General features: G+C 39.2%; 9 protein-coding genes across 13 annotated transcripts in view; 4 read left to right on the top strand and 5 right to left on the bottom strand.

Moving 5' to 3' along the window:
- tmem119a (transmembrane protein 119a) overlaps positions 1 to 2,343 on the top strand; it is a 5,158-nt gene extending 2,815 nt beyond the window's left edge. The window contains exon 2 of the mRNA XM_023413490.1: positions 24 to 2,343. Coding sequence (XP_023269258.1) covers positions 34 to 774 — 741 coding nt within the window. The 5' untranslated portion in view covers positions 24 to 33 and the 3' untranslated portion in view covers positions 775 to 2,343. The remainder of the gene's footprint in view (positions 1 to 23) is intronic.
- Positions 2,344 to 5,797: 3,454 nt separating this feature from the next.
- On the bottom strand, positions 5,798 to 8,108 carry iscua (iron-sulfur cluster assembly enzyme a). The gene is made up of 5 exons (XM_023413469.2): positions 7,989 to 8,108; positions 7,666 to 7,779; positions 7,452 to 7,562; positions 7,272 to 7,350; positions 5,798 to 6,518 (listed from the first exon to the last, which is right to left on the bottom strand). The coding sequence occupies exons 1-5, from the start codon at positions 8,088 to 8,090 to the stop codon at positions 6,427 to 6,429; spliced, it is 498 nt and encodes a 165-aa protein (XP_023269237.1). The 5' UTR covers positions 8,091 to 8,108; the 3' UTR covers positions 5,798 to 6,426.
- Positions 8,097 to 16,759, top strand: sart3 (spliceosome associated factor 3, U4/U6 recycling protein). Its single transcript, XM_023413467.2, has 19 exons — positions 8,097 to 8,507; positions 9,919 to 10,045; positions 10,151 to 10,255; positions 10,344 to 10,528; positions 10,840 to 10,945; positions 11,504 to 11,628; positions 11,749 to 11,904; positions 12,581 to 12,719; positions 12,987 to 13,094; positions 13,184 to 13,261; positions 13,343 to 13,401; positions 13,617 to 13,726; positions 13,870 to 13,982; positions 14,075 to 14,151; positions 14,238 to 14,409; positions 14,505 to 14,965; positions 15,653 to 15,805; positions 15,964 to 16,151; positions 16,251 to 16,759. Exons 1-19 carry the CDS (start codon positions 8,097 to 8,099, stop codon positions 16,441 to 16,443), a joined length of 3,066 nt encoding a protein of 1,021 aa, XP_023269235.1. The 3' UTR covers positions 16,444 to 16,759.
- A 1,876-nt stretch (positions 16,760 to 18,635) lies between these two features.
- Positions 18,636 to 22,438, bottom strand: ficd (FIC domain protein adenylyltransferase). The gene is made up of 2 exons (XM_023413468.2): positions 21,867 to 22,438; positions 18,636 to 20,358 (listed from the first exon to the last, which is right to left on the bottom strand). Exons 1-2 carry the CDS (start codon positions 22,135 to 22,137, stop codon positions 19,277 to 19,279), a joined length of 1,353 nt encoding a protein of 450 aa, XP_023269236.1. The 5' UTR covers positions 22,138 to 22,438; the 3' UTR covers positions 18,636 to 19,276.
- A 26,151-nt stretch (positions 22,439 to 48,589) lies between these two features.
- Positions 48,590 to 51,069, top strand: LOC111660324 (chemerin-like receptor 1). Its single transcript, XM_023413557.2, has 2 exons — positions 48,590 to 48,719; positions 48,828 to 51,069. Exon 2 carries the CDS (start codon positions 48,863 to 48,865, stop codon positions 49,901 to 49,903), a length of 1,041 nt encoding a protein of 346 aa, XP_023269325.1. The 5' UTR covers positions 48,590 to 48,719; positions 48,828 to 48,862; the 3' UTR covers positions 49,904 to 51,069.
- A 1,626-nt stretch (positions 51,070 to 52,695) lies between these two features.
- Positions 52,696 to 92,265, bottom strand: wscd2 (WSC domain sialate O sulfotransferase 2). 2 transcript variants are annotated; one of them, XM_087175877.1, is made up of 9 exons: positions 92,178 to 92,265; positions 67,995 to 68,929; positions 64,596 to 64,710; positions 62,181 to 62,365; positions 59,793 to 59,914; positions 59,530 to 59,704; positions 57,824 to 57,988; positions 57,535 to 57,735; positions 52,696 to 54,593 (listed from the first exon to the last, which is right to left on the bottom strand). In XM_087175877.1, exons 2-9 carry the CDS (start codon positions 68,383 to 68,385, stop codon positions 54,241 to 54,243), a joined length of 1,707 nt encoding a protein of 568 aa, XP_087032003.1. In that variant the 5' UTR covers positions 68,386 to 68,929; positions 92,178 to 92,265; the 3' UTR covers positions 52,696 to 54,240. The 2 variants fall into 2 exon arrangements, with proteins under 2 accessions (XP_087032003.1, XP_023269324.1); XM_023413556.2 differs by lacking the exon at positions 92,178 to 92,265 and adding an exon at positions 87,258 to 88,137.
- Positions 92,266 to 102,824: 10,559 nt separating this feature from the next.
- LOC111660328 (sodium- and chloride-dependent GABA transporter 1) lies at positions 102,825 to 118,666 on the bottom strand. 3 transcript variants are annotated; one of them, XM_023413563.2, is made up of 13 exons: positions 118,067 to 118,666; positions 117,031 to 117,165; positions 112,205 to 112,415; positions 111,841 to 111,973; positions 111,280 to 111,414; positions 110,694 to 110,797; positions 109,705 to 109,829; positions 107,936 to 108,048; positions 107,410 to 107,550; positions 107,195 to 107,294; positions 106,908 to 107,008; positions 106,629 to 106,796; positions 102,825 to 106,327 (listed from the first exon to the last, which is right to left on the bottom strand). In XM_023413563.2, the coding sequence occupies exons 1-13, from the start codon at positions 118,284 to 118,286 to the stop codon at positions 106,226 to 106,228; spliced, it is 1,788 nt and encodes a 595-aa protein (XP_023269331.1). In that variant the 5' UTR covers positions 118,287 to 118,666; the 3' UTR covers positions 102,825 to 106,225. The 3 variants fall into 3 exon arrangements, with proteins under 3 accessions (XP_023269331.1, XP_023269333.1, XP_023269332.1); XM_023413565.2 differs by lacking the exon at positions 118,067 to 118,666 and adding an exon at positions 114,457 to 114,576 and having other exon boundaries at positions 117,031 to 117,167; XM_023413564.2 differs by lacking the exon at positions 118,067 to 118,666 and having other exon boundaries at positions 114,457 to 117,161.
- A 5,673-nt stretch (positions 118,667 to 124,339) lies between these two features.
- On the top strand, positions 124,340 to 142,347 carry limk2 (LIM domain kinase 2). Of its 2 annotated transcripts, XM_023413457.2 has the most exons (16): positions 124,340 to 124,615; positions 124,894 to 124,990; positions 131,622 to 131,757; positions 135,052 to 135,161; positions 135,419 to 135,604; positions 135,914 to 136,019; positions 137,035 to 137,249; positions 137,366 to 137,552; positions 137,678 to 137,764; positions 138,084 to 138,215; positions 138,751 to 138,807; positions 139,225 to 139,290; positions 139,661 to 139,835; positions 139,943 to 139,998; positions 140,391 to 140,548; positions 140,986 to 142,347. In XM_023413457.2, the coding sequence occupies exons 1-16, from the start codon at positions 124,600 to 124,602 to the stop codon at positions 141,197 to 141,199; spliced, it is 1,998 nt and encodes a 665-aa protein (XP_023269225.1). In that variant the 5' UTR covers positions 124,340 to 124,599; the 3' UTR covers positions 141,200 to 142,347. The 2 variants fall into 2 exon arrangements, with proteins under 2 accessions (XP_023269225.1, XP_087032002.1); XM_087175876.1 differs by lacking the exons at positions 124,340 to 124,615; positions 124,894 to 124,990; positions 131,622 to 131,757 and adding an exon at positions 134,732 to 134,908.
- A 795-nt stretch (positions 142,348 to 143,142) lies between these two features.
- Positions 143,143 to 144,179, bottom strand: part of pik3ip1 (phosphoinositide-3-kinase interacting protein 1) — a 7,431-nt gene continuing 6,394 nt past the window's right edge. The window contains exon 6 of the mRNA XM_023413458.2: positions 143,143 to 144,179. This exon is cut by the window's right edge and continues 765 nt beyond it. The gene's annotated coding sequence lies outside the window, so the exon portion shown is untranslated.

Raw genomic sequence — 144,179 nt, 5'->3', positions numbered from 1 at the left:
ACAGCCTTTTGTTGTTATTGCAGGACTCAGAAGATGAAGTCTCACTTGGTTTTTCACGTCACTTGTGTGACCCTGCTCTCACTGTGGTGTAGTGTGTGTCACTCCGCTCCTATGTTCTACAACATATCCATGGACGGCAGTGGTGACGCGGAGCTGGAGCTCCTTTTCCCAATCTCTTTCTCCACCCGAGCACCTGTTCAAATCACCACTGCTACTGGACCTCCCACCCTCACCAACACCATCACCACCACCATGATCCGCCTGAAGGACTTCGTCCTGAGCCGGGTGGTGGATTTCCTGCAGGAGAATTTGCTCATTATCATCGTGGTGACCTCTCTTCTCATCGTCATGGTCTTCATCATCTGCTGTGCCTCTGCCATGAGTCATAAGCGCAAGCTGGAGGCCTACAAGCCCCCTCCTCACCCACCCAGGAAGTATATGGCAGATAAAACAGGTGGAAGCAAGAATTCAAGCGAGGTCCAGGAGAGGCCTTACGCCGTCGACCACGTCAAGAGGGTCCAGACTCAAAGCTCCCCCAAGAACCTGCGCATGCCCTCTAAGGCTCTGGTGGGGGAGAGAGGGAGAGACGTCAGGTCATCACCTCGCCAGGAGGTCAGAAAGGTCCAGGAGGCGGAGGAGGTGGAAAAGCGGAGAGAGGAACCGAAGCACAAAGAGCAGTTGAAGCACAGGGAGGAGGTGCAGCAGAGCTCCAGCCCCAGCACCAGCTCCAGTCAACCGGTCTGCACCTGCCATCTGAAAAAGGCCCACCACTAGGTCATGACCAAGGATCTTGATGGCAAAAGAGGTGAAATGTTTCGACCATGACATAAAACAAAATGTGTCAAACATCTTTTAATTGAAAGAGCTTTTTACAGAGGGAAATGTATGTAAGTGAAGATCATGCCTCATATGAAAAATGATCCATCTTTGAAACCCTTAAATCTAAACACTTATATATGAAATACTACATTACAAAGAAAAAGAAAACAGAACAGAAGATTTGTGGACAGAAAGCAATCACACAAATGTGTTTGTGCACAAGTCTACAAATGTTACCCACATCTCCAAGCACGTCTCTACGTTTCTGATTCAAGTCGAGTTTAAATGGGGGATGTGGAGATGTGGGCGAGGTTGTTGATTTGTTGAAGTGGTCAGTCCTTTGGTTTTATCAGCGATTGCAGAACAACCAGTTCTCAACAGCCTGATATCAAACCGTTGTGCTATTGAGGTCGCATCACTTCAGGAAATAAAAGTTTTTTGTTGTTTTTTTAAGTGGAGAAAGACCTGAAAAAAACTATTATCTTAAAATTATAAAGAATGGATTTGAATTTCCCATGTTTGCCAAATAGAAATGACAAAAATAGTAAGTATTCATGTGTTTTTAATACAGAGATGTATTACTCCATATGCCTGCCAAGACAGAGGAATCTCCTCAGTCTGTCCTGCTGTACGCCACGACATCTTTTTAGCAGCTAAGAGCCTTTGGCTGAATCAGTCTGTCATTTAAAGAAAAATCTCTGGTGCTGTAAATAAAGCAGTAAACTTGACTTGTTGGACTTAACAAGAAAACACTCTCTTTATATTTACATTCATATTTACCTGATTTTTCTTTTTTTTTTGCATAATGTTATGTTATGTCATATCATATTATTGTATTTTACTTTAAGAACCTATTTAACAAAGCTTTATACCAAAAGTAAAATTTGTAACTGTGTTATTTCCGGGTAGCTGAAGTTAAAACATACATATATCTACTATCTGTTTGTCTACATATTTATATGGTTGTTAATTTTGATCTGCCTTCAACTGGCATGTACATTAAAAGCAGGCTTTTTTGGTATAAAAACTTTGTGAATAAGGGTTTGAGTTTTTCTAAATAAGTAATATTTCTGTATAAGATAAATTATGATTTTTGTTTTTAATGTAATGATTTGTAATGAGTCAAAAACTTGAGTACAGGGATAGATAGTTGGTCTGTTTTTGATGGTCTCACAGGTTTAACTTTGACTCATGGTGGCTAAAAAAGGATTTAAAAATTAAAAGCAGAGAAGTGTGTATTTGGTGTTTAGTTATCTGATCTTGTTTGATTCAAATTCCAGATTGCACTGGTGAGGATCATCCAACTCCCTGTCCCATTACTTAAGTTAATGATTCTGAGAATTAGTGTGTGATATACATTTTGTGTGATTTATGGGCCAGACTTTTGTCATGTTTAAATACTCTTTTCCGCTGAACCTCAGATTTGATTTTTGTCCTCAGATGTTTCAAGACAGATGCTTTCTCTGTAAGTGACAGTTTTATTGTTTACAAAATGCTTATGATTAATAAAAGTGTTGGTACTGATGTTTCTGTCATTATTTAAAATGTAGCAGTGAAAATTGGTAGAAGCAGTGCCATGATGAAACACAAATACACAAATAGAAAAAGCGAGGAGGGTCTAAAAAAAGAGGATGCTCGCTACATGCACATTATGTTCAACTTTGGAATCTGTAATTTCGAGCTGCGTCCACTCAAGAATGTCAGATTTGTGATGCCTGCTCTGTGAAGACACACACTGTATTCTAACTTCACATTTCAAGCCCAAGATGTGCGCACACACACACACACACACACACACAGTAACGCCAACTCTTCCGCAGTTTTCTGATTGGCAGTGGTGAGGCAGCTGGCACCATCACACCCAAACACAAGGACTGCAGAAGGTATCAGAGCCTGGAGATGACGAGAGCCCTCTTTGTCCTTAACTGGCTACTGTACAAGGTTGTTTAAATATTTCAACAGCAGTAAACCAGATACATACAGAGCCCTTCGCTCCAAAACAAGAGCTCATGTATTGTCTTTACAAATCTTGGAGACGCTGATTTGTTCCAGTGACGTTCGAACATAAAGTCAAATAACTTTAACTTCTGTGTTCTCTATCTAGAACAAGCAATGAAACACTGCCCTTATGTTAACAGTTCAAATATTAATTGATCAGCTATGTGTGTTTTGCTTTTCTTTTTACCACTTCTGTCTTCATATGGCTACATTCAGACCATATCTGAAATTAAAAATGATTTAAAATTTAATTACATATTGCTAAAATGGCTGAAGCACAAACTTTTCAGAGATGAAACATCAAAGGTGAGAGCACACCAGTGTAACCCTGTGACAGGTGAAACGTGAGCCCTGACAGAGCCTCGCACTGGGCTCAGATTCCCTGATCTTTTGTCAGTGAGGTGCTAAATAATTCGAGAAAATACTACCCCTTCACTTTCACTCTTCCCACCATAAGACACGCGGCCACAGGTCCACTCAGCAACAATCTCTCTCACAGGGTGCGTTCACCAGATTCACTGTCTGTTTTTTAGGAGCCTCAACCTTAGGTAACCTCAGATAAGGGAATATTGCGTCACGCCTTGTTTCCTTTTTTTTTTGTTTGTTTGTTTGTTTGTTTAACACAATATCTCTTCTCTTCACTGTCTGCCACTGACAGACAATGGGGCCTCTCAATCAATTTGAATGGTGAAGAGGATCCAGAATAGGTAATACAGCACCTTAAGGCTGTCGTTAAACTTTGATGAGCATCTGCCTGGAATTCTCAGTGGTTATCTTTAGAGAGACACTGGATCATGCGAGGGACCGGGGAGAAACATGCCTGCCCATCTCTCCGCAGGAGCAGATAATACAGGAACAGAAGAATGGTGAGACCTCAGGCCTGTCTTTTCTTTTTTGGTACCACTTTCTAATAAGTCGCCTTTTATAAGTTGTTTATAAATTGTTGGTAACAACTTTATAAATTGTCATTTAGTGATGAGAATAACTTTTGGTTTGCCAGGTTGTGGGAATTTTTTCTGGGCGGTGGGTCACTTTCTAGTAAGCCATCAGCTAGTTATGAATGTTAACTCATAAAAAAGTAGCAAACCATCAGCTCTGCAGCTACATCAAATCAGATTAAGTCATTACTTAGGGGTCACAGGTTTCTATCATCTACTAAACCATCAGCAAAAGGTAGTAAGTGATTTGCAATTATAAATGTTAATACATCGTTAAATAATCCATCTGTCCAAGTCTGTAGTTGTAAATGTTAATAAGTTGCTAATAAACGGATTTTGGTCCAGGTGACCTGCAGCTCTCTTCCAAAAAGTCAGTGGTCAATTAGTCCACATGTAATGTCCAATATCTGATCTATAAAGTATTAGTAAATGATTTATTTAACACCAATAAAGCCATTAATTACCATTTATAAACCCTTTAGGAAGAGTATCTTAATCTAAAGTGGTACCCCTCTATTAGTTAAAATAAGTGAGGCATCAGATTATTCCCTGATACAGTTTGATGTGCCTAATGTGTTCGTCTCTCTTCCGTTATTCCTCACAGTGAGTCATGCTTTGGTGCAGATGTTGTGTCCTACTGGTTCTCTGCATCTGTCCACTAGCCTGCCTCACAATGTCTCCCTGTCCTCCTGGCTGCTGCTGTCCTCACCCAGGACTTCTGGTTCTGTGCGAGTCTCTGGATCTCAGGTCACTTCCTCGCTCTGTCCCTCTCCGCACCTCGGCTCTATCTGTGGCCAGAAACCGGCTGTGTAACGTGGACCACCTGCTCCGGCCCTTCTCCAGCCTCCAGGAGCTCAGTCTCAGTCATAACATGCTGGCCCGCTTCCCCCGTGGCCTGCCTCCCAGCCTGGAGTCCCTGCATCTGCAAGAGAACCGTATCACTTACATCACCGCAGGTGCCCTGAGGCAGCTGGGAAACCTCACTCGTCTGGATCTGGAGGACAATCGCATCCGTGCCATCCAGCCCGGGGCACTTCAGGGTCTTAACAAGCTGCAGGTCTTGACACTGAAAGGGAACAAGCTTTCAAGCCTCCCTCAGAATCTCCCTCCATCACTCACCCATTTAGACCTCTCAGCTAACTGCATCTCTGCCCTGGACCTGCCCTCGCTGTCCGCCCTGGTCAACCTGCAGGTCCTGAGGATCAACAGCAACTGCCTGCGCTCAGTCCCGGACAGCGCCTTCGACAGCCTGCCGCGTCTCAGATCTGTGGACCTCACCGACAACATGTGGGTATGTGAGTGCGACATTCTGTACCTTTACCGCTGGCTGCTGAGTGGTAGGCTAAAGATGGCCACAGACTTGGTGTGCACCGAGCCTGACCACCTCGCTCATCGTCTGCTTCTGAACCTCTCCGTCATGGCTATCTGTCCTCGTGTCCTGAAGCCAAATGAGAGGACGCACCATCTGAACCTTAACTCTGCACTGGAGAGAAAGCTGGAAATGCTGACAGTGGAGCCGACAGCACAAACCTCATTTGAAAACAAGATGAATGTGGGAGACTTGTCAGAGCAAATATCAAAAGAAACTGTTGCACTCTTTTCCAAAGATGTTCCTGAGACTCGTGTATTACTGGAACACTACACTTTAGAGACCCTCACCTATGAGGAGTGTTTATTCCTAAATAAAACACAATCTGTGAGCCCATCCCATTTAAAAACTACTAGTTCTCTTCCTGACGAGGAACAGAAATGCAGAGATAACGTCACAGGTCAGCACCCTCAGAGTAATGCGACCTCTGCTGAGGGGACACGGTCTTTGCTTTCTACAAACAGAGATGCAGCCTGGCCCACTCCCGTCCCACAACCGTTCACACAACAAGACTCTGCAGTGGTCATCTCTCTACTTGCTGTGTTATGTGTATTAGTAGCTCTACTAATGTTGGCAGTGGTGCTGGTATTAAAACAGGTACTTCTGCGCCAACAGAGGGTGGCTCCGCTTGATGCAGGATCTGGTGGATGACATCAGCAAAGACACACTGAAATTGTTTTTAATCATTTAATTCACAATAAGCACAGTCCCATACAATGTTCTGTTTTATGGTTTTATACATGTAATTAAGCTGTTGACCTAAGTGCATCTTCATACTGAACTCCCACAAAGACGCAGCTGTTTTATATATTCAAGCCAAAATACAGCCTAAATCCCAAAGAATATACAAAAGAAAAGCAGACCTCAACTTATGGCTTCTGATTTATGATGCATCTCTGTTGTGTTCTCTATAGAAAAATGCTGCAAGGAGGTAAAATCATTGAGCTTCCTTGTTTTGTTTTGTTATATTAAGGATCAAAGATGTCTTAAAATATTCCGCAAGAGCTTCCACCACCAAAATTAGCATCAATTAATAAACATTTCTGATCATCTGATGAGATAAATCCATAGACACCATTAACACCTGGCACTTGAACACTTGGTCATTCTTGCTTGAAATCAAGAGACTGACCCCACAACTATGGAGAGGCTATAAAGGCTATAAAACCCCTAGTAATCCCAGAAGGGTGCAAGACCTGATGTAGTATTATGGCAACTCATCCTCTATAAACCACCGCACGGCTGCAAGACATTGGCTGGTGCTGAAATATCAGTGGGATACCCCATACTGATAACAACATATTAACTGCTAGCTTTGACACGTTCCTCCTTCTTGTCCTGTTGTTTCAGCCTGTAGTCTGACAGCGCTGCTCTTATAGCATCTTCTGCAAGCACTAGAAGAAAAGGAGAGTGGAGGATTTATTAGGATTTAAAACATTATGATGAATTTAACTGCAGAAAAAGCTTTGGTTTTACTGTATGATAAGAATAAAATCTTCTATCATGGTATATGTAAATTTATATCAGAATAACAATATTTATTTTGTATGTGTTCATATGTTATAATAGAATATCTTGTTCTAGCTAATCCAATTAATTAAATACCTGATTAAAAGTATTTCATTGCACTGTTGCTCAAACTATTTAAAAATCTAGTATTGCTCATTGATTTACACCATTGCCAAGAGATGCTAAAGGAATAGCCACCACCGTGTTAACTGTAAGGCAAACTCTCTGATAGATGCTGTGTTTTTATTGAGTAGATATAAATGAATATAAATGGGTGACAAATTATAGCAAAAACCTTACTAAAAAAAACTGGACAAATGTAAAGATGCACATGCTTCAATATAGGACATGAAGAGGTTAATGAATATTTTAATGAGTAAGAAAACTAGACACCTACTTTTAAACGGATGTGTCACGTGCCAAACACTCTGAATAACCATCATCACAACACTTCTTTTGTGAGGAATAATGTTTTGAAGCAGTTATGGAGGCTTGTGATGTCTTACTGAGACACTTTGGGTTTTAGTTCGTCTTTTAATTTGTCACCGATCTCTATGTTAATAAAAGTTTCTAGGTCTATAATGTTACTGTGTGGTAGTTAACGTGTGTCTGTGTTGGTTTTATTGCCTTGAACCTACTAGAGCAATGCAGCTTGACTGGAGGAAGGCAGAGTTCTTTAGCAATATCTGTGTTCTTTATCTTCAGCGCTTCATCAACCTGCAGGGTGAAAACAGAATAACCACATCACCAATAAACTAACCATAAAAAAACATTAACTTATAAAGCGTTTCCTTATTATCTGTGTTGTACCAACTTACCGACTTCCCCTTCACCCACTCTGTTGCTAGAGAACTGGAGGCAATGGCTGATCCGCAGCCAAATGTTTTGAATTTTGCGTCCACAATCTTGCCGCTTTCATCCACCTCGACCTGCAAACAACATACAGCCAAACACCAAGTAATGCAGTAGGAGGTTTTAAGTCATGGCAGTGAGTAACTGGGTTGTGACACCTGATCTTGACCTCCAACTTACCTGAAGTTTCATTACATCACCACAGGCTGGTGCACCCACCAACCCGGTCCCCACATTCTTGGAGTTTTTGTCTAAAGAGCCAACATTTCTCGGGTTTTCATAGTGGTCCACCACCTTCAGGAAAGTCACAGATAGAGACAACAATGCATTACTGCTCTGTTGTTTTAGATGAGTCAAAAAGATAGGGCGCTTAGTTAAAGTTAACTGCATTTACTGACGGACAGGCAGACGGAAAGACGGGCAGACAACGGACATACGACGCTAGCTAACTGTCGGTGGGTTGGTTACAATTGCAGTTTGAAAACATATTTTTAGTCGGTTACCTTTTTGTGATATGAACAGAGAGGATTCAGCGCCGGGCTCAACAACCTCCTTCCAAATAACAACAGCGAGGTCGCTGAGTTTCGCAAGGAGACGGTCGCCATGTTCAGATGCCGATGATAAACGGAAATCAACGAGTGAGCACGAGTGGGGAAGACGGGTTTTTGTTGACAAACAAGCGAAAAAGGAAGGTTTCATCGACGAAGGAGCCCCCACTAGTGGCCAGCAGTAGCCGTTGCACGCAAGGGGATCCTCGGCACAAGGGCTCCACCTCTCACGGTAGTGCCGCTGGCTTGTTAGGTTGTTACCAGGCAGACAGCCTTTCCAACATGGCAGCGTCAAGCAACGCAGAGCAAACGCAGTTGCAAGATATGGAGGAGGAAGATGCAGGGATGGAGGAGAGGGAGATGGAATCGGACGAAGAGGAGGGCATGGGAGTAGAAAATTCAGACGATGAGGAGGACGATTCGTCTGAAGATGAGAGGGAAAATGAAGCCGAAATCCAGCGTTTGGAGGAGCAGGTAATTAGCAAACAACCGAGCTAAGCATAGTTAACTAACGTTAGCCGACGAGCTAATGAGAATGAATGGGCGGTAAACACAGTCGACTACAACAAGTCAGTAGTTTTAAAACTGAAGAGCGCTCTGCCCTGCTTTGGTTTTGGCAGAAAGTAGAAATGTGGTAATGTTAGCTGCTGGTATCCAAAACAATTAAAAGGGCGCCGTATGATACGACGCCATTCACACAGCTGTCGTGATTAGCTGTGCTGCTAATCTGTGATGCTAATGGCTCCTCTGGTGACACATGCGTCTTTTCACCACCTCAGTCCAGTGTGTCATTACAGCTCCCAGTGTGACCAGACAAGAAGTACACATGTGTAGAAAGTACACACGGTCCAAACTTTGTCGGCTGTCACGTTTAAGGTGTTGAATTTGTTCCTGTTGATAACGTCTCATTACAGGCAACAAAGGCTGTGTGGTCTTTGCTTCCACGATAACCAAAACAAAACCAAGTCTACAACGTTACTGCAGCGTTACTTATGTTACACTCAGTTGCCAGTTTATAAGGTCGCTAGCTCAAACTAATGCAGCTTAATGCTAAAGCCATGCAATAAATCGTACCTTCATTAACTTTAATTCTGTTCAGTTTTTGTCGAAAATGTTTCAGGGAGGTATTGATTCAACTAAATGGCCATTTTGGTGGCTGTAGTTTGTGGTGCTGTTGCGTTAAATTGAAAGGTGTCTCTTAATGTTCAGTCTGCCTTGACTGCTATAAATAAAACATTAGAAACACATCTCAGGATAACAAGGTACAATTCAACAGCACCATAAACTACAGAATTTAGGGCTGCTACCAACAGTTTTTTTTCATTATTGATTAATCTGCCAGTTATTTTCTGTCAGAAAATGGTATAAAGAAAAACACGAAATCCCCAAATTTAAAATGTTGGAACTAGAGATTGTGTATTTTTGCTTATTGCTAATTAGTTGATTATCAAATTGTTGCCAAATTGATTCATCAACAGATCATTTCAGCTCTGTTAGAATTTATGTCAGGGCTGTTGCATTGAATTTCATTAGTATTACCTAATAAACTGACAACTAAATGTATTTGCATCTGTGGTACCCAGGTGGGACCTAGTTTTTGTCCCTTATTTGTCGCAGTTTGTGTCGGAGTTAGGTTTCAAGTTGTGATTGTAGTATTGAAACTGCTCAAAATCTGTGAAGTCACTGCTGTTTAAATGTTTGGGCTATGAAGTTACCGTAGTTACCGAAGGAACTAAAATCAAATTGTAATTTCAGTTTAATATTTTCTTTGGCAGTGCTAATAAATCACAGCTATATAAATACAGAAGAAGCAGAAGTTAATTAGGATGTATTTCATTGTATTATTCAACATCTTACTCCCTTTCATCTTTGTATGATTTTTTAGCTGTCAATCAACGCGTTCGACTACAACTGCCACGTGGATCTCATCAAACTACTGAAACAGGAGGGAGAACTTTTCCGACTGCGAAAGGCAAGGCAGAAGATGAGTGAACTTTTCCCTCTCACAGAAGGTTGGTGTATATCTAATATGCTTTTGGGGTCAGAAAAATCAATTGACAGGCTTCAATTGACACATTATTTGTGCAACTGAAATCTCATTTTGTTTAATCCTGCAGAGATCTGGCTGGATTGGCTCAAGGATGAGATCCGTCTGACTGAGGAGGAGCCAAACCGGGAGAAAGTATATGAACTTTTTGAGAGAGCTGTAAAAGACTATATCTGTGAGTGCATCACGTCATTGTTATCGCCTTTTGATTTGACATTCAGTAATTACATAATATTAACATTTAACTCTGTCTTTATATCCAGGTCCAGATATCTGGCTTGAATATGCTCAGTATTCAATTGGTGGCATGGGCTCTCCAGGTGGGATAGACAAAGTGAGATCCATCTTTGAAAGAGCCATGACAGCTGTGGGACTTCACATGACCAAGGGACAGACGGTGTGGGAGGCGTACAGAGAGTTTGAAAACGCCATTCTGTCCACAGTACAGGTTTGTGTTTCCATCAGCAGGAGAAATCTTATTAGTGGTCAGACATACACTCTGTTTTTGTTGCTGTTTGATCATGCATGTATTTGAGAGAGAGGTTTTATTTTTAATGATCCAGTCCCAAAAACGATATTAGATCATTCAAGACACGCTGATAAAATCAGTCTCATTTGTCTCTGTCAGGTTAACAGGTCATACTTTTGAATGATAATCCACTGACGTAACTCTGAATAAATGTTGAATTCCTTTGATGTTAGACTAAATGGGCCTTTGCTAAATTTTGACACAATTCTCTCTGCTGCCTTTCCTCTCAGCCTCCACCTGGCAGAATTCCCAGTCGTGAGGAGCAGGAGCTGCTGAACACTCAGCTTGAGCGAATCCATACACTGTTTCGCCGCCAGCTGGCCGTCCCCTTAATGGGTAAGCATGACGCCTCTTCTGTCCAGACGGGTTGCTGTAAAGTGGGTTGGATTCTTATTGTGAGGGCTGTGTGTCATGGCCATGGGCCACCTGAAAAACTGTGAATTACTGCATTTAAAAAGATAACACTGCCTTTTGAGATAAGTTAAAAGTGGCAGTGATATGATGTGGCCTTTGAAATACCGTACATATTTAGAAAGAGAGCACTCCTCTTCAGGCACTGTTTTGCACATGTTTTCAGTTTGGTTCAAGAGTTAGTTAGAAGGTCTAGTATTGTGTAGTTCTTGTATTCTGGCCCAGCTGAGTGGAGACCAGGGGCATGTGGGTAATGTTTGAAACTCTTTCCTATCTGAAATTCTCCTTTGTTGATTGTACACTAAAGTATGGGGCAGAGATTAGGCAGTATACTTTTTTTTTACATTTAGATTGATACTTCTCAATGTTACTCTGTTACATTTTGTAAATACTGCATGTGGTGTGTGTATCTGTATTGATAATGTTGAAAACAGGAAAAGTGCCATATAAAAATTGAGATAACTGTGCTCCCTTGCTTTGTAGACATGGAAGCCACCTATGCAGAGTATGAGGAGTGGGCCGAACATGGGGTGCCTGAGACGGTCATACATCTGTACAAAAAGGCTTTGAAGCAGAAGGAAAAGTGCAAACCTTTTGAAGAGTCTATGGTGACTGACTTGCATTAATAATTCTGGCTTAAACATTATTTGTTGTCCTCTTAGAATACTTTAAATAACGTGCGTAGCTTTTGCTGTGTATAACATCTGCATGCTGTTGTCTTGCTGCAGCTGGTAGCAGAACCTCCTAAGCTGTCAGAGTATCAGACCTACATTGACTTTGAACTGAAGGAGGGTGACCCAGCACGGATCCAGATAACCTTTGAGCGGGCCCTGGCAGAGAACTGCCTGGTACCAGACATGTGGGCAAAATACACCACCTATCTTGTGAGTACTGGTCAGTGTTTGGTGTGGTGCTGCCTCCCAGTCAGACTGTAATGTTTGCTTGGTAGTGTTTGATCTCATTTCACACGCCATTACCTCCCAGTTGGACTGATCTTGTTTGGCGCCTAAAACTTGCCAATTCCATTGTCTGTCAGCAAGGGCTAAACAACTATGATCAAAGTGTTGCAGCTTGTGTTGAGCTTATCTCAAAAAATACAGCCAATGAACTGGTTTCATCGGTCATTTAACTGTTGTAATATAGTTTCTGACACCGTAAACACTAAACTTGGACAATAACCAGCGATATTTAAGGCTGTTAATCATTTTACTCATCTGAACAGGGTAAAACAGTTCAATTAAAATGGTTGTTATTTTTATTGTATTGGATTTCCTTTTGGCCACAGTGTTGTGAAAATAGCCATGTCTTGTATGGACGATGTGTTATTTTTTTTTTGTGATTCTGTATTAGTCATATTTCAATGTTAAGGGTTCGCCTGGTTTCCTCAGTGTTTAGCAGCCTGTAAAAGGTTGCAGTTGCACAAACAATATGTTTATATTAATATACTTTTTTAGAAGAAAATATGGTCACTGCGGCTCGTTACATTATCAGTAACAAATCTCTCAGCTTGTTTAAGGTTATTTTAACCAAGTTGTTATTTGCCTTCTCTGGGCTCTTTAGGATCGTCAGCTCAAGATCAAAGACTTGGTTCTTTCTACTCATGAACGTGCCGTCAGGAACTGCCCCTGGACCATGGGTCTGTGGAAGAGCTACCTGCTGGCGCTGGAGAGGCATGGAGCCGATCATCAGGTTGTCTCAGGTAACAGCTACAGTGCAGCATGAAGCTGTTCAGATCATGACTCAGTTGCTGTTTTCATGTATTTTGTGTGTATAGTGTTGTTGTTATGTATTGTTGTTACAACCATTACTGAAATAGAGCCATATATTTTGGTACACTGTGGTGTGACAGATTTTGGAGAGTCATACCTATCTAATAGCACAGTTATGGGGAAACATCCTAGATGCTTGTTGTGGTATTTTGGATCTTTTTATGTATTATTACGCCACTCCTGTTTCCCCTACACAGATGTTTTTGAGAAGGCACTAAATGCAGGTTTCATTCAAGCTACGGATTATGTGGAAATTTGGCAGGCATACCTCGACTACCTGAGGAGACGTGTGGATTTCAGTAAAGGTGAGAGCAGTTGCGTGCCAAAGACGATTAGAAAAAAATCAAACTCAAACTGTTTTTTGCTGATGGTGTTCTCACCTCTTTTTTTACAGAATCAAGTAAAGAGTTAGAGGAGTTACGAGGAACCTTCTCTCGATCTCTAGACTACATGAAACAAGATGTAGAAGAAAGTAAGTGGATTTCACTGAGATTTGTGTTTGTGGTGTACTTGCTTTGGTTTTCATGTAATTTATTGTGTTGTGGCTTTGTAGGATTTGGTGAAAGTGGAGATCCATCTTGTATCATAATGCAGATCTGGGCAAGAATAGAGGTAAGCATTGTTACTATGACGACCATTTTCGAGAGTTGGCCCTCTGTTATGTTCAGTTGTGTTTAACCCTGTATTCAATCTGGTTTTAGTGTGTGTTCTTTTGACTTATTTTATTTGTTAATGTATTAGTTGTGTGTGTTTTATTTGTTAGGTAAAATTTTGTAAAACCCTGCACAAATGAACATTTTGTGATTTTCTTTTTTTCTCGCTACCAGGCCCTCCACTGCAAGAACATGCAAAAAGCCAGAGAACTGTGGGACAGTATCATGACAAAAGGGAATGCCAAATTTGCCAACATGTGGCTGGAGTACTATAACCTTGAAAGGTCTGTCAATCCATGTCTGTAAGGAGACAGGGTTAATTGAAGTGAAGTGCTGATGGATGGATTCATTCATTCATTCATTCACACATTCATTCATTCGTTCGTCATTGAACCAAAATGTGTTTGTGTTTTTATTTTATCAATAGGTCTTATGGAGACCCCGTTCACTGTCGAAAAGCTCTTCACAGAGCAGTTCAGTGCACCTCAGACTACCCAGAGCATGTGTGTGAAGTCCTGCTCACCTTCGAGAGAGTGGAGGGTGAGTCCCAAAATAAAAACCAACGTTAACATGAAAATAAATGAGATTTTCACAAATTAATGTGTCTCTATATTTTGTGTCCTCACATGCAGGTTCTCTGGAGGACTGGGATGTGGCAGTGCAGAAGACAGAGACCCGGCTGAACAGGATTAATGAGCAACGAGCAAAGGTCGGAGCATGTATCAAAACTGCACTACACAGCTGCATCATTTAGCTGCATTTGGCTAATGTTACCATGTTGTGCCCATCTGCTAGGTGGCTGAGAAAGAAGCCAACCTGGCTCGCCAAGAGGACGAGAGAAATGAGCAGCGGCGGAAAGCCAAGTCAGACAAGAAGGCTCAGAAGAAGGTCCAGAAGGGCGCTCGATTCGGGGAGAAGAGGAAAGCAGAACAGGATGATTATCACGACGAATGGAATGAAGACTCAGGTAAGAGAAACTATTTGATTTAAATTATATAACTTTTTAGTTTTCAGCAAAATGAAGTCGGATGTTACTCATTATGTGTTTCCCCTCTGTGACAGAACAAGCCCCTAAAAGGCACAGAGGAAACGGGGACCAAACCACAGAGGAGTACATGGAGACAGAGACGGGACTCTTCGGGAGAAACGCTCCTCCCGGCTATAAGCCCGCTCCACCTGGTGCTAAAAAAGCCCAGCAGGGAGCGGCGGCGGCTGCTGCCCAGAGGCAGAATGATGAAAAGCCAGAGCTTCGAAATGATAACAGCAGTGTGTTCATCAGCAACTTGACGTACACCCTGGAGGAGCCTGAGGAAAAGCTCAGGCCGCTGTTTGAAACCTGTGGTCCCATCAAACAGATCCGCCCTGTCTTCAGCAACAAAGGGAGCTTCAAAGGTTACTGCTATGTACAGTTTGAATCCCAGGTGTCAGTCCCTGAAGCCCTGAAGCTGGACAGAATGGAGGTGGAGGGCAGGCCCATGTTTGTGTCACCTTGTGTGGATAAAAACAAAAACCCTGACTTTAAGGTAAATATGACCACGAGTAGGCACGTTTGTTTTTTTATGGCCAGGGTACCTGCAGGTCTTGAACCATCTTAGAAATCATTGAATGAGTTTCCTCAAAAAAGACTTTAGAAGGTATCAAATACTCTTACATTTCATTTACAAATTCTTAAATGTTTTCTTTTGCCTTGAAGTTTATTAGGGTTCAAACGTATAGCAGCACAAGTGGCATGGCCTATCACCTTTGTTTATAACTCAAGCTGACAAGAGACATCCTGTGCTATCTCCAGCCCATACGCAAAGAGGTTTGTTCACATTTGAAGGGAGAACAAGTGCACAATCACTGAAACACTTCAGGCTTTGTAATGAAGAAGCAAGTGTGGGCTTGGTCTCTCTACTTAAACAGAATTAAACTACCTGAAATGACCCGCAAATTGGAAGCTTGTGGCTATAATTGAATTAATTATTTTTAATTGGTTAATCTGACCATTTTATGCCACTCATCAGGGTCATGTCATACCACACAGTGTTACTGAAAAATGTAATAATCAAAATCTAGGTCATATTATTCCTACTGGGTTTCCATCATGCTTTGTCCAATGTGACTGTTAAACAGATGTTAAATTGAATTCTTTGTGGCATTAGCAAGGTCCCTGTAGAAACCCTGATAATGTGTAACATGTGACATATGATCATGAATGTCTTTTGTAGGTGTTCAAATACAACACAGCAATGGAGAAACACAAAATCTTCATCTCTGGGCTGCCGTTCTCGTGCACTAAAGAGCAACTGGAGGAAATCTGCAAAAGTCATGGCACCATCAAAGAAGTTCGTCTGGTCACGTATCGCTCAGGAAAACCCAAGGTGAGGCATGAAGTGGAGGACAGTGTCCAGATGTTTGGCTAAAAATGGTGTTCTTGATGAAGCTAATGATCACCACCTTTGAGCACGCAGATGCTGAGCAAAGTCCGAGTGTAGAGTGTTGCTGACGTTATTAACGCTCTCGCTGTGTGTCTCTGCAGGGTCTGGCATATGTTGAGTTTGCAGATGAAATCCAGGCGTCTCAGGCAGTTCTGAAAATGGACAGCATGGAAGTAGAGGGCAACAAAATCACTGTTGCGATAAGTAACCCTCCTCGCAGAAACATGATGGATAAACCTGGTTCCAGTAGACCCACGACAGACATGATGCCTCGCCAGATCTATGGATCGTAAGTTTATGGACGTGTTTCTCTGCTGTGCATTCTCAGATTTGTGTGTGAACAGATAAAGAGCTGATTTTTTCCTTTTTTTTTTTTTTTTTTTCCCAGGAGAGGAAGAGGACGCACCCAGCTGTCACTGCTCCCTCGTTCACTGCACCGACAAAGTGGGCCTGTTGGCAAAGTTGAGAATGGAACAGCAGCTGAGCGGGTGCAGGCAACAGCCAGCGCATCAGTGAACGCAGCTGCAGAGACGAAACCATTGTCAAATTCAGACTTTGCCAGGATGCTTGTCAATAAGTGAGAAGACGAGCGAGAGAATTACGACCGCCTTCACACTGAAAGCCATCTTGTGTCCTTACAAATTAGTGGTGGTGATTTTTCTGTAATTGGTTACCTGACTTCCCTTTAATCTGAGTCTTTGTTCTCATCATCCGTTCTGCGAGATTGCCTTAATCGCCAAGCTCCTGCCCTCCATCTTAAACCCTTTTCAACCAAGACTTTTCACCAGTGTGACAGATTGTTTTTGTCAGGTGTGTTTGAAGGTGGCTGGCAGGCTCTTTTATAAAAGAAAAAGTGTATCATATTTGTGTGTAAATATACTGTGTTTAAAATTGTAAGCCTTATGTTGCAAGGTGTCTTCTTTTGTTGTGTAATGTGAAGGGGACCTGACAGAGGCTTATGGGAGAGTATTTTTCTAAATATTCAAAACAGCCAAACTTGTGAATGTTGTTATACAAAAAAAAAAAGGGTATATGCAAAAGTTTGACAGTTGAGACGTGTAACATAGTTGGTGTGTGTACATAAGTTGGATGTGCTACAGTGATGAAAAGACATATTCTCAAGATGTTTTTAGGGAACCTGTGAACTTTGTTGTGTAACTTATTTTCACCTCTGAGGACACAGCTAACAAGGCTAGCAAAGATTTTTTCTGACTGTATACTATTGCTAAATCATTATTTTTGCATAATACCATCTGAGTTACCATCTGCTAGTAATCATCAGTATTGTGATGCTATGAGTCCCCTGAGAGGGTCCGGCAAATTAGTATTAGTTAACTGGCTTTATCTTGGCCTGAGGACATGTCATGTCACACTGCTAACAAGTGATATTGAGTATTTACAGAGTATACTGTCTTATGATTTATCTGTTTTCATACTTCACTATTATCACTGATAATGTGGCCTGTCTGTTCAGGGTAAAAACATCCATCATCCAGTCACTGAAGTAACACATCAGTCTGATTTATGTGTTGGGAATGAAATAGAGATTCAGAGGGAAATTAACTACATTCCCTTCATCTTTTAATATTAGTGCACATGTAAGCAGGGTGTTAATGATGCTGAAGGAATGTGTCTCATCTGCTGCTTTGGGGGCTGGTCACATCCCGACTAAAGAGTATGTTCTTTTGTTTGGTTTATAGAAAGTGTTTCCAGTGGTTTTGATATTCAACTTCACACAAAAGCTAATCATCCCAGCACACTGGAGCTGCAAAGATTAGTCGATTGACAAAAAATTAATTAGAAACTGTTTTGATAATTAATCCTTTAAGTCCATATTTAAGGGAAACTTCAAAGATGATGTTCCAGTGTCTCAAATGTGACATTTGTTTGGTTTTCCTTTTCTTACATTATGGTAAATTTAATGTATTAAGGACAATTGATATGACAACAAGACATTTGTTGACCCGACGCTCGAGGAGCTTTTCAGTGTTTTTCACAGTTTTCAAAGTTTCGTAGATCAAACAATTAACTGAGAAAATATTAGCAGATTCATCTATAATAATCATTATTTGCTGCCCTGAAGCAGTTCTTTGATGTAAGAACACATTCATTAGTTTTGGGTGTTGAAAAGAGATTATAACCATAAATATTAGAGAGTACATGTGGACAGTAGTCGTACAGTTTTATAGATGTGGTGCGTTCAGTAGAGCTAGTTTCACCCTCTGAGCTGCAGTTATCTGACAGCTAAGAGGCTACTGCTGTTGTCATCTACACATTTTATTTAGGTCTGCAGCTCCTTTCGACACAAGAGAAGAGAATCTATGCAGTTTGTCCATTTCTGTTTTTCCTGTTAGGAGTCAACCATTTGTCCACCGGCCCACTCGCCCTGTTTGCATAGTTAAGACTGTGTGTAATGTTCAGTATCTTAATTTCAAAGAGGTCACCATAGTTTGTAATAAATAGAAATCTAAGTTTAAAAACAGATGGAATACAAGCTATACGTATTGCTCTCACCAAAGTGGCCTGATATTAAAAAAAAAAAAAAAATCTGAATATGTTGGTCTTTAGAAGTCACCTTCCACCTTCCTAAAGGTGGTATGAGTGCATTGCTGTTGTTTTGTATAATTTCTATAGTCAATGTTTTGAATTTGGTATAGAGGTGAATAATAAATGGCTATTTTTCTGTTCAGTCACTGTATTTATTTTCCTGTTTGTTTCATTGTCTAGCCTTTTCTACCCTTGTGTTTTGGGTCCTGTAAGAAAAACAAACAAGTTATGTCATGTTTTTTTCTGCTCTAAAACTTGTTTTAATAAAGTTCTGTAAATCATCTTTGATCTCAGTACGACACTCACAGCATGTTCATTCTAAAAGTTTATAACCTGAAGACATAATGAAAGTTAATACAACACTTGTATTTTAAAATAAAATAAATAATCAGACAAAGTGCTTTCAGTGTTATGAGACATAGTGAACTAAACGTTCACACACTGTACATATCTGCAGTGAAAATCACTGAAGCATCTCAAGTCAAACGACATGATAAAGCTTTGTTTCACATCACCAGTAGTCAAACCTCAGATTGAATTCTGATGAGAATAAAAATGCATTGAATACCTATGGGAACATTTTTACAAACTAAAAGTGGAAAAAAAAATGTAGCTTTTCATTGTGCAGGAAAAAGATTTGTATAAAAGCAAACCTAAACGCAGAAAAATCTGATACCAATTCAACATCCTGCAGCAGTTTCAATGAATTCAGCAGGATAGAACTGAAACCGAGGCACAGGGACAGTAAGGTAGAATACGGCCCAGGGTCAAGGCAATTCAACACATTTTATGATAAGATTGTTATTCATCAGATTCATCAAAACCTATCTCTGCATGCTAGCGTTTCATGCCTATTCTTCTTCTGTCTCAGTTGTGGATGGGGATGGTCTGTTTGCAGTCGGGACAGGCCTGGTCCTCTCTGGCTCCCGGCAGCCCCACAGCGTGCTCTGTTGTAGAAATCAACAATGTGTCTAATGTTATCTCTGTACATTTGGCTATAAAGCGAATGAAAGGCCGTACATCACCCTCATTAGCTGTGTCTAGAGCTGCATAATATTCAGCCCTTTGTTCTTTGCGAATTGTGATCGGTGGGTATCGCGCTTGCATGAGCACAAGGTTCATGAGCAGGCGTGATGTGCGTCCATTGCCGTCTACAAATGGGTGCACATACACCAGTTTGTAGTGGGCGAGAGCTCCGTACTCCACAGGGTGCAGCTGCAGGGCCTCATCCGAGTTGAGCCACTGAACCAGCTCCTGCATGTGTCTCTGCAGGTCTTGAGGGTGGGGTGGGATGTGGTGGCCCACAAACACCTGGCTGGTGCGCAGCCTGCCTCCCTCCACGGGGTCCACATACCCGAGCACCCGCCGGTGAATCTCCAGGATGTCACTGACAGTCATGGTTCCTGATCTGGACAACAGCGTGGTGTTGATGTACTTCATGGCCGCATCCACACCGATGGCCTCGTTCTGCTCCTGCAGGCTCTTCCCAGGAACGGCGTAACGCGTCTCGATGATGTGACGGATTTCAGACAGAGTGAGCGTGCTGCCTTCAATGGCCACCGTGTGATAGATGTGGTGGTAGTAGGTTTCTTCCATCACTCGTCGGAGTGCAGAGTTGCCTTTAGGAATGGACATAAGCCTGCGCACTTTACTGTCAATGATGCCAAAGTAACGCTGGTCAATCTCTTCCACCAAGGGCAGAGTTCTGTCTCGGCTGACCAAGGCCCGCTCATTACATGGAGAAATGGCCAAGGCCTTGGTGTAGAGGTGGTCTGCCTGGACGACATCCTTCTCCTCCTCCAGAATGGTCCCAAGCTCTGTCAGGGCATCCACGAAATCAGGGTTCATACTCAGTGCATGCACCAGCAGCTTGTGAGCCTTCTCCCTCTTCCCCAGTTTCTTCATCTCCAGAGCCTGCTGCAGCGCCGCTTTGGCCTCCAGCTCCATCTCTGCAAACAGAACGTGAGAGAAGCTGTCAACTCTAACAGGTGAAACATACAAACAACAGAGCTGGGCAGTACTGAAAATAAATTTGATATGCACAGGAACTTATTCCAGCAGCGATCAGAATCAGAGTCTGGTTTATTGTCAAGTAGGTTTTCAACATACAAGGAATTTGCTTTGGTGTTTTGGTGCATATCAATAAACATAGTAAGAAGAAAAGAAATACACTGCTCAAAAAAATTAAGGGAACACTTAATCATCACAGTATAACACCAAGTCAGTTAAACTTCAGGGATATCAGTCTGCCCATTTAGGAAGCACAAGTGATTGTGAATCAATTTCACCTGCTTTGGTGCAAATGAAAGTGACAACAGGTGCAATGGAGAGGCAAAAGCAAGACAACCCCCAAAAAGGGAATGGTTTTGCATGTGGTGGCCACAGAGAGTTGCTCTCTCCTTATCCTTCCTGTCTTATTCTTCTCTAGCTTGTGTTTTGCGTGCGGTCGCAAGAAGGTTTGCCATGTCTGCCAGCACAGTCTAAAGAGCATGGAGGAGATACCAGGAGACCGGCCGTTACGCGAGGAGAGCTGGACAGGGCCTTAGAAGGGCATCAACCCAGCAGCAGGACCAGTACCTGCTCCTTTGTGCAAGGAGTAACAGGAGGAACACTGCCAGAGCCCTACACAATGACCTCCAGCAGGCTACTGGTGTGCATGTTTTAGACCAAACTGTCAGAAACAGACTCCATGATGGTGGCATGAGGGCCCAACATCTGGGAGGAGATTCCCCAGGGCACCATCCGCCAACTCATCAGGAGCATGCAGACATTGTCGGTAGTGCATACAGGCGGTAGTACAGACACGCAAGTTGGATCAGCCTGTGATTTCAATTTTTTAACTCTGATTTTCGGTGCGATTGTGAATCCGGCCTTCAATGGGTTGATGATTTTGGTTTCCATTGATCATTGTTATGTCATTTGTTCTCAACAAATTATACAATGTACATCTGGAAAGATTTTCAACTTGAATAATTCATTCAACAAGATCTGATGTGTGATTGAAGTGTTCCCATAATTTTTTTTTAGCAGTGTATAAACAGATGAAACAAGACAATACGTTACATATTACATTTCATATGTAAAAGCACCTGTTTGACACAGAATCACAAAGACAAACTAGAACTGGCATTTTCAAGAACCAGAAATCATTGATAAAACTGTTTTTAATGCCTCAAAATGAGATTACTACACCAGATGGTAACGCTGCAGCCTGGGGCCTTTTTAACCTGTTTCTTATTTTGCTTATAAAACGTCAGAAAATTGTGTAAAAATGGCCATCACAATTTCCAAGAGCCCGAGGACAGAGAGACTTCAAAATGTTTGTTAAAATCTTTGTATTTAAGAACCTGGAAACTGTGAACGTTGGGATGTTGTCCTCGATAAATGACTAGAGACGCCATAACATATGGTACTGAGTTGAGCTTTAGTGGATCAATACACCTGTTCTTGTTTGTACCTTTGCTGGGCTTGGACCTGTGAGGCAGCAGATCAAGGGCGGTGAAGGGGACGGTGAGGCTGGTGGACTGCACAGCTGGAGGCTGTTGAGAGCCTCCCCACAGCTGGCAGCGGAGCTGAGCGAAGCCCTTCAGGGCGGCGCAGCACTGGTTCTCCACCCCGACCAGGGGCATCAGGAGGGCTACCAGAGAGCCGAGGAGCACACACAGCAGCGGGCCCCATCCTCCGAGGACACGGCCACTGGTGTAACGCCACACCGTCACAGCAGCCATAATGGTCCCAGGTTAAATCCTCCATCCTCTGGTGATACGATCCCCCATTTATACCCACCCCAGCTAGGAGAGCCAGAGGGCGGCAGTCAGGACGGAGAGCACGGCCAACATGACAGTTGGGAGTCACCGACACCGCCGAGGAAATTCAGCTCAGGTTTCCAACTTTTACAGCTCGTCACTCGGCTCCCTGCCGCCCGTGTGTGGCTCTGAGCTCAAAACAAAGACTCAATGATCGATTAGTTAATTCAGACACCGACTTGTTATCGGCGTCAGCTCCGTTGTGTACAAAATATACACATCATCTCCTCGGGCAGGACGTGTCAACATTCTTGAACATCATTGGCCAGAATTGTATTAAAGGACGGCGCTGATTGGCTGGAAATACAGGTCGTAGCCGTCTCTGATTGGGTAATTATTAAGATATCTTGTCCAAAGTTTTGCCTTTCAGGCAATACAACGCAGTGTTTCACAACAGCAGAGAGACATAATGTACCTTAATGAAAACTTTACAAAACGGCTTTAGTTAATGAATTTATTCATTAACCTTATAAAAGTATAGGTATTATCAATTGATACATTTTTTAAGTTGTCTGTCCCTGTTTTAATACAGTTTTAAAACGTAATTTCATCTGTTTATACGGAGTTTTTTTTACATTTTCTTTTTTTCATCTGATATTGTGTATTGTGTCCTAATGGCTCAGCAGTAGTTGTCGCCCTACAGACAGATTTTTGCATTGTTTATAGGAATTACCTGAGAGGTTTTGCTCAGGGCAAAACCCCCAAATTAACAGCTGCAACACTTCAGAAGCAGAGTACTGATATAGATTGTTCCACATTAGTGGCTCCTACAACCCCAGAATTATGATGAATAGAGATATGTAACGTTTTGTTGCTGTTTTATCATAATAAATAGACATTCCAGCACAATTTATTTCTCATAAACAGGTGGTGCAAATACTCATGGAGCTTGCCTGGTCTGACATTTTGGGGCTGATAGATTAGTATTTGATTTGGCCTATCACAGTGTTTTTGTTGTTCAGTATTATAGGAAAGGAATAGTTATTCTGCCTGTCCGCCAACAGTATTTACTTTCTGGGAGTGGGACATTTAAAAAAGATTGTGTTTGATCTACTTAACCACAATTTGCATGAAGGAACTAAAAACAAAGCAGTTCTGACACCTTTAATTAATTGCTCAGTATTTTTTGATTATGCAGGAATTAGAATCAAGATCAAGATCTCCAGCTTACTTGTTCTTCTATAACTTTAATGCAGAAGAAACAGAAGAGGGCAGCATTGCTCTGTTATGCAAATATCACAGTCATGGTGCAGCATATCCTCTGAAGACCGCAGTAGCCACTTGGCCTCCCAATCATTATAATCGAAATTTGTTCTAATGCCATCCAGATTTTGATTGCAGTAAAAATGAAACTGTATTTATATTATCAAGATAAAGAAATACCTCATTTATCTTTTGTTCCTTCTCTTTGTAATAACATTTAGTAATCTTTCAGTTCTATTTATACTTGTCCTTCCTGTCCTTGATATTCAGTTTTGTTTGGCTTTATGCATTTTTTCAAAAAGCGTCCATTCTTTCATATGTGTCATCTATATGTAGTCTAGTCAAACTGCCTTTACAGAAATTACCACCGCTGTGAACAGCCTGTTGTAATGAAGACCAATTTGTGGCTGTGCGCCAAAGCCAACACTGTTAGACATTATCAGCTCGAAATAGCCCAAATTCACGCACAGGCTGCAACTCTGCAGCAACACACTGTCCCCACAGACTGTGCAGGGGAAGTTATGAATGAGCAACCATGTAGATGACTGTCTGTGCAGTATAGAGATTCAGTGGGTCTGTTTGAAATTTGGGCTTTTGAATTTGTCTAGTCATGTTGCACACTGTGCACCATGTGAGACCTGGAGCTGCACACTAACATCATTTACCACCACAGAGTCTCTCTGTGCTGCTCTGACCCACAGCGGTTTCACCTTGGAGGATAATGGAGCAGCCTGTTTGAGTGTGCTTGAGCTGCATTATTTCTTTATTCCTTTTATTCGTGCACTCTGTCACACACAGATCTCAAAGCAAAGAGGAGGCTGTAGCAAGATAGCATGAGAATGTTTGATTGTTCATTTCATTCTCTTAAAGAAAGAAAGAAACAAAGAAAAAGAAAGAAAGAAACCTTGGGGGAATATTTAATCAACATGCCGCCAATGATTAACTGTGATGGGTGGAAAGACGACTGCTGCCTGTGGGACACTGGCTCTGCATTTTGCATATCCATTGCTCAAATCAGGCGATCGGTATAATTTGCCACTGAATCAAGATCTTTTACTCTTATTACTCTTTGGCTTGGAAGCAGCTTTCACTCTATAATGCATGAAACCAGCAGGCCTCTAGCTGGTTTTGGTGAGAAAATAGAAGAAGACAAAGACTTCACAGGTTCTTATTTCCACATAGATTCTTGCTTTTATTTTTCTCTTCACAACAAAAATGAACATATGGGGATAATCTTAACATCTCCTACTATCTATAAGATTTCCTCTAATGGCTCAATACCAACTCCAACTACCAAATTGTTTATTATTATTGTATATAAAAGACCAATGAATATGCATGATGAAAAATAACAAGGTCTCTGCCATAATAAATTAGAGGAACATAAAAGTAAAAGCAATGTGCAGTTGCAGCAGAATACAGGAGACGAAGCTCTATTGATGATTTTCCAAATTCAGATTCAAAAGAAAGAGTAAATAGCTCTCAAAGAGTTTAGATAAATCACAGACTTGTGAATGGTGGCATAACAAAACCAAACATTATTTGCTGTAAACATTTTTAATTTGTGGACCTGCATTGAAAACAAAATACATCTTTATGAACTATTATCAAAATCTGTAAAAACATGGTCAGAGAGTGTCAATATATAGAGTATGTGTATCAGTGCTGTAGCTAATGATCTAAAATGACTGAGAAAAGAAAAAGTACATAAGAGTAACTTAGAAACATTTTAGATCTAAATCAAACCTTCACCTGATGAAGAAGCAGCAGAGAGCACGGCACATAACACTGGACATCACAAAGCCTGTGCAGGTTTCCTCAAATCAGGCTGTGACTTTTAGATCTCTTCGATTTTTTCTTTTTCACCTGGTGCTGTTTTGGAAAAGTTAACTGGCATTTAGCTTAATAAGGTTTTCTGTGAAGCAAACTTTGTGATTGTGATTTAGTGTCTTCAAAGTGACCCCCCTTTTTTTTTTACTGGTATGCGGTTCTCAAAACAGCAGTGAGGAGGAAATTAATTAGGATGTGTTTTTGTCAATTTAAATTGAGGGTTAACAGACTAAGTGGATGCTGAACTAGTGTGAGACATCAATTTTGCTCCTCTCTTGGATTCTGTTATCTGGCTGCAGTCCAGTTGTTTACACCACAAACAAGCATTAAAGCATTGACATCTTGGCTTCTTCTTCAAATAAGTATCCACAACAGTTGAGTTTAGATTCTATTTTAGTGGAAACACAAGGACATGTGGCAGAATGACTGACTGATCAAGGAGAAATGATGGCATGAAATGAATGGCCCTCTGGTCATATTGTGGACTAATTCTATGCCCATCTGGCATATGCTCACATGAGCTGAAACCCCGTCAGCTGTGGAAACAGATAAAACAGCACGAGTCTGCAGTTAAAATTACTGATGAGCAATTAAATGCCTCACGTCACTTTGGGATTATTATCAGAATGGAACCGTTTCGTGAAAAGTAAGGTGTCTGTCTTATTTTTAATGCAGCCCTACAGTATTGCTTTCATCTCCTGTATCAGTGTTGTTAAATGACTGTGATGCATGGAACATGAATTACAAGCTTTCTCTATAACCTGCATGAAAAAAAAAAAAGATGTTTTCACTAAATATTTTGCTAGACTTTGTTGCTACATACATCAGCATGATCCTCACACCAGCTGACTTGTTAACTTGAAGCACACTCCAGAGATGACCTGTCACAGTCTATTTTTAAAAATAACACCCTGTCTTTTCACTACTTGGTGGAACTCTGCTTCAAGAGGTAGAAAATCCATCTGCCCACCTGGAAAAAAATGCGACCTGTCAGGGCAGGAAATAAATCCCTCTGATACAGACGCCTCGCCTCCTCCCCTACCAGCTCTCCTCTCTCCAGCCTCTGTGGAGCCGTCAGTCTGCTTGCCTTTCTGTCTGAGAAGAGGCTTTGTTCTGGGTGACAGAGCTGGGTGTCAGCGATAGAGGATCTCGTTAGACAGTCAGAGGGAGAGGGATGGTGGCTCTCTTTCCACTCTCTGAGTATGGATGGCTCAGAAAGCAGGGATGAGGGTGGGCATAAAATGGATGACAGAGTGAAGGAGAGCTGCACTGGGAGCAACAACTGTCAGCATCCAAAATACCTATCTAAAATGAGGGTTTGCACCAAAATGCATGATCCAAACACTCACTGGCAGAGCGACAAATGTTCTTACAAGACGATTTGGGAGGTCAGGATGTCTTGTTTTCTCTGGTGACAAGAGCAGAGGGCAGAGGGTTGCTGTTGTTTGTCCTCAACCTGGCCAGGTTGAGGACAAACAGAAAGATAAAAACTAAATAACCAGCTTTAAAGCTTCTAAACTTCATTGTGTCACAGTGACAGTATTTTGATGTTTCCGCCCCACCTCCCTCCGACCCAGCCGCCTGGTGAGCCTCACAGCGCGTGCTGAGGCTCCCCTCAGCTGCTTCTGCTGAAAGGAGCTCAGAGTAGGTTGGAGGAAAGTGAAGGGATGCGGCACACCTGTGGCGGCCTCCCCGGGTGTCAAACAGGTAATTACTGGAGCTCTGTCCCTGCAGTTTTCCTTGCACTGAGCAATGGGCCACTGTCACATTCGGATGATTAAGTTTTTTGTCTTGAGGAAAGCAGCTTTTAAAATACTTTAAAAACTACTTAACTGGTTCATTGTATAATGAACAAACAACAGCGGCAATGTCACATTTACACCCAAAATATGTATGACATACCAACATCAAATACAAGCACTGACCTAGACCTATAAAACCACTAGCCTACTAGAAAGCAAAACCCCTTCACAATAAAGCTAAATAACTGGACTGTAAAATGAGAGAAACATTTAATTTTTTTCACGCAAATTTTTTTTAGACACATTGTGATTATTATTTCTGACGTTACTCTCTGGATATCCTTCACCCGCATATAGAGGTTGTTCAGGCAGAGAAGTCACACACGAGCACTCCCGTGGCTACAACATACTGTAAACACCCTTTACAATAAGGTTGCGTGTCTATTTAAGTAGTTAGTTCTCCACCCTCACTCTTTTTCTCTGCTCCTTCGTGAACTCTGCTGCAAACACCGTAAACACTTGCTGCTACCACTTCTGCTGCTCGTCTGGCATTTCCTAAATAAGCCGTCCGACCAACAATCTGTCTCGCCCACGTGCTTCATGAAGATGTACCTGAGTTGGCTGACTGAAATTATATCTTACAGAGTAAATAAAATGTAGCAATACATAAACCAAGGGAATCGTTGATGATTTATTTTAGAGAATGGCTGTGCGGTAAATACAGCAACAGGGAGGGAGGTAGTGTGGATGCTTTTTGCTCCTGACTTACCTAAATCCCTAGAGCGACTCGACGTGATTTATTAAATTCATGCTCCTATCTGTCTGTGCTCTTTTTCATTGTCACAGCCACCAAAGAGAGACATTTCACATCAGAACGTCCCTTATGAATGTATGAACAAAGACAATGCTTTGTGTTTGTGTATGAGGGAAATATTATCTGTTATGGGGCAACAGACAGGCTGGTTTCTGCATCTGCTCTTTGGTCTTGGTGATAGGTTTGTTGTTTTTCAGCACTGTCCTATATTTCTCAGATGTAGCATACAACGTCAGATTATAGACATCGTCCCTCAGGCCCTGTCTCCTTGTCAGGTCCTGCAGGCTGGTCAACTGCTCAAGGGCCTCAGCAGCACCAACAGGTGAGTAAATGATCCGCTGGAAAGACAGGAAACAGACATAATTAGCTCTCCACTGAGGGGCAGCCATTACCAGGGACCTCCCTCAGGCGCTTCTTGCTGTTTCACTTATTATCTCACTTCCACACTGGCCTGTGCTGTTCAGAGGAGTGGGTGTGCGAGCCACCAGCTCTGGCAGACGTACCAATTCCAGCACTAACAGGCACATCTTACAACACGCAGCGATGACTTAGCAACCGTGGGCGCCTCATTATTTTCTTCACCCACCAAGAGATGACTGGCTGGTTACTTTGTTTGGTTTCTTTGGTAACATACAGGGGGAGTACAAAATAAAATTATAGCACCTTAAAACATGATTAGATACAACATAATACTTCTGGATGACAATGTTTGCTTATGTGTCCTCCCCTGAAATTGCTGGCCTTTAGCTGTTTCGTGAGTTGTTTATGAGACTTTGCAAATGTAGACTGATGATTTTCTGTCACAGAAAACTAATCACACAGTCTGAGTAGAAACGCTCTCACAGCCACTGTTTGGATCGCTTTTTAAATGGACCTATCAGCAGTCAGCCATTAGACACACACACACATGCAGCACTATAAATATATCAGTCATGATTTTAGATTTTTAGATTTTTGTATCATCACAAATCAATAAGGAATTTTGATTGTACTTTTTTTTGTTATGTAGTTTGGGTGTTACCAACTGACTATTCAGTGATACCCTGAACTAAATGAACTGTATAATGATGATTTTAATATATATGTACAGAAGCAAGGTTTTAATCAGGAAAATCCACTTCATTCATAACACCAGTGTTTCTTGGACACATGTTCTGAGCGAGGCTAGCTGCGTGGTTCTGACAGTCGGTCCACTGCTTTAAATACAAAGCTGGGAAACATTTTTTTCATGTTCCCATTATGCGCTATAGAGTTGGGGATCACAGGACTCAGGGAGAGCATATATGTAGGACTGGGGAACCTAAAAATGACCCCTTTTCCAGTGACATCATAGATCAAATCCTTATTTTGCCCAGTTTTCAGTTGTACCTGTATGTATGGTTTATGTCCAGATACCTGCAAAATGAATGCCATACATCTTCCTCAGCTGTACTTCGTTTTGAGTGGTGATTTGCAATGGTTAACATGCTAATATAATACTGACCATGGTTAACATTATTCCTGCTAAAATACAGCATGTTGACATCGTCATGATCATGCATTTAGCTCACTGTTGTCACTGTTGCCTCACAGAGCTGCTAGCACCAGCCGTGGACTCTTGTTCCAAGTGAACTAATGACATTTTTCAGTTCTGAAAATACAATTTTTAAGCTGCTTCACTCTGAACTTCAGTCTTCTCAACTGAAAGACAGGTAAGAATACCAGATGAAAAAACCTCTCATTTAAAAAAAACTTTGCATGGCCGAATGATCAGTGTTGCTGGCAGGTGGTAGGCTATTTGTGCTCCAGAGGTATCCAATGCCAGTATGTCTAATTAATCATTGTGGGCCCATATGGTAATCATACAGGGATCCCATCTGGAGGCAGACTTCAACATATTAAATAAAAACAAATAGCCAGCGGCAGCTTCCTTTCCACCCTCTCCCTCCAGCTTTGCATTTGCACGTCCTGCATGTCAGCGTCTGGGTTGTCAGAGCTTCACTATCTGCTCTCACAGTCCTGCACACTTCAGAGGACAGAGAGGCCTCAACCCAGCTGCGAGCTGAGGAAAGTTCCTCTTCTTGTTTCACTTCTCCCAGATTTTATTTTAAACATCATTTAAAAACCTTGTTATTACTCTTATGTCACAGCACACAACTGATACTTGAGAACCACAACCTAATGTTGTGATACTGTGATTACACACAGAAATCCCATGATCATGAGCTGGGGTCACTTTGAGGATTAGAGTTGTTAATTGACTTTTTCAGTGCCATAGGATCTGCCTGATCACTCTAACAGGATTTAGATGGTTAAAAGCGGCACAGATGATCACATAAAACCACAGATCCAGGGCCATATTGGATTATCATAGCTGCATAATTTATGATATTTCTGCTCTATCCCATTAGTTTGATTTTCTTAATCTAAAAGCTTCTTTTCTGACAAATGCTTCAATGTTCAATTTATTTTGGGACCAATGATAATCTGCAATAATACTGATAACAGTAAATGTTTAGTAAAGGCAAAGCTTATCTTTTGAATTTACTATGACTACAGCTGCAGTTGCAAAGAATCTTCTACTTGGTTTAGCCTACTCAATAAGATGAATTATACTGGTATTATGGTGCAAATGAATTCATAGGCTAATCTTCCAACAGTGAGGGAGATGCCAAGTGTGCAAAATGAACATTAGATCTGATATTAGTTGCATTAGTTAGTCCCCCTTTTTTAGGCGCATACTTTCAATGTATTCATACAGTGATGATACAAGATACTGTACATAATGTACTTGGTAACATGAAAGAAGATATATATAACCTCCCGTTTGAGTCTTCTGATATAACAGGACAAAGGGAGTATTAATAAATTAACAAGCCACTTTTACATTTTTCATATAGAAAGGTGAGGTAGCGCTGTTATTGATTCACTGTTGTAAAGTAAAGTAAAGAAAATGTATATCTACATTATAAAAGAACAGTTTTATAAGCAATGAATCAGGCTGTCTTAGTAAACACATGCAAAATAAATGCAAAACCATTTTAGATCCGAATAAGTTTTATATAATTTTAATATATTGTTCCAGCTTTGTACCAGCGCTCTGTCTGTGTTTGCGCTTCATTTTCTCTGAAGCTGTATGTTAGTGTAAAGAACTATCAGTCGTCACCAATACAGACTGATTTGTCATGTGGCATGTCTCCTTTAAAAGCAAAACAAGGCCAACAACACCAAGTCAGCGAGAGAAACAGAAGCTGCTATTCTTCAGCCTTTCAAGCTTAAGTGTTTTCTCCTCAGCTACTTCTGTGTCACATGACCTCCACTCCTGCAGAAGAGTTCACAGATAGCTGGTCTCTGTCAGCTTTCTCTGTCACCTAAATTTTCAGTTTGTCGCAATGAAAGAACAGTATTGTAAACGTGGAAAAAACATGAAGACAATTATATATATGTGGAGTTTTGTATATCAGCAGGAGTGAGGAAATATTGATAATATGCCATGCCTTCCTGGAAAATAATGTTAGGAATAATGTTAGAGATGATAATGTAGTGTGGGTCCTACTCTCACTCTGTAGAAGAAGATGGGGGAGAAGAAAATACATTTTCTGTCTAGTGTGTTTCACATGACAGTAAATAATCATAAACACTCTGAATGAAAGAAAAGATAAGATAAAATAACAAGGGAGATTTCAAACATAGTTTAGGATCATAATAAACCAAAGATGCCTGTCCATGTCATTTCAAGACCAATCCAAAGTTTGAAATAATTTTCCTTGTGTCCAATTACCTTTGCCTCCCTTATGTATTTAAATTAAATCAAACGACTCACATTCTTGTGCACACCCAGAGACACCTCCATGCTCACTATCAACTTGGTTTGCTGCTTCCTGTTTGGTGCTGCAGAAAGTGTCATTGAACATCACTATTTGTATGAGCCAAGACAAAAAATCTACAATAATATTAAACATATTTCATTTTATTGGAAATGTCAAAATGAAAAAAAGACTGACTCAAGACAGCTCAGATGATCATTTTACACCAAACAATTGAGATTACAGGAGCACACCACAATTGTAGCAAAACTCTATTTTGATATTGGAAATTTGTCTGTGACAGTGAAATCGCTTGAAAAGTCGTTTGGTGTAAGAACGGCATGCGACTGATGATTTAGTTTGATGTTTAGTTTTGCAGGTGTTTGATCATAAACTGGACAAAGTACTGGACAAATTTTTACCTATATGGTGCCAAATCAAACATCAGGAGATCAAAGTTAATCCTCTGTGGACCATGGATGTCTTTTCCAAATTTCATGACAATTTTAGGACAATTCATCCAATAGATGTCGAGCTCTTTCGGTAACAACCAAAAACGTCACCTAGCTGGTGGCATAAGACAAAAAGAGGAGGTGTTTTCACCAAATACATATTCATCCTGTGGGAACCATGAATGCCTGTACAAAGTTTCATGGCAGTTCATTCAGTAGTTGTTGAGATATTTCAGTCTGGACCAAAATGGTGCACCAATTAACAAACAGAGGCAACACTATGACTAGAGTCACGTCACTAGCAAGGCTAAAAATAATCCTGTTGCCAATGGCTTTTTTCCTATAGCAAGCAAAAGCTAATAAGAGTTGTCAAAGCTTTAGAGGCTGACATTTTTCCACTCATCAAACTCCTGGCCTATTTTAAAAAAGCAGGACTACTGTCAATGATGCTCATGTCACATTCAGAGGAAATCAATAATTCTGCGGTCAATATCCTAAACTGGGATTCAGTGATTGACTTGCCTACTTAACTTGCAGCTGTGTTAATGACACTGGGGAGGTGAGTCGGACATGAGAGCAGTAATATATGTATGCAAATAAATCTTGACATTTGTTTATCACCGCTTCACCACAGAAAGGGGGTGAAGGGGTTTACAACATCAGGGAAACTCAGGTATCGTTAATAACAAACAAATGACTCTCAGAAACTTTTCTGTGAGTCTCTAATCTCTCAAACGTTGTCAATCATTTTGCATCTATGATGATGTTAAAACATAATTTTTGAAAAGATTTTTTCACCCTTATTTGTGGGTAATACACCTGGAGGACTTTGACAGAGTTTTGAGTTTTGAGTTTGAAACGAAAAATGAAGATACAACATCACTTCCTGAGGTTAATGCCACATTTTAACCCCTGATTACTATCTATTTCTGATACTGTAATTCAAAAACTCTGCCCATTTTAATCTGCGTTGTGGAGGTGGATTTTAGGTAAGAAGATTTATGCTGCATCTCTGCTACACTCTAATCTATATAATGGGTTTCAAGGAGAAGACACTAATGTTGTCATAATGCTCAAGTTACTTTACAATACAGTTCAAATGGCACACAGGCGGGTAGGAGTGGAACCTGATACACTACAGCAGAAGACCCTTCATTGAATTGCAGGGGAGGAGGGGGAGACCAGCTCTGATTTCAGGAACAAATATAAGTGTTCAGTGGCCTGTTGCGGGGTCTGAAAGCTTGATATCCAGAGGTATTTCACACAGGCAAGTTTCATAAATGAGGACACATCTATGCTGTTATTCTTCTACATGCTATGGCTGTCATGACAACACTTGAAGACAAATTGTTTCAGCATAAAGTCGGCCTATAATACCCTCTGTGATCTGTATACATTCATGGGTGGAGCAGAGTAACTGGATAAGTATTACTGTAAACTATAATCATGGGGATCATCGGGGGGGGGGGGATTATGTCAGAGGACATAAAAATAGGACTAGTCACTTTTGTAACTTTTTTGTAAAGATTCATAGGATTATTGATCGTTTGTTTTAGTTACATGTCATGGAAAATTCCTGCTGTGTGGGGTCAGAGAGGCTGACGTCCGAGAATAATCATTAGCAGTTAGTTCCCATGTCAGCCATACGCATTTCCTTTCACAATATCAGTGAGTTGTGCAGTGATTGCTCAATGAAAGAATCCCTGGAAACCATCAGTTGAAAGCCTGAAAACCCATGGTCTCTGTATAACATGTGCCTGTATAATGTGAGAGGCATTATTTACAGTGACTTATGAAAACTTGTCTCTCATGTTTTTCTCTTCCTATGAATTTTTGTTTTGGTATGTAGCTCATTAATTTCTTGTATCACAATAATTGCAAAGCAACAAAAAATGACAAGTGCAAAATCTTTACTATCATTGTTATCTTTGTATTTTTTTGGAATTGTTACAAAATTGTTTTTTAATTTGAAAACCAGCAAAGGTCTGTATTTAATTTCTCACAGTAATATAGTTATAACTTTAATATACATTGTAAAATATGTATAGTATATAGTGAAGACCGACTCTGTTTCATAAAATGTGCTGTAAAACCCACCAAATATTTGGTATTCAAGGCTTTGCTGTTGGAAAATGGAAAATGTTTTAAGACCTCTAACTGCTTTGCTTCAGCTTTGAGTTTTACAATATATGGTTGAATTCACCCAATATATACCTTTGTTAGCACATTCAAAGATCACATTGTGTTAAAGGAGTATGGAATTCAAAATTAATTATGATTTCTGTATCTTCATAGTTGTGTATAGTTCATTTCATCAAAATCTTACAGTACATTATGGCCCAGTTATACTAAATAGTAGCAACATAATACTTGTTCCAACACAGTGTTCAATGTCAAAAAATGACATAGTATAGTAAGACATAAAAAGTCAAAAAAGTCATAGTATAGTAAGATATAAAAAGTATGTCAAGAAACATCATAGTATAGTAAGGCATAAAAATGTCAAAAACATTGCCGTATAATACGGCATATAAACATCACAGTACAGTGGGGCATGTAAATGTGAAAAAAACGTCATAGTATAGTATGGCACAAAAATGGTAAAAAAAAACATTATAGTAGAGTACACATAAAACGTTAGCGGAAGACATTAAAACGTCAAAAAACGTAATTGTATAGTACACATAAATCATCATAAAATAGGATGACATTAAAACGTCAAAGATCATCATAATATAGTAAGGCATAAAAACATCATGAGGCATAAAAATGTCACAAAACTTCATAGTATAGTAAGGCATAAAAATGTCAATAAATGTTACAGTATAATACAGCATATAACGTCACAGTGTAATGGGGCAGAAAAGATTGAAAAACCATTAAATTGTAGTACAGATAAAAGGTCATAGGAAGACATTAAAACATAAAAAAACTTCATTGTATAGTACACATAAAACATCATAGAATAGGATGACATTACAATTTCAAAAATCATTATATTATAGTAAGGCATAAAAACGTCATAGTATAGTAAGGCATAAAAAGTCAAAAAACGTCATATTATAGTAAGACATAAAACGTTGTAGTGTAGTAACGAATAAAAGTCAAAGTACAGTAAGGCGTGTAAATGTGAAAACAACATCATAGTATAGTAAGGCATAAAAACATCAAAAAACATTATATTATAGTAAGATATAAAAAGTATGTCAAGAAACGTCATAGTATAGTAAGGCATAAAAATGTCAAAAACATTGCAGTCAAAATACGTCATATTATAATAAGACATAAAGCATTGTAGTGTAGTAAGGCATAAAAAGTCATATTATAGGAAGATATTAAAATGTCAAAAAAACGTCATAGTACAGTAAGGCATAAAACCGTCAAAAAACGTCATAGTATAGTAAGACATAAAACTTTGTAGTGTAGTAACGAATAAAAAGTCATAGTACAGTAAGGCGTGTAAATGTGAAAACAACATCATAGTATAGTAAGATATAAAAGGTATGTCAAAAAAAGGCATAGTATAGTAAGGCATAAAATGTCAAAAACATTGCAGTATAATACAGCATATAAACATCACAGTATAGTAGGGCGTGTAAATGTGAAAAAAATGTCATATTATAGTAAGACATAAAAAGTCAAAAAACGTCATATAATAGTAAGACATAAAACGTTGTAGTGTAGTAAGGCATAAAAAGTCATAGTATAGGAAAATATTAAAACATCAAAAAACGTCATAGTATAGTAAGGCATAAAACCACCAAAAACCGTATATAATAGTAAGACATAAAACGTTGTAGTGTAGTAAGGCATAAAACCACCAAAAACCGCATATTACAGTAAGACATAAAACGTTGTAGTGTAGTAAGGCATAAAAAGTCATAGTATAGGAAGATATTAAAACATCAAAAAACATCATAGTATAGTAAGGCATAAAACCGCCAAAAAAACATCTTATTATAGTAAGAAATGAAACGTTGTTGTGTAGTAAGGCATAAAAAGTCATAGTATAGGAAGATATTAATCATCACGAAACGTCCTAGTATAGTGAGGCATAAAACCGCCAAAAAACGTCATATTGTAGTAAGACATAAAAAGTCAAAAAACGTCATATTAGAGTAAGACATAAAACGTTGTAGTGTTGTAAGGCATAAAAAGTCAAATAATAGGAAGATATTAAAATGTCAAAAAACGTCATTGTACAGTAAGGCATAAAACCGCCAAAAAACGTCATATTGTAGTAAGACATAAAAAGTCAAAAAACGTCATATTATAGTAAGACATAAAACGTTGTAGAGTAGTAAGGCATAAAAAGTCATAGTGTAGGAAGATATTAAAAAATCACAAAACGTCATAGTATAGTAAGGCATAAAACCGCCAAAAAATGTCATATTATAGTAAGACATGAAACGTTGTAGTGTAGTAAGGCATAAAAAGTCATATTATAGGAAGATATTAAAATGTCAAAAAACGTCATAGTATAGTAAGGCATAAAAAGTCATAGTATAGGAAAATATTAAAACATCAAAAAACGTCATAGTATAGTAAGGCATAAAAATGTCAATAAATGTTACAGTATAATACAGCATATAACGTCACAGTGTAATAGGGCAGAAAAGATTGAAAAACCATTAAATTGTAGTACAGATAAAAGGTCATAGGAAGACATTAAAACATAAAAAAACTTCATTGTATAGTACACATAAAACATCATAGAATAGGATGACATTACAATTTCAAAAATCATTATATTATAGTAAGGCATAAAAACGTCATATTGTAGTAAGACATAAAAAGTCAAAAAACGTCATATTATAGTAAGACATAAAACGTTGTAGTATAGTAAGGCATAAAAAGTCATAGTATAGGAAAATATTAAAACATCAAAAAACGTCATAGTATAGTAAGGCATAAAACCGACAAAAAATGTCATATTATAGTAAGACTTAAAAAGTCAAAAAACGTCATAGTATAGTGAGGCATAAAACCGCCAAAAAACGTCATATTGTAGTAAGACATAAAAAGTCAAAAAACGTCATAGTATATTAAGACAAAAAACGTTATAGTACACTAAGGCATAAAACCGTCAAAAAACGTCATATTATAGCAAGTCATAAAAACGTCATAAAACGTCATAGTATAGTAAGTCATAAAAACAGCATAAAACGTCATACTATAGCAAGGTATAAAAATGGCATAAAACGTCATAGTGTAGTAAGGCATAAAAAAGGCATAAAATGTCATAGTATAGTAAGCTATAAAATTGTCAAAAAACGTCATAGTATAGTAGGGCATAACAATGTCAAAAAAGATCATAGTATAGCAAGATTTAAAATGTGATAGTATATTAATGCATAAAAAGGTCAAAAAACGCCATAGGCATAAAAAACGGCGTAAAACGTCATAGTATAGCAAGTCATAAAAACGTCATAAAAACGTCATAAAACGTCATAGTATAGTAAGGCATAAAAATGGCATAAAACATCATAGTATAGTAAGTCATAAAAATAAAATGTAGTAAAACATAAAAAGGTAAAAAAAAGTCATAGTATAGTAAGGCAAAAAAAGGACAAAAAACGCCATAATATAGTAAGGCAAAAATAAAGTAAAAAAACGTCATAGTATAGTAAGGCAAAAAAAAGTCAAAGAACGCCATAGTGTAATAAGGCATAAGATGTAAAAAAACGTCATAGTATAGTAAGGCATGAAAACGGCATGAAACGTCAAAGTATAGTAAGGCATGAAAAAGTCATAAAACGTCATAGTATAGTAAGGCAAAAAAAGGACAAAAAACGTCTTAATATAGTAAGGCAAAAAAAAAATCAAAAAACGCCATAGTGTAATAAGGCAAAAAAACATGAAAAAAAACGTCATAGTATAGTAAGGCATAAAATGTCAAAAAACGTCATAGTATAGTAAGGCATGAAAACGGCATGAAACGTCATAGTATAGCAAGTCATAAAAACATCATAAAACGTCATAGTATAGTAAGTCATAAAAACAGCATAAAATGTCATAGTATAGCAAGGCATAAAAACGGCATAAAACGTCATAGTATAGTAAGTCATAAAAACAGCATAAAATGTCATAGTATAGTAAGGTATAAAAACGGCATGAAAAGGTGAAAAAATGTCATTGTATAGTTATGCATAAAAAGGTCGAAAAACATCATAGTATAGTAAGGCATAAAAAACTCAAAAAACGTGAAAGTATAGCAAAATATAAAATTTCATAGTATTGTAAGGCATAAAAAAATCAAAAAGCATCATAGTATAGTAAGGCATAAAAACGGCATAAAACGTCATAGTATAGCAAGTCATAAAAACGTCATAAAACGTCATAGTATAGCAAGGCATAAAAACAGCATAAAACGTCATAGTATAGTAAGGTATAAAATGTCACAGTATAGTTATGCATAAAAAGGTGAAAAAATTTCATTGTATAGTAAGGCATAAAAAGGTCAAAAAAGGTCATAGTATTATAAATCATAAAAATGTCAAAAAAACATCATAGATAGTAAGGTAAAAAAATTTCAAAAAATTTAATAGTATAGTAAGGTATAAAACGTCATATTATAGTAAGGTATAAAAATGGCATAAAACGTCATAGTATAGTAAGGCATAAAAATGTCAAAAAAGGTCAAAGTATAGCAAGGTATAAAATTTCATAGTATTGTAAGGCATAAAAAAAATCAAAAAACGTCATAGTATAGTAAGTCATAAAAATGGCATGAAACATCATAGTATAGTGAGGTATGAAACTGTCAAAAAACGTCATACTATAGTAAATCATAAGACGTCATACTAAAGTAAAGCATTACAGTCGGCAATAAACCTAAAATGCATGTTTAAGGACTGTGACAGGCTACCAGATTGCCCTGAGAGAAACCATAAAGACACAGGAAGAACAAGTAAACTCCTAAGGATTGGCCCCAAAAAGGGTTTGAACTCACAATCTTCTCACTGAAAGGCAAAAGCTCTAACCACTGCACTACTAACAATAGTTACAAGCAAAAAACATCATGGTAATGTATGGATTAAATCATCATAGTATAGTATGGCATAAAATGTGAAAGTATAGTAAGGCATAAAAAGGTGAAAAAACGTCATAGTATAGTAAGGTATAAAAATATCAAAAAATGTCATAATATAGTAAGGTATAAAACGTCATAGTATAGTAAGGTTTAAATTGTAGTAAAGCATAAAAAGGTAAAAACAACATCATAGTATAGTAAGTCATGAAAATGGCATAAAACGTCATAGTATAGTAAGCAATAAAAAGGCATAAAACGTCATAGTATAGTAAGGTATAAAATGTCACAGTATAGTTATGCATAAAAAGGTGAAAAAATTTCATTGTATAGTAAGGCATAAAAAGGTCAAAAAAGGTCATAGTATTATAAATCATAAAAATGTCAAAAAAACATCATAGATAGTAAGGTAAAAAATTTCAAAAAATTTAATAGTATAGTAAGGTATAAAACGTCATATTATAGTAAGGTATAAAAATGGCATAAAACGTCATAGTATAGTAAGGCATAAAAATGTCAAAAAAGGTCATAATATAGCAAGATTTAAAATGTGATAATATATTAATGCATAAAAAGGTGAAAAAACGCCATAGTATAATAAGGCAAAAAAAGGTCAAAAAACGCCATACTATAGTAAGGCATAAAAATGGCATAAAACATGATAGTATAGTAAGTCATAAAAATAAAATGTAGTAAAACATAAAAAGGTCAAAAAAAGTCATAGTATATTAAGGCAAAAAAAGGACAAAAAACGCCATAATATAGTAAGGCAAAAAAAAAGTAAAAAAACGTCATATTATAGTAAGGCATGAAATTTCCTAGTATAGTAAGGAATAAAAATATCAAAAAACGTCATAGTATAGTAAGGCAAAAAAAAGTCAAAGAACGCCATAGTGTAATAAGGCATAAGATGTAAAAAAAAACGTCATAGTATAGTAAGGCATGAAAACGGCATGAAACGTCATAGTATAGCAAGATTTAAAATGTGATAGTATATTAATGCACAAAAAGGTGAAAAAACGCCAAAGTATAATAAGGCAAAAAAAGGTCAAAAAACGCCATAGTATAGTAAGCTATAAAATTGTCAAAAGACGTCAGAGTATAATAAGGCAAAAAAAGGTAAAAAAAACGTCATAGTATAGCAAGTCATAAAAACGTCATAAAACGTCATAGTATTGCAAAGCATAAAAAACGCCATAAAACGTCATAGTATAGTAAGGTACAAAATGTCACAGTATGGTTATGCATAAAAGGTGAAAAAATGTCATTGTATAATAAGGCATAAAAACGGCATGAAGCGTCATGGTATACTAAGGTATAAAAATGTCAAAAACGTCATAGTATAGTAAGTCATAAAAACAGCATAAAACGTCATAGTATAGTAAGGCATATAAACGGCATAAAACGTCATAGTATAGTAAGCCATAAAATTGTCAAAAACGTCATAGTATAGTAGGGCATAAAAATGGCATGAAGTGTCATGGTATACTAAGGTATAAAAATGTCAAAAACGTCATAGTATAGTAAGGCATAAAAACGGCATAAAACGTCATAGTATAGCAAGTTATAAAAACGTCATAAAAGGTCATAGTATAGCAAGGCATAAAAACGCCAACAAACGTCATAGTATAGTAAGGTACAAAATGTCACAGTATAGTTATGCATAAAAGGTGAAAAAATGTAATTGTATAGTAAGGCATAAAAATGGCATGAAGCGTCATATTATAGTAAGCTATAAAATTGTCAAAAAAGGTCATAGTATAGCAAGATTTAAAATATGATAGTATATTAATGCATAAAAAGGTGAAAAAACGCCATAGTATAATAAGGCAAAAAAAGGTTAAAAAAACGCCATAGTATAGTAAGGCATAAAAACGGCATAAAACGTCATAGTATAGCAAGTCATAAAAACGTCATAAAACGTCAAAGTATAGTAAGTCATAAAATCAGCATAAAACCTCATAGTATAGCAAGGCATAAAAACGGCATAAAATGTCATAGTATAGTAAGGTATAAAATGTCACAGTATAGTTATGCATAAAAAGGTGAAAAAATGTCATTGTATAGTAAGGCATGAAAAGGTCAAAAAAGGTCATAGTATTATAAGTCATAAAAATGTCAAAAAAAACATCATAGATAGTAAGGTAAAAAAAATTTCAAAACAATTTAATAGATTAGTAAGGTATAAATCGTCATAGTATAGTAAGGTATAAAAATGGCATAAAACGTCATAGTATAGTAAGGCATTACAGTCGGCAATAAACCTAAAATGCATTTTTAAGGACTGAGACAGGATACGAGATTGCCCTGAGAGAACCCATAGAGACACAAGAAGAACATGCAAAACTACTAAGTGAGTGGCCCTAGATGGGGCTTGAACTCACAACCTTCTCATTGAAGAACAAGAGCTCTAACCAGTATACTAGTAACACTCTTTACAACCAAAAAACATCATAGTAAAGTATGGATTGAAACGTCATAGTGTAGTATGGTATAAAAAGTCAAAAAACGTCAAAGTATAGTAAGGCATGAAAAAGTCATAAAACATCATAGTATAGTACGGCATAAATACGGCATAAAACGTCATAGAATAGTAAGCTATAAAAATGTCAAAAAAGGTCTTAGTATAGCAAGATTTAAAATGTGATAATATATTAATGCATAAAAAGGTGAAAAAACGCCATATTATAATAAGGCATAAAAACGGCATGAAACGTCATGGTATACTAAGGCATAAAAATGTTAAAAATGTCATAGTATAGTAAGGCATAAAAACGGCATAAAACGTCATAGTATAGCAAGTCATAAAAATGTCAAAAAAGGTCATAGTATAGTAGGGCATAAAAATGTCAAAAAAGGTCATAGTATAGTAAGGCATAAAAACGCCATAAAACGTCATAGTATAGCAAGGCATAAAAACGCCATAAAACGTCATAGTATAGCAAGGCATAAAAACGGCATAAAACGTCATAGTATAGTAAGGTATAAAATGTCACAGTATAGTTATTCATAAAAAGGTGAAAAAATGTCATTGTATAGTAAGGCATAAAAAGGTCAAAAAATGCCATAGTATAGTAAGGCATAAAAACGGCATGAAAGGTCATAGTATAGCAAGATTTAAAATGTGATAGTATATTAATGCATAAAAAGGTCAAAAAACGCCATAGTATAGTAAGGCATAAAAACGGCTTAAAACGTCATAGTATAGTAAGGCATAAAAAGTCATAGTGTAGGAAGATATTAAAACATCAAAAAACGTCATAGTATAGTAAGGCATAAAAATGGCATAAAACATCATAGTATAGTAAGTCATAAAAATAAAATGTAGTAAAACATAAAAAGGTCAAAAAAAAGTCATAGTATAGTAAGGCAAAAAAAAAGTTAAAAAAAACGTCATAGTATAGTAAGTCATGAAATTTCCTAGTACAGTAAGGCATGAAAACGGCATGAAACGTCATGGTATACTAAAGTATAAAAATGTCAAAAACGTCATAGTATAGTAAGTCATAAAAACTGCATAAAACGTCATAGTATAGTAAGGCATAAAAACGGCATAAAACGTCATAGTATAGTAAGGCATAAAATTGTCAAAAAACATCATAGTATAGTAAGGCATAAAAATGCCAAAAAAGGTCATAGTATAGCAAGATTTAAAATGTGATAGTATATTAATGCATAAAAAGGTGAAAAAACGCCATAGTATAATAAGGCAAAAAAAGGTCAAAAAATGCCATAGTATAGTAAGGCATGAAAACGGCATAAAAGGTCATAGTATAGCAAGATTTAAAATGTGATAGTATATTAATGCATATAAAAGGTAAAAAAACGCCATAGTATAATAAGGCAAAAAAAGGTCAAAAAATGCCATAGTATAGTAAGGCATAAAAACGGCATAAAACGTCATTGTATAGCAAGTCATAAAAACGTCATAAAAACGTCATAAAACGTCATAGTATAGTAAGGCATAAAAATGCCAAAAAAGGTCATAGTATAACAAGATTTAAAATGTGATAGTATATTAATGCATAAAAAGGTGAAAAAACGCCATAGTATAATAAGGCATAAAAACGGCATAAAACGCCATAGTATAGTAAGGCATAAAAAACGGCATAAAACGTCATAGTATAGTAAGGTATAAAATGTCACAGTATAGTTATGCATAAAAAGGTGAAAAAATTTCATTGTATAGTAAGGCATAAAAAGGTCAAAAAAGGTCATAGTATTATAAGTCATAAAAATGTCAAAAAAACATCATAGATAGTAAGGTAAAAAAAATTTCAAAACAATTTAATAGATTAGTAAGGTATAAATCGTCATAGTATAGTAAGGTATAAAAATGGCATAAAACGTCATAGTATAGTAAGGCATAAAAAACTAAAAAAACGTCTAAGTATAGCAAGGTATAAAATTTCATAGTATTGTAAGGCATAAAAGAAAATCAAAAAACGTCATAGTATAGTAAGTCATAAAAATGGCATGAAACATCATAGTATAGTAAGGTATGAAACTGTCAAAATACGCCGTACTATAGTAAATCATAAACGTCATACTAAAGTAAAGCAGTCAGCAATAAACATAAAATGCATGTTTAAGGACTGTGACAGGCTACCAGATTGCCCTGAGAGAAACCATACAGACGCAGGAAGAACAAGTAAACTCCTAAGGATTGGCCCCAAACAGGGTTTGAACTCACAATCTTCTCACTGAAAGGCGAGAGCTCTAACCATTGCACTACTAACACTCGTTACAAACAAAAACATCATGGTAATCTATGGATTAAAACGTCATAGTATAGTAAGGCATAAAAAACTAAAAAAAGGGGCGTCGTATGGCGTAGTGGTGTAAGCAGGCGCCCCATGTGTAGAGGCTACAGTCCTCGCTGCAGTTGGCCCCGGTTCGAGTCCCGCATCGGACGGCCTTTACTGCATGTCATTCCCCCTCTCTCTGTCTCCCCATTTCCTGTCTCTCTCCACTATCCTGTCCAATAAAGGCACAAAAGCCCAAAAAAATATACTTTAAAAAAAAAAAACTAAAAAAACGTCAAAGTATAGCAAGGTATAAAATTTTATAGTATTGTAAGGCATAAAAGAAAATCAAAAAACGTCATAGTATAGTAAGTCATAAAAATGGCATAAAATGTCAAAGTATAGTAAGGTATGATAATGTCAAAAAACGTCATAGTATAGTAAGTCATAAAACGTCATTGTATAGTAAGGCATTACAGTCGGCAATAAACCTAAAATGCATTTTTAAGGACTGTGACAGGATACCAGATTGCCCTGAGAGAACCCATAGAGACACAAGAAGAACATGCAAGACTCCTAAGCAAGTGGCCCTGGATGGGGCTTGAACTCACAACCTTCTCATTGAAGAGCGAGAACTCTAACCAGTATACTAGTAACACTCTTTAAAGTCAAAAAACGTCATAGTATAACAAGGCATGAAAAAGTCATAAAACATCATAGTATAGTAAGGCATAAAAGCGGCATAAAACGTCATAGTATAGTAAGGCAAAAAAAGGACAAAAAACGCCATAATATAGTAAGGCAAAAAAAAAGTCAAAAAACGTCATAGTATAGTAAGGCATGAAATTTCATAGTATAGTAAGGCATAAAAACAGCATCAAACATCATAGTATAGTAATGCATGAAATTTCATAGTATAGTAAGGCATAAAAACAGCATCAAACGTCATAGTGTAGTAAGGCATAAAAATGTCAAAAAACGTCATAGTATAGTAAGACTTAAAAAGTCAAAAAACGTCATATTATAGTAAGACATAAAACGTTGTAGTATAGTAAGGCATAAAAAGTCATATTATAGGAAGATATTAAAATGTCAAAAAACGTCAAAAAACGTCAAAAATACATCATATTATAGTAAGATATAAAAAGTATGTCAAGAAACGTCATAGTATAGTAAGGCATAAAAATGTCAAAAACATTGCAGTATATTACGGCATATAAACATCACAGTATAGTAGGGCATGTAAATGTGAAAAATCATCATACTATAGTAAGGCATAAAAACATCATAGTATAGTATGGCCCAAAAAATGGTAAAAAAAAAAAACATTATAGTAGAGTACACATAAAAAGTCATTGGAATACATTAAAACGTCAAAAAACATCATACTTTAGTAAGGCTTAAAATGTTGTAGTATAATGAGGTATAAAAATGTCACAAAACTTCATAGTATAGTAAGGCATAAAAATGTCAATAAATGTTGCAGTATAATACAGCATATAACGTCACAGTATAATAGGGCAGAAAAAATTGAAAAAACATTAAATTACAGTACAGATAAAAGGTCATAGGAAAACATTAAAACATCAAAAAACGTCATTGTATAGTACACATAAAACATCACATCATAGGATGACATTAAAACGTCAAAAATCATTATATTATAGTAAGGCATAAAAATGTCAAAAAGCTTTGGCGTTACACTACGGCATATAAACATCAGAGTATAGTAGGGCGTGTAAATGTGAAAACAACATCATAGTATAGTAAGGCATAAAAATGTCAAAAACATTGCAGTATAATATGGCATATAAACATCACAGTATAGTAGGGCATGTAAATGTGAAAAAAACATCATAGTATAGTATGGCACAAAAATTTTTAAAAAACATTATAGTAGAGTAACATAAAACGTCATCGGAAGACATTAAAACGTCAAAAAACATCATACTTTAGTAAGGCATAAAACGTTGTAGTATAGTGAGGCATAAAAAGTAAAAAAAACTTGCATTACAATACGGCATATAAACATAACAGTATAGTAGGGCATGTAAATGTGAAAAAAACATCATAGTATAGTAAGGCATAAAAAAAGTCAAAAAACATTATAGTAAAATACACATAAAACATCATAGGAAGACATTAAAACATCAAGAACATCATAGTATAGGAAAACATTAAAATGTCAATAACTTCATAGTATTGTAAAGTATAAAAAGGTTAAAAAACATAATAATATAGTAAGGCATAAAAATTTCAAAAATGTTGCGGTATAATACAGCATATAAATGTCACAGTATAGTAGGGCGTGTAAATGTGAAAAAATGTCATACTGCCGTAAGGCATAAAACGTCATAGGACGACATTAAAACGTCAAAAAACATCATCATAGACATGTCCCTACCATTGATATGCAAACATACACCCTTGGTGCCTTATTCTTGCTAATAGGGAAATTTTCTTTTCAGGCTCTGTCCTCTATAGCGAGATCAGAGTGCAGCACAACTTGAATTTCTCAAGGTCTGTCCATCAGGATACAGAAGGTGCTTGAAATTATGGTGTTTGTTGAAAGATTGCCTCCCTCTTTTGACAGTGCCACCCTGCTGAATCCAGCGAGTCATTGTGATGCATTCAGCTTAGATACACTGGATTTTCTCTGTGTATATGTCAAAATGCACAGTGGACTGATGATAAATGTGAATTTGATGCCAGTATAGGTCACTCCAAACTCCATTGAACCTTGGATACAACACATATAGTTCTTTAAATTCAGATTTTTTTTCTATAAAACTCATTAAATCACCTAAATACTTTAATCAACCGTATTTCAAATACCTCTTAAATCCTTAAGTATGTTTTCTGTATATAGAAGTAGGAAGCAAAATTGCCTTTCGTTCTTTATCAAAGTGTGAAGCATCTTCTGAAATATAAAGCATCCCCAGAATTTCCTCAGAGGGTTTGCTGTGCATTTACCAGAGAAAGCTAATACCTGGTTATTGTGCGTGTGTTTGATTATTTATAACCTCAACCTTCATTAGGAAATCCAATCTGCAGGGCACTGACAGGTCTGCATGCCCTCCGCAGTGAAAGTGATTTAGATGAAATGCATCTAAATAGGTCAGGTAGGCATGCTGCACACAATTAGGCATTTTTTTCATTTACCAGAGTGCATATTTCTCTGCTATCGTGTGTTTTTATGTGTGGAAATTAAGTTTTTTGACAGCAGTAACATTCTCATAGGGGAGTGACGAACAAACTGCCAACAGCGCAAGCTCCAGTCTCATCAGCATTGACTTCATTGTATTCTGAATGTTAAAATAGTTATATTATCACTGAAGCTGTTTTACAGTATAGTCCAACACAAAAGGACGAGTTTAATAAACGCTTGTGTTAATTATTCATTGTTAATTTTATTGTTTCAGAACCAAAGCCACTTCATAGATAAGATTTACTTCTTTTCTTTGTTTCAGACTGTGTTTTTTCACTGTATGAAAAAAATACAAAAGGCAAACACATTAAGCATTCAGTAGTAGGATTGTAAATGCCTCTGCAGAGCTAAGGAAAGTTTTCATTACATATCATAACTTGCAATATCAAAGAGACAGAAGATAAATTATGTGATATGTCTAGAAGCGCTTGTTTATTAGCGCACACACAAACACTCAACAAACACACACACACACAATGTAGAATCCTTTTATGAGTGGGGGATGTCAGCTATATAATAAATATTTTGTACAAACTGCATTTCAGATGGATTCATTCTCTCTTCTTAAAGCCTCTGCACAACACACAGTTGTTTTGACTGGTGCTGGCTTACTGGACTCCTGCTCAGGTTGAAAGTGAGCAGAGTCATATTGGAAATTATGTCTAGAAATAACGTGAGGCCAGGAGACAATAAATCAAGAGCAGTCTTTACAGGCCTACACAGCCTAATTAATTAAATTCATGGTTTACCATGAGTGTGCAAGGCTTTTAATAGTCATTGTGAAACAGCAAAACTATACAGACAATGTTATAACTGTGTGAGCTGCATCAGTGTCATAACACAGTGTCACAATCAGAAACTAGCGGAATTGTAGTGCTTCATTATTATTATTATTATTATTATTTTATTTTATTATAACAGCAGAAGTTTGTGGTTGAATCAGGAATCTGGTGCTATGTTTAGGATCAGCGCTGTCCTCCTCACTCATGATAACCTCCTCAAAACAAAATAACTTAACTAAGTAACTGTGTCTCTTCTTCCTGCAGCTGTTCTTACTGCTACTGACTCGTGTTCAGGAGAAACATGGAATGCGGTGAACGATTTCATCTGCCTCGATGATTATGAGTCCATGAAACAGGACAACCATAGAAGGCTGATTTTGTCAGTAAGAGCTGTTCTCTGACCTGTTTTTACCACAGCTGTTGCTTTTTGTTATTAGGAACATCTGCATCATAAGCAGGGTTTGAAATATCAAATCAGTATTTTTATTGCCCAAGATGCACATAATTTTGTGAGTTTACATTCTTTCCTCCGCTGACTGTTTTGAACAGATACATCTGGCCAGTAACATGCATCTGGCAAAGGAAAGATCATCTGAGCCATATCACTAAACTCTGACACGGGAGTAAAAGTATGTGTGATAATTAAGATACTTTTCTTTTTCACAGGAGGAGGATCGAAAACCATATTATAAATATAATGTAATGCTTGTAAACAAAATGGGTGTCCAATAAGGTGCAAGACCTCAAAATGCAGTACTGAAAGTATTTGGGGGATGGAAGTATTGAGAAACCACACAGTCAGCTGATTTTGGGTAATGTAGTACCTCTAACACATAGAGGAAACAGATCAGCTCTTTGCACATTCTGCTCTGAACAACATTAAGTCAACCGCAGTGGAAGTTCTGTCCTGCAGGTATTGTTTCATCTTAATTTTAAAAAAATGCCATAAACATTATTGGAAAATTATGTTGAATCTGTAAAAATACAAATCATTTAAAATGTTTTCCTTCTTTTTCCACAGAAATCTCTAAGACAGCTCTTCTTCCTTAAAGAACAATGGATTCATATGATTATCAAGATTATAACTATAGTTATGACAACTATGACAATTTGACTCCAATCGAGGAACTGGTTTTTCAGCACAAATCCACATGTTTAAACAATGTCTTGTGTGTGTTTTTGCTGGTGGCCAGTGTGGTCATTTTCGTGCTGGGTTTCTTTGGGAATGCCCTGGTTATCTGGATTTCTGGCTTCAAGATGGCTAAGACGATCAACACCACCTGGTACTTGAGCCTCGCCATCTCCGACTTCGTCTTCTGTGCCTTTCTCCCGTTCAGCATCACCAACATGGTGATGGAGGATTGGGTCTTTGGCCTCTTCATGTGCAAGTTCACCTCCTCCGTTATGTTCGTCAACATGTTCAGCAGCATTTTCCTCCTGGTCATCATCAGTGTCGACCGCTGTATCTCCGTCATGTTTCCAGTTTGGGCCCAGAACCAGCGCAATGTCAAAAAGGCGTCCATTGCTGTAGTGATGGCCTGGTTTCTTGCTGTCACTCTGAGCATTCCCTCTGTCATCTTTCGGGACATTGGCACCCACCTGGGTAGGACTTCTTGCTTCAACAATTATACATGGAGCCAACACAGTCACAAGATAGTTGCAGTGATCCGCTTCCTTGCAGGATTTGTTGTCCCTTTCATCATCATCATTATTTGCTACTCGGTCATCATCTTCAAACTTCGCACCAACAGGATGACCAAGTCCTCCAAACCCTTCAAAGTGATGTCCGCATTAGTCGCCGCTTTCTTCGTCTGCTGGCTGCCCTACCACGTGTTCGTCCTACTTGAGCTGAACCAACCAAACACACACGACCACAGTATTTTAGTCATTGGACTCAAAGTAGGCACCTCTATGGCAGCAGCAAACAGCTTCCTCAACCCAGTGTTGTATGTTTTCATGGGCAACGACTTCAAGCGGAAGTTCAAGAGCTCTGTGCTCTCAAAAATGGAGAATGCACTGGGAGAAGAAATCCGCACCACCAGCCAATACCTGTCCAGGTCCAGCTCTGTGGACAGAAGAGCTTCTACACACATCTAGAGGTGTCTCCAAAACTCTTTCACTCTGGGCACTCATTTGACAACAAAAATTCTCTGTCTATTTATGCAATTAATTAACAAGATAACAAAATATAAAATTTGCCTCTGCTTGTGGAAACACACACATTAATCAAATCTGTACTGATTCACTCTGAAAATGAGCATTATTGTTGCACTTTTCTACTCTTGGCAGGATAAAGATCTCTGCTCCCAAAGTAAGCTCACAAACACAGAATGTGGTTGAAGAATCTGCAAGCTTGAGCCAATATTTAAACATGTACTTAGCTCATGTTGCATTGCAGGATGGGTGGAATCAGTCTCATCTAGCAGGCCGAGTGTTTTCAGAACAGTGTCTGTGCACGGTTTTGCAGGCAATTTTAACAGCAGCACACAGAGGAATTATAGTTGTAAAATAAAGGGGCTGTAAAATATATCTTTTGATACTAATATCACAAAAATGTACTATCATTATTTTTGCTAATTTGATGTATAAGTGATGTAAAGTTGATATTTGCTTCCTTGACTTCTGAACGGAAATGATAAGCTTGATGCTCAAAGCATCAAAGCAAGCCAAGAACCAATGAGTGGTTTTTCTTATTCATGCACTTGAAACCTCAACTGGCCTTACGCCCATGAAAAGAATGTTCTTTGGTTTTGCTTACTGACACCACAGCACATAGTTATTTTTGTTGCAGCATTTACAAATAGGGGGATGTTTGAGGTTGAGTTTTGTGCAGTGCAGTTAGTTCTCTTATGAATGAGCAAGTAAGTAAAGAAATAGCCAGAGTCCTCCACTGCTATTCATTCTCTAAACATGTTTTGACAGGAGTTTGTTTTGTAAGATGAATGCATCTTTCTAACAACTCAGTATAGCAGTCATGAAATCATGATGCAGTACAAATACCAGACACACAGCTGTTATTAACAGTTGGCAATAACAGTTTGTTGAATGGACAAGTATTTCTCTGATTTCATGTGTGAGAACTGTACATTGAATGTGATTTGTGCAATGAGTGTTTCGATGTTTTTTTTTTTCCTTGTTTCTGTTTTCTGAAATGAAGCTGTAACTATTTACAACCAGGTCTTTGATGTGTTCTCTAATCTCTCAATATTGGGGTATTATTTGCATTTTGAAGCTATATTCTTGAAATAAATGAAGTAATCCCATCTTGAGAAAAGTATTTATTTGTAATTTATCCATAGTCATGATTGGAAAAAGGTGGTAAAGGCAATGAGAGCTTTAACATTAGTTAAAAGAGAGAAGTCAGAAGAGTTAGGATATTTTATAATTGCAGTCAGAAAATGGTTAGCATCAATTTATTCATTTCATTCATGCCTCAATTGCAGTAATATGCGTACATGTATTGTATACAGTACAATGATATCACCCCTATTACTGCACACCAGCGGCCAGTAGAAAAGAGTAATCTCTTTACACAACATGTTTTCAGGCTAAATTTTGACAAACCATTCTGAAACAATAAAAGCTGAAACAGAAATATGATATACTGTATATAATATACAATAGTGTCACATCTCCAAAATCAAAATCGTCAAAATTATTCTTCCCCTGAAGTGTAGAGATACAATGAATGTGTATCTGAACTGGACAGTTCCCCTTCAAAAGAATCTCTCTAAAGTCACTTACTTCCTGCCCAGCAACAACGTAAGCGGAATCATAAAAAAATAAGCGTCAGGTGATTTTTTTTTTCCTCTTTTTTTTTGTGATGTTGAAACAGTGGAGGGCAGAGGGACTCCAAATGTTACATAAAACACAAACAGTGAGTCACATTGAAACTTTGGACGTAGTTTACATTTAAGCTGCATTAATCAGTGTTTTTAATGTAACAACTGGACCATGTGTTAATCTGAAAGAGCTTCCTCAAAATTAACAACTCTCAAAATGACTCAAGAATTACTCAAGAAGTATCACTCGACTCAGTGGTTCCCCTCAGCTCTACAGAGCGCTTCAGAATGATTTCAGCTTTACAGTGGGCTACAAAACTTTGTTGTTATTGTTCTTACTCTAAACCTCATTTTGAGCTGCAGTGGGCAGCTGCATCACCAAACGGCAGACACACAGTTAAAGAGACGAGCTGGTGAAGAAAGTAGAGAGATTAGCATTTGCAGCTAAAGAGCCACATGTTGGTTGAGACCAAAACAGAGCTAAATGGAGAGTGAACACTGAACTTACATTCACCAGGTGGTCAGAAACACACTTGTAACTTTTAGCACTTCATCAAGTGCCTTGATCAGGTTTAAATATTAATTTGTCCAATACTTTGGTTCACAGCCCCTCTGCTGGCCTCGTACTTTGTGTGTCTAGTGCTAATTAGCAAATGCCAGCATGCTAACATGCTAAACTAAGATGGTGAACATGGTAAACATTATACCTGCTAAACATCATCATGTTAGCATTGTCACTGTGAAAATGTTAGCATGCAGAGGTTAGCATTAAGCGCTGACCATCATAGAGCTGCTAGCATCACTGTAGACTTCTGGTTGTGTTTATTTCTTGGCTGCTGAACAACCTTCCCAATGTTTTGCAGGAAATCTGAGCCATGCACACTGAACCATAAAACAATCAATTCATTTAGTGTATTTACATATGTTCAGATGTATTATACAGTATGTTAATTAGAGAATCTGAATACTAAATAGTGCTTTTATTCATTCTATGGCTTAATGTGTTTAGCAGAGGAGCCTGGGGAAATCCAGATTTTCTTTGATCTTCAAAACACATCACCTTTTAACTAGTCATTTCATTTTGGAAAAAGAGTAGGCCATAGCAACTTATTGAATGTACTCATTTATTGGGCCTTATCACATTACATTCATTCCATAGAAAATACATTCAAATATAACACCTACGTTCAGAAAGTGCCTGCTTGTCAATGAAAGCGAGAGCCAATAAAGTTTAAAGCATGTGTTAAAAATAGAAACAACTTCTCCCATTTGCTTGTTGCAATACAAATATTTTTGATGTGTCAGCACACACTATAAAAATATATTTATATTAAATCGAAAATGGAAGTCAGTTAATGTTTTCTGTCTCTCAGTCACCAGTGTTTTTATATATGTATATATTCATTTATTTGTTTATTTTTATGCATATGGCATAGCACATCGAGTACTGTTATAAGACGTGCTGCTTATAAAATCTGAGCATTTTTCACACCTTTGAGAGGGTTTTTTTTATTATGAAGAGTAAAATTATCACCAGCTTTAACTGTTCATAGCTGTCTTTACAACAAAGCAATAATAAAAAAAAAAAAACAGTTTTCACATTCAGTATGATTAACTAAAAATAAATCTATAACGATCACTACTTCTAAAGGTAACCTCCAGTCTATAACATGAGCGTAATGCCTAATTCCTCAGTGATCTTTGGGGCAAGTGTTGTGCACAGCATAGTGCTTTTTGGATTTCTGCATGTAGTCCAGTGTTAAGAAAACATAGTCACAACCAAATTAGTCAACATGTGCACTGCACACCAGAGATAAATAAATGCTGTCGAGATAAATCCTCTTCTCTCCTTGAGTCAGTGCCTTCAAGAGGGATTATTTGTCTTCTTGAATATGAGGAGCTGAGAATTGAGTTCTTTACCTCTTCATCATTAAAAACATAATTTCTCGTACATACAGTAAGTTGAATAACTTACAAAAACTTGGAAACACACAGTATCATCATCAGGTAGTTAAAGCCTGCATATTGCATTTTCCCCTCTAACAAAGGGTTAAAAGTTTTTAGGTTTTCAGTGAAGTTCATGTATAAAATAGTATTATTCTGTAACTGTGATAGCAGCGGAAAATTCAATGTTTTGTCTTCTCATAATAGTTATTTCTCTTTTGCGCAATATAAGCTCATACAACACACTGTGCAGCACTGTATATTTCTGTGTATTGTATTATATCTTTTCAAATGTCAAATGTTTTTTCGCTGGCAACAAATCACCCAGCACAGTCAGATCTCTGTAGTCACAGCTATTGACCTTCTTGTTAAGGCATGTGCACATGCCTACAGAGTGCATGTGCATAGAGCAGGATAAGAATTGCTTTTTATTCTTTTCATTCAGCTGAAGAGACAAACAAACCTACCCATTCAAAACTGTCCCTTCTATCCATGCATTAAGCTGCTGTTTAGCACAGAAAATTAAGATGAATAAAAAATGAAAATAGGAGGGTAAAGACACTGATTTCTTTTCACTACAGCTTCGACCTATATGACTTTTCTGAAAAATAGCTGTAAAAACTATTTAAGTCATGTAATCCTACAAAACATGGTGCAGAACCTGATGAAAGAACAGTCCAAATAAGTGAGGGAAAAAGGGAACATGTATCATCTTGGCATATATTCCTCTGGAACTCCAGACATGTTTCTTTTCTTCAAGGCAGCATCTACTGTTCTGATCAGTTCATTGATGTTTGCTCGCATTTCGCTCGTATATGGGTCATATTCAAGTTTTCGCAGCCCAGATCGCTTGAAGTTTCCATCTTTCTGGCCCTCAACGCAGAGCAGGCGGTCCTCAGAAACCTTCAAACCCAGAAATTGGACCATCCCTTTGAGCTTGGAGAACAGGTCCCTCTTCAGTTCCTCAAAGTGGACCACATGGACGTTCTTCCCATAATTCAACCAGTCCAACGTGTGGGACGCCCACCAAGGGGCATAGTTCTTCACAAACTCGGGCCACTCTGCAGGAGAAATGAGAGCACACACAATTATTTATACTTACAGGTGCCAATCCTCTCAACAAAGCCCATGATATTTCACAAATTGAAATATGGGAGACAGAACAACCACTCAACCACGCAGTTTTAAACTTTAACATTGTAATCAACTATTGTTAACAGCAATCCAACAGCTACTGGAACAGGGAAGAGATTCTACAGCTGGTAGAAGAGGAAATACATCAGGGTAACAAGGAGATATATAACAAGGAGGATAACAAGGACTCTGTTGACAAAATGAAAAGTATGTATGAAAAGTGATTGCAAACACAATTAATTGCTCATTATCTGCTCCTCTAATAAATGAATCTGCCTTTAGAGAGAGCAATGGACACAAGAAAACAGCAGCTGTAGCAGTAGGTACATGGGCAAAAGTAGCTTTTAGGTTTTATTTAATAATTTCCATTTTAGCAGATTGATAAATACGGGCCCTGATCTTGAAACAGGGCAACAAAATGCAAAAACTTGGTTGTCAATCAAACTGCGGAGGTTCTGAAGGAAAACCCTTTGCTTGCAACTTTTTACTCATTGACAATCTACTGGCCCATAAAAGCAGGGGCTGGCAGGAGCTGTGCTGCATAAGTGCGCCTCTTTACTACTAGGAGAGGTTGTCGTTAAAGTTTAAAGCCTGCTGATTTTGCAGTGCTGTTTCAGAAAGCAATGAGGGAAGCAATTTTAGTACCAGACTGGACAGAATATTATATACCACATTTAAAAAGCACAACCAGCTGTGTAGAAAACACAGAGGAACTGCATCTCTGACTACACTGTCTCTGTTCTCTTTCTTATCAGGCTTTCAAAAGAGGTAGAGCTTAAAATAAGACGATGACAAAATAAACTGTAACACGAACATCCTGTTCTGCTGATCTTGGACTGAATATCAAATTTAGTTAAGATACTTATGTTCTTATTAGCAGAGGTTTGACTTCAGAAAACCAAATAAAGGGGTTTATGTAAGCGCCTTTAACTAAATCCACCAGATAACACTGGAAAATAGCAGACTGTGCTTTGTAATGTGACATGCCCTCCAAAATAAGTTACACTTGCCCCTGAGTTGACTTTATGGGGCCACACTGGAAGGCTTCAGTGTCTGTAACATCATCCGAGCCCTACAGTCTCCCTCCGCAGAGGTGAGTGAATCAAATTGTACATGTGGGGCCCGTACACAATGTCACACTGCCTCTCAGACCAGAGCCTCTCTCTGTATTCGAAGTGGCAGCTGTCAAAAAGCCTTTCTCTGTACTGATGTCATCGCGTTATTTCCCCAACAACACAAGGAGTAAACATTCATTGGAAATGGCAGGGCGAATGTGCTGATGTTCCCACAAAGAGAGACAGCTGCTGGGTCGGCAACTCTCCAGCCTCTGGAAATTCGATTAAACCTCACAGAAAGTCAGAGAGACCATAGGCGAACAAGACAAAACCAGTTACCATGGCAACCGAGACACACTGGGTGAATGTAGTGAGAAAATAAACATAAAGATATTGTAGCAACGGGTATAAAATATCTTTAATTTTATAAACAAAGAGTTAACACTTAATTTATATTTATATTTTTTTCATCATCTTAAAAGGAAGTTACTTGGCTACATAAACACGCACTGTCACATATAGGCTCTTTCTGAAAGGATATGTTGGACATTTTGGGAAATAATTATTCAAGCTTCTCAGCAAATAAGAATAAGTGGATAATTACTAGAATATTCTCCCACAAAGATTCAAAGATAAGGCAGTAAACAAGGGACTGTACTGTCTTTATGCTCTTTGTTACAAAGACACACAATTTTTATCATTAACTATAAGATCTCTATTTACAAAAAACAAATTTGATTTTAATTGGTGTATTAATAACAACACAATGTTGTTTTGATGTACAGCATTAGACTGCCATTTGTTTGGAAAGCCTCCCACAGGTTTGAAGATAATGTTTATTTGCTTCAGCTTTAGTTTGCTGGTTGGCAGATTTTGTTACTGTTGGACAAAACAAGGCAAAGCTAACCGGCTCTTGGCTGTTAGTGTCATATTTAACGGTCAGACATGAGAGCTACATCAACTCTCTCATCTAACTCTCCCACAGAAGAAATGCCCAACTACTACATTAAGTGTATAATCATTACTACTGGGAAGAATTTCTATGGAGAATGAGAACAACTATACATATACACATGCACATATACACATTACATTTCAAAAGGAAAGGTAGAACAAGTGCCCGAGTAACAAGCTGATTTCAGCTGATGTCACAACTCACGACCACACTGAGGGCTGATTAATTTGTTTCATTTCTCTTTTCTCAAAACAGCTACTGACATCGCGCCTGGTATGCCGGAAATGGTTTTGTGCTATCTTCAAATGGAAAACTTTATGACCAACCACATTGGTTATAAGGTCAAACCACTGAGACACACCTGGACTTTATTCCTCCATTCATTACCATTCAGTGTGACTTCATAACTACCCTGTTAATGTTGGACAGTGTTATTAAACTTTTGATATTCTCACTTTCTGCTTTTATAAGTATTGTCACATCCTCCCACAGAAGACGGAATGGAAAATGTAGTTTTCCATTTAATTGTATTAACTAGAGCTGAAGTTTTTTTTTCCCTTTTGCACTGGACCATCTGTGAAATTTGAGTCTAAAGGACGAGATGATAAAGATTAAAACAGTGCTGAAAAACTTGTTAAACAGGTCATGATTAATTTCATTTCTAACCCTTCAACTGGATGTGTTTTGGTCATATGCTCACAAATTCTTACATTTTGCCTTGCCAATAATTTTTGTATGAAAGCTTTACATTGCTGTGTACAACATACTTGCAGGTCAGTAGTTTAGTTTGATAAAGTTCTTTGTGATTGATGATTACCATATTGTTAAAACACTCTGTTACTATCTTCATTTGCTCACCTTTCCCTCTCCAGTGGGCCTGGGAGGCAAACCCAATGTGACCGCCATATTTCCTGTTAAATTCTGCCATTAGGGCTTTGTAGGGGTTTCGAATCATGATGATGCTGGAGTCAAAGGCTTCGATCTCCTTCCTGCCGCTCTCATGTGTCTTAATGCAGATCGTTCTCCCACTCCGCCAATGGTCACGCTCCCCTTTAAATCCTGTGAAACAATGACGTCCCACAGTGAATATATTTAATCCAGATTAATTAATGTTTGTGAATCATGTCAGATAAATGCTGAGGCCTGCCTTTATTGTAAAGGGAGCCATCAAAGTAGTAGCTGCCGGTGTAGAAGCCGGTGGCGAGCTCTATGAGGTGGCGAGCCCAGGTGTTGCCGGCTCCAGGGAAACTGGCGAGGGCCACCAGCTGCTTAGCACGGGTGGGCAGGAAGTGTCGGTCCATGCAGCGGTTATCTGACAATACACAAAAACCAACAGGCTATGTTACTGATTTGTACAGGATGACAGAAGATTCTGCAGCGATAAACATGGACCTGATCTGTTCATCTCTTCCAGATGTGGGGTGAAGGACAGTGATATGACAGTCAACACAATCAAGCTTCAGATTCTGAAAAGCAAGGCACTTCCTGCTTATTAAATTTTGTAATAACAGGGAGTTAAAAAATCAAATGAACGTTGGTGGCAAAGACATTTAACATCATTATGGAAAGAGTAAAGGTCAAATAGAGGTGTGTAGCCATGTTCTGGTGTTTATCTTTTGTTGTGTGTGGGTTAGTTTGACTAATTCTTGTTCCTCACATTACATAATATTGCCCACATAGTGATGTTAATGTGTTGGTTAAGCGGCTACACAATAGGTGCAGATTTCTGAGAATGCTGTATCTCAAAGTTCACTTCCCACGGCTTCTTGTTTTTATGATTTTGTTTCCCAGCTTTAAAAATCCCTTCTTGTTTACGGGGCCCTGTAGTTTTGCTTATTCAAGCCAAGCTGTCTGTTGCATTGAGAAAACACTGCTCACAAAAACACATACCCCAGAAACTGACTAATACTGGATAATGATATCGAGGAAAATAAAAATCTAATAACTGATAATAATATTTTTTTTACAACATAAATATTTTTGGTAAGGACCCCTCAAATTGTTAATGAAAGAGTTGTGATAAAAATACGTCTGTGGAGAAACATTTTTCAGCTTCACGATAAAAACTCAATCCTTAAAGAAGACGCTGTACTTCACTTCACTGTAGGGTTTAATTAGCTGAAGAAGCCAAACACAGACATTCTCAAATTACTTTATAACACTATACTGTAGATCAACACTGCAAGAAAAGAATCACAAATATGGTGAAAGAGGATTTTATCCATAATGCCCCCCTACTTTACCGAAACTATGTTATAAGAAATAATTAAAAACACATAAAATATATTAAACTTCACTTAAGGAAAATCGAGGTCAAATGTAAATAAAATGTAGCACATGAAATACATAAAATATTATATGCAGAATTTACAGCACTGCGATTTGTTTTCACTAAATGCTGCTGACATACTGCTGACCGTGCATTGAGACCAGTTTGGTATACGCTTTATGCTGAATCAACAGATATTGGTCTTGGGGTAGAGTCACGTTCTGATAATATACTGTTGTCCATAAAGTTGGAATAATTTTGTTTTCAGACACAATCCTCTGTTTATTCCTATTTAAATGCATCAGTAATCACTTTTGACCAGGTGCAGTGATTACATTATGTGTCCCAATGACCCAGGTGAAATTAAATAAATCACATTGTCACAATCATTTCATGGAAAGAGGTAAAAAATATTTTATTCCAACTTTATGAGCAACAGCGTATATGACTCTGCTGACAATGTGCGTGTGTATTATTTCATGCAAATTATTTCTTGAACACAGTCAGTGGCTAACTCTCTCATATGCCCCTCGTTCAGTTGTGCCTGTGACTGCGGCCGCAGCACGTGAGCTGCCAAACTTTACCTTGAACCTGCGTTTGGTACACCACGAAGTAGTCGTCGTTCCCGCAGCTCTCAAACTCTTCCGTGTGGCAGCGATGGAGACACATGTCCTCGTCCTCCAGCTCATGAAGGGAGAAAAGAGGTGTCGGGAAGCCGCAGTAACATCGGTCTCCAGCCAGCACGGCCAGCGATTTCTCCTGAAATACAGCTGCCGTTATGCACTGCAGACACACCCACATGTACAAATGTACAACGCATGAACACACACATGCAAAATTCCCTCACCTTCTCAGTGCACATGTCTACACACTTGTCCACAGACATGTTTTGGATGACTGAGCTGAAAGGAAGTGCCAATGTGACATTGTCTGGCCTGTGAAAACACCCCTTGAAAATGGCGCTGCCATCTGAAACAGACAGAACAAACCAAAGTGTTATTCATCAACAGGAAAAAAAGAAACACTATGTACTGCAGTCGTATAGTTACTGAGCACAGCTTCCATCAGCTTGGCCTCTATCCGCTGACCCATGATGAAGAGATCCCACTGGGACTCTCCTCCGGCATACTGAGGCCGTGACCTGCCAGAGGACTGAACCAATAGCAGCACTCACATCCCTGCGGTGCGATGATGACCTTTAACCTCAGCTCCTCTCTCCAGTCTGACGTACAGACCATAAATCCAAAAGCAGAGAAGAGCTGCTCCTCTCTTTCACTGGAAGTTGTATTGTTTCATACTTTGATTTTTTTTATTTTAGCTACTCTTGATTTCTATTACTTAAGGTGCATGAAAGCATAATTACAGAACTACAGAACAATAATTGGTTTTTATCCTCCAGGCCTCTTAAAATAATAAATCAAACAAAACCGACTGAGAAGAAAAAGTGGTTTTCATTCATGGTTGGAGGTATTTCTCACAGAGCGTCACATCTTTAAAGGTTGAGAACTTCTATTTCAAATCTCTGCAGAAAAAAATATAAACATCAGATCCACATTTATTTCAGGCTGTCAACATGTCAGTCGTGCTGATATACATATGAAGTTATCTAGCTGTCAACAGACTGTTTTTAATAACAAAGGGAAGAAACCAGACACTTAAAGCCTTTTACTGTGACAGATACCATGATAAAGACAGCTTGCTCGCTCAAGCGTAGCTGAATAAAATATGCAAATACATATTCCTTCCTATTTAAGTGCACACTGCCAATACCAGCACCTCAGAAAGACCGTTGTCAGAAAGTATTAACTCTCAATGCTGTGAGGCTTTGAATAAAGGTTACACTCCTTGTAAATTAGCTCTGGCGATGTGTGCGTGTCTAATGTTTTATTTATTTTTGACCTTTTTTCGGACTAAAAGTTGCATTTTTAATGTCATGTCCATGTTTTCTTTACTCCCCCGCAGTATATCTTCAGTGCATCCTGTTTCTATTACCCTTCTTTGCCCATACATATGGCAAAGCTTGTCAAATCAAACTGAAATACTTTTTTTGTGCTCCATTTACTTGCACATATGCAGCATCCAAACATATATCATTAACAAAGCCTTGAGACGAAAATGATAGATCACTGATGCAAACATGCAAACGAGTGAAAGCCGGAGTAGGAAGCAATCTTCAGATGTGCTGTGCAACAGAGAGGCATATGAAATAGACGCAGAATAACATCTATGCGAGATTATTATAGCAGTCAACAAAAAACACTCAATCATGTGAGTGTAATGGTCTGTAAAACCACAAAACAGCTTCTCCTATACTTTGCCAGCATTTCCTCTGTATTGTTCTGAGCAGGACTCACATGACAGGGATCAGGGTCAGAGGTGATGACGCAAACATGAGCAGAGTCAGCAGTCTAATAGATGGCAAACAAGCAAAAAAGCAGAAATGAAAATAATAAACAAACAACACTGAACTCAACAAGGAAAGTAAAAACATTTAGACTCAAGAGCTGCTTAAATATTCCCCAGAGATGTGTCGACTAACTCTCGATCCTTTCATGGCAACAGATTATTTCTAAGAATAAGTAGACAGATGATAAAAGGGAAGGAAAAGATGTGATGAATTACATCACCTTGTAAATCGGACTTTTCTTAAATTTCACAGCAACAAAAGCACCAACCAAAATACCAAAGGAAACTGCGGAATGTTTCAACATTTTTCAACAAACTACCTCAACACACAGATCATTTCTACTTCTACTTATCAGCCCCTTCCTTCTTTCACATCACTTCAGTTTTCCCGTTGGCAGGCAGCGAGTGTTTAGGATGCAGACCACGGCTGGCTGGGCTACGTAGGTAGCACAGCTCTCCGGGGAAAGAGGTAAACACAACAGAGCAGCCTGCTCCCAACTGTGGCATTAACCCAAAATAAAACAAATATTTCTCCCTCAAAACTGCAGCCAGGCTTGTTATGTTGCATCAAAGTTGCATCTTTGGGTGTCAGTGTGCATACTGGTACTGAGGTCAGTCTTTCTCAGAGAGAGATGAATTTCAAATTCTTACAATATCAAATATATTTTTTTGGTCAACAAATTATTATTAAAATCTGGGCAAATTATTCAAATATCAAAAGGCCAGTTGCATTCGTTGCATTTACTTGATCGCCCTGAGAGTCAGTGTTTGTGGTTCTAATGAGGCCAGGGGGAGTTTTTTTTTGTTTTTTGCTGAGTGTCAGACTCACAGCGCCGCGCTGACTCCTGGCTCAGTTCCAGCCTATAGATGGACAGTCTGTTGGCTCCTCCGCAGAGGTTGCTCTTCTCTCCTTTACAATCCATGTTACATTCGCTCTCTGAAGCATTGGGCGCCTGGATCTTGTGGCCACAGTAGCACTCAGCTCCAAACTCCAGGCCTGCGTACATGTAACCTCTGGAGGAGAGAGAAAGAAAAAAAACGGATTGGCATCGTTAGTAAAGGAAGACCGGGAGGTTCGAGTGATTTTTCTGAGCCTTCATTATGTGCCCTAATCCTTCACAGGCCAATACAGTTTATCTTTCCAGGCAACTGGATAAGCTGTAATCAATAAGAATAAACAAATGATGCGCAGAGGATGTTGAGACAACGATGAAAACACATACAAACATTAGTCTGAAATAACATCTCTCTCTCTTTGGTGATGGAAGATGAGAGAAGTTAGACATGCTGCGAGGCTCTAAGGCAAAGCCAATTATAAATGAGTGTAGTGTACTTGTGAGTGAAAAACTGAAAACTGAATCCATCACACAAGGCCTCTTCTCTCCTTTCTATTGCTTCATGGAGGATTTGACTCCCAAGACGCCTTTCGGATGCAATTAGACATCTAATACACCTCTCACACACAAATCCCCTGGGCTGTCAATCAAACCCAAACCTCTGTGTGCTTCTATGTGCTGTTGCCCCTCATTTTGTTTGTCTGTTTTTATTCACCCACTGCTCAGAGAGAGAGAGATAGAGAGAGAGAGAGAGAGAGAGAGAGAGAGAGAGAGAGAGAGAGAGAGAGAGGAGGTGGGCAGGCTGCAAGAGGCGAGAAGCAAGAGGAGGAAGGAGATGAAAACAAGCATCTCTCTCTGCTCCTATTCCTCGCTCTGCAAATCAGTGATGGGTGTAATTCAATGCATTCGATAGAGCCGTCCCTGGTATTCCTCAGGGAGAAAAAAAGAGGTGAGAGGAAGATGGCGAGGTTGCACAGAGAGGGAGACAGGATGTGTGGAAACAGGAGACTAATGGGGGAGAGGTGCAGAGAGATAATGCTTTGAAAACTGGAGCATTCATAACTGTTTTTCATGTTCCCACCACATACAAACACCAGGAACTGACAATGTAGCTACAAAAATGATATTAGGGTGTTCTATAAGACCAAATGCTCAAACTATTCTCATTTCAAATGTGTGCAGGCACCTGAATATTAAACTCTTATGTGACTGCTGAACATGTCATCCCAAAACCCTGGATACAAATATGTTGATATAACAACCTGCGCTCTTCTGGGAAAGCTTTCCACAAGATTTTTGCAGCCAGGCGGCAGGTATTTGGTCCCATTCAGCCACAGGAGCATTAGTGATGTCGAGTGATAAGACTTGGCTCGCAGTTGGTGTTCCAAAAACAAACCAAAAACATCCCAAAGGTGTAAGATGCCAGGCTGGATCCAGACCATGCTCCAGGCTTACCATGTGTCAACTGGTTTATGCTAATTTAATTGAAAATTTGTTTGTGGATGTGCAGCACAAAAGAACCAATATCAGTTAACATGATGTACGCCTTAAAGTGGGTCCTGTTTTATTATCTAATCTCGAGGCCCTGTCTTGAGGAGTGTCACAATCTAGCCTTAAATCCTTAATTATTTCAGTTTTGAGCATTGCATATTTCCTAATGAATGTATACAATCAAATCACAACACAAAAAAATCTGCATCCAAATAGCATACAGGCATAGAAAGAAATGATTCACAGTGCACAGAGAGTGGGACCAGCAGCTCGTCTCTCCCCTGGGGCCATGTAACAGGTTAATCTAACCACGGTCGGATGGGGTTCAGACAGGGGCTCTGCAGGCTTGTTGAGTTCCTAACCAACAAGCTCAAAAAATGATTTCTTCATGGACCACAGGCCCATCGCCATGTTGAAACAGGAAAATGTCTTTCCCAAAACTGTTGACATAAAGTTGGAAGCACTCTATTGTCTAAAATATTGTACTCTGTAGCATTAAGATTTCCCCACATGAAACTGGGCCTAGCCCAGACTACGAAAAACAGCCTCAGACCAAAAGTACACAAAAGTATGTGGACAGGGGTGCAATTTTTGTCAAATTCTGTTTCGAAGGTCAAGAATAAGATTATTTGCTCAACTGCAAGTTCAATTATTTTGCACATCAAGACAAATGCTGATGTTTATCTGCGACAACACTGTATTGGTCAATAACTGGCAATCACATCAACAGTATCAGTCTGACTCTATAAAACACCACAAATTAAGCAGTAATCACCATCAGGTTTTTTTAATTTCCAATTCAGCTCTTTTGTACTGTCAGTCTGACATTAAATCTCAGCCTGTCATTTAGCATCAATAGATGAAAAAAAGAGGGATATCTTATGCAGGAGTTTTTTTGTTGTTTGCAGCTATCATACCTTTCTGCACAGTTGTCCTGGCAACGGAATACCGTCATTTTTTTGTAGTCAAAAAAGGAAACTCCTCTCAACGCTCTTTTCTGTGTGTCATCAATGTAGCAGCCAATGTACTTTGCTGGAAAAGAGAAAAAAATATGTTAGTCGTGTAAACAGGAGGGAACTTTGATTTTGTACATAGATGTATATAGTTTAAGTATAGGTCTCTGGCATAATAATGCACCTCAGCCAATATACAACAGTCAAAATAATGTTTCAAGTGTCTAAGTGAATACTCTCTGCAACAGTATCTTCCTCACAGTGCTACACAGTGTAGTAGCAGAGCACATGAGGAATCCAAACTGGGGCAGAATCTTTATTTATTTATAAAGACACACATCCCCTTCTAGTGGCCTGTAACTGTAGTAGCAGTCATCTCTCTGCATTTTTCAGAAGTGTGTGGGGGTTGGGCCTCAGTGAACCTCTGCAGGGGGATACGGCAACCCTTCAACAGCTTCTTGCCTCTCATTAAAACACTGGTCCCCTGTTAAAGCAAGCCGACCAAGCTCTACTGTACCTTTAACAAACAAACCCCTCGCCATCTGTGCTGTGCCATTACCCCTCTGAGCCTCTGTTAATAGCTAAATGGGGGAAGCATAGAGTCCTAGTCCCTGCATTACTTTAATTGTTATGGTCTAAAGGCCTGCATTTCAGCTGCAGGACTCAGCTATAATCTTCCTCCTAACTATTGTTGAGCTGGAAAATAATCTGCTTTATGATGAAGGGAAAATGCTGATTTAAATGAAGCTGCAGGTCCATTATGAACAGCATATTTCTGCTAAGCACGACATGAGGGTAAAGGATGGAACGGCAGATGCAACTGATGTGGTGTGGTGTGGTTTTATGATTTTAACACATAACCTCATTGTACCTGGTGGATCATAAAAAACTACTGTCAGCAGTGTTTCAGGTATATTCTTTCTACAGTCTCCTCCTGTTCTCCTTTCAGTACAGTCTGCTTCTGTACTGTGCTGCAAATCTGTTAATGCGGTCTGGATCTTATGCTGCAATATTCCCTCCAAATTGAAATTCAGAGCCAGAGAGAATGAGTGCATTTGCGGTGAGAGGAGGGGGGAGAAAAAAAAGTCTCTTCACCGGTTCTGACTATGGTTCAGACTGCAGAGTAATGAGTGTTGCTGGATGTATGAGAGCTAACGAATGCTTTGAAGCTGTTAATTACTCTATCATCACGTTTAACTGCAGTCCTGTGAGGTTAGCATTTCAGAAAAAGGGAGGATGATAGGAGGAGGAGGAGGAGGACTGAGCAAGACTGAGAGACCTTCATTTGATCAGATAACCCAAAGCCTGAATGTACGTAGTAAACATGTTTGTTTCCCTGGCCTTGAATTGAAAAGAAAAACAGCTCAAAACTGTGGTAGTTACAAAAACATTGTTCTTTAAAATCCTGCACTCTGATGCGCAGCAGGGTGCTACACTGTACTGTGACTTATTTATTTCCTCCATAGGTTTGATTGTCTTTGGGCTCACAGAGGTTGGAGTCTATTCTGGCTTTGCACTAACACAGACAGAGCAGCAGTCACTCACACTTACTGCACGTTTCTTATTTACGGGCAGTTTAGATTCTCCACCTGTCTGTACTGCACTCTGGAGGCAAACCAGCAGCGACCCACGTAATCACAGTGGAGCTCTAATAAAATCACGGAGCTATTTATGGCTATTCAGGGTCTATTTTAAGATTTTATGGATGAATACACGAAAACTCCCAAACCATTCAAGTACTTTCCGGACCAGATGTTTATCACCGCTGGTGGAATAATAACTAAGAGCATCTACTCAAGCACTGAACTTCACAACAATTTTGTTGTATTTGTCCTTTATTTGAGTATTTCCATTTTATGCTACATTATACTTCTCCTCCACTGCATTTCACAGTTCAAAATACCGCACTTTTTGCTAATTTATTTTCAGCTATAGTTACTAGTTACTGTTCAGGTAGAAATTTTACACAAAAAACATAGAATCAGAATATATGAAACATACAAAGTAATTAAATCTAGAGCCACCTCAACCACCTATATTATTATTATGGTGATTATATGTTAATGTATCAGTAATAACTGAAAGATTTAATATCATATTTAACAGTCAGCAGGGAGCCATTCTGCATCTCTGCTAAATACTGTTTTCTTCATGGAGAGACGAGCAGGAGAGTGAAACCGCTGTAGTAAGATGACTTTGGTTGCACATGGGGCGGTCTGCTTGAATACATGTTGGAAATATTCACTGTTGACATTGTTTTTTAATAATTTATTGCTTATCCAACAGGGTAGTAAATGTTTGACAGGGAAAGAAAAGCAAAGCGGGGGAAGAGAGAAGTGAGCCAGCAGTAAATTATATCTTCTAATCTTCTAATTTGATCATGTTTCATTTGTGAAGGATATTTGTGCCTGTCAAGGTCAGAGACGTCAGACAGTTTCCTTCCTCCCACTGGTGTTTTCAAAACGTTTTATGATTAGATAGGATGTCACATGCTAGTGAGGCGTTTATATGTAAACTTTGTGTGTAGTTAAACAGATTACTTAAACTGGAAATCCCTCAGTCATGAAGTCATTTAGATGTTGTGATTGTGCTGCAGCTCCAGCGTGGCTGAACAAACGTGTGCCGAGCGACACGCAGCGCAGCTACAGCCGAAGCACAAAGGGTGAGATCCTTGAAGGATTCACTCTGAGAAAAGACAGAGGACTTAATCATAATCATCATCTCACTCTTCTCTCAAGAGAGTTCCTGCGTGACCAATTACAACTAGAAATTTCCAGTCATTAAAATGGTGCAGTTTGTAATCAGAGATTACTTTGGATCACTTTCATATTAGCACGGCGTGTCAGATGGACAAAAGCTGCTTTTATGTTTACCAGTGGATCTAAATGATAAATCAGCCTGTATTAAAAGTTAATATCTTATAATTTATTAAATGTTCTAATTTGCAAAACAATGGGGTGTTATTAGCCAATAATAATTGTTATAATCATAATTAACGCAGGAACTCAGTTTTACTGAGCAATCATTAATGTTGCAACACTGCAATTATTTTTGCAATTGTTGGCACTCTTGTGATTATTCTCTCAGCTGAAACTCATTTTTTTCTGCCTATAAATTCTATTTATGCCTTTGCTGAGCTGTACAAATATGCACTGCCTTGATTTATTGTACTTTTTTTTACATAGATTTTGTGTGTAAAAAACCACCGTGGGCATCAGCCAAATCTTATCTTTTATAGTTTACGAACTCATTTTGAATTTTGAGATGTGTGAGAAGACCACAGGGCTCAGGTGTTGAATTTGAGAAGCTGCTTAATTGAAAACAATACCACTGCAATAGTAAAGTATAGCATGTATGACCCACCTCTTCCATCATCCATGTCTTTGGCATTGCGTCCTTTAAGTGCACGGTTCCAGTTGCTGGTGTAGTCTCCCCCCCTGCCCTCCGTCTCCTGGCCCTGCTGTCCAGTCTTTTTCATCCACGGAGGGCCATACCTCCGGCCAGACCTGCGTGTCTCCTTAAACACTCTACTCATGATGCCAAGCCCCCGAGTGCCTGACGATGAGGTCCGGCTGCCCATCTCTGCAACTGCCAACGAGTCCCGGCCCCCTCGGCCTCCGGGGCCGCTGTCCCCGACAAAGCCAGAGTGCAGGAAGACGAGGCTCCCAGCGGTCAGGTAGAGGAGGATGAGGGAAAAGAATCTGACAGGTTTCCTGCGGAAATAGCGCTGTATCTTCAGCAGAGCCTTGGCCATGCTGGCTCCCCCTGCCACTTAGACACACTCTCCCGGTGATGAAAACTCATAAAGCAGAAGAATCAACACCAGCTCTCCCTACTCCCACTAAACAGCCCCACTGGGCACTAACTAAAGTGAAGAAAAAGTCAATTGAAGCGTCTCAATCTTGTATGAAGGTCATCCAACAACAATAACATGACTTCTCTCTCATGTATGCCTCTTCAGTCTCATGACAGATGCGTTACACTTGTGCACAATGCAGCTCTGCCGATCGTATCCACGTGAGAGTCCTCCGTTCCCGCTGACGGTCCAGCTCTGAGAGCCGGCTGCAGGGCCGCGGCATGAAAGGTGAGTGACTCAGAGTGAAAGATGATCACTCAACAGTGCTTTCACTCCAGTTATCAGCCTACAGAGATGCCACACCAGCACCGCTGTGGCACTTTCTCCCACACTGTGCAGAAGGAAGAGGGTTTTATTTACCAGCTCAGCTGCGATCCTTTCACCTTTGTGTGGCCGGCTATTCACTGAGACGATCTGAGAGAGAGAGGGCGTGACTCACCATCTGCAGGAACGACACACAAAAAAGGAAGAATAAGTGCACACCTGAGTAAGCTTTATCACACACAGAAAAGAAGAAATAACATGAGCAGGTTACAAAAGGATGAACTCAGCAGCATCTCCTGCAAGGAAATACATCTCCAACCTCTTGCTAAGCTTTGAACTAATCCAAGTGTAATCAGAGACACAGAAATTCACCATTTAAACAATATGGCTAGTTTCTATTATAGTTACATTGAACTTTCTAGTGAATCATAAGTGAAACTGTCCTCATTTTTTTGTCTTCTGTCAAACTCGCATTAATGGGAACACCGAGAGATAAGCAAAGAAAAACAAATAATAGGATTAAAAGCAATTAAGTATCTGGAAAACTTATTTCTGTTGTTGTGCACCAAACAGTCTGAGCTGATTAACTTCAACGAGCTCAGAGTTCTACATTATCTGTAATAAATTAGGTTAAGCCGAGAGGGGAAAAACAGAAACAAAGTTCTACCCTGTGGCATTTTCACTGATGTCTTTAGGAACTAATGTGTGTGGGAATTGAAGGAAATTAAAAACATTATTCAAGATGATCTAAGGTGATGATAATTTGTGTGAACGTGTGACAGAAAAAGCACAAACAGGCTCAAGTGAGATAAGTTGAGTCTGCCTAACTCATCCGTTAAATCTAGGGCATATGCTGTTATGGAATGTCTTTTTCGTATCATAATTCTGTTTAAGATTTTATACTGATTACTGCATTTTTGGGGATGTCTGAATCCAGACTTTCCAAATTGTCAGCAGCCTCTCTCAAAGGAGTCTCTGTTCTGGGACAAGACCGGGAGGCTACAATTGGAGGGTAACGCAACACTCCTTAGGGTCAGGGAACTTTCCAGAACATTCAAGGGGACACTCGCCCTTGTGGCTTTCGGTCTGCCTCGGGACAAATCTGCAGAATACTTGTTACATGAAACCTCAATGGCTCTACTCCCCCCCTTGGCTTTCTGCCCCCCTACTTTTCCCTTAGGTAGTCTGGGAAGAGTCTGGGACCCTCGTGGAGAAATGGATCGCATTCTGCTGATGTGCTTCAACCCAAACCATCCGGGCATAAAGACAATCCTCATCCTGTCTGACCTCTCAAAACTTTGCCTCAGTATCCTGTTCAGTCACTTCTAAACACCTGCGGGGACGGTTTTCATTACTGACGTCTCTGTCTGCATTTAAATTATTCAGTGTTTTGTACATTTTACAATCCACTGTCTTTTCCCAGGTCAAATTAAGTTCCAAAATGACAAAGACTTAATGTTCTGAGGTATAAATGAAGGGTGTTGCTGCTTATAAATCAAAGTTAATAAAAAAACAAAAAAACAAGGTAAAACTGATTAGTGGGGTTCAAACTCAGGACATAAAAGACATGAAAGAGTTTCATATATCCAGACATCGCCGTTTCAAAATAGGGAGGAAAATACTGTTCTAGAAATAAATCTGTTTCAGTTTCTAATTGCTGGAATAGTGTGAAGTCTTATGAAACACCTACTAGAGCCACCAGCCAGTTAGCTTAGCTTAATACAAAGACTGGAAACAGGGGGAAACTGTTAGCCTGGCACAAGAGTGTTATCAGTCTTTCATCTAACTCTCAGCAAGAAAGGAAATAAGTTGATTTCGCAAACTGTTTCTTTAAACATTTGTATGTTAAATGTCAGTGAACTTCAGTGCTCTTTTCATTCTCATGAACAGCATCCAATCCACAGGGATTCATACAAATGCAGTTACACATATTATAATTCCTTATATTTGTTTCCGCAGCTTAACAGCTGTATAAACAGTATTGTAAAGTGATTCCTACACTCAATCTGTAACCATGACAATTTTTCAGCCCTGTGTCAGTGTTTTTCTCCCTGCCGATGGTGAAATGATTCATATTTCAGGACAAATGAAACACAGTAACTCTTAAACAGACTAGTCTTTGTTTCAGAATGAATAATTTGTTTGCCTTAGAGAAATTGAATCATATCTGGGTTAGGTTTCCTACAGGGTTACAAGGTCTAAATAGAAAAATAAAACTGCATATTTCAACATGCTGCTCACTCCTAATGCACTGGAGGGAAACAGTATCCTGAAAATGTGTAGTGGTTCCCCACTGTGATGTAGATCCTTGAAGGTCAAGAGCAAAGACGCACAAGAGAGCATTGTTTCAGGGCAGTGTGTGCACAGGTCATAAGATGCTAGCTATAGCCAAAAAGCAGTGAGCAGTGCTCCTGTTCTGAAAGCACAGAAAATAGGTTCATGGGGGTGAACAGATGGAGACATAAGGATACAGTACATGTGACACCGACCCATTCTGCCTCTCACAAATTCAACAGGGCCACACACAGTTTAATTACTGGTGTTAATAATTCATATCACCCCAGTTAGGAAAATGAAATTGAACTCTGCTCATGGCTAACTTGCAGCTTCAAATGACAGTAATAAGAGCGTGGATGTGCTATTGTTGCAAAGGTAAAAAGGAAACAAGTTTACACTAGTGGGTCTATGACACTGTTTATAGGCACAGCGGTGCTTTAAAAACTCCAGTCAGGTCCTCATGCGTCTGCACAGCTGTCAACTACAGGTTCACATACTGTAAGTTTATTCTCCTAGGACCCAATATGTATGAATGTTATTGAAAGCAGTGGATAAAAATCTGCCATGACTTGTAAATAGACAGAAGAAGAGGAGGAAATGCAACAGACAAGAGACAATGGCAATTACTCAGGTGGAGTGGACATGAACACACTGACTGACCAATAACTCACATTCATATTAAATGAGCCAGCAAATATTTAATCCGAGTGGATTTAGGGGAGGAAACGTCAAAGTTAATCTTTGGTGAGCAGGCCAACGGCCAGCGCTGCCTGTGCTGCAGGCAAATGGCTTCACAAGTCAATCCATAAATATTCTTCATATCTGTCATGGGACTCATTGACCAGGGATGGGGTTGAGCAAGACAGAGCTGTGGTCAATTCTGGGGCACCTCTCCTAGTGTCCAGTGAGTGAGTGAGATAACAGTTAACCATGCCCGTCTATCAGTATGATTATGTATCATTTGTTTTGGTTTGAAGGAGAGAAACTGCCGAGAACTGGATGAACTGAAGATGTTATATGAGAGAAAAAAGGAGGAAAGAGGAAACTTTATGCAAGATGGAAAAAAAAACAATAGATAGATGTTTCATGTTTCAACTAGATTTAAAATCTAGAGGCTGGATATTTAGAAGATGCATATTTTATCATGATAGAAGCAGATTAAATATTCCCTTTTGTTTTATGGGTCTGCAGATGTGATCAATTTCCATTCCCCTGTCTTTCGATTGCCAAAGAACATTCTTTTCACGAGAACGTGGGTGAGGTATTTTAACTGTTAGACCTCCATTTCCCCAGTGCAAATCACAACAGCTGAATTAAATTAGTTGTGGTATCCTCCCATAGTTTAAAACAGGTTTTGCCTGCTGTGTTTTCATAGTGGTTTAAGTTAGAGAAATAGTGGAAAACAAATGTATCGTGAAATGTCTGTGAGGGTATATTTGGTCCACAGCAAAAACAGCACTGATAGTCATTAACGGCTTCTAGAGGGAAGAAACACACATTATTGTGACAGAAACGATCAGTAGCAGCGGCAGGAAGAAGAGGTTATCTGGTGCACCAGTGGCATTTGTGGAAAAGGAAACCACTTGAGTCTTCTCTCTCTGTTCTTTTTTCAGACTCACAGTTTTAGTTGTGCACACACATTCAACTTTTAGACCCATCCTGTAAAAGTACTGATCTGTAACATGTCGGACGGCTTTGGTTGTTCAGCAGCAGGAGGGTTAACAGTGTTAGCCGCAGCAGTCCTGACCCTCCCCTCACCCTGGGGCCTGTCTTTCCGCTCTCCTGGTGTGTTTGGCCTGCCAGTGCGCATTAGCCATGTTTGTCAAATCAAATCAAACTAAAGATCACATTCCTCCCCCCCGTGATATCTCAGGCCATGCTTGCATTCAAGTTTACACAGATTGCAACACACCAACCTACTTGCGAAGTTGCCTGATGCCTCATTACAAGTCCAGCAGAAAGCTCAAGACCACCAGAAGGCAACCGGGTTGTTGAGAGTGTCTCTGAATAAGGATTTAATTCATAATGTCATAAATGCACGAAAATGAAACAACCAAATGTACTGTGACACCAAATTACTGTTAGAAGTGTAGCAGGCTAACAATAGGAAAACGTTATTGAAGACATTTGCAGTGTAGAAAGAAACTGCAGTTCACATGTAAAACTGAGACAGCTCAAAAAAACCAGTCAGATGCCAAACCTCTGACGCTCTACAGAACATTAACTCCATGCAGATGCAGTGCAGATGCCAATTCTTAGGGGTGCATGACCCCTGAAAACCGGAGTGTGAACACGACTGTTTCCAATAATTACCCTGCAAAAGCCAGTTTTTTTCTTTTTAGCTTAATGTTTGGCAAAAGTTACCAGGGTATGCGCCACAGTTCTGGCTTCCCATTTTCATGTCAGCCATTTTAATTAAATCTGTGTTTGATCTCAGTGTGTGCCCGCATTAGTGATTGGCTTATTGCCCAATACACTTAATTACTGGTGTCCACTCAAAGGGAAGCTCATCAGCAAAAGATGTTTGCGAGAATCTCTGAGCAGTGACAGATTATATGAAGCTAGGAAAGCAGTTTTAAACCTCCCAATGAGCTTTTCGCTCCAAATTGCTCCTTATTATACTTTCTTCCAACTCAAAGGGCCACTATGAACCATTTATTACGGACAACCTCCATCTCTGCCTCAGTGTCAACACTTAAAAGTGCCACTTCACATACCCTGTGATTAAGTTTCTAAAAACAGGTTTCCATTGTACGCATTATCATTTAGTGTATGCTATCTATCAGTAGGTTATCTGTTACCAGAACCTCTGTCTGTAGTCTGTCAGGGAGTCTTGACATTAACCTCTCATTAATGACCTGCTGAGAGAAATAACTTTTCATTTTCGATTTATTTTAGATTACCTGTGTAATTCTATTTCATGAGATCCCTCCTATAATTTGAATATACATAATACTAAACAGTAGCTTGTATGCACATTAGCAAACACAGTTGTATTGTGAAACTATTTTCATCCACTAAGCCGGCAGCCCTACTGCCGGCTGTGAAAACAGAGCACATAAACATATTTTTTCCACAACCAAATGGTCTGACAGCAGAAGTTTTTGTGTAAATTGTAAAATATGGGGTTTTAAACTCCCAATCCAACAAAGGCTTTCAGCACAGCACTGCTACACACTCAAAACATTATTGGTTCTACATATTTTTAATTCCTTCAGCAGCTGAGGAGACAATCTTTACTTTGGGACAGGATGCAAATGAGAATGGATTGGAGAATTTGAATATCATCTATAACTGTATATAGTATAGGAGGAACTGGATGGTCTTTTAGAGTCAATTTTTTTCACAAATTAGCTTTAGAAAAGGCCGCCACACCCCACGACACTGTTCACAGAACAGCAAAGTCCGGATACATTATACTGTCGTATTTCTTAGCATCAACACCTGTCAGCTCTTCAAGAAAGCAGCAGCGTTATCACATTCACTCCAGGCCAGTACACCTGGAGAAAACTAGATCTTTACCAATAAAGCAGTATGGCCAACGTTATTGCCGATTATTGACTTCTCACAGATATATCAGTGTCAGTGTATACATTGGCTAATATTGAGAAATTGCAGTACAGACATTTAAAAACAGTGGCGACATTACGTTGTGGGTCCACATACAATATGAGCACTGAGAAACAGAACTGTCAACTCTGAAATGTCTCGCTGTAAACTTGACATACAGTAGGAAAAGAGCATGCGCCTTACTAAACGTATTTGATGTTGCAGTTTACTTGTATAGAAACCTAATTTCTCGGAGATAGGACTGGTTTTGTGGTCAAGAATTGATTGCAGTGTTTAGCCGTGTTAGTTACACCTTCCCAAAGCCTGGGGGTAATTACAAATACCAAGGCATTTGGTATTGGAAAGGCTAAACAGACCAATCACAGGAAGAGTTTGAAGCACAACCTATGAAGCTTAAAAATTAAGCCCAGGATGGCAGGGAAAAAGCTCATTGTAATCCTGATAATACTCCATGGTCCATTAAGCTCAATGGTGACCTTTTACTCTGAAAGAGAAGAGGTAAATTAAAGGGTCTAAAAATAATGTAATCCTCATCTTTGACTGGCGCACAGTAGTGTTAAGCCGCAGCATTGTAATGGAGTGTCTGATGATCATGAATGTTTCCACCAGTATACAGTGATAAGCAACTGACAAAGTCAAAAAGACGACGGGAGTGAAGGAATAATAGCTCCATTGTGATTGTGGACACAGAGCAGCAGAGTTCAATTTGGCATGAGTAAAAAGACAAAGACTGCATAAATCATTTGCACAAAATCTGGATTAGCACCATTTCTACTACTTGTAGAATACAGTGTGGAGTCTCTTTGTAAATCTGAAGGACTGGGCAAGAAAATGAACTGGAAAGAAAGATATTTGACTATTTTTATGGAGAGAAATGCTGGAAAAACCTCTTTGATGCCAACAGGAAAGACAGTGCTGGCACTAATGATGCATCACAGAGCTCCAAACAGAGAGAAATATCCCAGATTCCTGTTGTGTGAGTTTTAGACCAACCCCCAGAAGCTGCCACTCCCAGATCCCAGTAGGCCACATAGATGGACATTTGAGAAACAATCACTTGAATCGGTCCTCTCTAATGGCTTCATAAAAGAAGCAATTATTCTGTAGCAGGGAGGCGCTGTCAATGGGAGATCAAATGATGTCTTCCACTATCCAACCTTAACAAAGCTCTTCATTCAGGGTCTTACAGAATATCTGCAGTTCAGTTTTTTTTCAAAGAGGCAAGGAGCTTTTTCCCTTTCTCCTCTCCCACCTTCAGTAAGCACAGAGGATCTCTGCGCTTTAATTAAAAGCGAATTCTCCCAGCTCAGTTCTACTGCGAATCTCAGTCCTCTCTGCTTGGATAGACATAAGAGGGGATTGCAAAGGGTTTCAGCAAATGTTTAGTTTGTGAGGAGGAGGAAGGATGAGGGGAAATAGGAAATGCCTCCGCATGGAACTTGAGGCAATTTTCAACAGCACATCATTAAGTTAAACTGCACAACACAGGCAAACACGTCTTAACAACATGCAGCTGAGATATACAGTTATTTATTAACTGAGAAAAAGGCACTTTCTTTTTCCATGTTGGACAATGGGAAACTCAGCAGCACCAAAGAGTGGGTGTTTGGCTCAGTTATATTTGGAACCACTTACTATTAAAGATATTAAATATCAATGTGACTCTGGATAGTGTCTTTACTATCTGTAAACTTGAACCACTCTCCTGTAAAATAGCAAGCTAGAAATTATTTTATTCTGTGATATTCATATGAGACTTCATAATGTGATAAATGTGAAATTGTAAACAAAGAACATGAGTAGCACTTTAGCAGTGACCTTTGATATTTTCCGGTTAAAGAAACACTTACCTGCTTACAAAAACCTCTCAAGCAATCTGATTAACACATACTGTACTGTCTCATCTGTTCAATCCATACACAAACAGAAATGCATAAATGCCAACTTGTGGTTTTAAGTTGAGTAACATGCTTTATGACATTACTATTTCCTGTTTCCATCTGTTCAGCACTTCTGTGGAGTGTCTCTGGCTTTACAGCAGGTTGCCAGACACAGTTAGTGTACACAGGTTTTCTGGAGTAAAGGTTGAAACAAACCTGGCAACCTCGCTGTGCTATAACTCCTGAAAAGCTGTGCAGTCTGAACGCCTTGCTGTTGCTTAAAGAAATAGATCCAGCACAGACCTACCTATAAAACCACAGATTGCTGTTTATAAAATTCTGTTTGTGTAAGAATTAAATAAATGAGATATAAAGTGGTGATTAACCTTTACATGTGCTGGTATGTTTAACTTTGAAATTTGGATGGAGCCAGGCTAGGAGTTTTCCCCTGCTTCCTGTCTTTATGCTAAGCTAAGCTAACCACAGTGTGTTTTCATCTCCACACTCAAAGCTGCTCTAATCAGTATTTTTATAGTAACAATATAATAGATGTCTATGTGTAATGTTATGGGGCCTTTCAGATCATTATTTTACAATACGCAACTTCCACTTCCAGCAGCAACAGCAGCTGTTTTCCCCAAAAACGTTTTGATAAAGTCATTTAACAGCAGACAGGCGGAATTAATAATATTTAGCAATATGTTCTCAGCAAGTGGAGGATACCAAAAATGGAGCTAAAAGTGAATATTGGACTTTCTGGACTCTTCAGACAAGCTGAATGTGTACATGTGCAACCTTTCGATAATATGTTCACCACATCAACTTTATAAGATGATTATGTTCAGTCAGTGTTTTGTTTACAGCTTATTGTGCTTCCCCCAAGTGGCCAAAAAAAAAATCACTTAAAGCTGATTGTTGGAAAGACGTAAAAAAGCGACTTCTGAAAAATGTTGAACTGTTCTTTTAAATCCTGACACACAAATCAGGAAGACACAGATATTTTTAACTCTAGTTTTTGTCTAGACACCAAACAGTTAAAAGTAACTGCTAGAAGAAGCATTTTTATTTTGCACTTAATAGAGTATCCTCTCATCATCACGTGGACTCAGTGTTGTTGTTGTTGAGGGGACTGATTCCCAGATAAGATGTTGACACAGCTGCTTCTTGTGGCCTGTTAGGCAGAGGAAGGACGGAAAAACTGCTGAGTGCTCGCCGGTGCAGTGAGAGGGGAGACAGACCCACTACTGTAGGACATGCATTCAAGCTCCTGTGTCAACGAGCGCCCGCTCTGCTCAAGTGTCCTTGAGCAAGAAGCTGAATCCTCCAGCATTATTGTTCTGCAGCTAACCCTTCACTCTGACCTTCTGCAGCGGGACAGCAATGAATAAAATTGTTTTCAAGTTTAAAGTAATATAATGAATGGTCAATCTGGAATTACTTTGCCAATGGCAAATGGCTGTCTTATAAGGGATCAGTACTTTTCAATTCCCTCTTGTTGAAGTCCGTTGCTTTCGTCTTTTAGAAATCACAGTGTGGTCTCATACCTAGCTGGATCCATTTTCAGCTTGTGATTTTCAGCTCATTGCAAACCGGAGTTACATTTAAGACAAACCAACGTACTGTATATCCTTAAGAATGCGGTAAATCAGCAACAAAGCTCAGATTATAGGTGCCACTAAAAATGTTGTCTGGAGTAAAGTGGTTATCCTGCTCACAGCACCACATGCTGGGATCACTTCAGACAATACAAGATCCTGAAACTGTCGGCTGCTGTCTCAGCATGACGTACAGTTAACAGTAGGTATTCGGTAAAACAGTCAAGTCTTTTGTGAATTCCAGAAAAACACAAAGGTAATCAATTTATCCAATTGATACTGTCACTGCATGCGATTTTGTCAAACAGAATAAAAAGTAGAGTTGTTTGTTTCGGTTTAAGTTGTTTACCATTTACCTGCAGCATCCCTTTTCAATTCTAGCCAAGATAGTTAAAGTACACAAGTACTGAAAAATGTACTTTAAGTATCATAGGAAAAAGTGCTTATAATGCACTATGTCATATTGTCATATTAATTATATAATTGCATTATCATTATTATTATTGCATTTAAGTGTAAGCAGTATTACATGTTGAAGCTGGTTAATATGGAGCTTGTGTAGTTTAATTGACTGACAAAAATGAATTAAATTGTATATTAATGTGTTTTCTGTGTAAAATCTGGGTCTGTAAAGTAACTAGTAGGTAATAGCTATCAAGTAAATGTAGTAGAAAGAGAAGTACAATATTTCCCTCTGAAATATAGTGCAGTAGAAGAATGAAGTACATACCTCAAAATACTCAAGCACAGCATTTGAGTAAAATTACTTGGTTATGTTCAACAACTGACTGTAGATTACACTGTACTCATGTGGAATCTGTCCTGTCTGAGCTAATATCTGAGGTATATTGGTCATTTTGGACTGAATGCCACCTTTAGACAGTTTTATAAATTCTGACTGCAAATGTGAGATGCATCTTTGGTTGTAAAACTAAAGCATTTAATAACAAACCTTTTCGGCCTATTTCCTCACCAGATTGCAATCATAGTTGACAGTTATATCAGGAGAAATCAACCGCAAAAGCAGCAAGAGATTTCAATTTTTCTGCAGACTGTAGCCACAATAGACCAACATAACACAGCCAAAACATGTGTTTCAGCCATGACACAAATCTTATTTTTTCTCCTCTGGCAAAATATTCTCTCGCTATTAGTATTCAGTCTATAGTGCTGTCACCGCCTACACATATAACCCACAGCAGAATCTTAAGCATTTGGCGCCCTTGCTTGTGGAGCTGCTCAAAGAGTTTCCGGGAGATTAACACAAACTGAAGTGAAGGAAGACAAGAGGTACAAAACAAAGAACTTCATCACGAAAGAGCGCCGAACAACATCACAGACTTTCCTACTTTATTTTCTCTTAATAAAAAGGAAAGGTGCACACGAGAACAGTCAGCTCATTTGTCTTTCTGATTGTCGTTGTGCACAAGCTATTTCGCTGTTTTTGATGAGCTGTTCAGTGTGCACAATCACGCAGGGCGGCGAGCTGGGTGCAGTGGTGTGGATGCATTCATTTGAGGAACATGTGTGTATGTAGCAGGGTGCTCTGTAAGCATGCCTTGCAAAATGTGTAGTGAACCATGGGCAGCATCAGCATCACGCAAATCTGCCTGTAAAGGTCGAGCAGCACCAGAGGCCTGCTGTCAACATATCCCTTCCCATTAAATGTGAACATCATTACAGGCTTTGTTGCTCATACATCCTATTTTTACTCAAATGCTGTTGTTGTTGTTGTTGTTGTTGTTGTTTTGTCCTCACTGTTGGTCCCATCAGCTCTATATAAAATGACATAACCATGACGGACAAGAAAGGAACATGTTTAAACCTGCACTGCTCCACTTGTAGGCAGATACAAACACATATTTACATTTCTAATACTTCCTACTGTGATGGTATTGTTTCAAATTGAGAATGTACATGTTAACACTGTTGTCATCACATGAAACTGAAAAGGAAATTGAGAAAGGGTCACTTCTGCAATAATGGCAAGGTTACATGTACATGTATACACAGGGGAGCAATGCAATATAATGTGCCTACATGTATGTGTGTGCGTGTGTGCATGCGTGCATGTGTGTGTGTGTGTAGAAGTAGAAATAGGAAAAGTATCTGGGGATCCAGGCTTTCTGACAGCTGCCTGCTTTGGGCGCACAGGAAGGAGCGAGCCTCTGTGCAGCAGCCTCTCCTAAGATGAATAAAATATGACGTGCACATATAGTGGTGTTTCACTGTTGTTCTGACGCAACACAGAATAACATCTCTGAAGCAAGGAAAGAAAGAGGAGGCCTGTGTGTGTGTGTGTGTGTGTGTGTGTGTGTGTGTGTGTGTGTGTGTGTGTGTGTGTGTGCGTGCCTGCATGCGTGTGTGTGTGGTTTACGACTGTGTGTGTGAGATACAAAACAAAGAACTGAAATAACAGAGCAAGGTGACAGTGACTTGCTCAACTATTTTCTTTAAAGAATATGTGCAACACAGTCCAGTACGGATGTGGTTGCATTTATTTAAGTGGTCAATTCATCCAGTTCCTTAGAAACATTTTTTCTCACTTCCCTCTAGTGGCATCTTGCCATGCAGATAGTTTTAATTTTATGAGCCCAGGTTTTAAGTTTCTGCCTGTGAAACTTAAAGGGCCTCTTTGTTCGGTAGAAAGAGGCTCCAAAGAACACTGTTCCCAGTGAGGTCTGTGGATTTTACCTGAGTAACTGGGACATTGTTTTTGTTTTTTGGAATTTTTAAAACAACACTGTGAGCACCACAAACCAAATCTCTGACGTCAATATGCAGAGGCATCAGCAGACAAAACTGAAACCATCTGCATGGATAGAAAGCAGTAATGGTAAGTGGAAAATGTTTTTAACACAGCATGCACTCACAGAAGGAAACAGAGTTTGCCCCCTTGGCACACAGTGACCCTAGTAGATTGATATTAAACACCAGCGCAGTGGTTTCAAGCAAGGGTTATGTGGAGAAGATTGAAGAGATCCTGATCCAATTTTAAAAACAGAAATTATTTGATAACAACATGCATCCACATATAGAAAAGTGTAGAAAATTCATATAAATAGGATTAAAGATAAGATTACAGATTGTTTTGATGCCGATATATTTACTGTCACGGTAAGCAGTAAATGTCCAGTTACGCAGACAGACTGTACCACCGATCAGAGCATCAGTATTAAAACATCTTAAACATACTGCAAATTGTGTGTGTGTGTGTGTGTGTGTGTGTGTGTGTGTGTGTGTGTGTGTGTGTGTAAGCCAGCTAGCAAACCAGCATAAAGGTCCAAAAGAACAGCTAAAAGTAAGGGATAAATGGTTAAAATGCCAAAAGGCAAATGCAAACTTGACATCACATTCCATGCCGTCACATCTACAATGATGGGGTGTCTAAAAGCGCTGTGGTCATATGACAGCAACAACAACAACAACAATGACAACAAAAGGTTGTGACCCTAGTAGAACAACTATACTGCAAATAATGCATCCTGAGTTTTGGCCCCAATCTAACAGTGCAGCCAGACCGTGTTTAAGTTGCCGTGGTTGACTGAGGAGCAGGCTGAACCGGGGAGTCAGTGAAGCAGTGAGTGGGAGCTCGAGCTGAGTGGGAGCTCGGGTTTAGTCATCCTGCCCCGAAGCAACCTGGGAAAGACATCTGCACAGTCACCAAGAAAGCAGAGGTGATACGGTGTGGCGATGGGCTCGTGGCTGACCAGGTGTGCTTCATTTACCGCATGCAATAATTCCTAACATCACAGCCAACCTTGGCGGCTTCACTGACAGATGGGGGATATTAGCTCTGTGGAGGAGCTCATGTATGTGTTCTGCCTACTGCCAGATTCAGAAAAGTAGCTGATAAGGGGATAGACTTAGGCACTCATCCTGCTTGCTGCTGGAAATTAATGGAACAACATGTAAGGCTGAGCGTAAGAATAATAAGCCCTTACTTTGAGCGTGTATAAATAGACGAGGCTCGGTTGCTGTTGCACATCCTTCAAATGAAATCCCAGCAGATGCAATTACTGAGCACAAAACTATCACAAGAATCTTCTGCTATTTACCCTTTTAATGACATATTCCCAGGAGAAAATAAGCAAAGTGGTTTATCCATTTAAAAGCTTGAGGATCCTGTTATTCCATGATAATCACAGCCGTACACGGGTGGCTTGGAGAGGAACAGAGGGATGTACATCTTGATTTGGCCAAGTAGTTCATTTCACAGAAACTTGACAAATTTCTCTTGCAAGTGTGACAGCCCAATTAGGGCCTAGCACGCTGAAAGGAGATCTGAAGCGGCTGCTGACACTGACAGCACAGGGCTGGCAGACCCAGAGGGGGCTCCACTCCTTCTGATTCTTTATCACACCGAGGCTCCTGCTGCTGCACTGCTGTATTGTAGGGAGAGGGTTTATCAAAATTTCCCGACATCCTCTTTAAAGAGAACGTGCCTCCAATTCTTCACAGCGCAGTCTGGATGCAGTCTTTTCGCGCATTGACTAACGCTGTTCCAAGTGATGTTCTCCACACCACCTCGCTAATGTGGTCGTAATATCTACTTTATCGACCCAAATGATCTTAAAAAAGGACTACTTTATATGTTATATCATTAAATAACGCTTTCCAGCCAACATCCTTAAAATTAGAGGAAACAAATGATGACTTGTTATTTTTAATTTAACATTATTCCGTTTTCTTTGACCTATTACAGTATAAATAACTTGAATGTGGGAACTCGTTTAGCTTTAGTTTAGGGCCAGGAGCATTACCCAAAGATAAGTGCTTTTCAGATTAACATACAGGCAGCACTCAGACCATTTTGTCCTCCAGTTTCCTAAAAGTGGAGCTGGTAAACTGCATTTCTTTTATTTAAAGGCTCGGCTGTTGCCATGTTGGAACTGTGTTGGTGCAGCAGGTAAAGAAAACAAAGCCCAGCAGTTTAACACCAACAAAGGCCTTTTTGTGGAGCAGGCCCCAAGCTGAAGAAAGGTCAAGGGGGTCTGCTACTGGAGGTGAGCAATTACAGTGGTGATGTGCTAATCTTGGCGACTGGCACCATCTCAAGGTCAGCTGTGGACCATGGAGAAAATGGCTTTTATATTTTTATAGTGTTTTCTCCTTATCTTCTGCTCCTTGTCTTTTTTTCACTTTCTCAATGGCTTTCACACTCTTCATTCACTCTCTCTTTCTCTCTCTCTCTCTCTCTCTCTCTCACACACACACTCATACGCTGTCAAGCCTTTCTGACTCCCCTGAGCACATAGTGTTGGACATTCACACAGTTGTGAGTCAGTCTGACAGTTCAGAGGAGTTTGGGTCAGACTGAGGGGAGCCAGAGTTGATGCCACAACTGGGACCCTGACGGACCTCAAGCTAAATGGTAAATGTTGTGATAATCCACGTTTGGTGGAAAAGTCTTAGAAGGGGAAAGATGTTTTTCTACATCTGATAAATACCATAAATTAAATGGCCATGAAAAGAAACACTTTGCAGTTTGATTAACAGGACGGAGAACCAGGACAGAACTTAATGCTCTCGGGTTTATTGTCAGTGTAGCAAGAGAGCCTTGTGTCTGTGAATAAAAACTCAAAATTGAAGTTGCATTTTATATGTGCATGACAACTCAAGAAAAGGATGCGTAAAAAAAATAAGGTTTCACAGTTCATAGATAATGTTCCAGCAATAAAATTCAACATGGCTCTTTGCTTCTATTTTTGATTTGGTTTACACTGAGGGGAGCGTGACAGAAAACGTTTGAGGAACACTGATTTAACACATGAGATTACAACAGATATTTTGTTGCACCTTAATGATCATGTTCACGCACCCAACATAGATAGATAAGATCGTTGTTGCATAATTTTTCTAACGACTCCGTGGCAACAGTTTTAGTCTCCACATCTCCTTCAAAAACACTCTCGAGATAGCCTTGCATTTTCACCCGAGCACCCAAGCATGCTTGGAAATAGAAGCAAGCACACAGCCTTGCGCTCTGACTCAAACAGATACACACAGATACACACACAGACACACAGACACACAGATACACACCATCTCACACCACATATAAGGCTTGGTTGGATTAAACTACATCCATGTCCCCAGCAGGGTGCCCGTGTCTGGCTGAGAGTCTCTGTCTCTATATTTTTGGACCCAGACAGTCACGTCTGAGTTCAAAAATATAACTGGCTTTTTATCCCTCAGTCCTTGCTAACTGCACGTAAGCAGGCTGAAAAGTTTTCTTTACATAATGCACATTAGGACGGAAACAAAGGACAATATTAAACTGAATACTTAGTATTTGGGTAATGCAGTAGATGGACCTTAATACAATATATTTTGTTTGCTGTGTTGTGCCCTCTCAGAATCTGAGTTTGAGTCATGTAATATACTTAAAATAAATACAAATCTACCATTAATATCTATCAACAAAACCCTAAGACTTGAGTTTAAGTTTAGGTTTGGAGTTTTCCCAGCTTTGTCTGATGTCGGCCTCCCTGTATTATCTTACCACCTGTCTAGGCAGTGATTATCTGGATGTGTCTTACGGAAGAGGTCCGGTGTTGAGAATAATCCTTCTATAAGCTGAAAATCTGGCTGAGATGTGCATGCAGCAAGGCTGACCCACTCCTTGGCTGTGTGTAACCGTAACACAGTTTTAAAGATGATCCTCTTTCTAAAATCATCTTTTCTTTCAAGGAAAAGGAAAATGAGTCATTGCAGAACATAATCATCTGAGGCATACTCTTTGTGTTATGAATTCACATCAATAAAAACAGAATTTGTAGCCACTGAGTGTGAAACTACTATTGTGCTTTTGAATGTCAGACGCTATAAACAGTCTGAAACTTTCAGCGACTCTTCAGCGAAGACAGCAGAGCATTTAATGCCAAGCTATTTTTGTGAGAGCTCTAATGAGGATCTTGACATCCTTTCTTGATGGTGATATATCAGGAGTGAGTGCACCATCCAGCCTACACGCGGCTCACCCTGCACCACTGTTATTTCACTGTAACGGCTAGCACAAGCATGGAAACTGTAATTCCTGTCAGTTCCTCTGGCGATCTTCAAAGCCCCCGGCCATTGGATATGATCCATGGCACGTCCCTGAGAGGTCGCCAAGAGGATGAAGAGATAAAGCTCTGGAGGAATTCAAAGCCTTCTCACTCTACTGCCGGCCACCCCGTCGCTACACAAAGGACATCATATCTCAGCCACTTTCAAGTCCTCCTCTGCAGCCACAGCCAAGCTTGCATGTGAAGGAAACTCCTCTGAAATTCGACATCAAATTTAGAAAAACATTTCTTTCTTTCTTTCAGGACTCGATCTTTACGGTGCAATCACCGAGGCTGATGCACCACTTAAGAACCACAGGGGTTTCCAGTTGATGCAAAATGCTGTGACTTTGACTGTGATTATTCACACAAGACAGCACAGCCAACAACAAAATTTGTGTCATTTCATTTTTTTAAATTAGTGTCCACAGATTCCTGCCCTGCACAGCAGAAACAACATCACTATTATTATGTCATAGAAACTCCTATTGCCAGATGTTAAAGAAAGAATAAGAATGAAGGGGAGCTTTGGTTTTTATTTTACAGTGATGTTGGTACTGATCAATTCAGCCTGATCTAGATTCAGGGGCTATGAACTGAGTGCCATGTTCCCGCTGCCATAACAAGAGCTCTGTCATGCTCTATGCCTTTTATTTACTGTCATACCGAGTGCTGAAATTGCAGCAGCATGAGCAATTACTGCCATTCATCAATTGATTTCAACAGCACTGTGATCAATCTTAACAACCATTATGCTCCTCTTCTTATGTTCTACTGCAAGACTTCACACCGAGCAGTTCAATACAGTGATCTACAGTACACAGAGGTCATCAGAAACAATGAGGGGGAGTGGAGGCTGCTCAATTTACATAATTTCATTAAAATCATTAGACGTTACCTTGTGAGTCATGCACTTGTAGAGCTGCAAATAAAGATTATTCCAGTTATTGATTAATGTGCCCACTATGTTCCTGATTGTTTTCTTTTATAAAAAAAAAATGTCAGATAATAGTGAAACCCATAAATGTCTTGTTTTATCTGACCAACATTTCAAAACCTAAAGATATTTGGGTTTTGCAAAAATATAAAACAGAGTAAAGCCACAAATCCTCACATTTGAAAAAATTGCAACTGGGAGTTTTTGCTTAAAAATGACTGAAACAATTAATTGATTGATTATAAAAGTAATTGCCTCAAAACACTCTGTCAAGCGATGTACTCTTGTTCCAAAACGTTAAAAAATAAATGAGCTCAGAGAAGTACGGCAGTGACGTTCTGTCGACGCAGGAGCCAAAATCCAGAAAAACACTTCAATGAGTTTCCTAAATAAATAAATGAGATATTCAGATGCAGGTTAGGTTTTGCCGTCTGTTGTCTGTGTCTGATTTACAGCTCTGGTTAACAATAAGCAGGAGGGCTCTAATGAAAGTCCAACGACTTCACACTTTGGGGAAAATGGAAAGGGTGTTCAGTCTGTGAGACATCAGCTGTGCACCTGGTTACAGACTAATCTTTACTGTCCACTGAACATGACAGTGTACTGAGCAGAGAGCAGGAACACCTAAACATCTGTCACACAGCAGCATACAAACATTACAGGTCTCAATAGTACAGAAAAATAATAAGACCAACCTCTCAATTGGATTAGCCAGCCAGGAGTCAAATAGAGAGAATAATGAAATAGAAACAGACTGAGCAGATTAGAGCACTGCCTCTACTTCACTCAGGTATTTTTATCACCTGAGGCTCAGTCTAATCAAAACATATGGCCTTTAAATGGACAAAGCCTACAGCAGCCACACAGCACAGCCTTTGATTTAACAAGTGGCAGCTTCTTTATTGGTTTTCAAAAGCCAGTAATCATTTAAAACAACACATAAATAAATCAAATCAATTTTCATAAAACTGTTTTCTGGGTCTGTGAGGTTTTGTTCTACTTCACTGATGTTAAGCAGCAGTGCTCACGTCAGTGCAGCTACACTGTGAGACCGTCCGGGCGTCTGCAACACCAACACGAATACAAGCATCTTCTGTACGTACACATCCAGAGCTGCTGCAGTTTAACACAGATTTTCTTCTCGTTTTTTTTTTTTTTTTTTTTTTTTTTTTTAGGAAGTAGGAAGTATTCGCCTTACCTCACACACTAGACGACATGAAGCTGAAGCAGATGGTTTGATGTTGCAGTTCGCAGGACGCAACTCAGCTCAGGATGGTCATCTCTCAGGCGCAGGCATGATGTTTCACCTCCACGATCGTTCAGCCAAACATGACCAGCAGCGTGCCCCCCCCGAAAAAGCTCTCCTCATTGCGTCCGCACACAACTAACGCCAGTTCATCAATCCCATTAGCTCGTACAGTCACTGCCGTTCAATAATACTGTAGGCTACTGTACCGCAGATGAACCTCTACTCGCTTCTAGCTCACAGTCGGAGAAGGAGGGAGTAATGTTAATGGCCCAGTGGGCTCACCAGTTTATATCAGGCAGCTCCCCCCACCCACCCCCCTCTTTAGTTGGACTCGCTCCTGTCGTCTGCTCAGGTCAAAGCGATGTGATGCAGGCGGTGGGTCCACCTGTCTGTTCTGTCGCCTGTCCGGCGTTGAGGAAGCCTGTCTGACGCTGCGGAGAGGCAGAGCCGCACCGTGCGCCCTGCGCTCCCACACGGACCAACAGCACTGCCTGCTGTACTTAAAGAGACACAGCAGAGCCGCACTCCGCTCTGCGCTCTGCTGCTCCGTGGGCCACACGGGAGAGGTTTGGCGCCGGTGACACGCTCCCTGCGGGTAGTTTGTTTTCGTGTGAGGAAGTCAGTCGGGATCAGATTCGGAATCACATGTAGCGGTCTGCGCATGCAAGCCGTTTGCCTGGGTCGTTTGCTGCCATGCAGTATGCAGCCATTTCGCCTATTTCGACTGTAAACCACGAAAGCTATGCAGATCTGAAATGGAAAGTTGAACCAATATGAAAGAGGCCTATAGGTTTATTATCAGTGCAGTGTGCATGGTTCTGTTGGTAAATTGCTGACTGCAGAGATTAGAAAAACAGATACAGCGATGATAAGAGTGATTAATAATTATATCAGTTGAACAGGATTGGTTTAGAGTGCAGCTGGACCCTGCGCAATCACACTCTGAAACATTTTAAGCTGCATGGCGTCAGTACACCAGAATTAGTAGGCTACATTGCCATACCAACACACCGACCAAGTAGTTGCTAAGCTAAGCTATCAATGTTTTTATGGTTTTATATCAGCTCCCTCTTAGGGTCCTGGCTCTGGGTCAAAATTGACCTAATTTGGGTCAAAGTAGCACCAACGTAATAACTGGGTGAACTTTACCTAATAGCAATGGGTAGAAAACCTCCAAGACAATTAGCTGTGTTAATTGTTGTTAATGTTATTTTTTATATTACAATTGGGCTGCAGTTTTCAATTCCATGTGCATAATATTTTGTAAAACTAACAATATATTTGTGAAAGTGGTGATAAAAAACAGATACAGCGGTGATAAGAGTGATTAATAATTACATCAGTTGAACAGGATTGGTTTAGAGTTTTATTTATGGTGAAGCTTTAGTTTGTTGTGTCCAACACTGGGTCAATATAACCATATATTTAGTCTAGGCAAATAACCCAACAGTAATATAAAAAGTAATACGAATACAGTACTGGGAAAAACCAACTACTGATACTGGGTAATGTTTAATTTTATCTGTGTGTGTGTGTGTGTGTGTGTGTGTGTGTGCGCGTGTGTGCGTGCGTGTGTGTGCACCCTTTTCTGCCTCTCTATGAGCCAAACACATGAATGTAGGCTACTACTCTACTGTCACATTTTGATTAACACCAAGAGAGTTTTTTTTGCGCCTGCTTTGCATGCTGATTTTAATCCTGGTTTCTGTTTCTGCTTCACCCCTCTCAAACCCACCTCCAGATGTTCAGCTGCTGTGTGTTTCCCAGCTGCACGCGGGATTTCTAACATCGGATCGGGGTGATCATCCATTCTGTTTAACTGCAAATCTCCTTGTGTGTAAACTGTGCTCTTCAATCAGTTTTATCGTTCTGTCCCTGACAGTCACGGCTGTTAAATCAATGGCTTAGAGCAACTGCATTACACAGATCTTTAAAGGGCACGAACACAAATAGACATTCACATGCAAGCAGGGTGCCCATAACAGCACAGACACATAATGCAGGGAGTTTGGAGTCTCCCAATCCACCTGGCTGCTGTGTGTATCTGAAATATAGGAGGCCGTCCGACTAAAAAATTCTAAGTATTTTGGGTTTGTTTTACCTGAGAGGATAGTCCAACCTACTTATTCTCCTGTAGCTCTGAATAAACCACTCAGTTAGTCAGTTAGTCAGTTACAAGCTTAACTCTGGTCTGTCCTTAAGCGATGGTGTGCTGACACAACAGAGATGACTCTGCATATTTCAGCGGCATCAATTCATGGGTTGGTTGCTGTCTGTGCTGTCGCCTGTAGCACTGTCACCTACAATTACTCTCCTCTACATGGTGACTCAGCGACGGACTCCAACTTAGAGGGGCACTCTTGAAATCACCAGTGTGCTGTGGTGATATTACTCATGCTGAATCAGGCAGACAGGATGGGACAGCAGCCAAACAACAAAATCCTAAAACTCTCAGGCAGATGTTTGAGGAAAGCAAATGGATTTTGTGGGTTTGTTTAAATATTGTACTTAAATTGTACTGCAGGGTGTTGCAGAGAGTTGCAAAACATCCTATCAAAACATACTATTTTACATCTCTTTCAAGGGTAAACATACAAGCACGATTTGTTAGAGGTCAGAAGTGGGGAGTTAATCATGTGGTGCAAGAGATTAAACTCCAGGCCAGCCAACACAGTGTCTAACCCCTCGCACATCTGCATCACAAGCCAGCAGTCGCTGCATTGTGTGCATTGCACGTTGGCTTGTATGTGACCACCCCTGGTTTATCTCCCCCTCAGATGCAGAAGACAGAAGTAAATAGATGACAAACAATGGGCTCACTGTGTAAAATCTCTGCTCTCTCATGTGGATGCACTGGCAGCATGAAGACGGGTGGAAAGAATGTTCTTCCATTTTCAGAATGTGACCAGTTAAATTGATCTTTTGACGACGCTGCTTCATGTGAAACTGTGAGCACAGACAGCACACAGTCCAACACACAACATAACTCGTGCTGTTGGATCTAAAAGCCTGTTTCACTATTCTACTACACTATAATACAACACTGTATATCTCAAGTGAGAGACCAAAGCCTGTCAAAGATAATTATATGCATACTAACTCACAACCTGTTTGTATTCAAAGGGAGGTATCACCCAAGAGACCAATCTAATTTTTTTTTTGTGCTGTAAACAGAGCCTCATGTGAAATCAGGAGCTACAGTATGGGAAGAGCTCATACACTGCGAGGTTTTATGAGAAATAGGGGTCGCTACTCATTCACGTCTTTGCAATGTGACAGGGGTAGAAAGAATGACGTTCAGCCTCTTACATGCCGCCAAAAGAATGAAAGCTATTCCCTTTAGGTTAGCTGTCAACATCACTTCACGTGCAAGAAACAGAGACCTCATACTGATGTCAGAAGTCAACAAGCGCTTCATCATCACTCACTGTTATTCAATTTCAGGTTTTCTTGATGGAAACTCTCAAATACTGAAAATCAAAACACCTTTGTCTCAGAGCCATTGTGGCTGTTTATAAGCGCTAAGCCTTTATTAATTGTTACATGAGATCAGAAACAGGTAAAGTGCACTTGGGAATGACGGCATCACCTCCGGCACACGGGGAACAAAGCACTGTAACTCTAGCTCATCATCCCAAGAGTAAAGTTGACGTGAGCAACACATGCAAACATCTTCTTTGTGGACGGTGTTTAAATTTCACAAGAATGTAACAGAAGCTGAGGGAGAAGGTTGTGTTAGCGAGGAAGAGGCAGTTGTTTCCCACAACTAAACCATGTTCTCTGATCCCAACTTGTGAGCCGGTCATCACCTTTTCACTGCCATGATCAACGTTCCTCGAGCAATCAGTTATTTGTTTAGAGTATAAAATGTCAGAAAAGAAAAAAAAGTTACACAAAACTTAATGGCAATCCGTAAAATTAGTTGTCTTTATGTCAGTCAGCTAATGGTTTGCTCAACTAATTCTATCAGCTCGACACCACTGTGAATACGCCTCCGTTCACAAACAGAATTTGTATCTATTGCGGTGCATCTAAAAATTCTTATCAAACAAGATCATTTCTACCAGATAAAAGACTGTGACTGCACACACTCGTTTTCCTGTGTAAATATAATTAGAGAAATTACGCAAACTAAAGTGACTGATGTTTTTTTTTTCAGTGCAATAAAATAATTGTCTATCAACACAGTCAGTGCTAACTGTTACTCCAAACAACAAACATGGTTGATTCAGTTTTCCTTTTCTCATTTTCCACTGGGATATTGCTGATTGTGCTAGTTTCTCATGTCAATCAGCTGATAATCAGGTGTCATGTTTATCGATCTGCATAGTGATTTATTATGTGCCTGCTAGCCACTCTCTCCTATGGGACCAATCAGTGATTCTCGATAGGATGATCAGGGAAACCCCCTACACCCACAGTCTGACACATAGGACTTTACATCTCTATGTTTAAGTTTTTCTACCCTGCAGTAATCATTTCTAGCTGATGAGAAACCTTACAATTCCTTTCTGGAATAGTTCTCATTGATTTGACACAGGAATAACATGATCAATAAGTGCAGTTGCTGTGCACTCTGCATGACCTTTAAACCAATAAACACTTGCTTCCCACTCCGCGGGCAGCTTTTTGGCAACAGCTGCAATTACATAAGCGCCTTTTACAGCTGCCTATTGTGAGTCATATTTTTATTTGAGTTGAGTTGTTACATAAATTTCTTACTTTGCTGTGATTCAAGGACATTCGACAACTTGAAATCTTCTTCTCTAAAACAAAACAAAAAAAACAACTAAAAATATAATCTATTTTTCTTCCACCTCCTTCTGCCAGTGATGAAGATGTATGGCTGCAATTCTTTGTTATTCTTACCTTGGTATTGCCCCATCAGGGTTTAAGACACTGTGCACAGAATCATTAAGTGCTGCTCCAAGTCTAAAATTATTCTCCTGACGTCCTTAGAACAACATTATCACTGCAAAGAAATTCTGCTCATCAACCACATAATGATTGATGAAGGAGTATTGTTGCAGCTTCTGCTGCTGCTGCTGCTGCTGCTCTTATTTGTGCTTCCTGCTGAAAGTGACACTTTTTTTATCATCTCCAATTTGAGCATTTCATGAATCAAAGGTTACACACCTACACATCCTACAGCTTCCTGTCCCCATCACATATAGCTCTATGGTTGGGCTGCACCCACAAAAACCTAGATTCAGTTCAAGGCAGTAAATACTTGTCATTTAGAGAAGTGGAGCTCTGTTGGCATGATAATTTTGTCTATCTGCACTACTACATCACTGTCTCTCCATATTGTGTGTGCTGATAGTGACAGTCTGGATAAACTGCTGTGACTGACTGGAAATCGTACATCAACTATCAGTGACAGACTGTGACACTGATTTATTTTCTGACAAACTGTGCCCTTCAGAGAAGCTGTGTGGGCCAAGACTGGACTGATAATCTTTTCTTGGCTCCAGTAGCACCGACAAAAGTCCTTGTGTTTGTTACATTTAGATTTTATCTTAATCACAATCATGTGGTTGTGAGTATGTCCTGTTCAGAAGGATGTCCACTATCCTCTCTGAGAAAGATGTGTGTTTTGAATACTAGCCCCCTACATATTCAGCACTGTGGAACCTGATTAGTGCTCTTTCAGAGAGCACATGGCAGCAGCATGACATATTGGGTTTTAGTATGACAAATGGTGATGAAATGTCCTCAGTCCTACAGTTAATGTAGTAGACCAGGGTGTAAATGAAAGCAGTCTGTGGCCGAGAGGAAGGAGCAGGTGGAGCACAATTTACTGAAGTAGCAGTCTTCATCTTTTAAACCTGGTGATGGCTGCTGGTATTAATAATTCAACATCCTCTCTGAAAACTACCAAAAAATAGATCTTGCATTATTTAAATGGCACACTGTCTTAATTAGAAATATGAATTAATGATGAGATTATCCTAAGCATTCAGCTTAAATCCTGAACCGTAGCACTCCGTAGCAATCAATGGATAAATCAGTTTTTACTGTAGATTTTAAACACACACACACACACACACAAATGTCCTGACTGTGAAATCAACCACACACTGTAATTACTATTCAGGAAGTGTCTCAATGTCATTGCTGCAGCCCAGAGTAGTATTACTGGAGACCTACATCTTACAGTCACCATAAAAAAATAATGATTCTTTCACTGAGTCTGAATTTGATCCTTTTGACTCTGTTGCCTGTCGTATCTCATTAGACACATCTGACACAGTTTGGGATGTTTCGGTCAGTAGTCTTGTTTCCCTGGCTGCGCTATCAATGTCACACACAGTGCTTCTGCTTAAACCCAATCCCACTCTTGAGAAAAACACATTATTATGTTGTGTTTTTGATTACCATTGATTTATAAAAGGTGTGAAACTTCTTGCCTGGCTATAAGCATTTATATTTAGTACAGATGTTTTATTTAAGGATCTTAATTCACATTCCTGTGCTCTGTTAAGGGCAGGGTCTGCAGATGTTGAGAACAACATCGTCCACTCTAAGCTACTTTCACCGGCCAGCAAAATACGATGATACTTCCTTCTGTCTTAAGTCTAAAAGCATAAAAATGGTGAACAACTGCATACACTCAGATATGACACATGCTTTCAAGTGCCTTTGTTCCAGCCAATTCATATCTGCCAAACTGTCTGAAAGCACCACCTCCTCTTATGTCTGTACTGACTCTTGCCCTATATTATTAATGATTGCAGTGTGGATGATGAGTGACAATAAAGGCAAAGAAGAGTTGTAGAAAATGTTTGAGTGTGTGTGTATTTTTATGAGAGATGGCAGGGGATGTTCTGTTTAGTTGATCTCTTTTAGAAATTGTCAGACTGGAGCAAATATTACTACAGCTACTATGAAAAGAGGTTGAATTTGTTTAGATTCCCATGCCTTTAGGAATTCATCTCTGTTTGGTGTCACTGGATGAAATCCGGTGTTAAACTACTTTCCAAATTTCCTTTGGGGATAGCAAAGTAAAAATAAGTAACCTTCTTCCTGAGTAAAGTTGAGCAATAGTGTCAAATCCACTTGCGTGAACACTTACAAGGCACTGCTGCAACATTATCCCTGACTGGGAAAAAATAACGAGGCTACAAAATTCTAATTACTTCATGTGTTGTGAAAACTAATTGCGATGATGCTTCCTGATCCAAAACCAATTTGTTGACTTTAACACATTTGCCATTGCCAGACCTAGAATGTATTAACCTACTTTATAGAGAAGGATTTTCTTTCTGTGCTCATTGAAGCGTTTGTTTGTTTTTGAACACCATGTAACAAAAACTCATTCTAGTAATTGGAGTTTGTGTCTCTTCAGGAAATTGCAGGGTGTCAAATTGTTAAGCCAGGCACAGAACACAAGACTTTTACTGATAATTACACATCACTGCAAATCATTCACACAAACACTCACCCGCATGCAGACATGCCCAAATCCATAGCAATGCACACAACACACAATGATCTCAGGTGTCTAGTTACCAAATATTCATTTGTCACCCTAATTTTAAAAATTGCTCTGACTGACTGGTAAAAGTCAGTTTTTTTGTTCTGAGCACAAGCATCCAAGTTTCTGTGTGTGTCAACTGTTTATTAACACTGAATGAAAAAAATATAGATTTTGTAGGAGCTGTCAAATGGCAGCTCAGTTGTGTCTCGCCATCATCCATTCTGGGCATGCTCAGGAGAGTTGACCCACTTCATGGTGCAATTCGCCTCAGTGACATCCTCCTTCACTTCTGTCTTTTCCTGCCACTGTCACCAGAAATAAGTTCAGATGACCTCAAAAAGAAAGTAAAGTTAACTTCTGTGTTTCTTTTCTGTGCATGGTGAGACTGTTCTGACACCAGTAAAAATCAATAAGGATCAACAGGAATCAAACCTTTGTTGACACAGTCTATGGTTAAAACATCCCTGACTCTTTCAGATGCCTGCACAGATGCTGAATGGATTTAGTCCACCACTCAACTTGAACACTGGGTTAGCATTAGTGTTGATGCTCATATAGGAGTTACATTTGGGGCCAACGTTTATAGACTATCTGATGTGGAGGCCACAGAATCTCTCTGTAGGAAGAACGCTAATAACCTAACATAAATACATTTAAAAAAACATGTTCATTGTTTACATCGCAAGCTATCTATTCTTGCTACCAATTATGCTGCTTAGCTAGCTGATTAGCTAGATAGCATACATGATTAGCTAGCAAGCATATGTTAAAAAAGTGACCATGTGCAATAGCAAGATTAGCGACATGCCAGCTAGCCGGTAGTCTCCAGTCTCTCCACATAGAAAGAACAAAGTACTGGAGGTATGAGCATTCTCACACAAGGAAGGTGAGGCACACTGTCCCCTTTTCTAACATCATCTTCCAGGTCATACAACATCTACATAAACACTGTTGCCCATAAAGTTGGAATAATTTTGTTTTCAGACACAATCCTCTGTTTATTCCTATTTAAATGCATCAGTAATCACTTTTGACCAGGTGCAATGATTACATTATGTGTCCCAATTACCCAGGTGAAATTAAATAAATCACATTGTCACAATCATTTCATGGAAAGAGATAAAAAAATATATATTTTATTCCAACTTTATGAGCAACAGTATATTATATCAACATCAATAGAACACATAGTTTAGTCATCCTAGAGACTAGAGTAGTTTCTTGAAGTGTCCCCCAGGGACCAATGCTCGAACCCTAGCTATGTTACTCTGACTTCAGAGTTGTGTGAAATGCTGCAAGAATACAAAGCGGGCTTGACTTGTAAAAGCCCATGCAAACCAGCCATGTGCATGATGCCTTAACAAGCTCTGTGGTGTGTGAGGATCAGCAATCGATACCAAAAGTGGAGATTATGAGTAGCAGATGACAGTCATTTTCACAGTGAGTGGAGGCAGAGCAAACTGGGTGCCGTCATTGGTGTGAGATTAGATGTCCTTGTGTATCACAAGTCAGGAGGATGATCTCTTCTGAATTAAACAAAAAATAATCTTAGTTACAGTACAAGCATAATGTTGATATCCACTTACACTAATCTTAGTCTTTCAGTGTAAGCATATTGTCAGTCATTATGTGAATGATATAAATGAGTTGAGTAAGGTAAGTGTTTTTCAGTGTAGTTCATTACACTTTAGGAAAAATAAATCACAACAACGAAGTTAGTAGTCTGGAATGAAGGCGACCATATTTGGGGGAATTGTATGAGGAAACAAGACGGATTGATGGTCTTTTACAAAAATCCATTTAAATTTGATAAAAGCACACACAACACCATCCTCAAGCCAATAGGGTTGCAGATGCAGAAAGGCATGCAGAAGCTTCATGAACCCCGGGGCCAAATTCAATTCCCTGCCAGCTTTATGGAAGCAGACCAGACATATTGAAATTTCTGTGCAACCTCATTAGACTAGCATGGTGGAAGCTGTTTATTCCTGTATCCAAAGAGACAAAGAAAAAAGATTGTCTTTATTGTGGTGATAACACCCTCATACATGCCTACACCTACAACATCTATTCCAGCCTCATTCAAAATCCAATGAAATTCTTTCACCAGAAGTTCCTTTGAATCAGCAACAGCTCTGTAGCTTTTTTATTCCATGCTCCAGGGTGCACAAAGCAAGACATTCTCTCAATACAGAAGCCATTATTTGGTAAGCTATCAGTTCTGAGCTGTGGAATCCATGCATTTTAAGTGAGATCTGCACAGAGACCACATGACTTCAAATTCATGTTCAGCCTCAAGCTTAATCATGGGACTTATTGAAGACATGCTGTATCTCTTATATCTGTATGTATGTAAATAAGAAACTTCACTAACCCATAGTGGATATAACAAAACAATATCTACCACAAGTCAAACATTATGAATGGAAGAACATGTTTCAAAATATCCTTGTCTAATATTTCATATTTAAAATTATGTTTGAAAAACAGAGGTAATTACATTGTGACAATGATGTACAGATCGGATAGCCCTCAGTTGGCTGAAATCTTGCTGATTTAGCAGTTAGTTTGCAAGTAAAATTTGGTGACACTCAGAGGAAACCTTTGGATAGACAAAATAAATTGCCAGGAAGCCACATGATGTGCCGTCCTCACTGTTCCTTGAAAAGAAAACTGACTCTCCATAAGCGTAACAGAATTTCTTATTTGGGAGAAAGGCCAACTAATGCCGTGAGCTGTGGCCTCATTACCAGCAGGAGGTGAGCTCTATTTAGGGACAGACTTGTTATGTATGCACATCCCAAACAGCCAGAAAGAAAGCTCCAAAAAATCCTCATTAAACAAAGGCAACTGTGCAGCAGGGGCACACTGTAGCATCCAAGCCTAAAAGCTCTTATCTGCATATGAATAGTTGGCAAGATATACTCATTAGCATTTTAATAGGTTGAAATGGAAAATAAACAAATATGCTTATTCAGAAACACTGGACAAATCCTGTATGCATTAAATATAAAGATTGCCATGTTAAACCTCTGAAGAAGGTGAGCATATGAGGTTGGATATCAGTGCAAATCAAGGTTGCGGCAGTTAATGTCCTTTACAATGTAAATACAAACCTCTTTTCTTGTTTTTCTATGCTCACTGAACTGCCTCTCTATAGGTTACTGCAACCACACACTGCCCAGATGTATCAGCTCTGCCTAGAGACTGCGCAGCTAAATGCACATCAAATAAACCACAAAAGAGAGCAAATCTATAATGAGCAGTGTAGGTGCAGTGAAATGTCTCTGCAAAGTGAAAACCTGCTGCATGCAAGTCAGCAACAACAAGGAAGTGACACCGTAAGCAATGATGCGTTATGTGGATTTCACTTGTTGAAAAAAAATGAAAAACTGCCACTGAGGTTGCAGGAAAAAGGTCGCAAGACACAAAAGATTTACAATTCTATGTATTTGTACATTATGTACACATGACAGCTGCGGCGCAAAATATGTCTTCAAATTTGCTATCTCAAACGAACATTAATTAAATTCAATGGCTATGTCATAGCCCCAAATTAAGGATCTGTTTTAACTAATATAGGCGCTATAGGGAAAATTTTAATGATAAAAAAATGAATGATTGCAATTTACTAAATATAGGCCTCCAATGTCCAGATAAATTTTGCCAGTTTATCTGATCACTGGTCCATTATGTCTGCCATCTCTTCCCCTCCTAGACGCCTGAACCCAGTTTGCTAGGAAGCTATTCCAGGTCTATTACCTCTCTTACTGCCAGGCAGATATCAGATGCTTTCTCCTCTGCTCTCATTAAAGCTTTCCCTGCTGGTCTGTGCACAGAAGAACTGGTCACAGTATTAAATTGCACTTGCACAAATATTCTTGACTCAGTTGCCCCCTACAAAAAAAGTTAATATCAAAGCTCAGCCATGGTTTAACTCCATATCTCATGCAATTAACCAGGAATGCAGGAGAGCAGCTTATAAATAGAAAAAAAACAAACTTCAGGTGTCTTACCTCCATCTGAGATACTGTCTGGCTTAATGCCAACAGCATGTTAAAGCAGAGAGCATCTTAAAACACATCCATAGACCCAAAGTTTTATTTGATACAGTGAATACAGTACTTAACCCTGCAGTCACAAATTGTCATAAAGCAACACCGGATACCTGTGAATATTTCTATGAATAAGATTCTTAGTAAAATTGACTCTACATTATCTCATTGCCCTCGTATCATCCATCAAAGCTAAGCTCATGCTCCTCAGTTCTCATCAAGTCTGAACCTAATTCTCTCTTCTTTGACACATAATATCTCACATATGAACCCTTTTACGTGTCACTTAGAAATTATTCCCTCACACCTACTTAAGGAAGTGCTGGACACGGTTGGGCCTAATATTTTAATAATAATTAATAGCTCCTTGGTCAAGGGTTATGTCCCATGCTGTCATTCACCATCTGATCAAAAAACCTAACTTAGGTCCGTCTGTTCCTAATAATTACCGACCAATCTTAAAGCTTTCATTTTTATCCAAAATTCTTGAAAGATTTTATTTTCTCTCCCTTCATCTCCTAACTTCTGTTCCAAGTACTGGAAAACGGTATGGCTTATATCCTTCAATCACTCCCTTTTTTCAGACTGGCTTTCCAAAGTATCATAGTACAGAAAGTATGCTTCGAAAAATTTTAAATGACAGACAAAATTCAGTGGCTGACTGTTGCACTGTATTGGTGCTGTTAGACCTTTCTGCTGCATTTGATAGAGCTGATCATGGCTTGTTAACAGATCAACTGAAACACTATGTGGGCGGGTGACTGTGACAGCCCTACACTGGTTTAAGTCTTGCCTGAGTGATATATCCTTCTCTGTACCAGTTGGGAATGTCATAAAAATACTAACTGCAGCGTTCCTTAAGGATCTATTCTTGGCCCATTACTGTTCTCTGTCTACATGTTACCTCTGGGTACAATAACTATTTTCATTGCTCTGCTAATGATACATAAATTTTTATCCATAAATCCATCAGACCTATCCTTGGTTACCTCGTACACATCCTGTCAAGTATCTTTCTGATGTTGAATGACGAAAAACTGAAGTGCAGGTTGGTGACCTAAAGGACACAAGGACTGTGAAAAGTCTAGTTTCACAGTGCAAATGAGCCCAGAAATCTAGGAACGGCCTTTTAATCGGACCTTACCTCTAAACATTTTAGCAACATCCCAAAATCAGCTATCTGTTGAATCAGGAATATTGTTAGGTTTAGACTGTTTCTTTCATTCAGAGATGCACTCTCATACATGGTTTTGTCTCTAGCCATCTATATTACTGTAAGTCATTATTTGTTGGACTGCCCATCTTTTACAAAACACAGCAGTGAGGATTCTTACATGAACCAGAAAATATGACCACATCACCCATATTCTCACCTCCTTGTACTAGTTGCCAATGGTGTGCAGAATTAATTTTAAAATGTTGCTGTTTGTTTTTAAGGAACTGGTCAGCTTTGCCCCACCTTACATTGTTGACCTTTTTACCCCTTACATCCCTGCTCTAAGCCTCAGGTATGCTGACCAGATACTACTGTCTGTCCCCAGGGCAAGGCTTGAGACAGAGGGTGGCAGGGCATTTACAAACTTTGACTCTACAACTCTGTTGGGAATGACACAATCATCATCAGTGTCTTCTTTTACATATTCTGCACCACTCCATATAGCACTAGGCCAACAGCAACTCAGACCAAAACAAATGCTTCGTCGGCCCCATTAGGCCAAGATCCTCCCTCCTCCCTGCTCATATTCTCAGTCAGCAAGGTGTTAGGAAGCCCAGTGAAAGCTCCCACTGAGCACACAAGAACCACAACTGAATTAAGTTACCCTGTGAAAAACAATCTAACCACAGCCATTACCCCACGTTAGCATTATCGTGATAGGCTCCACAGCAAAGTTGACAGTTAGCCAACTAGCAATACCAACATTTGCCGAACAAATTCATAAGGAGTGTAGCAGCAAGTTAGCTAATGTTATCATGCCCGCTATAGCTGGTCACTAATGAAAACAGACTTGTAACATTATGTTGCCATTAAGGTACTTACACATGGGGAGAAGAAAAGCCAGTTGTGAGCCAAGCTGGGGCCCTGTAGCAGCTCGTTGGAGTCTCCTCTCAGTAAAAACCAGACCAGTATTGGCTCCATGGTCGGAGTGGGAACGAAATTCACCCATAAAGTTATCCGCTGGGACCACGGTCGCTCAAATGTTACTCACAAAGCCGGTAAAGACCCTAATGGAGCCAGTAAACACTTTAAAAACTTTTTGGATGTTTTGATGGTCCAGCGGCCGCTCGGGCTGAGCAGTCCCCATGGCCAGTCTGCCTGTGCTCAGGTCTTTCTTTGCTGGAGGTCTTTTTATGAGAGTGTGGTTAAGTGGATTCTTCAGTAGAGGAAATTCTGGGCTTTCACTGTGCCATTTAGCGCATGGGCAGTGCCTGTGTGTTTAACATTTAACAGGAGGGAGTCACATGCATGAATATGCACACATGCACTAACATGTACACGCGCCCAGACAAGCTGGCAAGAAAGAGAGTAACTTAGATTACAACACACAAAGGGTGTAACTTCATTCTCTGCTCAGGATGCCATTACTCCATCATATCTTTACATAGAAAGTAGTTATTTGCTGCTATATTGTTGTTTAAAATCCCGTAAACAGAAATTTAACTCCTACAGGCTCAGCCCCAGATATTTACCCCTCTGACAGACCTTTTACGCTGATGAATCTGAAACACTGAAGAAACTCGCTGGTTACTGCTGCCACATCAGCTGTAATATTCACAAAGGACACAAGAGTTTTAATTATATCTTTAGACATATTGGGGACATCCTCCTCACAAGCATATTTGTGACCTCAGTGAGCTTGGAGAAAGTATATTGCTGCCAATTCCTCAGATGAAGAACCAAATGCTGCAGTTGTACCCACCTGGATGGAGTGGAGTAGTTAATAATGAGGTAAAACTCTCCTCTGTGGGTGAAGTACTGTATATTATTCCCAGCACCACACCCATGACCAGAAGTAGTATTCAATCAACCTTGATCTCTGCCTCCTTTACTTAATCATTTTTACACACGCACACACACACATATGCATGCTCACTCAAATTAAAACAGATGGGATCCTCCTCCCTTCACAGGGCACACTGCAAGGGAAAAACACAAACAAGGGAGTGGAACAATAGAGTAGAGTAAAAGAAACCTTAAATGGTCACAAGTGAGTGAGATTTCAAGTATCTTTACAGGCAGTGTGCCAGTTTCTGCCTCTTTTTTCAGGCACAGTTATTACAGTGCGGAGTAGAGATGATCAGATGCACCAGTGGATTTCCTGGCGAACTGCACAATTTTCTTCTGCTCAAGAAAGACCAAACAAGATCTGAAACAGCTCCAACATGAGGCTCAGCTGCTTGTTGAACTCTGCCTGGCACAGATAAATGTCTTCACACCCCACAACAGGAGTTAGACAGCAACCCATCTCCCCCCTTCATCGCCGGGTCAGGCTCAGCAACGCTTCCCCTCTGCCATGTATACCCATTAATTTACTGCCCCTTGGGCTGCACTGTCTATGGCTATTGATCAAACAGTGCTCCCAGCACTATCTCGTGGCGATGATACGTTCTGTCATGAGGAAAGCAGGAAGGGAGTATTGATTCATGTACAGTTCTGCTAAGGGTGATGCCGCAGCACTCTATGACAAGGGTCTAATTAACTTCCAAACCTCTTACAGCACTGCATTCAGCTGTGCTCCCTCTGATGAACACAGAACCAGTTATACCACAAGATGTGGTTGGCCCAAATAAGGTCATCCACTCTGAAAATATATGGACTGATAGTGCTGGTAGGCAGTTCAATTCAATTATGTCTTACTACAGAATTGCCATTAACAACTATTAACATCTAATTCATTACTAAATTGCTATTTCTTTACTACAGTCACAGCAAATTATACTAAAAAAAAAACATTTATGGAGGCACATATATACTCATGGAGAGACATTGAGGGAACAGTCCCTGTATTTGATGTTTAATGCATTAAAAAAAAAAAAAATGAAAAAACAATATTGTAATTAATGACAAAATGGTCTCAGACTTGGATCCCACTGTAGGTGACACAACAGATAGAGCAGTTTTGTATTGATAAGTAGAAAAGACTGAGGCAGTTCAGTTATGCAAAGATTTCATGGCCTCTCCTTTGCATTCCCTGCTGCTATACTGCCCCCCAGTGACTTTCTGCAAAAATTAAGGCTTTTTATTTAACAAAATGTTAGACACCACACATCATAACACAGTTATAATATGATGAAAATAGTAAGAAAATTAAACATTCATTAATTGATATGAAAAATCAACATTACATTTGGTAAAGAAATTGTAGATTTGTAGGATCAAACAAAAACATAAAACATGAGAAAATACATTTAAGTTTTGAAATAAAAATAAAAAATTCTTGCTCTGCAAATATATAGTTGTGTTGCATACAGTCTGATTAGTATCTTCACTGTTGCAGTGTGTGAATGTGAGGACGCTACAGTTTTTACTGTGGTCACTAACTTACAGTGCAATATCATGAAACTGTAACACATCATACAAATTTGAGATGAGCTTGTGTATTATGAGAGAATAACTGACATGAGCGATGAGCAGTCTTGTTTCATGGAGCAAAAAGAGTCTGTTTTCATTCAGCCACAAACTTCAATGATTAATAAAACTTCAGCCAGAGCAGCTGATATTAATCAGTGAAATCAGAGGATGTTAGGTTGAAATGAAAACCAACATTTTGAAAACGTCCATGTTCCAAGATTTTGTACCTTTATAAACAAGATTGTGGATCATTATGTTAATAGCCCATTACAATTTGTATTGTATTTAGTATTAAAAGACCAATTACTAAAAAGTGTAAACAGTGACCTATTATTTTTGTAAAGGTGCTTCTAGATCATCTTTGCACATTTTAAAAACAGCTAATACATTTCAAGACAGTAAAAAAGGCAGCTTACAACAGCAACATATACAGTATGCAACATAAATAAAAGTTTTGGTTGTTTTATTAAATATAGATTATCTAAAAATAAAAAAAATAAAATCATGAAAGGCACTTGAGGCAGGTAACTGATTTCTATGAAACAGATGCTTCTCTTGTGTGATCTTCAAAAAAACGGACTTTTTAAGCCCCTGATTAATTATTTTCTCGACCTACAGGTTAGTTTCTTACACAAATATGAAACAAATACAAAACTGGAGTAAGAGCATGTAAAATACATGCATCTTTGTTGAGAAACATCTGAAATTGTTCTTTAAATAATTTAAAAACCATAATCAGATGTTTAGTGCATCTGTTATCAGAGCTTATTTTCAGTACTTTGGAATAAAAGGCACTCTGAAGTGAAGGTTTGTTTGATACGCTACTGAGTAAGACAGAAAAGGCCAAGAACGTACTGTAGGGTAGGGCACAATCTTTTAGACAATCTCACATTAAAGTGTGACTTTGCCTTTTACACATATCTCCTCTGGTCATTTCCAGTTGAGGTAGGTCATCTACATTTTACATTACCCCAAAGCTTACAGTTTCAACTCTGACTGACCCCTTTTCTCCCAGTGTTACACAGAATAACTCTAACTAACTAACTAACTAACTAACTAACTATCTCGTCTTCAGAGACATGAGGTCAATCTTTAAAAAAAAAAGTATCACTTAACACCACTGCACAATCTCAAAGTTAAAGCTTGAGTTCAAATAAATTACATTTCCACCAAAGTGAACTTTTTGACATCTTTCTCTTAAGAAGTGTGAGATTAAACAGTCAGTGATTAACTGTAGGTTTTGCGTCAATATAATATGGAGCACAACTGAATGGAGAGTCACCAGATTACCAGATAAGTGATGCCCCCCTGAGGATTATCTACCCTCATTAGCCCAATTCAGCTTTATGGCAGTAGATCAAAGGCACCATTTATAATCTCTAAAACTTCTGTGAGTTACCTGCGCCAAGATAGTTAAAAAATAATGTCAAAAAACGTCATATGTATTGAATCATTCCTCAATCTGCAGAGAGTAGAAAAAAAGCAAGCACTATGTCACACATTTGCATCTGAGCTCAGTACACATGGGTATAACATTAACCTGCTGCCCCGATCACATCACTCACTAACTCATTATCGAGGGAACTGAACACAGGTGATGGTCAAATAAGTCTTTATGAAAAATGATGTCCGTAATTTGAACAAAAATTATATTTGTCTGGTTCTGTTTATGCTTTGTGATTTCATTTTAACCCCTCTGATTATGTGTGTTCAAGGGTTTTTCACTTTATGTAAATGGTGTTTGTGCACTGGAAAGTCTATGTAAACCACAGGCTAAAAATATTTCTGAACACAGACACTGAAGTTAAAAAACAAATTGTTTGCAGCTTGCTTCTATTCAGCAGTTCAGAGGCTAGACATTTGCAGGCCACGCAGAAACTGCTCTTCCTACTAAAAATGAGACTTGTCAGGACTCCCAGAGGTCAAAACTAACAATGCATTCAGGCAGTTCACGCAAGTCATAAAGTCAAGACATTTTAAATGGCGAATGACGTGCAAATACCAGTGACAAAGCTTGAGGTTAGAGCTCTGAAGTTTTGGCTCAACACAGACAGACAACTGGCAGTGTTAAAGGGTATTGGTAAATAAATAATACGGTAAATTTTAACCTGTATTGTTCTGTTATGTCTTGGAATTAACAACACACCCAGGCTGCTATCAGTAACAAGCAGTCAAGAGGTTATTTCTAGTTCCTATGTGGCATTTAAATGATTTAAACTGTAAATATATTAAAAAGTTAATAAGCCTCTGATTGCCATAAGAGCGGAATGCACTTACACTACACAAACTCACTGACATTTATCACACATTGCAAGAGAAACCGTCGCTGCATACACCAGGCATTTTTACAGATTAACCAACCAAAGGGGATGATGTAATCGTTCAAATTTCAATCTTTGGTTGGAACAAACACCTGCATAGTTTAAAGAGTGAACATGATCACTCATTACTAAATTTAATTAAATTAGATTAACCTTTAGGTTAATGAACAAAATCTCAGAATTTCTTTATACACTTTGTACAAGGCGCAAAGAATATTTTCATTCTGTTGAAGTCAACTGAAAAGAATAGGTGTCTTGAGTATTTAAGTACTACAGTGGGCTTAAGATAGAGTAAAGAAAGTCCTTTGGTAGAACAAATAGGATTAAATTATAATTTCATGACCAAAACATAAAGACTCTGCATCTCATAGTAAATTCAATTCTTTACATCACATCAAACAGTGCCTTTCATTAAAAATTGAACTGTATCACAAAGTTTGATACGTACGGATGCACAGACGTGGTTTTGGCTTTATCTATGGTCATGCCACTTAGGTAAAAAAGGTTTCGCACGCCGGGTCAAGATTTTGTTTTTCCGGCAAAGGATCTTCAGCATCCAGGTCTATTGTAGGAGTCACAGCTGTTTTAATTCTCTGAGGGATAGAGAAGGCAAAGTTTTAGAAAATCAACCTTTTACAAAACTATGTTCAAGCACATCCGGTCTGCTCAAGCAGTAATACACAGAGGTAAAGACACAGTCAGTAAAACAATCTCAGTTATTTCTGAGGAATAGAAAGTAGAATATATTTAACTTATCTCTCATTCAAAAGTGTCAGCCATAAACCCAGCCCTGCCCAGAAATTTTATCCACAGTAACAGCATGTTGGTTTGTTGGTCGGTTTTTCACCGCTTCGATCCAGACTGAAATATCTCAACAGTTATTGGGTTGCTTACCTGAAGAAGTGAGCCTTTGTTGCTGTACATCTCTTGAAACGCACCAAGTGGTATCCACACTATAGAGACCAGTGAAACTCCCCAGCCCACCCATTCAGCCCACACTGGATAAGGGTACTTCCCATAATGAACAGGAGTGTACTGGACAATGCTGGAGATCAGTATGCACTATGAAGAAAAAAAATGATAGTCTTATACACAACCTTCATTATTAATATGAGTATACTGATAACCCCCGGGCAACAATTGGATATTGTATTCAGATAATTAAAACCTCACCAGCACCAACATAGGACAGAGCACCAGCCAACAGAGACGGAAGTAAATGTTTGGAGTTTTTCCTTGCATCCTTTTGACCATTAAGGAGACACGTGGGACACCTGACAGAAAAAGACAAGTGGCAATTTAACACTTGGAATAACCACAAACCACTAAACCACTAAATACTGATTTCTGAGTTATTCAATGAATAATTAACCAACCAAGTCCAGGGGCTTAAAGGTCTAAAGTATTCCCAATGTAAACAGGATGTGGGTTTGAACTTATGAACATTATGTGGCTCTTACCAAAGACCCAGCAGACAGCTACAACTTCAAACAAAGCCAAGAACACGAGGGAAACCACAGCAGTGTAGTGGTCCATCAGCTGAAACACATAGATGCCTCCCTGTGCAGAAAGCAGAAGAGTCAGAGAGAGGAAAAGACTGAAATGACAAAAAGACTGTCACCAGTGATGTAACGGTTGCCACATTTAGTGGCTGTTTTTCTGTTTCTTATTGTACCTTAGTAACGTGAGGAATCCCCAAGACAAAGCCGATGATGCACACAGCCAGGGCTAGCAGCTCCTCTCTTTTTAGGAAATGCAGAACTTTGGGACCAAACTCGTCTTTTATGAAAGTCACAGCCACCTCAACTGTTGCAAACTGCAGCACACACAAAACATATCCAGTCTATAATGGTAATCCCATCATCAATTTTGTGAAATTGGTCCCCTTTTGACTAGTTCTGACTTTTGGACATTCTTGCATCTTTGTCTGGGATGCAATCAAGAGCATGTGCAAAGACCTGGTTAAAACACATATTTGTTGTTTGTGATAAGCAGCCAACAGCAAGGGCTACAAATAGAAGCAGTATATTTAGCAATATTATGACATTATCACTGCCATTGTGAAACTATGAGCATGTTAATCTCAAAGCACTGCTATGAAAAATACAGGTTCAAATTTGCAGAGCTCCAGCGCTTGGCTTCATCTTCACAGATGTTCTCCGCCTTCATCACACACTTATGTGAGAGGTGGAGATGTTTACCTGGCTGTCCAGGCCCAGACACAGCAGCATAAAGAAGAACAGAGGGGCCCACAGCTGAAAGACGGGCATGGTGGAGAGGACTTCAGGGTACACGACAAACACCAAACCAGGACCTGAAGACATGATATAGCAAAGGTGTTGTTCAATCTACAGAATGCAAATATATACACAAATGTATACAAATTGAGACTGCTGTGCTTCCAGTAAGTGAGCTGAACTTTAAACCTATGTTGTCTGGAAGATATTTTTTATATGTTCTCCCTTAAATGAATAGTTGAACGTTTTCTCGCCAAGTGCTCAGTTTGAGGATTGATGCCACTCACACGTCAGTGTCAGCCAGTTATTTGAGATTAGTTTAGCATAAAGACTAGAGAGAGGGGAGGGGAAGCTAGCCTGGCTCGGTCCAAAGGTAATAAAATCCACCTAGCACCCCCTATAAAGCTCACTGATTAACATGTCGCATCTTATTTGTTTAATCCATAAATAACCCTAAGTGTAAAGACTGGAGGAGGATCGAGCACAGGATTCTTTTACATTGTAAAAGATTCAGGGAATTTAATCTGTATGTTGTCTCTGCAACACAGTCTTAAAATATTTATCTGATTAACTTGTTTCCAGTTGGTATTGCATTTAAACAAAGTACAGTGTCTATCGTCACTATAGGATGGTTGCAGGGATCAAAATAACTCATTGGTATTTCTTGGATTTACCTTTAATGAACTTAAGTTTGGATGAATCACTAACTAACATACTAATCTTCCACCTGCATGTAGGAGAACTGGCAACTGATTGTAGCAAAAGGTCAGCAGCAAACACTGTGGGACTGTCCCTTTTCAAAAGATGCAGGAGGACAGAAGATTAGGAAAATACAGTGTGTTAATTGGCCAACACACATGGTAAAGATTACTCTTGAAGAAAATTAAAAACAAAGGGAAGATCACATCAGACCACAAGGAAGTCATCATTTGACAGTGTGATTCGAGCTGACAGAGATACAGTGTTGTGATCGCTTCACGGGATTCTTATCTGACCCAGAGGCTGAACACATGTTGTTGCTGTTTTTAATAATGCATCACTAAACTGACAAAGCTCCTGTTCAGATGGTATTTAAACACTGAGTTACTAAAGAAAAAAAAAAACACTTTGTTTTTGTTTTTTTTAAACTCTGCTCAAAGAACCACTGCTTTCTCATTCAGCTAACCTACAACCCTCCTTTCTGACCCACACATCTGCCCGCTTTGGTTAAGTAAGTTACTCCAGTACACACGCACAATAAAGTTGTGTTCATGTTGCAGCTATGTGTGTGTAATGTAGGTTTTCAGTTAAAGATTATTGTTTTGTACTTTAGAAAGATCCTCTAGAGCCACAGCAGACGTTATACAACTGTTTTTATAGGGTGAGTAGTGCTCCTCATGACGACAAAACCTTGTGTAAAATCGGTGGAGTGCTGCCTTAAGAAACTGTAGATTTCCACTATTTTGTCCTTCTGCGACCTGCACTGTTATTCAGTGTAGACATGTACATTTTGAAATTTGTGTTTTGTTTTACCATAAAAAGGGAGAAAAAAAAGCTCCCTGGAGGATCAAAACAAAAACAACTACAGTACACTCGACATTAGAATTTAATATCTATTTATATGTCTGCTCTATTTCTGGCATATATACTATATTACACATCAGGTCCATGATTCTCTTTAACTGTTTAGATACTTACAATCAAACAAAGCTATGTAATTGTGGTGCAATAGTCTTTCCAGGCTTGATGCTCACCGTCTGTAGCTATGTTGTCCACCGGGAGGTTATGTATATGAGCCATGTAGCCAATAGCTGAGAAGATCACAAAGCCAGCCAGGATACTAGTGAAGGAGTTGGCAAATGACACAATCAAAGCATCCCTGGGAAAGAAGGAGGATAAAATAAACCATTTCAATCCAGTTGTATTATATGAGAAACATCAAGACAGCCGTTTTAAGTTTTCCTGCTAGATCACCAAGCTCTCATACGGTCAAAAACAGTTGTAAAAAAACAGAAATGACAGTAAAAACTGTCTCTGGCAGGTAAATAATGTAGGGCATTATTTTGGTTTATTTTCCGCATCCAACACAGAATCTGAGGCCTACTTTGTGGGATAATGGAAACTATATTTAAACACCCCTCATCTCCTCCTGGTCTAAATAAACTAATAATACTTACTAATAAAACTTAATTTCCTATCAAACCTATTTCTCCCTCCAATGTGGATGGCAGGGAGTTTAGCAGACAGGGTTCATTTCAGTTCTCTGCAGGACAGTAGTGACCTTTTTAGTACGGAGTTGACACCAAAAGAAGAGACCAAAAGTTGAGCGTCTTCCATAAACAATCTGTCCCCAAGCCATGTGGAAGCTGCCACAACAATGCAGACAACTGAGAGCACTGCTGTTCACCTCACAACACACTGTCAACTGTACAGTGGATGGTTTTGGAAAAAGGTAAGCATGACATTTTTCTTTTATGTATTTGTAATTGAAATCAGTGGTATTTGATGTCTGACATTGTGGCCTGAAATGTATTTTCAGAGAATCAAAAAGGAAAAAAAAAAAAATCAACATTGATAAGTGTTTGTCTTGTTATATAATGAATGTGCTGTTAACATGCCTGGGCTATTAAGTATAATATCCAAGTCCAATAAACTACTTTTTTTTTACTGATAATATAAGAAAACGGATTTTATCTTTAAAGTTAAAGACATAGTATAACCTTTCCAAACATTCAGTCTTTACCTGAGAATGTTGTTGTTGAACTTGTTGTAACTAGCCATCGAAATCATGGAGCCAAAAGCTATTCCAAGGGAGTTAAACACCTGAGCAGCTGCATGAACCCAAACCTAGGATGAAGATAAAAGGAGAGCATGACAATTCATTTTAGCATTGTTTCATTTTAAGCGGTTTGAAAGGCCCAGTTTTCTTAATCAGCTTCTTTTTTTTTTTACCCTGAGTAATGGGATCCTACATGAACAAAACCTTTTCTGCCAAAGTCTGAAGAGTCTTGAATCCTTCACATTACAGTTTTCGGCATTTGTGAGCTCCTGCTCTGGATTTCACTTAATATCAAAGGGAAACTATCACTATAGTTTAGCTTTCTGTCCTCTGATTACCTAAAAGTCAAATTTTCCACTGTTTAATTTCTACTGGGAACAATTGAAGTGTGCTTTTTTTTTAAATTTTGAGCAAACCAAAAATTAAACCTATTATTTGAACCGAGGAAAATAATACAGAGTTAGTCTCTACTGTATTGAGCCAATGTGTAACCAAGTTCCTAAGGAGTAGCCTATTTTTTTCTGTTACTCATTCATTAACAGAGTTTCACCTTCACTTCGAACAGTTTGCTCCAGACAGGCGTCAAAAAGAAGAGGATCCCAGTTTTGGCTCCAGGAAGCTGCACATTATTGATGAGCAGGGCGAACAAGATGAAGTACGGAAATACAGCGGTGAAGTACACGACCTGTGTGACACAAAGAGTGAAGAGCAGAAATTGATCAGTGGGTGGGTTTGTTGTTTAGGTGAGGCTGTGACAGATGAGCGTGCTGGACCAGTTTTCTGTGAGACCTCTGAAGATGATTTGTGTGTATATACTGCAGACTACAACGCATCAAAAGTGCATTGTACAAACACTTTTCCGAATTACAAACAGTTAATATTGTAGATCTCATCTGTGAAACGATTGACTTAACCTACAGACTACAGACTATACACTATATTCCTGTAAACCTATAAAAGTCCTTGTCTTTATCCCCGGTATTACAAGACACAATGTCAGAAGACAACATGTTTTCAAACAATGAAATCAAAGACTGGGACCAACACAAAAAGATATCACAATAACCACTATGCAAAAACACATCTTGCAGAAAAGCAGCATGATTCTGACCTTGCCAGTGGATTTAACTCCTTTAAATATGCAAAAATACACAATGACCCAGGAAATAAGGAGATAGCCAACGAGTTCCCAGCGAAGGCCACCAGCTTCTTCAATGCCATTGGTTTTCTCCAGAAGCCTGTGGCTGGAAAAATGGAAAAAGAAGAGTGAACATACAAACAGCAAGTGATTTCCTCAAAAACTCTGACAGATGATGTGTTTTCATGTAAGACCCATCACTCTGTAGTAAGAAGATGGATGTTTGTGCAGTAAGTATGACAGAGGAAAAAAAACAGCTAGAGTGGTTCTACAAATACTGTCAATACATAGATACAGTAAATTTCTGCACTTAATAAAGGAACTGAAGTCTCCTCACTCGAAGAACTGTTGACTGGCAGACTGCAGGTGGGTGGCGTTGCCGGGGAAACCACTGGAGCAGTTTTCGATGGCATTCCAAGTGTTGTTGCAAGACTTCCAGGGTAGCGTCGCTCCGAACGAGTTGAAGAAATAGTAAAGTGCCCAGCTCATGAGCACATTGTAGTACGTGGAGAACACAAAGGAGATAACAACTGTGGCCAGACCAACACCTGCAAAGTGACACGCGGCGGGAAAAAAGACAGAACTGAGAGACAACTCTGCAGAAGCCATGCCACTTGTAGGGGAAGAAATTGTACACTTTACTTCTTAAAATTGTAATAAAATCCCTCTCAAACTCCATATTTTGCAATGAAGTGTCAATTATTTTGGCCCAGGTTTAGAATTATGGGTAGTATAATGTAGGCTTCATATAAAGACAGACAACAGAGAAGACGGGTAATCTCTGGTCAGTGGTGGCCAAGGTGAAGTCAAGCAAACTCGGCCACAGATAAAAGGAATTCCTTGAGCCATGGATTAGAAATTCCACTGTGTCATTTGGCTGGTGAATATAACAAGGTCTTGACCAAAGTGAGTAAAGGTGAGATCAAAGTCCTCCAACAGATGTAAATTATTCAGTCTTTTAACACCTGTGGTTCCTGGCTGTGTGTCAGGTTTCAGGTTGGGGTGTGTATGTCTATGTGTGCTATATGTGCGTTTCTAATTTTTCAACTGTCTCCCCCTCAGGGAACTCAGGGCAATGACTCAGCTAAAAAGCCTGACAGGTAGAGCAGGTATAGGTTCATTATTTTTAAGGACACTTCAGTAGAGCAGACAGGTTTTTATCACTGTTAAATACAAGAGGAGTACTTATGAAATATCTGTCACAACAAAAGAACTGTAAACTTTTATATTCTGAGAACAGTTGTTTAAAGGACTAGTTCAACATTTTGGGAAATACACTTATTCACTTTCTTGCAGGGAGTTTGATGAGAAAATTGAACATCTTTCTCACATACATGATAAATATGTAGCTGGAGCAAGCAGTCAGTTTAACTTGGCTTAGCACGAAGACTGGAAATGGGGAAATAGCTAGCCTGCATCGCTCAAAATGGACTACATCACATACTAGCACCTCATATAAAATATATAAAATATAATATCTTGTTTGTTTAATCTGTATAAAAAAGGGGTGTTGGACTTGACTATTTCTTGTTGCAGGTCCTGGCCAAGAAATCATCTGGCCACAACCCCCATAACAACTAACTGTCATGTTTACCTCATATTTTGTTTGGAGCCAAGCTGGCTGTTTCCTCCTGTTTCCAGTCTTTGTGCTTAGCTAAGAAAACATACACAGCATACAAGACTTATAAAGCGGCATCAAACTTCTCATCGCATTTTCAGCAAGAAAGCAAACAAGCGAATTTCCAAAATTTCTGTTCCTGCTCCTGACTTTTTGCATCATGTTTTCTTTGCCATATTTGTTTATCTTTGTGTGAGTTTTCCAATGACGGCAGCAAAAGCGAGGACAATTCTCTCTGCTGTTTTCAGAGGTATATAAAAACCTTGCCTCCTGAAAACATTTTTTTCCTACTTGTTGTGGACAGGCTGGAATGCCATGCTCCACTGGATCCAATCTCACTATCTGATAAAGTGGAAGGAGAGGCGACTGAAAAACAACTCTGTGTCAACATCATGACAGAGCCGAGGGAAGCCCCCTCTGAGCTCCAGGATCAGCTAGAACCACTGGGTATAGTCCACGTTGAGCACTCCTTCCTTTGTTATTGCCTATTTGCCTCTTTCAGTCTACACGTCTAGCTTACATGGTCGAGTGCTCCACTGGTACACCAGACAAACTCCACGTGGTGCAGTGATGCCTCATTTCCAAATGACAAAACATATCAGTCTGCTGGACTCAATAACAAGGCGGGGCGGCGGGGGGGGGACACACACACAAAGATAGAGGGAATCAGTTAGAGCTATCCTCCTCTGTCTCCAGTTCTTAGTTCATTACCCTGTCATGCTTCACCTGTTAAGTACATTGCCCTCATTGAAACAAATTGGACAATCAACACAGTCCTGAGAGGTAAAAAAATTTCTCCAGCTAAAATGATGCTATGATCAAGCCTACTGCAGTGAATTACAAATGAGCATGTTTGTTGATTTGTGATAGATATTTGTGGGCATCTGAATCACTGATCACAGGTACATCACAGTAAACTGCACTTGGGTTGCACAGGGAAATCATTCAAAAAGAACATACAGAAAAACTACCTGCTTTTGGCCCTTGTTTAGCACAGAGCATTAACCAGGAAGAAATGAGCGATAAATCAAGTGAAGGACCCATACGTTTTGACCGGGTAGATAATCTCTGTCTTTAAGGAGATAAGAAAACTATGGAGAAAAATCTTAAGTTAGAACAAGGCAGATATCATTTTCAATTCACACCCATAAGTACTGATTGTTGATGGCTGGGGTCTTGTTTGATGAGCTGCCAAGTGACTGTCAGTGCTCTCCAAGTCCACACATCCCAGTTCATTCACATGTTTGATTTACAGTTTTGCAAATACCTCCTGATGTGTGTGATTTTTTCATGAGCACTATAACCCCTTAAAACAAACAACCCGTTGTACTGAGCCACAATTAGCCGGATGTTTACAATTTGTTTTAACAACTTATGTGGACTGTAAGAAACACACCTCCAGTCACCCACATTTGATTTAACTATCATTCAAATATGCAGAATTTAAGAATATTGGTTCACGTTCGAATTATTTGACAATTTCTTTCATGTGAATTTAAAATGGATTCAATTACAGAAAGAAATCCAAGAATGTACTTTTGATAAAACATGAAGTAAAAAAAAAAAAAGAAATACACTGATTATAGTGATTGTAAATTTTGCTTAACAAGTTCTCATCCATCAACATGTTAAAACAATTCATTTATTAAATAGAAAAACTTTGTTACAAACTTAGAGGCACTCAGAAAAGAGCATGCCTTCACCACGGTTAAAAATTTATCAGTTTTAAATATTCATTTGGATCTGGACCATCAAGCACATAATGACAGAGGATCATGGGATAAACGTGCAAGATTTTTTTTTTAATTTATTTAAAGCAGTATGTCCTGAGAAAACAAGTGACAAATTCCTATCTCACAATGTACAAAAAACTTTTCAAAAGATTTCTGAAAAAGCTTAAAGCTTAGCTTGTTCCTTGGCTCCTGGCCGAACTTCCCATCACATATAACTGCAATTGTGACATTTTTGGATATCTTGGCAAAACAAACCAAATACAAGACTCCCATGGCAGATATAAAAAGACGTTACAACCTATCAAACAGGACACATTTTCATTTACTGTATGACTGTAAGTTCACTCAGTGGCCAGTCAGTGTAAAACCACTGCAACAGCTCATCCAAGTAAATTTTTAAACAGCAATTGTGTAGGTTTATGACAACCTGAAAGAAGATTTACCCATCTGTGAAGTATTTTGGCTTTAGGCGAGATTCACTACAGCAACTCATCTTTAATTAGATGAAGAATTTGCTTTCGGTCATGTTGTGTCATGTTTGATAAGATACATATAATATATAATTATACCTGTTTTTAAGGTTGTCTGTCAATCATCGTCATCACCTGGTCAATCCTGAGGGCGTCTCTGCACCAGCTTTAAATACATGACTGGGAAGATTTCAGTGCATTCTTCCCTCACGGAAGGATCTACTTTACTCCCGACATTAATAAACTATTGCTGTTTTTTTGCTTTTTTTCCTTATTCACCTGTAAGTCAGCGCATATGCCATGTTACTTGATAACTACACGTTGATGGGAACAGCAAATACATACAAGTTTTTTTTACAACTAACAGGAACCAGTGCTAACTTTCATAAAATGTTTGAGTGTTAAATTAAATCAATCAATCATCACTTCCAGTAAAGCTTATTGGTACACAACTGCAGGCTAGTTTATTGTGTCATTTATTTTCTTATTTCCTGTTCTCCGTTCTATTCAGCTATACATGTCGTTTCCCCTAACAAATGATTCTAATAATAACAGCAAATATTTGTTACTGCATTTAACTGCCCTGCCCATGGAGAGAAATAAAGTCCTGTCTAATCTTTTATTTTAAATTTTTTGTTACAAATTTTAAATAAATGAACAATGTATCAGCCTCTTATTAAATGATCCAGATCAGTTGATAGGACAATACTGTTTAGACTATTTTATATTCCTACTCTGATGCCTAGCCCTCTGCTGTAATGATCTAACTCAAAAATGTGGAGCTCTTTGTTTACATACTGTGTTGATTGATTGGGATTTCTGGGACTGATAGTTAATAATCAACTTTTTGGGGGTAGTAATTTGTTCAATGAATTGTATCAACCTTTTCCTCGTCTCAAAAATGTAGTGAAGGAAAAAAACAAAACAATAAAGCCTCAGTCCCTGATATATATTCCTTTAGATCAGTCATTGGCCTGAATGAGCTTACATGGGTAGTGGCACATTTGTCTGCTTTCTCTGGTGGAACTTCGTATTATTTTATCATTCTTTTGCTTGATGAAATCACTGATCCCTGAATTTTGTTTTCTACAAAGGTATTAGGGGATGGACCTGTTAGTTTTGGCAATGTAGCCTATTGAAATAATTTTAATGCAAATATTTGGATAATAAGGATTAAGTAATTTATTGCATTTAGAAGTGAGCACAGCAACACATGCATACATAAATGTCCTATTTTATGCAAGCTCCGATTGTGGAAAAAACATTGTGTGTTAATGAAGGAAAATCCATCAGATGTTCATCCTCATCACATGAGGAGCCTTTGGCCTGGAGAGTCACTCACCTTTTAACAAAGGACAAATTTTGGCGAGCGCATGCACTGGCCCTAAACGAGTGTACTGCCCGATAGCAAACTCCATGAAGAGCAGAGGAATGCCACACAGGAGCACCATGATGAGATAAGGGACTATGAAGGCACCTGAACCAGAAGAAGAAAGAGAAGATGCTTTATAGGTTCCTCCTGAGTAATGCTGCCTGGAGAGATAAACATGATGTGGTAGCTGCTGTCACTGTTAAGATAAAACATATTTAACAGTTAAGTTGTTACTGATGACTTTATAAGTAATTAATAAAGTATTAACTAATGTTTAACAAATCACTTATAACCTGTGGTAATCTATTGATAGAAACTCATTTCGGGAATGCCAGGGTTTGAGGTCACATAGGCTAAATATCTTTTGTAGCTTTTTCTTTTTGTAGACTTATCCTTTAACTATGAAAAACACATAACCCTCTATTCTCAGGGAAAACTCAGACCTGGGCATTCATTTATGAATTACTTTCTTTTATTTATAACTGTGGGCTTGATGGCTTATTAGTGTTCACCCACATCTTAATAAGCAATAAACACTTATTTCAATTCAGTGAGAATGATAATCAATTAATTGCGCTGAAGCTCTTGCTTAACAACGGGTACCGTTTCCGTACTGAATCTTGCTGAGTCATTGTTATGACATAGTGAATCATGACCATGAGGAAAAAAATTGGCTTGTATAACATTTCTTTAAGGTTGCTGATTCTTCTTTTGTAATTCAAAACAATTGTGTGTAAATTATTGGTGAGAATATTTTCTGAAATATAAATGAATACATTTCTGAAACAAAACAAAACAAGTATTTCATGTTTGATGATGTACGTCTCTTTTCATTATCTATGGCCCTATCAAATTGATCCCGTCTGCTTTTAGCGGCTATTGTATGCATTTTGTTGGCTATACAACAGCACCACCCTCAAGGAGCTATATGGAAAATGGACCCCTATTTCACTGTAGGTTAAGTACATCTGTATACCAGCATTCTTGACCTCTTAGACAGTCTCACCTCCACCGCTGCTGTAGCACAGGTAGGGAAACCTCCAGACATTGCCGAGTCCCACAGCATAGCCGACCGATGCCAGGATGAACTCCAGCCGTCCGCTCCATGTGGGTCTCTGAGCCTCTACGTCCGCTCTCCTCCCGGCGTTCACTTTGAGATCCAAGGGTTTCAGAGCATAATCTGTCTCATCACATGGTATCTTTGAATTTTCGGCACCGACCTCCATTGTGACTTATTGGTTATGCAGGTATAGTATACAGTCAGGCGGTGCTGTTCTACACTGTAGCCTATCATACATCCGAAAAATGACAAATCCGGTTAAATTTAGAGTGAACCAGCTTCATCGACTCCACCGGATCAACCCTGACGAGTAAATTAAATCACAGGCTCACCCTATGGTGATCTTATCAAACCGACATTGTACTTCAATAAACATCTGGTTTACTACGGTAAGTGATGATTTTCAATTAAAGCAAATACTACTCGCCATTAAGACAGTGAGGAAATGCTACAACACAAAGCAACGTGCACATGCAAAGCGCACCGCGTCTGTTCCCCACTCAGATCAACTCCTCTGGTGTGATGTGACATAACTGCAGATGTCCTTTTCCATCTTAGCTGGTTCGACCACCGCTAAGCGAGCAGGGATGTTTGAGATAGGCTACGCCTTTTTTCCAAAATAAAAGCCCTTGAACTCAATAAGCTAAGAGAGCTCAATTACTCAATAAGCTACTAACTCATGTGTCACAATAAGTAGGAACTTACAAAACGTCCAGTGTTTTGCACTGTAGGCAATACGTGTTGATTTTGCTCATGAAGTTGCATTTTTCACACCAGTGGCCTAATGAAGAGGGGTATAGGGATCCAACAACAGGTTTTTGCACAAGATGTACGAAAGGAAATTGAATTGACAGGTAAGGTCAAATATAGGTATAAATACTGTATATAAAACATGTCATTTAGCTCTAAATGATGATGCAACTTGACTTAAGCTTCACGTCACCGCAATCCTCGAGACTAGCTCGTGCGGGTAGAAAAAAACGAACACCAAGCATAAAAGAGTTTGGTGCTTTTATTTTGAAGACAAAATCGGTGAACTTCAAGTTCATTTCGCGTTGTTCTCTATTGGTTTACAACCCGGAACCTGTGCAGTGCTCACCGTTGAGCTTTACAGAGCATAACTGTCCGTGGCAGACATTGAAAAAAAAAAAAGAAAAAAAAAGAAGTGACAGCGGAATTTAAAGAGCTGTCTTCGTAGTCACAGTAAAATGCACTCTTTGCCATGCAGATCATAGCTGCGTGTTGTTTTAGTGCAGTTGTTTTGAGACACAGCAAAAAGTAAGCAGTAAAGCTGATAATGTATAGTTTGTTTTTGTTTGTTTTTTAATTTTATTGAAAACTTTGTAAGATTATAAACAGTCTGCAGTTGTGTTCTCTTAACAAGACGTTTACAAATTGATTTTGGTTCAAATGTCCTGCAGCCCTTTTCCAGTAGACATTTGGAGCTTGGAGAGGTCACCCCAATGAATTAAAGAACTAAAAAGACAAACATAATACTGGAGGTGGATTTTCCATAACCTGGCAACCCGAAAGTTGTGTCAACAACTGTGACAACATTTGTTGTTTGAATGTTTATTTGCAACCTTTGGAATACACTTTCCAGGTTGTTGCAAATGTTTCTCTGTTATGGCAGAGGCTATTTACATGAGCTTCAATTATACTCAAACCTCTGATGTACAAATACATGTATGGAAACAACCAATGCAGTACAACTATACATGTTACTAGTAGGCCTACCTTTTTTTTTTTTTTTTTTTTTTTACAATTGTGCTAATTGTGCTCAGTAACAGGGTCAAAAAGCATCACAACAAAAGCTGCGTAGACAGTCTTTTCAGAAACATAAACTTTCTCAAAGAAGAAACTAACTCTACGTTACAGCTGAGAGAGCTCTCAAAGAGGAAACTGCATGATACTGAAAGAAGTGGCCCAACATTGGTATTGGGTCAGGTCACACTGTGGCATTATGACTGAATTTATTTCAGTAAATACCCTATACCAACAAATCCCTTTCAATATCACACACTGCATATATAGTAATATGCTTTGTCCAAAGAGGAGACCATCTGTGCCTCATGGGATGGCTTTCTCACAGACTGTCCCCACAAACAAGGAAAAAAAGATTAATAACCATCTTATCAGGAATATTCTCCTGATTACATTTTAACTGTAGACTGATTCATTTATTCTTCCATATTACAATTTTTCTCCACTATTTGAATTCATTGTTTGAAATCATGGGCACATTTTTGCAAATAGGTGACAAAATCATACAAACTATTCTATTGTATGCAAAGAGAGAGAAAGAGAGAGAGAAAATGTATTACATTCAGTGGTTTTATTCAAGATATTTGTACTATGTTGTCTTCAAGGTTTTCTCTCTCTGTGCGAGACCTATTTAGCCTGTTTTCATTGGGTTCAATACAAGTGTTATTTCACATTTTTGAGCTTTGCTTAACTAATTTCTGAAATCATCAACTCATACAATTAGTCTGCTGGAGTGGGGGAGCCAGCTAGCCAAGGCCAGGCAACAAGCTGCAGCTAGCTGCCACAGGAGCCAGGAAACCATCATCAGTTCACAATTTAGTCACTGAACGTGGGTGAAAAGGTCCCTCCTTACCACTAGGGGAAGAGAGAGAGTCCAGCAAGATATCCACAAACTCCTTTATTTTCTCTGATGAAATTTTGTCTTGAAGTAACGTGAATTACTTGAAGTAGTGGAGTAGGGCTTTTGATTGTGAGGGAATGACGAATATTTATATACTAGTATCTTATACTTGTCGTTGTGCAAGCTTTTTCGACCAGGGTTGTGGTGTCCATTTGGTATGCACATAAGAGTCTGGTGTTTCCGATTTCTCCTGCTGCTCTCTGAATCTCTGTTAATGTTTCAATTTAGTTCAGTTTTTCCTCATAAGTAATTCCTCATCCCAACCAAAGTCATAAAAGGTCTCAAGCAGTGTTTTACCTGTTAATTTCTGTACTTTTTCCATGCAAGTAAATCCTCTTACCAATCACATCAATGTAGGATCTCTGATAAGAAAGGGAACTTAAAATTTCTGACGCTGTCAGACTTACCTCCAGACCGGTAACCTGCAATTGACTTCTCTGTGCACACAGGAAGAAGTGTCCTGCTTTGCTGAGGTCAGGGACTGTTTGGAGACCAGTATGATTAAGAGCAGTGTATATGAGTATTTTAGTTACTGATCGCTGACAAAACATGGAGCCAGGGATGGTAATGGGATACTGCAGGAAGATGAAAGCGACTTCTTCTCCAATGGTGTGTCATTTCCCGATCCATACCAGAAACTCAATTTGTTCTACACATGTGCATAGCAGTGGCATGGAGGTTGGAGTGGAAAAGACATTGGGGAAAGTAAGAGAGAAGAGGACATGATTAGTAGAATAAGATTAGGTCATACCAAACTAATTCATCGTTACATCTCATTGGAAAACATGCATCTGGAAACTGACATATGCAATCAAAAGGAGACTGTGGAACATGTGTTTTTTGTCTGCCCAAAATATGAAAATGAGAGGGACCTATCAAAGACTCAGTTGGAACAACAACGGATCAAATGCGTGGATCTTTCAGCTATTTTTACAAAAAAAAAATCCTGGGAAAGATGTTTTGAATCATATTTTTATTTACCTAAATGACACTGGATTGATAACAGGAACACCAGGACTCAGCAGTAGACGGTGATAATGATCCATATGGTTGCAACTGGCCATTAAAACAAATAAGAGGAACAAGAAGAGAAGCAGTGGTGCGCAGTGACTTTAACAGATAGGGAAGCAGAGCCAAGTTGCCAACTAATATGGTCCAGACTAAAACTTACCTTTTCATGACAGTAGTAGTAGCAAATTAAATTCAGGGCCTGTCCTGTCTCATGATCTTGCTGCTCTCTGCCTGGAAAACTTCACCTTTCTCCTTCCTGGCTGAAAAAGTTTTGGATTATTTTTCTCAACAGACAGTTAACGCATCAAAAGTGCACTATGGAGGAAAGATTGTCACATCTATGGTAATCTTCAGCATGTTTACTTATTAACTGACAATGACACACTTCAGTGACAATGCAGAATCCTGCATTTACCTGTCTGAATGTTGTTAACCTTCCCTGGCTCGTAGTCTGGACCCAGGACTGTAGTTGGCAAGCACGGGGGAGATGCGGGAACATGGGTCGTGAGGAGGGAATTTATTTACTGACAAACAGCCTAAAGTGCACAAACATGAAAACTGTAGGTTCACAGCTATAATGCTAACTACTAGCTAAGCTAACTAGCTAACTTCTGCTCCGATCGCCAGCCTCACCGCTCTCTCTCCCGCTACGCACACCACCTACGTACTGAGTTATTCGTGAAAGGAGCCGCTCTATCTGTGTAACAATATTCGGTCTAAAACTTCTCAAACTTACAGCAGATCTTACACAGAGACGATAAATCATTGTAATTTACTGGTTTACTTGCTTCTGGTTCCTTCTGGTTTTCACACACAAGTCTGCGCGTGCGTAGAATATTGCAATATCCTAACTGATTTAAAGAAACCTCGACTGGGATATGTACTGACCATAGTCTCTATATATAACAGGTATATGTCGTACATATCTTGAGCTTGAGTTAACCACATGCCAATTATTTCAAAATGCTCTCGAGACGAGGGAACCCAAAGTGCTAAAAGGCTATCTAATTTCCGAGTTGTAGGACTCATTACTGCAGCATTCTCTGCCGCCATCACGTTTTTAGTCGACCATATTTAAAGTAAGAAGGGCGGGCTATTCACGTGGATACCATCATCTCAATGGCAGAATAATGAGATGACTACAGTGTGAACTGATTTTAAAAGAGAAATCATTATTTTTGGTATTACTATGATAGGTCACCTCAGTACAGTGTAGGCTTATCACTATTATATTATCTGATGTTCGTCACAACTCATTATAAAACAGTCATTGTCATTTTTCCCCTACTCACTATCATGTTTGACAGAAGGTACTCTAGTTCCACATAGACCATACAATGGATAGTGATCAGGGACAGTGGCTGTTTGTTATGGTTATCGACCTTATCAGCACCTTCAGAAGAAACAGGGTGAACTGTTTTTTTATTAGTGTTACTTGTGTGGTGAGTCAGCTTAAATGAAAGAAAATGTATCTTATTTCTAAAGTTTGCTTTGGACTTTCCAACTCTTAACAGGAATTCCCAATGTTGATCTAGCATGGCTCTATAAATCATTATAACTGATTCTCTGTCAGAACCTACCACACACTTAAGAATTTTGTTTTGGCAATTTCTTTTTATATCCCAATTTCATGTATTTTGTGTTGTCTATACCCATATCCAGATTCAGTACAGAGTCCATTGCTGAGCACCACCGCCTAAAACCACTCTGATATGACACAAAGTAACCCCTTTTTTCTAAGGGATTGCTTTTATGTTTTTTTGTTGATTCGTTGAAACTGTTTGATGAGGTGTTGATTCAACTGTATGTTCATTTTGGTAAGACTGCAGTTTGTGGTGCTGTTGAATCGTGTTGCACTTTACTCAGTGTTGATTATATATTTTTGCCCACGCCATTTTTATCACACACATGGAATTGTTTACAACAAACTCTCAAGATGCACACGGTCAATACCCCTGGACAATTGAAGGCAGTGATCTCAAACCACCTCAAAGCAAATGCTTTCACTGAGTATTGTCCTCCTTTGAATCTCTATGCAAATGAAGGAAACCTCAATGATCTTTGAGGCTTGAATAAATAAATGAAATATCAGTGAGGGTTGGCTACATGACAGAAAAACATCTCTGTATAGTGCTGTACAGTTCAACAGTATCATGATTTCCAAAATGATCATAAAGTTGAGTCAGCACTGCTCTAAAGTGGCATGATAACAACACAAAAGTATCAAATTGAGATTGTAATTATAAAAAATATTATAACAAATAATTATAAAAACACAGGTTAAAGTCTTTTTAATTTGGTTTGTAGGACTTTCAGGAGGACGTACAAGTTACTAAATGAGAAAAGAACTTTAATTTGGACATCTGCATCTTATTAAAAATGTGTGTCTACTACAGAATGTGTAGTGTGTGTGTGTAGTGCGGTGATGTGGGCAGTAGATGGCGCCACTGTTATTCCCTGTCAGTTTGGGGCCAAACCTCGGTTTTCTCCTGCTTCCAGGTGCTGCAGCTGGGCCCTTCCGCTCTCCGTACAGGAATTTGTAGACTGCATTACGTCAGTTACCCTGCCAGCGGCTAGAAAGCACCTCCGTCCAAGAGAATTTAGGTTACTTATTTTCTGCGGAGAATTAAAGTGATTTTGTGGGTCTTTTTCCCCCTCACTCTTACTCAGACTTTGGAGTTTGGGAATCCTGGCCGGGCGACGAAGAGGAATGAAACTTTGAAGCGGCGCATCACAGCTCTCCTTCTTCAGTATGAGACGTTTGTAAAAGTATTTGAAAATCGACGACACTCTCAGAAAGTAGATGGAGGAACCAGAAGGTGAGAAATATTTCAGGTTGTAACTTCATACCGAGGAGAGGTTATATTGTTTCCGTTTAGCAGCGGGTTTCAGTCTTATGCTTTTACACGGCGAGTTGATACAATGTTTAAAACTTCGGGTTTTGTTTTTTTGTTTTTTAAATGTCGGTGAAACGTCGAACCTGTTGTTTACTCAATCTCCCTCAGCTACCCAGTTTCTACCAGTTTCACCTATTTTAGGAATTTTAAAGCTATAGGTATATATTAAAGACTTCGTGTTTTTTTTTTTTATTTTACAGGTACTGATCATTGTTACTGTGCGGGCTGTGGAGGAAAAATTCAAGACTCGTTTCACATGAAAGTCTTGCAGGACATCTGGCACAACGCCTGCTTTCAGTAAGTGTCCAATTTATGATTTACTGATTCCTGCAAGTACCCCGTGTACCCCCACGTTTGTCTGCTAAGTGAAGGCTTTGTTATCATAGAAAAGGAGGGGGGACAGTTTGCATTGATATGGGTACAATTGTTTTTTGCTGTTGGTCAACATGCTGCCTGCTTTCCGTTTGGGTGTACTTAGAAATGGCCTTGTGGATAATCCCAGAAGCTTCTGCCTTGTAGCCTAAACATGGGCCTACATCTGTTCTCCTTTTTCACAATTCAGCATTGTCTTTGAGCCACTCTGCACAAAATGCCCTGTGTAGGATGTCATTCCTGCTACTGTCACAGCTGACAGGCCTCAGCACTGGGATGGGTCTAGTCTCTTGAATATAGATTGGTCAGAGAAATGATCCTACTCTCCTGGAGGACTTTGACCCTCTGCTTTGAGGCTTAATGATTGCCACACTGGAGCTGTTGTGAGCTCACAGGTCACTGCTCCATAGTGAGATATCTCTGTATGGGGCAGTGAACCTGTGGTTGGATGACAACATCATATAACATTCATTGGGGTTTCCCCTTGGTTAGCAGTAACAATCACGTGTTGTGATCTATGATGAGATGGCACAGATTTTTTTTGATGACACTTCTCGATTGAACTGTTCCTGGTCAAAACTGCCGTGCCAGGTTTGAACTGACTGCAGGATCGCAGCTGCATTTTTTTTTTTAACGAAAAGAGTATGTGTACAGCAATCACTGTGCTTAATCAGACCTTAACATTATGAAACGAATGAGTAAGAACTGGTGCCTGAATCTGTGAATGTAGTTGACTGGAGCACAGCTTTTTCTCAGAGGCCACATAGTGTATATCCAAAAATCCTTTGGTTTTTATGTCTGGCTCTGCAGGGCTTCTGGTGGATCCAAAAAGCCCTTAAGAATAGAACAGATTTAATGCTGACTGTGTTGCCTGTTTCTGATGACTGAAATGGCTCTCTTGGAGTTTTGAGCCAGTATCTAGCAGTGTCCTTACATAACCTGGGATTTGACTCGGTCCAAACACTGACTCTTCAATAACACATACAGCTCCCTCTATCATATCAGAGGCAAGGTTCCTGACATAGCTGTGTTACTCACCATTGATCCTCTCCCTTCCTTTGTACTCTTATGCTCCCTCACATTTTTTGGCATCCTCCTTCATAGCAGTATCTTTGTCAGAAAGGTCTTCAGTTAGGCTCTTAAAAACTTGCATATATTAGATTTTTTTGTGTGTAAGTGGGACGCCAGTGGGACTTCAATATTGTTAATCATTTTAAGTATTTTGCAGTTGTCCATCTGAGGTTTGACTCTTGGTTTCAAACTGTCCTTTTTTTTGTCTTTTTTTACAGGCTTTTTACAAGTTTCAACACACACTTTGAGATATCACTTCCACTGCAGCAATGCAACACTCAAATCACTGCTCACATTTTTGCAAGACATTTATTTTTGCTTAAAGAGCTAAATCTCTGAGCTCTTAAAAAGAAATAGCACAGCAAAAATAAAATGTCCTTGTTACTGTGATACCTCCTGTGGTGTTCCTATTGTCTATTGTCCACATGCTGCCACTCTGCCCTCCATGTACCTCCACCTTGTTTGGCATTCTTACAAGCTGAGGTCACTCTTGTTCCAGTAAACCTGGCAGTGTTTTTGAGGGCTATAGGTAACGGCACGTTCAACTCCGCTGTGTTCTGCATTCCTAGACAGCGATTCAGAGGTGTGAGTCCGCTGTGTCAGACACAGACTGCAGAATTTTGTTTTTTTTCCCCAAGGAAAGCTTGATATTTCCTGTCTTGTACTTCACTTGAAGCGTATAGAGCTCCAGATATTGTTATCAAACTTGGCCTCCAAAAGAGTGTTGTAAAAAGAGCGTATGTCGTATTTGTTTCTACAATACAGGATCATGATATTTAGTACTCCTGATCTGTCCTCATTTATTTTCCTGCAGTAATGAAATGTGTGGACATTCATATACAGTACACCCACAGAAACATTTTTTTTCGGATACCAATTTCTCATTTTATTTTCCAGTTTAGTTTAATGAGGGTACAGCAGTACAATACAACAGCTTAGAATATTATGAACCTATTAAATACATTTATTGCTTATTCTACTTTTTGGTGCCATCTCTTACCAAAAGGTAGAATAAGCAATAAATGTATTTAATAGGTTCATAATATTCTAGAATTTTGTGCTGAAATAATAAAGCAATTAACTGATTAGATGATTGAGAGAAAAATTAACTATTTTGACAACTGATTAATAATTTCAGTCATTTTCCAAGCAACATTTGGTGGTTCCAACTTTTCAAATGTGCATATTTGATGTTCTTCTTCTTTGTCATATCTGTCAAACTGAATTATCCTTAGGTTTTCAACTTAAAACTAGCTATTTGCTTATGTTAGCTTGGGCTATGGGGAATTATAAAGAGCATTCCTTTCTGACATTTTAAAAATCAAGTAATAAATCAATTAGAATCAGCAGATCCATTGATAATGAAAATACCTGATTGAATTTTATGTCTTGACAAAAATCAGCAGAGCTTTTTCACATTGATTGAAATCAAAGGCAGCTTTGTTGCATGTATTCCAAAACAAATTGCATTAACTCTCCCTGTGATATAAATGAAGAAATAATTGTCACTCTCCACTTCTTGGAAAGAGGTCGTTGTGGAAAACACAATAGTCAAGTCCTCTGAGATAAGGTCTCAGTAAAAGTGAAACACTCCCTCTGCAGGTCTTCAAGCCCGCTACAAAAGGTCCCTCTCTAACTATCTCTACCTCATACTCCAACAAAAGAATTCACTCCAGCAGGAATGTGGATTTAAGGAAATGAGTAATGTTTACTTTGTAGTGTTTGTCCAGGCAGGACCACTGCATTGTTCATTGAAGAACCACCTGAGTTTAGCGTGCCCGCCCCCCATTCATCAGCACGCATAGAAGGAAATCAGGTGTTTTTATAAGCACCCCTACATCACTTTATCTTGACAATTTATAGGGCCATAATGGACAATAATTATAGTTTATCGACTGGTTTTGTCTTGGAATGCTTTTGTTCAGAACAAGGCAGACAAGGGTGGAAGTTTTTGGTTTTTATGCCACACCTGGTCCGATACTGAAAGTCCTACATATGCAGATGAAATACTGCACTTTTAACAAGTCTTTTTCTTCCTTGAGCTCATATATATCTTTTATCTGATTCGCCCAAATGTGCGCACTGCACCAGACAATGTTGATAGTGATACTGATCCTACCACTGCTGATGTGTATGTTGTAGCTTGACAAATACTGGGTTTTTGAAGCTGATACAGACAACACTATATGAGAGCTGAAAAATCTGATTTATGTTTTTTTAAATAAATGCATAACATAATTCAACATTTTTAAACCAAGACTCCTTAAATTTGCATAAATGTGAAAAGAGTGGGATGTCTTACAGTTAAAAACTGACCTTGTCAGTGCTGTTAGGTGGACAAACTGTGTAATAGCAACATATAATGGTTTATAAATTACTATAAACATGCTGTATTTCTGGTATTTCAGCACTACAATTTCTTGTTACTTTTCAGCTGATGTGTAAGCCAATAATGATATCTGTGATAAGATAATATCCACGAGTCATTTTTTTTTGGTGGGCTCTACTGTTGAGTAGAATTTCACAAAACTTTACAAATGTCTAGGGTCTAATTTAAATAGTTTCGTAAACTGAAACTAGAATTTAATGTAATTCTGCATCCAGACTGTGTGATATGTCTTTATTTTTATTTATTTAAAATCGAAAATCATTGAGAGCAAAGCCCTCATTTACAATGATGATAAGCGGATACAAAATAATAAAAATACAAGTTAAAAGAAGAACATCAATTAAAACAAGAACAACACAAATTAAAACAAATATATAAATACAATTAATAAATAATTTAACAAACAAAACCAATTGAAACAGGTACAAACTGACGTTAAAGGGTTTGAATGACCAAGAGGTACCAGTGAATTCATTTTTGCTTTAAGTGCTTTGTTGTGAGTTCCAGGTTAATGATGCAAAGAAGCCAAAAGCAGTTTTTCCAAGCTCAGTTTGAACTCAAGGGACATGAAGCATTAGCCAGTCATTAGTCCTGGTTCAGTGTGAGCTAGTGGACCAAACTAAGATGGAAGTAATATATGAAGGCAGCTGTCCAATTGAGCCCTTGTAAATAAACAAATATGTATTCAAATCGTGCCAATTTTTGTACAGGATGCAGTGATGAGTGATATAAGCATCATCAGTAAATAACCTGAGAGAAAAGTGGTAGACTTTGGAGTTGTGTTAATTAATTTGCATTAATTTACTGACCAAATTTGATACATGATTTTTAAACGAAAAACTTCTCATCAATCCAAATGATGAGAAGATGTGTGGCCTTCAGTCCAGCTGTGGCCACAGAAGCACAGCTACCATTACTCATGCAGTCTTTACCGTAGCAAACTGCCAGCTCTGCTTTCCCCAATCATGTTGCAGTGTGATGAATCAGGCTGGAGTCATTATCACGTTGACCTCATGTTCATTGTAAATATTTGTTGCTGTCATCGGAAATTATTTTTCACAGTATTTGTCATAAGGGCATTAACATGGATGTCACTTGATTTTTAAAGGCTGAAACGTCACCTTTGCCTCAGATCCACTGCTTCCCCCACTCTCCACTTTTCTCTCCACAAAAGACACAAATTTGGTCTTCTCTCTATTAGACGACTTCTTAAGTGCTGCCAGAAACCTTCTGCGATATTTGCCAAAGTCAATAAGCCTGGATCAACTATACCTGCAGTGCAGGGAGCAAAGTGATGCATGAGGCTCGTCACAGAGAGAAACGTGAGCATTCAGGGAGTATTTTTTTCAAAAGAGTGAAAGCATCAGCAGAGCTCTCACTGTCAGGATCATATCCCTGATTTAGAAATAGTTGTTGATCAGGAAGTCAATAGTGTCAGTTGAAAATTTATTATTGTAGTCATTCCTAAATGCAACCTGTGCATAAAGAATTAGTCCTGTGAATGTTTTACATTCCAATTCAGTGGCAAAACAATGTCCAAACAGCAGTGACACATTTATTGTGATTCAGTGAAGTGAAGTCTCATCTAGCATCCTTATTCAAATTACTTATAAACCAAGGTCAAAACAAAGAGGCTGAGGAACATTTTGGGTCTTTTCAAAGTGTGAATGGCAGCAACAGCATAAAAAAACAGGACAGCAGACATTTCAGTAAACTAATCTCTGACAGAGTGGTTCATCTCTGATTGTATTCTGGCAGTCCAACCTGCTGCCACCATTTTGCATAACCAGTGCAGCTTGTTCGAGGAACAGTCATAGCCTGCAGGTGCTTCCCAGTCTGCTGGCAACTTCAGCATTCCTCACTCTGAACATTTTGTCCTGAAGTTGCAGCCATAAATGTCCCTTTAATTTGCCAAGTATCTTCTCAGGTGACAGCTTGGATCAATCAGCCGTTGGAGTGGTATTATTGAAACTGCAATAAAAAGGAATTAAGTATGACAAGTGCTTAATGTTTAACTATTTATAGGAAGAGAAGTATGAGAGAGAATGTTAACTCAAGTTCCTGAATTAACCCTGGATGTTAGTTATATGGTTTGCAACTTTGACTGCAAAGCTAACAGGATAGCTTGTTATTATTGACAATGACATAGATAAGAAAAATGCACATTGAGAAGTTTGTAATTGCAAGCAAAAACGGCACAATAAACAACCAGATGAGGACCAAGGACTTTGCCCCTATTGGGATTTTTTTTCAGCCTGTTTTAACAGACTATAGCTTGTTGTCAAAGTCTCGCTCCAGTTTTTCTTAAACAACTGGATCCTATTAAGGTGCTGGAAATTGGCTAAGGATTTGGCTGCCTTATTGGTGGTGTGCAGAGGCTAATAACCAAATGTTCCTTGAGGCCACCATCTGCAAAGGCCTGGCAGATTCTCCTTTCTCAATAATGGAACAACTCTTTGTGCCGTCTGTTTTTCTTACACTGTAACACTGCGCAAACAACAGCACACATGCAAGACCCAGCAGATCTCATGAACGAGGCATTTACTGTGCCCTATACCTTGTAACTACAGAGAAAAGTACATGTTGCCATCGTCGGGAACATGCCCCCAGCTAATATTCCTATCTAATCCAACCTCAGTGTTGGAAGTGTTGTGTTCGGCAGTGTGATTGATGTTTTCTACAGGGTCCCTCTTTCATTATTTAACACCGTAACACCGTAACACTGTTCATTGGAATGTAATGTATGTAATATGAGGAATGCGTTTTGACAAAGGAAAATAGAAAAAGTTCACCTAGTTTGTGTGATGGTTCAAATATGTAACCCTTAACAAACTGCAAATGTGCCTCCGGCTCTTGTCTCTTGATGTTGATTGGATTGGGAATTATCATCAGAGGCATTTCCAATAGTAGTATTGGTATTGTAACAACTCTATCACCCACATACCCTTTGAAATAATACACTAGGCTTTTGAGTCTCTAACATATCACTTTGAAGATGATTACCTCAGAGTTGAAAAAGCCTCTTTTCCTTCTTCTCTGTTCATGTATTTTGTTCTGTGAAAACATGACCAGGACTGTTTTTTTTTGCCCTCACAGGTGTTCTGTGTGCTGTGACCACCTGACTAACTGGTACTATGAGAAGGATGGCAAGCTGTACTGTCGCAAACACTACTGGGAGAAGTTTGGAGAGCTCTGCCACGGTTGCTCTCTCCTCATGACTGGACCTGCCATGGTACGTCTGCTAATCTCACTTTTACCCGTCATCAAGAAAACTTTACTTGGTCTTTCCCTCAAAGGATAAGCAATATAGCTAATGGATGAATGGATTTTCCAGGAAGTAAGAGTGTGACAAAATGTGTTATCAAGTGTAGGTTCCAGGGTTTTTGAAACCTTATAAGCCTAACTAAAAGAAAGGATGTCTTGGCCTTTGCTGCTACGATTATGAAGCGGCAAGTCCCCCAGCTTTATGGAAGTGCTTTATTACCTTGCTAAAGTACTCCTTTAATGCTAAAATGGCATGCTAACCTATGGCTCTTGCTCTGCTATTTCCTTCAATTAAAAATGTTTTCCAGGTGTATGAGCATTACAACCCACCAGGCTATATTGTTTTGGACTTGCTATTTTTCATTTTGCTATTGTGCGAATGTGCATTGCGATGTGATTGCCAGGCGTTCAGGGTCTGCCTTGCCATGAAACATATAAGAACAACTGCCAACAATTTCCCCCTCTACTTAAATAATGCCAGAGTGCCCACAGAGCGTGTCAATGCTCTCTGTGCACCCCATTCTCCCTACTGCTCCAGATTAACACCAACATGCATTAAAAGGCAGGGGGCCTGTTATTGTGGCGATTACAGACGAGTGATACTTTCATAGGCTGCTGCTCAAAATAGCAGACTGGACCCTAGACCTCACTTGCGAATTAGTTTCCCCCACTTGAGGCCCCTTTCTGTTCCTTCTCTGTACTGAGGTTCTCCACAGTTCACTTCCTCAAGTACACAAAGGGATCTAGTGGGAAGATGCTTGAACATGAGATGGTTTATGGAGTCCATCATGTTGAGTCCTCTGTGGTGGGATGGCTATGTAGATATTACCCAAAGTCTACGACTCATTGTGTGCTGCACTGGTGGGTTTTCAGAGATCAAGTATCTGTTCTTAAAGAAACACTATGTTACTTTTGAAAGACGAAATAACACATTCTTCCCTCGATACATTAAAAGCTAAATAAAGAAACAGTAAAACGTTGCTTACTTTATTGCTGTCATTGCATTTTGCTGCTGCGACCTGACTCGGTCTGTTCTGACCTGTAGCTTACTGTTAGCAGGCCTTAGCTTGATATTGCTATGTAACTGACCTCACTGAGTCAGTTCACTGACTTTATGACTCCCTTCTTGTGCTGAAGTTGTGCTATGTTTCAACTTCCTGTACCTGCCACTTGTGGCCACAGTTCAGCAAAAGTTAAAGAGTCTTGCTTTAAAAGAAATACCTGTTTCTAAGTTTTAGCTAATTTCCACAATCTTACCTTTTTTCTTAGTGAGGTTCCAGCAAACTGAGCAGTCCTTGTTTAATACATAGACTTAACTATTCAGTTTACATTCATCAGACTGACGCAGACTATGAGTTAGATTTCGGAAATAACTTGGATTCAGTCAGATGTAGAGTGCAATGCACATGCTAACCATATCTTATCAATTATGCAATAAGTCAAAGTAGGTTTTAAATAACGAGGAACTGAAGTAAACACTAAATATTAAATCTGACACCAGAGAAACATGTCAGCCAGCTTTGATTTAGTATCTACAAGTTGAAACATGAAATTCAGGTGGCAGCAGCTCTTGCTGGTCACAACTGGGGTCACTTGTCTAACATGGAGCCAGACTGAAGTTTTTCTTTTCGCCACCAAGCAACACACATAATGGACTCCTCTATTTAGTATTGGCATCCAGCTTCATCAGCCAGTGAAGCCAAGTGTTTTTGGCAGAGCAGAATTGGCATTGCAGCCTCTCAGCCAGAAAGAGAATCATTGTGGTTCATCAGCAGAGGAGGGTCATGCAGAACTGCTGCTGCTTGTTAGGCATTCAAGTCCAGAACAGTATTGTTTTTGTCCTGGTTTTAATCATTTGTTAGTTTATTGATTCATTGAAGATGTTTGTTATATTTTAAGAAAGTTTTTGGTGACCTTTTTTTTTTTTTTTTTTTTTTTATAATTGATCTGCTTTTGCTGTTCAGTTTCACATTTTTTTCCTCTCCAAATTGAGCCCCACTTAGTTTTTCACTTTGATCTTGTTTTTTTACAGCTCTGTCTTTGCAGTTAAAGCCTGAGGCAGGTTGTGACTGTGGTTAGTGGTGGTGGGTCTGTTCCTGGCTTGAAGGCAGGGAGTTGCAGACACACTTCTGAGATGTCACAATGATTTGGCTGACTTCACTTTAATCTCTCTGTAGCAGCAGGGAATCCTTTCCCAGCACTGACTCACTGACTCACTGGCTCACAGGTGTGGTAACTGTGGGAAAAAGTCCAACTTAACAGGCAGATAACTTCACATCACAGTGATTCTATGGCTGGGAAATGGAGGAGCTCCTCAGAAATGAAGAAAATTCAAACAAATTATGAATAGCGGTAAAACAGCTTCTGTAACAGAGCATAACTATTACATTTTATGGGAAAAAACTAACATTTTTCTTTATCTTCATGAACTCCAGTTCTGAAGTCCCAGTGTAATTGACGTCCATCGCTGCATGTATTGAATTATTTGCTGCTGGTATAAGATGATAAGTATGAGAGGGGCCATAGCTCAGATGGTAGAGCAGGTTGATCCTTGGTTGGCAGCTTGATCCCTGAACCCAGGTTGCCTAAGGAAGGGCATTAACTAACTGAAAAAAATAGTATACTATTAGATTTGTGGGATCTATAAACTGTACATGGAATTAGGAAACAGTGTCCTGAAGTTTTCCTGCCTCACTTTATCCCCACATCATTCAGGTACACATGTAGATTTTCCACTGAGCCACATTTAAAAGGCTTAATTTCTTGAACTTTAGTTTCATAATTGAACCTGAATCAGCATGCTTCATGCTCAGCTATGTGCACAATTAGATTACCTGCTTGCCAAGGGCTGGGCACATTATCTCAGAGAGAGAGGGAGAGGGAGAGAGAGAGACCAACCCAGATAATATGTGAGTGTGACATAAATTGCAGAAAGGGAAATTGGTCAGTGATGTGTAGGCAGTATAAATCAGAGAGAAGGCACATGACAGACTGTTGGAAGCAAGAACGTCAGCGAGACGAGTGGCTCAGACCTGCAGAGGGAGGTGACATCATAGCAGATTCCAGACAGACTAGGAGTGAAGCAGGTGTTACGACTGTGTCACTGCTCAGAACGAGAGGCGGGTAGAAAACAACACGCAGCACAACACACTCATCTCTGACGAGCAAAGCACAGCACAGTGGGACAGCAGCCTCACCGTCAGCATATTACTTCTTTATGCTTTGCACTGTGAAGATAAGCTGGTTGGTTTTGTGGTTCCAGGTGGCCGGAGAACACAAGTATCACCCTGAGTGCTTCGTGTGTCTGAGTTGCAAGGTGGTGATTGAGGACAGGGATACCTACGCCTTAGTGGAGCGATCGAAACTCTACTGGTAAGTCTCCTGCACATGCCTATTCTATCGTCACTGATTTTACTCATCTATGAAATGTGTATTTTTCATTTAATATGTGAGTTTATTTTTCAAGAAGAATAGCAGGCAACAATGTCATCAAGTTAATGTCATCTGTAAATGTTATTAGTTAGTCATTATTCCATGACTCCTTGAATTTTGTGCTCTTTCAACAGTAACTGAACAACAAGCATATGTCCCTACATGTAATGCTTCACTCCCCCTCCTGTTGTTTGCAGTGGAAAGTGCTACAAGCAGGTGGTCCTTACACCCATGTTGGAAAAACGTTCACACGACTCGGTGCTAGACTCACTGCCCCACACGGTGACCCTAATCTCGATGCCCTCTGCAGCCAACGGCAAGAGGGGCTTCTCCGTCTCAGTGCTGAGGGATGTCAACGGCTCAGTGAGTGTTCAAGTCAAAGAGTAAGTGGCACCTGATATCAGTACCTGTTTCACTGCCCTCTGGAGACAGCATGAGTAATGCTTAACATAAGTCTGATTATAAGTTTGCCAAATAGCAGGGCACTAGTGTGTGTGTGTGTGTAAGTGTGGCACTGCAGGAAAACGTATTAGTTGATTGTTTCAATTGATGTAAAAGTGTTTAAGTCAGTCCTGGTTTAGTGGCTGGCCAGCAGACAGACCCAGTTGTCCTTAATCTACTAACATTAAATTAGCACATTCCTTCTACAGTGCTAATACTCACATATTGGTGTTGGTACTGTTTTGCTCCAGGGTCAGAGGGATGCTTATTAGTCCGGAGGTGCGAAATGCCATCCATGTTGGAGACAGGATCCTGGAGATCAATGGCCTTCCAGTTGGGACATTAATGGAGGAGGAGGTAGGTTTATACCTTGCATATATCTCTGATACTCATGGGAGGTGTGTGATCTGAAATTCTTTGAATGAAGCTATTTCTGTCCCTATTAAGGGCAAGTCAATTCCTTGAGTGCAATTTGAAAAGGTATGTTCTTTAATGTATAACGTGATTTTTGGCATTCCTTACATTCCTCCATTTATACATACTTCAGCTGGGAGAGTACGGTATGTGGAATGACTTAAAGGTTCATTCCCACAACTTCACCCTCACAAAATTACAATCATTCCAATACAGTCATTGCTCACTGCTTAAATTTTCGTTATACTCCACACCGACAACAGCTGTGGCCAGAGGCATTATGTTTTCATGTTGTCCATTCGACTGTATGACTGTACGTCCAAGTCATGCTCATGAATGTGATGTCTCAGGAATACCTTGAGGGAATGTCTTCATATTTAGCACAAATGTTCTCATGGACTCAAGGATGGACTGATTAGATTTTGGTTGTTAAAGGACAAAGGTCAAATTCATGGTGAAAGTTTGTAGTTTTATTCTGCTTGCTTAATTCTTAGCTGTGCTCTGATTGGTTGCTTGGTTGGTAGCCATATATGAGATCTTGTGACCTCAGTAAGGCCTTGAGAGAATTTCCACAAATGTAGCTAAAACATATACTTGGACTCAAGGATGATTTTGGTGGGCAAAGGTCGAGGTCACAGTGACCGCACAAAGCATGTTTTTAGCCATAACTCAAGAATTCGTACAGCAATTATGACAACATTTTACAAAAATGGTTAATATTTTATATAACTTGATAAACAGGGATGTAACCTGAAACTAGTCTGGGTGGCAGAGGCACACAACCACAAGGCAGTAATTCAAGTTCATAAATAATTATCCACAGTCCTTTGGTTTAAATCATATTTTATTTACTGCAAGAAATCCTGAGAATTCCAGTAAGAGTATCGTATGGTCGTGGGAACTAATAATGTTAAAATCATGGGAAATCCTGCAACCCTAAATCTCATTGTTTATTTAGGTGGACGATCTTATCCACCGCACCAGTCACACGCTGCAGCTGCTTATAGAGTATGACCCGGTCAGGCAGCGTTTGGATCGGCTTAGACTGGGATCACCCAGGAGCCGGTTGGGAGTCCCAGCCACCTCCCGCATGCGTCTGTCCTCACCTTCTGATGCAGTCCTGGAGAGAACGGATGTAGTCGATGACGGCACGCTTAAAAGGAGGTCTTTGAGGTATGTTAGGCCTAACTAAGGTCTCAGAAACTTTAAAGCTTACGTATTGTGGGGTCAGTAATGGACAAGATGTGAGTGCATTTAATTTCAAATCAGCCATATTGTCTCTACCGCAGACGGAGTAACAGCATATGTAAGTCACCTGGGCCAAATTCTCCCAAAGAGTCTCCCTTTACTACACGAGACATCGGGCGCTCTGAATCCTTGAGATCCTCCAGTAGCTGCTCTCATCGCATCTTCCGGCCATGTGACCTCATCCATGGAGAGATCTTAGGAAAAGGTTTCTTCGGACAGGCCATCAAGGTCAGCCTCCCACTGCCATCAGTTCTTCACCATGTATATTACTCCAACCATTCAGGACTTTTTTTGGTTCCTCTGGCAATGAGCTTAAATTCAGTTTAAATTCAATGTCACCATCCCACTGACAGGTGACTCATAAAGCCACAGGAGAGGTGATGGTGATGAAGGAGCTGATCCGCTGCGATGAGGAGACCCAGAAAACTTTCCTAAAGGAGGTTAGTAATCTGCAGCAGGAGGTCTGAGCTTCCTCATAGACAAAACAAAGTCCTCTGGCTCTGCATGGAGCTGTGATTTATTATACTCATAACTGAAAGCACGCCACATGTTCCAACAGTTACCTCTTTGTACCTTGTTGTTTTGAGGGTTTTTTTTTTTTTTCACCAGTCTTGTGAGAAAACATTTGCCTGATTTTTATTGTATTTAATGCTTTTTCTCATGGATTAAATTTCACCTTTACTAGAGTCTGATGAGGGATAATCTGCTTGCATTCCTAATCGTGAACTTCTGTCTTTCTGTCACTCAACTAATCCTCAGGTTAAAGTAATGCGAAGCCTCGATCATCCACATGTTTTGAAGTTCATCGGTGTTCTATATAAGGACAAGAGGCTCAATTTGATAACTGAGTTTATCGAGGGAGGCACCCTGAAGGATTTCATCAGAGACACAGTGAGTTAAACTACTTGATTCACTTAACTCTTTTACTCTCCTCTTCCACAGTAGAGCACAGAAACCTTCCAGTGGCCTCAGTAGGAGGTGTTTGCAGCTCAGAGTAATGTGGGAGGTGGCTGACCTGAAGTAAACTCTGCACTGATAGACGGCTGTCGGCTCTATAGTGGGCTGGATGGCATGTCAACTGGCCAAGATGTGGAATGGGTAAAGTTGTAGAAAGTGCTACCAGGTGAAATTTAAAGAGCTGTGCTCCCCTCCCCCCCAAAGCTGACTGCTTCTCCAAGGAGGAGAGGGAGAGTGTTTTCTTTTATCTTTAATTAAATGCATTTAAAGTATGTGGGGAAAGGCCAATTTTGAATTTTGTTCAAAAATATTACATTTTGTTTGCTGATACTATTGAATACTGTTTCCCTGTCTCTACGTTGGTGCACACTCATTTAGTATCCACTCCTGTTATGCATCATTGCCTCTGAGGAAGCGTCTATCAATTTCTGTTATGCATTTTTTTTTTCCTTTTACTCGGGACTAACAGGATCCATTTCCATGGGAGCAAAGGGTGAGCTTTGCGAAGAGCATCGCTTCTGGCATGGTGAGTTGGCTTCTTGCAGAGACATTTCCATTAGTGAAATCTTTGGCTGCTATTTTCAGCCATTTAAATGTGTGTAAATGTGCCTCAGAGTTCAGGACCCCTTGCTGGGGTCACCATGACCACAAGGGGTCCTGAGATTACAGCAGATCATTACTGGGGTAGTAAATGAAAATGTTGTCACTCAAATACTATGTTTTTCCTCATATAGTTTTTAAAATCCTAACTCCCACTGCCGTAGAGTGTAAAGGCATAGTGAAATATTTTAGATGGTGTTGTAGAGATTTGCTGAGATCTGGATTTAAAGATGGCGTCAGTCATGGAAGATGTTGAATAGTGCTGAAAAGTTTTACTATATAAAAGTATATTTTCTTGCACAAGTTGAAGTTTTACCCTCCTTAACTTTCCTCTTTGTTTCAGGCCTACCTTCACTCAATGAGCATCATACACAGAGACCTCAACTCTCACAACTGCCTGGTTAAACTGGTAGGTGACATGGCATCTTATCAACCACTACAGATGAGAACATTTAAACAATAAGAATAAGGGGTGGGAATGATTTGTTGATTTAATGAACTGAGGAAAAGTAGTTCCCTGCCCTGCGATTTGGCAAGACAGTTGCGTCTATAGAGCCTCCAGGAGCATTTATTATATTAATGACTCCTTTCCCTTGTAGAGCATTAATTCAGCTTACAAATCCCACTTGTTTAAACCTGATATTTTATCATTTTGTCAGTTGGATGTCAGACCAATATTTACTCAGTTATACATGTCAAGTATACATTTTTGTACTAACATGGCTCTTCACTTCAAATGAAGCTCAGAGTGAACCATTAAAACTGTCATGTTTCACCAGGACAACACTGTGGTCGTTGCTGACTTTGGACTCTCTCGACTCATAGTAGAGGAGAAAGTAAAGCCTTCTCCTGAAAAACCCTCCACTAAGAAGAGGGTTTTCAGGCGTATTGACCGAAAGAAGCGGTACACTGTTGTGGGAAACCCTTACTGGATGGCTCCAGAGATGCTCAATGGTGAGCTGCTCACAAAACAATGAATTACCAACTTGATTTACAGAGGATAATTCATTCTGCGGGTCAATGAGTGCATTTACTTCATCTTTCACTTGATGTTATTTCAGGTAAACGCTATGATGAGAAGGTGGACATTTTCTCCTTTGGAATCGTACTTTGTGAGGTAGGAACATGCTGATTTTACCCTGATTATCTGCTTTGATTTTCTGGTTACACAGCTTGCGATTGCAGTGCTTTTTGGCAGGCAATTCAAAAGCCCTGGATGAGGGGACTTCAAGGAAAACTCCAAAAATAGTTTGCAAAACAGCTTCTGCTCACAGCTGTATTATCAGATCGTGACAACACACACTTATCCAGCAAGTTTCAAGTACAGATCTAAAGTGCAACTACATGCTTTAGAAAATAATAGAACATTACATACAGTAGACTTCACTGTAGCTGATGTGCTAAAAATGTTATTCTGTGCTTTAATTATTCACCCTGATATTTCATTTTAAGTGTGTCTGTATCTAGTAATTGATTGAACATTACTTCCTCCTCTGTCTTATGATCCAGATCATTGGAAAAGTCTATGCAGACCCTGAGTGCCTGCCCAGGACGCTGGACTTTGGCCTGAATGTCGGCAAGTTTGTGGAGAAGTTCCTCCCTGACGACAGTCCAGCAGCTTTCTTTCCACTGGCTGTGGCCTGCTGTGACCTCACACCAGACAACCGGTAAGCACCTGCTGTTATTGTAATGGTTAATGGTTTATTATGAAAAGTGATTTTTTTGCAGGGTTGCTGACTGGTTGATGACTGCTAATATAATGACCTGAACAAAGCGTCAAGAGAGATGCAACAGCTTTGTAGCAAACATTTAAAGAAATGTGTGGGAATATTAATGTTACCACTCACTCAAATGGCGACATGAGAAACATGTCCACGTTCACCCTGAGACACAGTCTCCTGCCAGTTATTTGAACTCAAGACTCAAGAAACTATAGAAGCAGAAGGGGAAAAAACAACTACTTTCAGATGCCATTTCAACCTGGCTGCACAGGGACACGCCTCTGCAGCCAGATTACTTCCTCATGTTTTCTCTCAACCTTGTCAATCTGGTTTTAACCTTAAACCCCTTTGTGTGCCCTCGTTGCCCTTTCCTCTTCCCCCAGTCCACCTTTCCAGAAGCTGGAGGACTGGTTTGAAGCTCTGTCCCTCAACCAGGAGCTGGGGATCCCCCTACCAGCTGAACTGGATGAACTGCATCAGAGTCTGAGTCAACGCCACTGGCCTAAAGACGGCTCTCCAGCGCAGAGCAGCCACCAGCCATCAACCCCGACAGCAGCCTCTTCAGACTCTTCCAGCATGGCAGACAATGGCACCTAGGACCTGTGCCTCCCTTATTTGACCCCTCTAAACTGCTGCACTAATACTGTGGATGTGAAAAAGAGGAAAACTGCATCGAACCCGAGCCATATTAGAACTGGATAACCTGAGGTAGCTGGACCTTGTTCTCCCTGTGTAGGACCTTTATTCTAAAAGTTTCACTCAACTGCAATGTGAGAGGAAAGACGCATTTCAAAAAAAAGTTGTTGGTTACTAATTCTTTTTTTTTTTTTTCAAGCCTTCTCAGCCCCCATTCAATGCACACAGGGTTTTACTAATGTTTACTGTGTATAGAGACAAAATGCAACTTTCTGTTATCCTGTCCCTGACTTTTATAAAGTGGGAAAACCTGAGTGAGTCTGGCATGTGACAGCTGTTTTGTTTTCCTGGCTCTGAAGTTGTTGTTTGCCATGTGTGGAATGCACAGATCAGTCCTTGTCCAGAGGAGGACTCACTTCACTGCAGCAGCAAAGAAAACAAAGAGGCTTGAAAGTTAAGCTGATGATTGACATGTCCAAGTAAACAGAGGGCAGGTCTTGAAGAAAACAGGAGCAGGCAGTGAAAGCAAAACAACCACTGACCCCAAATAGTTTCATCACTCTGACATTTGGCACAAGATGGCGAAGGAATGTTCGGATTATTATTATTTTTTTGTTTAAGCACCACTGACATTATTATTGACAAGATGGTTACAAGTATGGTTCCGTACTTTGTAGTCTAATGATTTTAATTAATTATCATCTTAGAATGATGAATTAACACTATTTAGATTTTGACATTTTGTTCAAAGTTTCTATCGAACTCCAGATGCCTTTTTTAAAAGACAGGGCAGAAGCTGTTCTGGAAAAGAAGGGCTCTCATTAATAATTACCAGATGTAACCATGCAAGAGTTGACCATAAAAAGTGGCCTTGTACAGAAGAACTGGATTTTTATTCTTAAGCAATGTAAATAAATATGTACATATTATGCCTCTAATTGGACATCATTTTCTAATGGGATCTCTAGATTTGTAGATTTTTAGACATTTCGTCAACAATGGATGTTTTTACCTGTTTTGCTATCGCCATGCAAGGTACTGACGACCAGTTGTAACCACTATTATTTATATCACTTTAGTATTTCATAAATAAACCTTCAGAAAATTTCCTTTTTATTGTCATTCTTCAGTTTTGCATGTCAGGAAATGCGTTAGAAACAGCTCTTCTGCTACAGTTCAGGATCAAAGTTAAATCATTTATAGATCTGTACTGACCTTAAAACACATGCTGCAACGTATCGGCCATCAGATATGAAAGGAAGATGAAATCAGTTCACAGCAAAAAATGACAAACTAAGATTATTGTGTTTTCAGTGAAGTAATTTAATGGACAAATGATTAATAGATAAATACTTGTATTTTTTACTATTGCTTATCCTAAATGATAACTAGGTGGAGTGACAAAATATTTAATTGTTTAATATTAATTAAATGAAAATGAATCATTGACTGTAATTTAGACCTCTACTTTTAGCACCTTGGAGTAGAGCTGTGGATAAAAACAACAAATATTTTCAATTGACAATTGATTGTCAAAATTACTCTCATATCCAATTAAAAATAATTAGAAAAATTCAAGTGTGTCACTATTAGAGTTTATGTGAAAGTCACTGAATAGAATCCAGAGAACCAAACTCTTTTGTCACAGGTTGATGTTTTTCTGTAGCTTCAGACGCCTCCTCAAATATATTTGTCCCAGTGGTACTTCTTACTTTATTATCTTCACCTGCTTTCTCGGGTGACTCCAATGACTGAGTCAATGTATTTATAGGAACTGCCAACAGAGGGAGCCGGTGCAAAAAAAAAAAAAAAAAGGAGACATAACAGCCCAAACATTCCTGCTGTGTTATGTTGTTCTAGTCTGCTTCTGTCATTTTAAATATACAGACTTCATCACACCATAATGTCTGTGCTTGATGTTTTATTTCAGTCTCAGCGGTGAAAATCTGCATTCATACAAATACAAGTACTAAATTCAAATGCTGAACAACAGTATTGTGAACACATTGCGTATATGAAGAAAGTAATCACAGCCAGCGCACAGACACTTGAAATAATGGAGCAGCCGTAACCAAAAATTACCAGTGATGTGGATCCAGCAGCAATCACAAAACAAGATTGTCAGGAGTGATGATTGATAAACAAACTGGAAATATACTGGGAAGTAACAATGTCTCATGGGCATCGACAAACTAAAATCCTGTTGTCCATGTTTTTTAGGCAGGTATTTTCTAAATGTCTTCTTCAACGAGTAGTTCTACTTTTTAAGATGCAGAAAAAGAGGCCCCTCAATACAAACATACAGCAGGTTACCGTGTACATGCATTCATGTTTTCGAATGAACACCACCAAACTTTGGACTGTTTCTATTCTACTACACTCCCTCCACTCTCTACCCTGAAGCATCAAGTGCATGACTCAAATGTCTGAATCTAATCTAGGCACCAGGCTTCTTCAGCACTTCAACACACACACACATACACACACTGTCCTACTCTGCAAAGACAAGATTTCAGACTTTCTCTTTCTCACCCCATCTGCTCTGTGTTGTGGCAGTGCTATTTTGTCCTGAGGACTAACTACTGTCTCTCATGCTTCCTGAGAGCACTCTGTATTTCCTGTCACTCCTTAACCTGTAGAAGAAAAGGGCAAGTCCTCTTTCATATCTGCCAATGGCCGCTGTCGTGCTTTGTAACTGCATTGGTCTGTCAGTCAAGTACAAAAAGAAAAAAAAGATTTATCTGGGAAAAGATAAACAAGTACATTCAGAAGTATCATGCTAAGGCAATTTCTGAGTTGGAGGCCTTCCCTTGTCTTCAGTGGGTCTGTTTTACCTCATGTTCGCACATCCTGTCTCAGAGGAGGATGGCTATTTTTGGACACACATCTGTGCCACCAGTGTGTCTCAGAGACAAACCAGTCACATTTTTTTTGTCAACGT

The sequence above is a fragment of the Seriola lalandi genome, unplaced genomic scaffold (genome assembly GCF_002814215.2).
Source record: "Seriola lalandi dorsalis isolate HSWRI2012SDOR001 ecotype SW California unplaced genomic scaffold, Sedor1 jcf7180002054517, whole genome shotgun sequence".
Lineage (NCBI taxonomy): Eukaryota > Metazoa > Chordata > Actinopteri > Carangiformes > Carangidae > Seriola > Seriola lalandi.
Note: the sequence above shows the minus strand (reverse complement) of the source record. Positions and strands in the feature narration are given on the sequence as shown.

Excerpts from the sequence above, each read along its gene's own strand:
- iscua (XM_023413469.2), bottom strand. The coding sequence starts at position 8,090 with ATGGCGACCGTCTCCTTGCGAAACTCAGCGACCTCGCTGTTGTTATTT. Across the intron at positions 7,563-7,665 it reads GTGATGTAATGAAACTTCAG|GTCGAGGTGGATGAAAGCGG; the intron begins GTAAGTTGGAGG and ends TGTTGTTTGCAG. Across the intron at positions 6,519-7,271 it reads AGTCAAGCTGCATTGCTCTA|TGCTTGCAGAAGATGCTATA; the intron begins GTAGGTTCAAGG and ends CTTTTCTTCTAG.
- sart3 (XM_023413467.2), top strand. The coding sequence starts at position 8,097 with ATGCCGATGATAAACGGAAATCAACGAGTGAGCACGAGTGGGGAAGAC. Across the intron at positions 11,629-11,748 it reads AACCTTTTGAAGAGTCTATG|CTGGTAGCAGAACCTCCTAA; the intron begins GTGACTGACTTG and ends GTCTTGCTGCAG. Across the intron at positions 14,410-14,504 it reads CGAATGGAATGAAGACTCAG|AACAAGCCCCTAAAAGGCAC; the intron begins GTAAGAGAAACT and ends CCTCTGTGACAG.
- ficd (XM_023413468.2), bottom strand. The coding sequence starts at position 22,137 with ATGGCTGCTGTGACGGTGTGGCGTTACACCAGTGGCCGTGTCCTCGGA. Across the intron at positions 20,359-21,866 it reads CAGGTCCAAGCCCAGCAAAG|AGATGGAGCTGGAGGCCAAA; the intron begins GTACAAACAAGA and ends TTCTGTTTGCAG.
- LOC111660324 (XM_023413557.2), top strand. The coding sequence starts at position 48,863 with ATGGATTCATATGATTATCAAGATTATAACTATAGTTATGACAACTAT.
- wscd2 (XM_087175877.1), bottom strand. The coding sequence starts at position 68,385 with ATGGCCAAGGCTCTGCTGAAGATACAGCGCTATTTCCGCAGGAAACCT. Across the intron at positions 62,366-64,595 it reads CAGGACAACTGTGCAGAAAG|AGGTTACATGTACGCAGGCC; the intron begins GTATGATAGCTG and ends TCTCTCCTCCAG. Across the intron at positions 59,915-62,180 it reads CCAGGAGTCAGCGCGGCGCT|ATGGCAGCGCCATTTTCAAG; the intron begins GTGAGTCTGACA and ends TGTCTGTTTCAG.
- LOC111660328 (XM_023413563.2), bottom strand. The coding sequence starts at position 118,286 with ATGGAGGTCGGTGCCGAAAATTCAAAGATACCATGTGATGAGACAGAT. Across the intron at positions 117,166-118,066 it reads GTGCTACAGCAGCGGTGGAG|GTGCCTTCATAGTCCCTTAT; the intron begins GTGAGACTGTCT and ends CTTCTGGTTCAG. Across the intron at positions 107,551-107,935 it reads GTCTGGGCCTGGACAGCCAG|TTTGCAACAGTTGAGGTGGC; the intron begins GTAAACATCTCC and ends TGTGTGCTGCAG.
- limk2 (XM_023413457.2), top strand. Across the intron at positions 138,216-138,750 it reads AGGATTTCATCAGAGACACA|GATCCATTTCCATGGGAGCA; the intron begins GTGAGTTAAACT and ends CGGGACTAACAG. Across the intron at positions 139,836-139,942 it reads GGCTCCAGAGATGCTCAATG|GTAAACGCTATGATGAGAAG; the intron begins GTGAGCTGCTCA and ends ATGTTATTTCAG.